Below are 116,713 nucleotides of genomic sequence, written 5' to 3' on the forward strand. Positions count from 1 at the left end.
CGAAAAATTGGACAACCGAAAAACTGAAAAATCGGGAAACAAAACATCAAAGAAAAATTTTAAAAATCAAAAATTTAAAAATTAAAAAATCGAAAAATTGAAAAATTGAAATAGTTAAAAATCAAGCTGAAAAATCCCAAAACCGAAACAATTTGAGAAGTCGCAAAATTGAAAAATCGAGAAATCGAAAAATTTAAACACATTTAAAAAAATTTAAAATCGGAAAATTGAAAAAATAAAATAAAAAAAAAATGAAAAACTAAAACACTAGAAATCCAGAAATCGAAAATAACTGAAAAATCAAGAAATTTAACAACCGAAAACTTGAAAAATCTAAAAATCAAACATTTTAAAAATTGAAAAATTGAAAAACCGGAAAATCTAAAAGCGCGAAGTCGAAAAATAGAAAAATCGAGGCATCAAAAAAGTGAAATATCAAAATTTAAAGTCAAAAAATCGAGAAATCGAAAAATTGAAATACATTTTAGAAAATTTCAAATCGGAAAATTAAAAAAGTGAAGTTATAAGAAACGAAACTAAATATCCAAACAACTAGACATCCAGAAATCGAAAAATCTAGATTTTAAAAATCGGAAAACCGAAAAATCGAAAAAGTGAAAAATCAAAAATTGGAAAATCGGAAAATCGAAAACTAAAAATCAAAAACCGAGAAATCCAGAAATCGAAATTCAAGAATTTAAACATCGGAGAATCGGAACATTAAAAGATCGAGAAATCGAAAAGACGAGAATTGAAAAAATCGAAATTTGAAAAATCGAAATAGCCCAAAATTGAAAAATTCAAAACAGAAACATTTAAACTTAAAAATGATAAATATAAAAATCGGAAAACTGAAAAATAAAAAAATTTAAAAAATCGAAATATGTATTGAAAAACCGGAAAATCTAAAAGCGAGAAGTCGAAAAATCGACAAATCGAGACATCAAAAAAGTGAAATATCAAAATTTAAAAAGTCGAAAAATAGAGAAATCGAGATAATGAAACACATTTTAGAAAATTTAAAATCGGAAAATTAAGAAAGTATAATTTAAAAAAACGAAAAACTAAATATCCAAAAAAAAACAGAAATCCAGAAATCGAAAAATCTAGATTTTAAAAAATCGGAAAACTGAAAAATCGAAAAAGTGAAAAATCCAAAAATTAAAGAATCGAATAACTGAAAAATCGAGAAATTGAAGATCCAAAAATTGAAATGTCGAAAAATTGAAAAATCAAAAAATTGGAAAATCGAAAAACTGAAAAGTCTAAAAATCAAAAGCTGAGAAATTTAGAAATCGAAATTGAAGAACTTAAACATCGGGAAATCGAAACATCAAAAGATCGGGAAATTGAAAAGACGAGAATTGAAAAAATCGAAAATTTGAAAAATCGAAATAGCCCAAAATTGGAATATCAAAACTGAAACATTTAAACTGAAAATAAAACCGATAAATATAAAAATCGGAAAACTGAAATATCAAAAAACTTAACAACCGAAAACTTAAAAAATCGAAAAATGAAAAATTTTAAAAATTGAAAATCCGAAAAATTTAAAATCAAGAAGTCGAAAAATTTTAAAGTGACGTCAACAAATTGTTGGTGGATATGTTTGAACAAATATTCGTAAAATACATATAAACTTTGACAATAATCGGTTCGGTAGTTTCTGAAAAAACCTATCCAATAAAAATCGACACAGACTATAGACGACAGACCGACGACAAACGACAGATAGATATAAACGAAAACGGGAGTCCTATTTTTTCATATTCTAGGAGTTATGCAATGTTGAAAAGTCGTCGGTTTCCAGTCGAGAAGTAATATTATTAAAAGCCTACTGTCTTTAAAAAAGTTTTTTCCTCTTAAATCATAAACTTTTTAGTTCTTGAAAGCAAAATTTCAACAGCGCATTTTTATAAATGTAGGCAACCAACTATTCACCACTTTGATTAAGTTTTCAATCTAACTAGTTCTCACAATAATGGGGAAGGTGCAATATTGCGAGAAGGTGCATTTTGAAAGTTTTACCAAGAAAAATGAAGAAATACAAATTAGGTGGCTGTTGTTAACGACGCAAAGTACCTATTTGAAGGTACTAGAATCGTAAATAATGATTATAGTTATCGAAAATGTATAAATTAATTTGTTAATATCAAGAAATTATAAAACAGTTGGGCTTAGCTTTCCCAATGGAACACCTCACTGAAGAAACAGTTTCGGTTGTAGCAGATTTTTTTCCATTAATTATTACCATATAATAATAACAATATTCGGTAACTATTGTAGTCTAGAAATAAATAGATGATGGTTTTTGATTTAAGTTAGTTTTTATTTACTTACTTAAATCCGGTAATAAATAATGTTATAAATTTTAGTGTCTTAAATCAAAACTGTTGGGTTTTTTTTTAGAAAAAAATGGTACAAAATATTCTCAAAAAATTGAAAAAAAAATCGAACCCCCATGAAAACATTCCCAAAACATTTAATGTGACTCGATCTTGAAATGTGTGGCAATTAGTAACTTTTATGAAATAGAAATATATCTGTGTCCTTGTCATGCTCCGTCTTTTCGACAGCAGGTATTTTTTGCTTCCAGTATGGCGATCCTGTTACTGTCATTTGGCCGTCAATTGCCTTGGTGGTAACATGTCTTCCACGACTGTTTGCTGGTTACCGGTGACACTTTCTCGTTGAATAGGGCTGGAGTTACTTTGGGACTGGAATAGTGTTCTTTCCGGTCCGTTAACTCAATAATTCTAGTACAGTCTGTCGTAACCTCAAATCGTAAACACATCAACCTTTCGTTGACAGATAGCGAAAATTACTAGCCTCGCGCTATCTTTGTTTAACACATAGGTTAGGTTCCTCTCTGTCGAATTCCGACCACAGGCAGTTTGCCGTACTTTCTAAAAGTAATAGTAGATCTAGTGACTTTAAAAACATTTAAATCAACCTGACATCTAGCCGCAACTGCCAGTACTAGCCGATCCAGTGCACAGTTTCCAACTTTATCAACGCATTTTATTTTGACAGCGCTTGAAAAATAAAACAAGAGAACTGTGAATTCATAACCTAAATAAATCTTATCTATAAATACGGGACTTCACCATCACAAGTTTCCTCAATTAATCGAAGTTCTAAAGTGCATTATCAGTTTCTTTCCTTTACTTTTAGTTTGTTTAAAATGAAAACCATCGTGGGTAAAGTGGTCGTTCTGGGGCATCAAGGTATCGTAAGCATCCAATCTATATTTACAAACTGTTGAGAATAACAATAAACATCGAACAAGTTATCACAAAAACGCAATTTTTTATCAGTTGTTTTTGTTTCAATAAAGAAATTTCACAATGCTTTTCATTCATAATTTTTAATTTCAATTAACTTTATTAATTGTTGGTGTTTATTATCTTCGAGTTCAGATGATAGTATTTATCTAGTGCGTAGTCAACGTAAAACCCTACATTACACATTTATTTAATTGTTCTAGGTGTAGGGAAAACCAGTACAGTAATCCGGTATGTTGAAAATTCCTTCACGCACCACATCACTCCAACCGTAGGGGCTTCCTTCTTCAGTTGTAAGATCCTCATCGATGACATCACCGTCAAATTACAAGTAAAACCTGTGCACAATGTTGTCTTTAAAAAATGAACCGTGACATTTAAGATATGGGACACAGCCGGTCAAGAACGCTTCAAAGCCATGGCCCCCATGTTTTACCGCAATGCGAACGCCGCCTTAATCGTTTTTGACATCACTTCACAGCAGAGTTTTGAAAGTATGCAGGGGTGGGTTGTTGAATTACAAAGGAATGTTGAGAGTCCCATGGTTTTGTGTGTGGTAGGAAACAAAATTGATTTATCAAAAAACAGAGAAGTATGTATCAATTCTATTTTATTTTATTTACCAAAAAAAAAATGGTAGGTCACTAGAGATGAAGCCATTCAATATGCCAGAAGTATAGGCGCTTCATATCATGAATGTTCAGCAATGCAGGATCAGGTAATAGACAGTGTCATACTAAATTAAACTAACTTATTTAATTTAAAGGGAGTTGGAGTCGTTTTTGATGATGTAGCTCGTGGTTTGATAAGACTGTTTGGGAACACAACTGATCACAATTTAAAAGTGTACGACAGTGAAAACATTGACAACATAATGGCGAGTTCTAGTGAGTTGGAAGCAACCGATACAGGGAAAGAGGAGACTGTAAATTTGAGTATAAGGAGCATAGCGCATGGCAATACTGTTAAACCAAAATGTTGTTGATTTTTTGTTTTTATTGTATTGATTATAAAACTGCCATATCTGTAATTCAGGCACAACTATTAATTGTGATCAATTAGTACTAGTTTTGTATATGCAGACCTTACAAGAATAATATTTATGGTATTATCAGATTAATTTGAGCTGTAGTTAAGCATCATTGAGGAGGTAAATTATTTCTAAGATATGTGATATAATGAGCAAATGATGAGTAACAATTTTACGTAATTAAATACACGGAAAAATGTTTTATAGACTGAAATTTTATCGTCGTTTACAACTTTATTAATTACTGTTGTCAGTATTAATCCAATGTGAAAGGTGTGAATGACATTTTACAAGAACTGAAGTGAGCTCACTTTACAGCAAGAAGTTCACTATAATTTATGTAATTTAAAAGTAACGAATTATTTCACGCTTTTAATATTTTTTGTATAATACTATGTTACTTTATTTTAATAAAATTGTAGAAAAGTAGTCTTGTTTTTTAATTTATGAGAGCATTAATAAATAATTCGCTCATAAAGATGTTCACAGATTTATTATAATTTACATTATAATATATACAATACAATACTGTGATTATCCAAACATCCCGCCATCGTTTGTTGAGTAAAGAAAATTTTAAAACCCGCGAAAAATTCATAATTAGGCTCGAGCTACTTCGAGAATAAATGTTCAAATTCAAGCTGCAAGACAACTGTTAAATTTGCAAAGGAATAATTAGACATGAAATAAAGTATGGCAGTCAACAAGAGGGCGTTGTATCACGAGCGGAGTTTGGGGCTCTTGGTCGTGGCTGTTCTCCTACCACGACGGACGACGGTGATTCTAGCAACCACTATCGCACAGCACCCCTCCATTACGAATATGCCGTACGAGCATCTTGGCCGCCCCTGACTTCCATTCAAAATCTGCGTCTTTTGTGCAAATAGCGCGATAAATCCCGCCAGCTTGACTAGGAACCGCGCCCTCCGCTTCTGCCACGTGTTTGTGTGTTATTTACGTCAATTCCATTTTAAATGTTCACTTTCAATAACTCTGATATTAAACTACAACCAAACAAATGTGAAAGTTTCAAAAAAGAGCAATAAACAACATTTAAATTCGCCATACACTCTCTTGAAATTTGAAACAGCAAAGAATTTTTATCTGAGATTAAAAAAGGATATCAGACAATTATATGATGGAACATGGTTCCATCATTAATCAACAAAATATTTACGTGGTCAAAAAACTAGCAAAGATTTATAAGAACAAAAAAGATCTGGTGTGAAATAAAACTTGCGCAGACAAAACTATTATGTGAAGTTAGGAACTGCAGAGCATGAAAATTTATGTTCAATTTAAATTACACAGCAAAAAAAATTACTAAGGCTAAAACTGTCAGATAGAGAAAAATTGTAAAGCTAACAAAATTACATGAGATTAATATTTGGTGTCTATTTGAGTTATTGGTTAATTTTTAAAAATTAAGTTATTCAGCTGCATTGTGGTCCATCGTTTTACATTCTCCCAAACAAAAATAAAAAAACATAGCAAGCAATCTGGAGGTTCAAAATGGCGTCGAATGAATGCGTCGTTCCAGAAATGCGATCAATCCTGTGCAAATAACGCTCTAAATCAAAGAAATAAAATGCACGTCCCACATGACCCACAATGTTGTTAATTTTTTCAACGAAATTTTACACTTCCAACATGTGCTCGGTTTCAAAATATTCTTTCAACATGGCCGCTGCCAAAACAAAGAATTTACCTGATGTTAAATTATGTCACACCCTATCCACGATTCAAACAAAGAATTTACATTATGTTAAATTGTGTCACACTTTATCAACGATTTAAAGAAAGAATTTACATTATGTTAAATTATGCCACACTTTATTAATGGTTCAAACAAAGAATTTACATTATGTTAAATGATGCCACACTTTATCAACGATTCTTACAAAGAATGAACGTGATGTGAAGTTATGCCTTGTTTCAAATGGTTACTTAAAACAATTAACTTTCAGAGTTTATGTCGTGGACAATGACTGTCCTCAGCTTATCCACACATGATAAATAAACACAAAATATATCCGGCGTTGAGAGGAAAATGTCACATTTCCCAAAAAAAGACACTGGGGTCGCTAAAATTTTGTCAGAAGTCAAACACAAGAAGCTCAAGATTCTTTCAAATTTTTTCAAAAGCCAAACGTAAAGTAACTGAAATTCTTTCAAAATTTTTGAAAAATCTAACATAAGGGGCTAGATTCTTTGAATTTTTTGAAAACTCAAATATTGGAAGCCCTGTAGATTCTTTCACATTCCCAAAAAAGACACTGGAGGCCCTTGAGAGTCTTTCAAACTTTGTTAAAAATCAAACATAAGGAGCCCGAGATTCCTTCAAACTATTTTAAAAATCAAACATAAAGATCCCCGAGATTCTTTTAAAGTTTTCCAAAAATCAAAGATAAGGAGCCTCAGAGATTCTTTCACATTTCCCAAAAAAGACACTGAAGGCCTATGAGATTGTTTCAAACTTTTTCAAGAATCAAACATAAGAATCCCGAGGTTATTTCAAACTTTTTCAAACATCAAACATAGGGATCCACGGAAATCCTTTCACATTTTCTAAAAAAAGACACTAGGGTCCCTGAATCTTTATTAGAAGTCAAACACAAGAAGTCCGAGATTCTTTCAGATTTTTTCAAAAGTCAAACATAAGGAACCTGAGATTCTTTCAAACTTTTTCAAAAATCAAATATAAGGGGTCAGGTTCTTTAAATTTTTTGAAAAATCAAACATTGGAAGCTCCGTAGATTCTTCCACATTTCCTAAAAAAAGGCACTGACTCTTTCAAACTTTGTTACAAATCAAACATAAAGAACCCGAGATTCTTTTAAACTTTTTCAAATATCCAAGATAAGGAGATTCAGGGATTCTTTCACATTTCCCAAAAAAGACACTGAAGGCCGAATGAAATTTTTTCAAACTTTTTCAGGAATCAAACATAAGAATCCCGAGGTTATTTCAAACTCTTTCAAACATCAAACATAGGAATCCACGGAAATCCTTTCACATTTTCTAAAAAAAGACACTAGGGTCCCTGAATCTTTATTAGAAGTCAAACACAAGAAGTCCGAGATTCTTTGAGATTTTTTCAAAAGTCGAACATAAGGAACCTGAGCTTCTTTCAAACTTTTTCAAAAATCAAACATAAGGGGCTAGGTTCTCTCAATTTTTTGAAAAATCAAACATTGGAAGCTCCGTAGATTCTTCCACATTTCCTAAAAAAAAGGCACTGAAGGCCTCCCAGACTCTTTCGAACTTTGTTAAAAATCAAACATAAGAAGCCCGAGATTCCTGCAAACTATTTTAAAAATCAAACATAAAGAACCCGAGATTCTTTCAAACTTTTTCGAGGATCAAACATAAGGATCCCGAGGTTTTTTCAAACTTTTGCAAAAATCAAATATAGGGATCCATTGAAATTCTTTCACATTTCCTAAAAAAATAGGCACTGGGGTCGCTGAAACTTTGCCAGAAGTCAAACGCAAGAAGCTCGAGATTTTTTCAAATTCTTTCAAAAGTCAAACATAAGGAACCTGAGATTCTTTCAAACTTTTTCAAAAATCAAACATAAGGGGTCAGGCACTTTCAATTTTTTGAAAAATCAAACATTGGAAGCCCCGTAGATTCTTCCACATTTCCTAAAAAAAAGGCACTGACTCTTTCAAACTTTGTTAAAAATTAAACATAAGGATCCCGAGATTCCTTCAAACTATTTTAAAAGTCAAACATAAAGAACCCGAGATTCTTTCAAACTTTTTCAAACATCAAACATAGGGATCCACGGAAATTCTTTCATGTTTTCTAAAAAAAGACAATAGGGTCCCTGAATCTTTGTTAGAAGTCAAATACAAGAAGTCCGAGATTCTTTCTATTTTTTTCAAAAGTCAAACATAAGGGGCCAGATTCTTTCAATTTTTTGAAAAATCAAACATTGGAAGCTCCGTAGATTCTTCCACATTTCCTATAAAAAGCACTGAAGGCCTCCCAGACTCTTTCGAACTTTGTTAAAAATCAAACATAAGAAGCCCGAGATTCCTTCAAACTATTTTAAAAATCAAACATAAAGAACCCGAGATTCTTTCAAACTTTTTCGAGGATCAAACAAAGGATCCCGAGGTTTTTTAAAACTTTTGCAAGAATCAAATCTAGAAATCCAGAGGAATTCTTTCACATTTCCTAAAAAAAAGACACTGGGGTCGCTGCAAATTTGCCAGAAGTCAAACACAAGAAGCCCGAAATTTTTTCAAATTTTTTCAAAAGTCAAACATAAGGAACCTGAGATTCTTTCAAACTTTTTCAAAAATCAAACATAAGGGGTCAGGCACTTTCAATTTTTTGAAAAATCAAACATTGGAAGCCCCGTAGATTCTTCCACATTTCCTAAAGAAAAGGCACTGACTCTTTCAAACTTTGTTAAAAATCAAACATAACGAGCCCGAGATTCCTTCAAACTATTTTAAAAGTCAAATATAACGAACCCGAGACTCTTTTCAACTTTTTCATAAATCAAATACTGGAAGTCCCGGAGATTCTTGCAGATTTCCTAAAAAAAGAGCCAAGATTCTTTTTCAAAGATCTAACATAAGGAGCTCGGATGATAACGATGATAATAACTGCCCAAGGGGAGAAATTCTTAATCCCCCCGTAACTCAGTGCACGATATTATGAATTCGACCGTACTTTCACGGTCCTTTTCCCAGAGTGGGACAACGTTAGGTTAACTGCCGTAAATGAACTATTAGCAATCTTGTGTGAGGAATTTAGAAGTGTTATAATGTAACACTTAAGTATAAGCATCCAGAAACCCTACTCATAATTTGGTAAACAAAGGGTGAGTCCTGACTAAGTGAATCTCATGAAATCTCCCAGCAAGCGCTTTTATCTGAACAAACTTATGACTGTTAAATTGTGTTACAACCAGTCAACCATTAAAATCCTAACGTGAACTGTGAATTTACGAACAACAATAAAACTAATTTACACCACGTGTTGGCGTCGGTCGAAAATTTGCATATTTCCGCTTGGAAAAATCCTAAGAATTATCTACGCGTGTAGGGGAAACTGTGGCGTCATCGTCGTTACGATTAATTTTCGTTAAACAAAGGCTTCCCCCTTTCTCTAACTACCAAACTAACTAAACTTAACCTAGTTTCCTTACCGCGTGTTTCACTCATCAAAACAAAATAAAAACAGTGACGCGCCACTTACCCTCTACCAAACAAGTCAGCTTCTAATAATCCTCTCACTACCAGCCCTCTAACTAAAATTCCCTAGCAGAACGATGAACTACCAGAAAAAGAACTAAACGTGCACATGGTTGCCTATGTTTAACGATCCTCTTGATTGATTTTTTTTTCAAATTCAAATTATTCTAATGCGATTTCGCCTCGCTGTTTTTTTTTTCAGTGCGAAATTTTAATTCAAATCTGATCACCACAATGTGGTTTATATGAAGAATGTGAATTTACAAACAATCAAACAAAGTAATACGAAATATTGAAAACATTATCAAAATGTCACACTTTCCCATTCTCATTCCCCCTTGTCAAAGGAAAAAAGATAAAACTGTTTATATTTGTAAGTTGCGCCTCCTTCCTTTTACTTCTCTGCATAAAAAAAAATCGACATCTAATTATTGTAGATTATTAGTATTACATTATTCAGACTCTTGTTACTGAGTTATAATAAGCAATTAAATACAATAAAATGCATAGTTAGAGGTAAAATCAAACAAACAAAAATAGAAAGAAAGACAAGTAGGTGTGCCGTCACACTCTGTAACCTTATCAATATGTATTATACTTTTAACAGCACTGGAAAAACCAAACTATAGATTATGAATAACTTAATCTTAATATATAAAATCTTATCTATAAATTTTTCTTTCACAATCACAAGTCTCCTCATTTAATCGATAGTGAAGTGTTGGTTTCCTTACTTTAATTTTAATTTCTTTAAGATGGACACAATCACTCGTAAAGTAATTGTTTTAGGGGACCAAGGTATCCTAAGCTCACAATCTATATTGACATTAATAGTAATTTATATATAATATTATTTATTTTATATTTTTAGGTGTGGGAAAAACCAGTACTATCACTCGTTATGTTAAAAAGTCTTTCCCTAATAACACAAGACCAACTATAGGAGGTTCTTTATTCGTTTACAAACATGTAGATAACATCACCATCAAATTAGAGGTAAACACACTTTACACAATTTAACTGAAATAAAAACATAACATTTAAGATATGGGATACTGCCGGTCAAGAACGCTATAAATCCGTGGTTCCCAAATTTTACCGGGGAACAAACGCCGCCATAATCGTTTTTGACGTCACGTCACAGCAGACTTTTGAAAGCGTACAAGAATGGGTTGCTGAATTAAAAACAATTGTTGAAAGTCCGATGGTTTTATGTGTGGTAGGAAACAAAATTGATTTAAGAGAAAATAGGCAAGTATGTATTGCTTTCGCTTTGTTTTATTTATTAAATTAAAAAAAATTGCTAGGTCTCTACAGATGACGCCTATCAATATGCCAGAAGTATAGGCGCTTCGTACTACGAATGTTCAGCAAAGCAAGATCAGGTAATGTAGGAACATCATGTTAAATAGTTAAAACTAAGTTATTTTATTTAAAGGGGGTTGAGGTTATTTTTGATGATGTAGCTCGTGCGTTGCAAAGACTGTATGGGAACAACTGTACAAGAAACGAGGAAACTGAAAATTTAAGTATAAGGGGCACAGCACATGGCAGTGCGGTTAATCCGAACTTTTGTGGTTTCCCGATTTAAACATTAAATTTCGCGCCAAGAAAAGCAGCAACGACCGATGCTCAACCGCATTAAAGAATAAAATCATTTCGGCACTGTAGTCGACCAGAAAGTAGGACGATGCTGCTGCAAATCCGTCTTTGACGGCATCGATTGTGAATACTTAATTATTCTTAATAAAATCCTATCTAATTTTACAATAACAAGTTTATTCATTTAGTCACAATAGTTCAAGTACAGTGTTGGTTATTTAAAATGGAAACCAACCCTATTAAAGTGATCAGGTATCAGGTTTTCAAATTTCGTATTGTAATGGCTTTGGATCACTAGATTGAAGATTTCAGTAGTCAAAATATCAGGGTTATAATAACTTGAGGATTTTAGTATTAAGGGTTTCAATGTTTATATGTAGTTTTGAGATTTCAAATTTATTGTTCGGAGTTTCACGATTCTAAATTTTTCAATTGCGGATTTTAGTAAGTATTCCGGATTTCGGCACGGTCAGTTTTAAAATTACGACCGTGGATTTCGGGTTTCATCATTTCAGGATTCAGTCTCAAGATTTATAATTTAAGGACTTGAGATTTCAAAATTCACCATTCAAAATTTTGGGATCCACATCTTTCCACGCGAGATTAAAAATTTGGGGATTTTATTATTTTAAGTTTCGAGAATCACAGGTTGGTTTATTGTGAACCGCAGCTTCCATAATTTTATACATTGATTAAATACATATAGATAGACCCATGCTATTGTTTGGAGCGAACAGGCCAACGGCCGGCGAACAAGAGATGGCGCACCAACAGTCGGCCGTCAAACGCCGGCGAAAAGCTTGGACACCAATCGCGCGCGTAGATAACTCAAATCACAGCAACAATACATTTAATAAAGCTACCACTCGATAGAGGGCGACGAAAAAATGTGTAAAAATCTCATAGTTATCATTTAAATAATTTGCAACGTTGCCAGATGAGCCTAACACAAATTTGCCGTTACTTCTAGCCAAGTAGGATTTATTTCGTTTAAAAGTTTCTGATAAAGAAATGGGATTATTATAATGAATAAAAATAAATAAAACAAACAAATTATTAAGTACTTGTTATTTTAAATACTTGTTAGTGCTAACATTATTATAAATACGGTCCGGTAACTCAAATTTTATAGAAAGAGTGAGATGTTTCAGGACGAGGCGACCGTAGGGAGCCGAGTTTTTAATTTCGAAACGAGTTCTGCGAAGAGTTATCGGAGGTATGTCGTTATGGATTTTATTTCATACTGTCAACATATTTTTTTTGTTCGATAAAATAATTACTATTTTGGAAAAAGTTCAAATCAAGTCACTTTTTCTGACATCGTTAGCAACCGCTGTTTGGCTAATGTTTTAATTTGTTTATTCGTGCAAATCAGCATCAAATGTTTAAACTAAAATTTATTAGTCTAGAGACGGACAGATATATCGTCGCCTGAGAACTTAAGTCGTCCACAGACCAGAGCGAGTCCGGGCCAATTTCGACCTTAGCGTTCAGACGCGATTTGGTCTACAGACCACATTCTAGAAACGTTTGCTGCCTTGCGTTAGAGCGAATTCGGTCCACGTCTACTGTAACGAAGGAACCGGTTTCTACCATAATTTCTGCGGGAAAGAATTGTTTGGTCGAATTTTACAACGAATCAGTGAACATACGTTCATTCGCATGTTTTCAAATCGTATCTTTTGATTTTGTTTGATAAAAATTTCTCAATTTAAAATACATGAAAAATGCAATACATGTTTTTCCTGAATTTAACAATAACATACTCTTAGTGATATTCGTTTATCTATTGTTTTTTTTTAAGAAGAGCAAAATATTTTAGTGTTTAAAAATTTCATTAAATATTCCTCAGAGCTGAATCCTTTAAAATAATATATGAACACCTCAATAAGTTAATCCAAAATATATTCATATGTTTGTAAACAAATTGCATGCATCACTACATATAGTATAAAACAAAGTCGCTTTCCGCTGTCTGTCCCTATGTATGCTTAGATCTCTAAAACTACGCCACGGATTTTGATACGGTTTTTTTAATAGATAGAGTGATTCAAGGGGAAGGTTTATATGTATAATAACATTCATTATATAGTAAAGAAATATTGTTATTAATAATTACATTTTTTCCGTTTACATTGCAAACGCAGGCTGAACCCTACGAGATTTCTCAAAATAATGTACGAAGTACGATATTGTACAGTTTGAAAAGGTCTACAGAAAACTGCGCGATGGTATATGTCTATCTCTTATAGATAACCCACAATAACATTGTTTTACTCCTAATTTAACGCGTGCGAAGCCGCGGGCAAAAGCTAGTTTTAGGATAAAGAATTAAATGCACACTGACATTCCTAAATGATACAATTTACAGTTAAAAATTTTTGACGTTCGGTTTACTTGAACAGTGGGTATTACATACAAACAAATACCAAAATTACATCACAATATTTGTTCGGCAAACAGAAGAGGAGCCGTATGAGAATAGAAAACAAGTTGTTACTGATGACTAGTTAAATTTAAAATCATTCCTTTTTAAAATATAAAAATTAAAATTATGTTAGGTGCTGCGTCTTTCGATAAAAATCCTAAGGGTATTCGGTAAATTGTATCTATTTGTAGTTGTAAACGAAAATAAATATTTTGTAGTTATTATTGTGAACTTCCTACGAATGCAACAGAGCCACAATAGATGAATTTATGGTACTGTTTCCCTCGTAATTTTCAGGTAGTCACCCAGATGTTACGATTCTGGAATTATTTGCCTGGTTTTCAAGTTTCTCCAGCGTTTTTAGATAACAATGTCCTATACGACCCGACGTATTTATTTTATCTTTTACGTGTATTAATGTTTTTCAGAATTTGACCATTTTCACTAATATCGTACAAGGATAAATGAACATGGTTTCGTCGAAAGTTGAGTGAGTGTCACTTTATTAATACGTAACTCTATATTTATCGTCTGTTAACATTTTATAATTTTTATATTACAGTTTTAAAGGAATTAGTCTTGTCAATTGTATTATAAGGATTAATTAAAAAATGTAAGAGTGTTTGAACACTACTAATTCATAAGCTGCTTAATGCAAATTTTTTAACTATAAATTTAATTTAATATAATGCGTAGTTGCGTACTGGCGGGTGTATTCTACAATTGCATTAAATATTTTATTTATGCTTTTGTAGTCTGTACTTACACATACATATTTTTTTAATTAGAAATATGATTTTTAAAGTAATCAGAATGTTAACCCTAATTACTCTGTACAGTCAGGGACACGGAATTTCAAACGACAACCAACTTTCTGACATTTAAAAACATTGTAGTCTTATACCTTATTGTCATTATGATTGACAGGTCGTTTGAAATTCCGTGTCCCACACTGTACATATGAGGTGAATGCAGCACAAAGGAAATATCTTGACACGAAATGCAAACATGACAATTAATAATTTTCTAATGACATTTACTGATTTGGATATAAGTGTATGACACATGACTTACAAAGAAAAACAGTTAATAAAAAATATACAATTTTATTGATTTTGTGAAAAGCATTGACAAGTTATTGGTTAAACTGTATAAAACATATTCCAGAATAAATTCAACTTTTATTTTACATAAAATACATAAATAAAACTGCATGGTTGCAAATAAAAATTATAACGCAATTATATATTACTATATCTACAAAAAGTTGTAGATATTCCTAAAAATTTTGTTTTTTTTCACGTTCGTTAAAAAAAGTGTAACATTTTTTATTAATTTTTGTTTATAAAGGATACATTCTTTTCAATGTACTAGAGGAGTGAAAAAAAATGTCACAGTTCATTTTTTCGCGCATTTAAATGAAACATTGTGTCGTAGCTTGTCATTTGTTAACGGAAGACATTTAAACGCAAAATATAGAAGCTGCCGTTGCTATGACGATTCATCAACACATTTGTCAGAAATTAAAATGCATTCAAAAATTGTATAATTTAATTCTTATTTAAGTGCACTGCACTAGTTTTCTCTCTGTTTTGTGCTAAACTGTTCACTCGCACCATGGAGTCGTACAGCGACGAAGATTTCTCGTGGTCTCCTGAAGAAATCATCAAGTCGGCAAGTACGGCCACATTTAATATTCCATGTTCCAAAATAAAGAGTTTTTGAAGTAGGTGGTTGTTGAGCTTTGTTATGAACGCGAAAAAAATTTTGAACTCAACTTGCGAGCAAAGTGACGTTTCTTCATTTGGCGGATTTGCGCACTCGCTTTCGGCTCTTGTGGCAAATTTTCCTTCTCGTGAAAAAAGATACACTTTACTCACTAGTTGCATAAAGAACTATTTACTTACATTGTTCGTATATTTTATTTTCTTAAATTTATTATTTAATTTTATATTTAAATTTATTTTACAATTTGTATATTATTTATCGATTTTTAGGTATACAATTTTTTGTACAGTTGTTTTGACGTTTTTAAAATCACAGACTTCGTGCTAACGACAAATTAAATTCGTCATTTAGGCCGAATCGCCCTGTATATATGTATATAATACATTTGACAAAACTAATTCCTTCAGAACTGTAATATAAAAATTAAATTATGAAATGTTAACACACGATAAACATCGAGTTATTAATAAAGTGACGCTCACTCAGCTTTCGATGAAACCATGTTCATTATCATTAATACATATAAATATTAATGAAAATTGTCAAATTCTGAAAAACAGTAATACACGTAAAAGATAAATAGGTTGGGTCGTATAGGACATTGTTATCTAAAAGTACTAGACAATGTTGAAAACCAGGCAAACAATTTCAGAATCGTAACATCTGAGTGACTACCTGAAAATTACGCGGGAAACACTACCATAAATTCATCTTTCTCTCTGTTGCATTCGTAGGAAGTTCACAATAATAACTACAAAATATTTATTTTCTTTACAGCTACAAGTACAAATTATGACTACAGTTAGGATTTTTATCGAAAGACGTACCACCTAATACAATTTTAATTTTTTCCTATTGTCATCCTGCTCCTCCAAACAAAAGTTTGCCCAACAAATATTGTGATGTAATTATGGTATTTGTATGTAATGCTCACTGTTCAAGTAAACCGAACGTCAGAAATTTTGAACTGTAAATTTTATCATTTAGGAAAGCCAGTGCGCATTTAATTCTTTATCCTATTTTTCGCTTCATTCTTAAGTACAAGCCAGGTAAGAACTGAAGTAGGTAAGAATTATCAATGAGACCGGCGGTCCTTCAGCAGCTCGTAAATGAAGAGATTTGTAATAAAGTTTCCTAGAACAGCCTGTCTCTTCAATGAAAATTTTAGTTTGTTAACGTAATTAAGTAGGTAGGTAAAATTTTAAACCGGATCCATATTTTTACTATGAAATGTGGGTACAATATGCTATATTCCTTTCTCGCTGCAAGACAGAACAAATAGATGAATAGTTTTTAAAACTGTTCCATTTTTCCACTGTTTATATTCTTGTGTCGAAGTGAAACACTAAAAAGCCGAAAGTCCGGAGATAAAAGAGTGAGTTTTATAAAACACATAAAAACGACTTCTTTTTGGAAAAGCTTATTTACTTAAATATTGTTCTGTAACGTCCCGCGACGTGAAATGGAGTTTCTTAATGTACAAAAGTATGTTGGATAATAACCGAAAAATTTTCTTGGTTAAAATTAAAGGAAACACAATTATTATTTGAAATTAAAATAAATAATATCAAGAACTTGTGCTATGTATGAAAAATATTCATTTTAAATAAGTAAACTATGTCAATAAACCATAAAACCACAACAATCTTTTTTTTGCAGAAATTATATTTCAATAAATTTTCAGTAGCGAGTTATCGATATACTTAATTGCATTTACAATATAAAATGTGAAAGAAAATGTCTTATTTTTTAGTTTATGCGGCATATGTTACCCGTTTTTTAAGACATATATGAATGGATATGTTTTGTCTTTAGTATATATCTGTCCGTCTCTAGACTAATAAATTTTAGTTTAAACATTTGATGCTGATTTGCACGAATAAACAAATTAAAACATTAGCCAAACAGCGGTTGCTAACGATGTCAGAAAAAGTGACTTGATTTGAACTTTTTCCAAAATAGTAATTATTTTATCGAACAAAAAAAATATGTTGACAGTATGAAATAAAATCCATAACGACATACCTCCGATAACTCTTTTCGCAGAACTCGTTTCGAAATTAAAAACTCGGCTCCCTACGGTCGCCTCGTCCTGAAACATCTCACTCTTTCTATAAAATTTGAGTTACCGGACCGTATTTATAATAATGTTAGCACTAACAAGTATTTAAAATAACAAGTACTTAATAATTTGTTTGTTTTATTTATTTTTATTCATTATAATAATCCCATTTCTTTATCAGAAACTTTTAAACGAAATAAATCCTACTTGGCTAGAAATAACGGCAAATTTGTGTTAGGCTCATCTGGCAACGTTGCAAATTATTTAAATGATAACTATGAGATTTTTACACATTTTTTCGTCGCCCTCTATCGAGTGGTAGCTTTATTAAATGTATTGTTGCTGTGATTTGAGTTATCTACGCGCGCGATTGGTGTCCAAGCTTTTCGCCGGCGTTTGACGGCCGACTGTTGGTGCGCCATCTCTTGTTCGCCGGCCGTTGGCCTGTTCGCTCCAAACAATAGCATGGGTCTATCTATATGTATTTAATCAATGTTTTATAGTGTCAATATTCAGACTTTGCGGACTTAAGAATTTAGGATTCAGAATTTCATGATTTTGAATTTCTAGAGTTACAATTTCGGAATTTGGAATTCCAAAGATCCAAAATCCTATCAACTCAAAGTTAAAAAAAAACTTGAATTTTGAAATTTATCTTTTATTTTAAGTTCCTGAATAATAAAATTGTTTTGCATTTGAACGCATTGGGTCATTTTAAGACACACTGTAAGTGCTCTATTTTGTTGACAGTTTATGGCCAAATTTTAAACTTTGAGAGGGTTGGCAACATATCGTAATTTTATCGGAGTGTGTGAGTTATCATAGTTTTTGAACCTTGGCTAAATTGTCAAGGATTTATTAACTTCTCAAGAATGTGTTGTAGATTTAATCGTCGACTTAACAAATAAATGATATGATATTATTAAACTAAATTCTTGCGACACTTAGAGAATTGTAGCCCATAACTGACGTCACTAGTGTGGCTTATCTTATGACATACAAATTTTCTGAAAAACCCGACATAAATGATTTACTTGTGTTATATTTTTAGTTCAGGACAATGCGCATGACATATTTTAACTTAATTAATAAAATTTTATATAAGCTTTTTTCAATGTTTTTTTTTTGGAATCTGCAATGATTTTTGGAGCTCGGGAAGTAGCTTCCAGTTTGCCAAAATTTTTCAGTGCCACAAGAATAATAATCTGTTTAAATTAGTTTTAAAAGCGAATTTTATGAAACATTAATAAATATTTCTTACTGGTTTTTAGAAATGTTAATGCTACTTATAATAAATGCACAAAATTCATTATCGGTTGACACAATATTTTAAACACTAATGCTTCGGAAAAAGCCGAACTTGCCACAGCAAAGTTATGAGATTGTAAATATTGAAAACATTATCAAAATTTCATACTTTCCCATTCTCATTCCCCCTTGTCAAAGGAACAGAGATACAAATAGGTATTTATATTTCTAAGTCTTCCACTCACTGTTCTCTACTTGTCCCATTAAAAATTATATACATCTGATTATTGTAGGTTATTAGTATTACATTATTCAGAGACTTGTTACTGAGTTATAATGAGCAATTTAAGTACAATAAAATGCATAGAAAGAAAAACAAGTAGTGTGGTGTCACAGTTTGTAACTTTATCAATATGTATGATGTACATGTACTTTTAACAACACTGGAAAACCAAACTCTAGATTGTGAATAACTTTTAATCTTAATACATAAAATCTTATCTATACATTTTTCTTTCACAATCTTCACATTTTATCGATAGTGAAGTGTTGGTTTCCTTACTTTAATTTTAATTGCTTAAGATGCAGACAATTAGCCATAAAGTAATTGTTTTAGGGAATCAAGGTATACTAAACACACAATATATGTTACTGATATTAAGATTAACTGTATATAATATTATTTATTTTATAATTTTAGGTGTGGGAAAAACCAGTATTATTACTCGTTATGTTCAAAAATCTTACCTGCATAACACAAAACCAACCGTGGGGGGTTCTTTATTCGTTCACAGACTTGTCGTAGATAACTTCCCCATCAAATTACAGGTAGATACATTTTACAATATTTAACCAAAAAAAACATAACATTTAAGATATGGGATACTGCCGGTCAAGAACGCTATAGATCCGTGGTCTCCATGTTTTACCGTGGAACAAACGCCGCCATAATCGTTTTTGACGTCACGTCACAGCAGACTTTTGAACGCGTACAAGAATGGGTTGCTGAATTAAAAACAATTGTTGAAAGTCCGATGGTTTTATGTGTGGTAGGAAACAAAATTGATTTAAGAGAAAATAGGCAAGTATGTATTGCTTTCGTTTTGTTTTATTTATTAAATTAAAAAAAATGTTAGGTAACTAGAGATGAAGCCTATCAATATGCCAGAAGTATAGGCGCTTCGTATCATGAATGTTCAGCAATGCAAGATCAGGTAATGTTTGGACAGTATCATACTAAATTAAACTACTAAGTTATTTAATTTAAAGGGAGTTGAGGTAATTTTTGTTAGTCTAGCTCGTGCATTGCAAAGACTGTTTGGGAACAACTGTACAAGAAACGAGGAAACTGTAAATTTAAGTATAAGGAGAACAGTACATGGCAGTGCGGTTAGACCAAGGTGTTGTGGTGTCCCAATTTAAAACTTAATTTCGCGCCAAGAAAAGTAGCAACGCCCGATGCTCAACCGCATTAAAAAATCATTTCGCTAATGTAGTCAACCAGAAGTAGGACGAGCTGCTGGAAATGGGCTACTTGGTTTATAGAACAAATCTCAACGATATCTATCTTTGACGGTATTGATAAATTAGAGATTGTGGATACTTTATTATCTTAATAAAGCCTCTACTGTAATCTGTATATAACTGATTTTACAATAACAAGTTTATTCATTAAGTCTCAATAGTTTAAGTACAGTGTTGGTTATTTAAAATGGAAACTAACCCTATTAAAGTGATTGTTTTGGGGCCTTCAGGTAATATAAACATACAATCTATATTTATCTACAAGCTATTAAGTCAAGTCCTCACCTTTTTCGCTTGCCAGGTTACAATTTACAAAACGTAATAACTTCGTTAGTAACAGACTTATTTCTATGACATTTTAGACGTAGGTTGTCCACAAATTTCCGTACATAACACATCGGCAGTTTTTTTTAAAGGCCATTTTAAACTTGAAGTTTCCTGATCTTAGGCTGTACGCCCGTGATATAATCTATTGACTTGAATTAATAAGAAATGTTAGCAACTACGTAATTAAAATCAACCACTAGTAACCAGGGGGTAGTGGTACCCACAGGCACGGTACACTTTTACCGTTCCCTATATCTAGATTTCTTTCCCGTTTTGACGTCGGTGAAATGACAATCTATAAAAAAACACATACGTTGTAATTTAAAAAGGTTTGCACCGTGACGTCAACACCGTCTGAGCGTCATATTTGCAATATACTAAATTAACATTCCCCTTTCAAGCTAAAAACAATGGCGTTTAGAGGATTACAAGATATCTATCCGTTCTAAGGAGATAAGGTTGCGGAGTTTCCTCTGAGACATCTGTATATATATTTATTTTATTTTTTTAGGTGTTGGAAAAACCTGTATTATAAAGCGTTATGTTGAAAATTCTTTGAAGGATAACGTGGACGTAACCGTGGGGTGTGATCTCTACACTTGTAAACATGTCATACATGACATCGTTGATTGGACTCTCAAATTACACGTAAAAATTCTACACAATACTTCCTTTAAAAAATAAACTAAAACATTTAAGATATGGGATACCGCCGATCAAGAACGCTACCACTCCATAATTCCTCAGTATTACCGCGATGCCAAGGTCGCCTTATTGGTTTTTGAGATCATTTCACAGCCAAGTTTTGAAAAAATGCAGAGATGGTTTGCAGAATTGAAAGATAATATTTCTCCGATGGTCTTATGTGTGATAGGAAACAAAACTGATTTAGAAGAACAAAGACAAGTATGTATGTACTAGTTTTCTTGATTTTATTTACGAATAACAAAAAAAAAAAATATTAGGTCACAAAAAAGCAAGCCCAGTACTACGCTGAAAGTATAGGTGCTTCTTATTACGAATGTTCAGCGAAGAAAGGTAGGGTAAGTAGTCCTTAAAAAGTGTAAAGCTAGTAAAAAAAAATATTTTAAAGGGAATTAGAGAAGTGTTTGATGATGTAGCTCGTCGTATGATAAGTCTACTTGAGAACATAACTGGTTCTAGTGAGGTACGATCAGCAGCCAACACAGAAACTATATCATTAACGAACCTAAGATTTGGCCCTTCCACAGGGAACAATGCAGCTCCAACCCCTGGTGGTCCTGATAAGTCACAATGTAATTGTTGACTTTTGTATAATTTTTATGTATAGCCCCCAGAAATACATAGCATCGTCATCCATTGTTGTACGAGTGGAGCAAATGTAGTTGGTAACGCAAAAATTTATCCTGGTTTGGAACCAAATTGTGTCAGCAGAGAGTTGACAGGTGGTTGACAGCGCGTAAACCGGTGTTGTCATGTGGTCTTGGTGTGGTCTTTTTGTTTAAAGTCAATTAATTGTCAAAAAAGATTTTATTGATTAAATTTTATATTTTATTCAAATTAAAAATCCATGTTTTGCATATAAACTACAAACTTTAAATCCAACATAAAACCATTTTAAATTTCGCGGTCTGTCAAATGGTGTCAATAATTTTTGTTTTTGTTAAGTTTTCGCCAGGTTTGCTCCACGGTGACGATACTATATGTTTTCTAGGGGCTATACTTATATGCTTGAACAAAGTCGTGTTAAATAAAACTATGTTATTTATGTTATAAAGAGAGTTGAAATAGTTTTTAATTGGGTACCTCGCGGTGTATCGGAACACCCATACAGAAAATAAGGAAACTCTAAATTTAAGTGTAAGGAGTGGAATACATGGGCAGTGTTGTTACATTAAAATGTTATGGTGTCCCGATTTAAAAATTAAATTTTGCGCCAAGACGAGCACTCAGTATTGTCAATATAGGAACAAATAAATATAAATGTTCGTCGTGAAGTTACTGTTTCGTTCCACCATAGTATAGGTATACGTAGGTATATTAAACACAACTGGAAAAATCAAACTATATGTAGATTGTGAATAACTTAATCTTAAAATCTCATCTATCTTTCTTTTCACAAAGACAAGTTTGCTCATTTAATCGCTAGACTCAAAGTGAAGTGTTGTTTTTTTACTTTAATTTTAATTTGTTTAAAATTGAAACCAACAATCGTAAAGTAATTTTTTTGGGTGATCGAGGTAACTTAAGCATACAATCTATATTCACATTAGAATTAACCATATATATATATTTTTTATATTTCTAGGTGTGGGAAAAACTAGTAGGTAGTATTATTCGTTATGTACAAAAGTCTTTCTGGAATAACACAACACCAACCTTGGGGTGTTCTTCTTTCGTTTATGAACTTGTCATAGATACCATCACCGTCAAATTACAAGAATAAAAACCATAATAATCATAACATTTAAGATATTGGATCCTTCCGGTTAAGAATGCTTTGAAAATATAGTCACTTCACACCAGACATTTAACAGCGTACAAAAATGGTTTGCCGAATTAAAAAATATGTTGAAAGTCCGATCGTCTTATGTGTTAGGAAACAAAATGAATTTAACAGAAAATAGACAAATATGTATATCGCTTTCACTTTGTTTATTTATTGAAAATAAAAAAATGCTAGGTCACTATAGACGAAGCCTACCAGGTACTGTTAGAGTAACATCATGTTAAATGAAATTAACTAATTTAATTTGAAGGGAGTTGAGGCAGTTTTTGATGATGTAGCTCGTGAGATGCAAAAACTGTTTGGGAACACCTGTACAAGAAACGAGGAAACTGAAAGGAGCACAGAACGTCGCGCAAACTGTTTTGGTGCCCGGAATTAAAATTTATATTTGGCGCCAAAAAAGCAGCAACGCTTTGAAACCGTATTAGAAAAATAAAAAAATTTAATTTAATTTAATTTAATTTAATTTAATTTGACGGGAAAACCCCAATTTACAATACTATAAACTATACAAATTGAAATTATCTTAGAAAATACAGAAAAAAAAAACAAACTAATTAAGTAAATAAAATCTATATACTTATAAACCCTTCACTAATAATTTTCTTAAAGAATTGAAAATGAATTAAACTTAAATACTAACATTCTATCATACACTTTAATTTACAGACCTAAAATACACTTAATTCTAGATTTGAATTTTGATCTGTCACAATCAAATAATAAAAATGTTGAATTGTCCGCCATCCTGTTAGCCGTTTCCATCATACGTTTGATCGGATGATTTTGCGATTTGTTAGTCGTGGACACAGGTACCCTAAATATCACTGTGCTCCGAGTTTTTCTACTATTTGAAGGAGGTATTAGAAATGTTAGTTGACGCAACAAGCTAGGATTGTCTATGTAACCATTAACTAGCCCATGAAGAAAACAAACATCGTACATTTTACGTTGATCCTCTAATGACAATATTTTCAAATTACACATAATCCACGTATAATCCCCTCTTTGATGGACCCGATTAAGTTTGAATTCCAACAGTCGTAGAAATTTTTTCTGGACTCTTTCTAAAAGGTCGATATCTTTCTTATAAAATGGCGACCATACAGGAGAGCAATATTGAAGATTTGACTGCACCAAAGAAAAATACAAGGTTTTAAGAGCAGAGACAGATAATGTTCGACAGTGACGCCAAATGAGCCCCAGCATGCTTATTGATTTATTGAATATATAATGAAAATGCTCCTTGAACGTAAGTTTGGAGTCTAGAATGATTCCTAAATCTTTGACTTCATTTACACGAATTACTGACGATTTCCCTAATTGGTAATCAAAATACAACACTGATTTGACATTAAAAAAAGAAATTATACAACATTTTTTCAAATTCAACGGAAGTAAATTGCTCACTGTCCATTTATGCAGAGTATTTAGGTCTAGTTGAAAATCTGAAGCATCATCAACAGATTGAATAGTTCTGAATAATTTCAGATCATCAGCATATAGTAAGAATTTAGAGTGCTGAAATCCAATTGTCAAATCGTTAACGAAAATTTGAAACAGTATAGGTCCACAATGTGAACCTTGTGGTACACCAGAAAATGCAAAGTATTGAGAAGACAAATGATTACCAATTTTAACTTGCTGAGATCTATTAAATAAAAACGATGTTAGCCACTTGATAGTCTTCCCACTGAAACCTAATTTAGTCATCTTAAAAATAAGTAACCTATGATTGACGTTATCAAACGCTTTTGAGAAATCAGCGTATAAAGAATCTATTTGACTTTTTCGAGAGAAAGCATCATTAAGATAACAGTAGTATTCCATCAAATTAGTTAATGTTGATCTGTTTTTATAAAAACCATTTTGTTTCTCAGAAATAAGAGACGAAGAAATCCACTGTAATTGTTTGGCCACAATAAAATCTAATATTTTTGGTATTACTGACTGATTACATACCCCCCTATAATTATCAATTTTACTCCGATTGCCTGATTTGAAGATGGGAGTTACATAGCTGTTTTTCCAAATTGTCGGAAAGTTCCCTAAAGATAAAGAAGTCTTAAATAACAAAAACAATGGTAATGAGATTGAAAAAACACAGTTTTTTAGCAGAATACTAGGCACTCCGTCTGGACCAGGATTGCAAGAAGACTTTAATTGAGAGATATATTCAAATATTTCAGCAAGATTTACATTTAATCCACTATCGCATACTTCTCCATCAAGGCTGAAGTTAAAGTCTGAGTTGCTATTGTCATCAATAACATACACTGATGAAAAGAATTTAGCGAATAAGTTAGAGATATTTTCTCCACCATTGGCAAACGTATGAAAAAGACTCATTTCATTCGGGATGCCACGAGACTGTTTCTTATCATTAACGAATTTCCAAAAATATTTCGGATTATCTGTAATACTATTATTTACATTTACCAGATACAAATTATAAAGACGTGCGCTAAGATCTTTACATCTACTTCTTAACGCTTTAAAATGTAAATAGTCCGCATATTTTCCAGATTTAATGTAGGTTGAATGAGCAACCTTTTTGTCTCGACACAAATCTATTAATTCTTTATTAAACCATTTAGGAAAAGACCTAGAACAATATTTAATAGTTTTTTTAGGAATGTATTTTTCAATGCCAGTGAAAATAATATTATAAAAGGTAGAAACCATCACCTCAAATTCAAGACCATCAAAAAGAAATTTCCAATCCACAGAAGCAATAAATTCATTGAGAAGATGATAATTACCATTTGCAAAATCAAAAATTACATATTCAGAAGTAACATTCTTAAAATCATATGATGAGTTAGACTGACCAATGATATGGGATATGATGATAAGTTTCCGGGAGAATCGAATCAATGGCAGCGCAGACTTTTATATCTGTGATATTTGTAAAGATTAGATCCAAGAAAACGTTTCTATTATTTGGAATTTCGTTAACTTGTAGCAAGTTTAAAAAAGAGTATGTTGCATTAATGACATCATAATAATCCTTCGAGTTACCCAGCAAATCTAAGTTTACTTTGTTGTTTTCCCATACAAGATGAGCGAGATTATAATCCCCAGCAATTATAAACGAAAAATCTGAAAATTGAGAGTAGATGGTTTCCAACTCTGAACAGTGAGTATTATAAGTGTTAAGATCAGAAGCAGGAGGAATATACACGCCCCCAACAATCAAATTTAAATCACCAGTATTTATTTTAACATAAACGCTTTCAACACTGGTACCCAAGTAAACTTCAGATGAATTTAAACTCTTATTAACAGCAACCATCACACCCCCACCTCTTGATTTCATGGTCCTCTTCAAATCCCGATCCGTGCGATAAATATTATAATTACTTAGTTGCAATTCTTCATTTGATATTTCATCGAAAAACCAAGTTTCTGTTATAATAATTATGTCATAAACACTAGAGTTAGCATTAAGAGAAAATTCCTTAAGTCTGCTTCGCATCCCACCCACATTGTGATAATAAAAATGAACTACTTTTTTGATGGACCTCCTTTTACATTTTGTTTAGCAATAAACGGGCAATTATTCTTGTACTTTAAGACAATATCAGATTCTCCATTAGCAGTTCTATCAAGATATTCTTTTCTCACTCGATTATTGTAATCTCGTTGCAATACGGTTAAGTCTGGACGAAAATGATATTCCCGGTTGGGATTAGACTTATTTGACCTTAAAATTTCTCTTGCCGCAGTCTCAGAGTCGTAGATAATTTTTAGTGGCCTCTTTACGTTAGGTTTCTTGCTTCCAAGCCTAATCATTTTATTAGGCTGAGGAAACGTACCTAAGGGTGTTAAAATAGACATCACTTTTTGCAGATCTTCAGCAACTCTTCCTGCTAGTTCAGCAGCAGTCGATTCCGGGATATTAAACAGCATGACATTGCAGCTTCGTTGTTTGCGTTCCTCTATTTCTGCTACAACTGGTAATGTAGTCGATCACACATGCATAATTCCGTTCACTACGTTTGCTGATACACATTTATAATATTATTTTCAAATGTCAAAAAAGTTTGTAACTAGGAAAATAAGCTCCATCAGCTCAGACAGGAGCACTGATTTCATAAATTAAAAAAAGATGTTAGGTACTCAATATTTTTGCTTTTAATTTAAGAAACATTTTGTGACAAATTCATACTTTGTAAACATATTCTTATAGAGCCGGACAAGAAGGTTTGCAGCTAGAAAAATGAGCTATATTTTTATAAAATAAGATCAAGACATTGTCGCAGTGGATATACATCAAAACAGTTACTTATTTTTTGATTGATCTTAATAAAATCTTATCTATAATCAATTGATTTCGCAATGACAAATTTTGTTATTTAATTGTTAAAAATTCCCGCTTACAGCTTCAACTTTATCAATAGATATATCTTTGTATCTTTTGCAGCGTTGGAAAAACCAATAATCTTCATACATAGATTACTTATTATAAAAGGCAAAGTCCCGTCTGACCTATCAACGCCCAGCCCAAACCGCTAATGTTAGAAAGTTGAAATTTGGAGAGAATGTTCATTTTATAATGGAGGCATCGTTTAAGAACAGATTTCTCGAAATTCATCCTCTAAGGGGGTTAAAGCGGGGTGATAAAATTTGTATAGGACCAATACGTCTACTGTAAATTTACATCGTTACGTGAAACCTTACATCATTAATTTTCCTCTGATATTCCTATTAAAATTACTCGACGTATTTTCCATTAATTTGTGATATATTTTGATTTTAATAAACACATCATTATTTAAACAAATTGGACCACCAACAAACATTTAATGACTCTGCGGCCTGTAAAAAGTGATACTTTGTCCATGTGCGAATTTTCAAGCGATACTATGATGGTTATGACTAAAAAAACTTGAAAAGAAAACATACAATGGTGCTTTTTTTTACGATCTTTTTTTTACGATATTTCTCAGCCATATTTTTTTTGATTCATTGAACTGGTCTCTGTGGTCTAGAATATGAAAAAACTGCATGATACATCTATATTAATATCATTTTTTCATTTACAAAAAACCAAAAAAATGTTATACCTCGTCTAGCGAGTCCCCTTAAATTTTTTATAGGGAATTGGAGCAGTTTCTGTTTATGTAGCTCGTGGTTTGGTAGAACTATTAGGGAACACATAATACAAAAAGTCGTTGTTGATTTTTGGTTTAATTGATTATTATTACGTGTACTGTACTATATTTTATATATATAGTTATTTATTATTTACTTAGGTTCTTTAATTTAATAAATTGTGAAACGGAGAGAGTCCAGAATTCGGATTTTACTCTTAGAATTCAGAATTGAGCATTACAGATTTTAAGATGGACGTTTAGGAGTTGTAAATTTTAGCAATCAAACTTTTAAGATTCAGGGTACAGACTTAGAATTTTAGAAGTCGAGATTTCAGAATTCACAATTTTAGGATTCCAGCATTGTGGATTTCGCGATTCGTACTCTCAGCTTTTTCAGATATCGTATCCTGATGGCTTTGGATTACTAGATTGAGGATTTCAGTATTTACAGTTTTAAGATTTCAGATTTATTGTTTTAGGTTTCGTGATTTCAGGTTTTCAAATGTTCAGGATTTAGAATTACAGAATTCATAGTTTCAAAATTGTAAATTTTTCAACTGCGGATTTTAGTAACTATTCTGCATTTCAGAACAGTCAGTTTTAAAATTCATGACCGTGTATTTCTGGTGCCATAATTTCAGGATTCACTTGAGATTTCACGATTCAGCATTCAAAATTTTTCCCACGCAAGATTCAAAATTTGAGGATTTTATTTTTTTTAATTTCGAGAATCACAGGATTGCTTTACTGTGAACCGCAGGTTGCGTAATTTTAGAGTGTAAATATTCAGGCTTTCCGGACTTAAGAATTTAGGATTCAGAATTTCATGATTTTGAATTTCTAGAGTTACAATTTGGGGATTTAAGGAATAGCAGTTTTGGCGTCTCAGGACTACGTATTTCAGTTTTCCTAATTTCACGTTTAGAGTTGATTAAAAATCGCGAAATTTCGATTTCCAAAAATCTAAAATCTTATCTAGTTTAAGTTAAAAAAAACTTGAATTCTGAAATTTAAATTCTTTTATCTTAAGTTGCTGAACAATAAAATCGTTTTGCATTCGAACGCATTGGGCCATTTTAAAACACAACGTAGGTGCTCTATTTTGTTGACAGTTTACGGCCAAATTTTAAACTTTGCGAAGGTTTTATAATTTTTGGCCACATATCGCAATTTTATCGGAGTGTGTGAGTTATCATAGTTTTTGAACCTTGGCTAAATTGTCAAGGATTTATTAACTTCTCAAAAATGTGTTGTAGATTTAATCATTCGACTTAACAAATAAATGATATGATATTATTAAACTAAATTCTTGCGACACTTAGAGAATTGTAGCCCATAACTGACGTCACTAGTGTGGCTTATCTTATGACATACAAATTTTTTTAAAAACGCGACATAAATGATATTTGTTGATCACTAAGCTTTGTGTACGCTTTTACTTCTGTGTTATATTTTTAGTTCAGGACAATGCGCATGACATATTTTAACTTAATTAATAAAATTTTATATAAGCTTTTTTCAATGTTTTTTTTTTTTGGAATCTGCAATGATTTTTGGAGCTCGGGATTTATTTCTTCAAAATTTGGCGCTTTTATTAAAAAATTACCTCAAGTATCTTACATTTTTTATTATTAATTTTTTAAACAAATAAATAAGTAGCTTTCAGTTTGCCAAAATTTTTCAGTGTCACAAGAATAATAATCTGTTTAAATTAGTTTTAAAAGCGAATTTTATGAAACATTAATAAATATTTCTTACTGGTTTTTAGAAATGTTAATGCTACTTATAATAAATGCACAAAATTCATTATCGGTTGACACAATATTTTAAACACTAATGCTTCGGAAAAAGCCGAACTTGCCACAGCAAAGTTATGAGATTGTAAATATTGAAAACATTATCAAAATTTCATACTTTCCCATTCTCATTCCCCCTTGTCAAAGGAACAGAGATACAAATAGGTATTTATATTTCTAAGTCTTCCACTCACTGTTCTCTACTTGTCCCATTAAAAATTATATACATTTGATTATTGTAGGTTATTAGTATTACATTATTCAGAGACTTGTTACTGAGTTATAATGAGCAATTTAAGTACAATAAAATGCATAGAAAGAAAAACAAGTAGTGTGGTGTCACAGTTTGTAACTTTATCAATATGTATGATGTACATGTACTTTTAACAACACTGGAAAACCAAACTCTAGATTGTGAATAACTTTTAATCTTAATACATAAAATCTTATCTATACATTTTTCTTTCACAATCTTCACATTTTATCGATAGTGAAGTGTTGGTTTCCTTACTTTAATTTTAATTGTTTAAGATGCAGACAATCAGCCATAAAGTAATTGTTTTAGGGAATCAAGGTATTCTAAACACACAATATATGTTACTGATATTAAGATTAACTGTATATAATATTATTTATTTTATAATTTTAGGTGTGGGAAAAACCAGTATTATTACTCGTTATGTTCAAAAATCTTACCTGAATAACACAACACCAACCGTGGGGGGTTCTTTATTCGTTCACAGACTTGTCGTAGATAACTTCCCCATCAAATTACAGGTAGATACATTTTACAATATTTAACCAAAAAAAAAACATAACATTTAAGATATGGGATACTGCCGGTCAAGAACGCTATAGATCCGTGGTCTCCATGTTTTACCGTTGAACAAACGCCGCCATAATCGTTTCTGACGTCACGTCACAGCAGACTTTTGAAAGCGTACAAGAATGGGTTGCTGAATTAAAAACAATTGTTGAAAGTCGGATGGTTTTATGTGTGGTAGGAAACAAAATTGATTTAAGAGAAAATAGGCAAGTATGTATTGCTTTCGTTTTGTTTTATTTATTAAATTAAAAAAAATGTTAGGTAACTAGAGATGAAGCCTATCAATATGCCAGAAGTATAGGCGCTTCGTATCATGAATGTTCAGCAATGCAAGATCAGGTAATGTTTGGACAGTATCATACTAAATTAAACTACTAAGTTATTTAATTTAAAGGGAGTTGAGGTAATTTTTGTTAGTCTAGCTCGTGCATTGCAAAGACTGTTTGGGAACAACTGTACAAGAAACGAGGAAACTGTAAATTTAAGTATAAGGAGAACAGTACATGGCAGTGCGGTTAGACCAAGGTGTTGTGGTGTCCCAATTTAAAACTTAATTTCGCGCCAAGAAAAGTAGCAACGCCCGATGCTCAACCGCATTAAAAAATCATTTCGCTAATGTAGTCAACCAGAAGTAGGACGAGCTGCTGGAAATGGGCTACTTGGTTTATAGAACAAATCTCAACGATATCTATCTTTGACGGTATTGATAAATTAGAGATTGTGGATACTTTATTATCTTAATAAAGCCTCTACTGTAATCTGTATATAACTGATTTTACAATAACAAGTTTATTCATTAAGTCTCAATAGTTTAAGTACAGTGTTGGTTATTTAAAATGGAAACTAACCCTATTAAAGTGATTGTTTTGGGGCCTTCAGGTAATATAAACATGCAATCTATATTTATCTACAAGCTATTAAGTCAAGTCCTCACCTTTTTCGCTTGCCAGGTTACAATTTACAAAACGTAATAACTTCGTTAGTAACAGACTTATTTCTATGACATTTTAGACGTAGGTTGTCCACAAATTTCCGTACATAACACATCGGCAGTTTTTTTTAAAGGCCATTTTAAACTTGAAGTTTCCTGATCTTAGGCTGTACGCCCGTGATATAATCTATTGACTTGAATTAATAAGAAATGTTAGCAACTACGTAATTAAAATCAACCACTAGTAACCAGGGGGTAGTGGTACCCACAGGCACGGTACACTTTTACCGTTCCCTATATCTAGATTTCTTTCCCGTTTTGACGTCGGTGAAATGACAATCTATAAAAAAACACATACGTTGTAATTTAAAAAGGTTTGCACCGTGACGTCAACACCGTCTGAGCGTCATATTTGCAATATACTAAATTAACATTCCCCTTTCAAGCTAAAAACAATGGCGTTTAGAGGATTACAAGATATCTATCCGTTCTAAGGAGATAAGGTTGCGGAGTTTCCTCTGAGACATCTGTATATATATTTATTTTATTTTTTTAGGTGTTGGAAAAACCTGTATTATAAAGCGTTATGTTGAAAATTCTTTGAAGGATAACGTGGACGTAACCGTGGGGTGTGATCTCTACACTTGTAAACATGTCATACATGACATCGTTGATTGGACTCTCAAATTACACGTAAAAATTCTACACAATTCTACTTCCTTTAAAAAATAAACTTTAACATTTAAGATATGGGATACCGCCGATCAAGAACGCTACCACTCCATAATTCCTCAGTATTACCGCGATGCCAAGGTCGCCTTATTGGTTTTTGAGATCATTTCACAGCCAAGTTTTGAAAAAATGCAGAGATGGTTTGCAGAATTGAAAGATAATATTTCTCCGATGGTCTTATGTGTGATAGGAAACAAAACTGATTTAGAAGAACAAAGACAAGTATGTATGTACTAGTTTTCTTGATATTATTTACGAATAACAAAAAAAAATATTAGGTCACAAAAAAGCAAGCCCAGTACTACGCTGAAAGTATAGGTGCTTCTTATTACGAATGTTCAGCGAAGAAAGGTAGGGTAAGTAGTGCTTAAGAAGTGTAAAGCTAGTAAAACTAAGTTTTTTATTTTAAAGGGAATTAGAGAAGTGTTTGATGATGTAGCTAGTCGTATGATAAGTCTACTTGAGAACATAACTGGTTCTAGTGAGGTACGATCAGGAGCCAACACAGAAAATATATTATTAACGAACCTAAGACTTGGCCCTTCCACACGGAACAATGCAGTTCCAACCCCTGGTGGTCCTGATAAGTCACAATGTAATTGTTGACTTTTGTATAATTTTTATGTATAGCCCCTAGAAATACATAGTATCGTCATCCATTGCTGTACGAGTGGAGCAAATGTAGTTGGTAACGCAAAAAATTATCCTGGTTTGGAACCAAATTGTGTCAGCAGTCTTGTTACATTAAAATGTTATGGTGTCCCGATTTAAAAATTAAATTTTGCGCCAAGACGAGCACTCAATATTGTCAATATAGGAACAAATAAATATAAATGTTCGTCGTGAAGTTACTGTTTCGTTCCACCATAGTATATACCTACGTATATTTAAGAGAATTGGAAAAATCAAACTGTAGATTGTGAATAACTTAATCTTAAAATCTCATCTATCTTTCTTTTCACAAAGACAAGTTTGCTCATTTAATCGCTAGACTCAAAGTGAAGTGTTGGTTTTTTTACTTTAATTTTAATTTGTTTAAAATGGAAACCATCAATCGTAAAGTAATTTTTTTGGGTGATCAGAGGTATCTTAAGCATACAATCTATATTAACATTAGAATTAACCATATATACATTTTTTATATTTCTAGGTGTGGGAAAAGCTAGTACTATTACTTTTTACGTACAAAAGTCTTTCCGGAATAACACTACACCAACTTTGGGGTGTTCTTCTTTCGTTTATGAACTTGTCATAGATATTATCACCGTCAAATTACAAGTATAAAAACCATAATAACCATGACATTTAAGATATTGGATCCTTCCGGTTAAGAATACTTTAAAAACATAGTCACTTCACACCAAACATTTAAAAGGGTACAAAAAAAAATGGTTTGCCGAATTAAAAATATGTCGAAAGTCCGATGGTCTTATGTGTGTTAGGAAACAAAATGAATTTAACAGAAAATAGACAAATATGTATATCGCTTTCACTTTGTTTATTTATTTATTGAAAATAAAAAAAATGCTAGGTCACTATAAACGAAGCCTACCAATATGCCACAAGTAGATATAGGCGCTTCGTACCACGAATGTTCAACAAAACAAGATCAGGAGGTTGTTGGAGTAACATCATGTTAAATGAAATTAACTAATTTAGTTTGAAGGGAGTTGAGGCAGTTTTTGATGATGTAGCTCGTGGAATGCAAAAACTGTTTGGAAACACCTGTACAAGAAACGAGGAAACTGAAAGGAGCACAGAACGTCGCGCAAACTGTTTTGGTGCCCGTAATTAAAATTTATATTTGTCTCCAAAAAAGCAGCAACGCTTTGAAACCGTATTAGAAAAATAAAAAAATTGGTAATGTAGTCGATCACACATGCATAATTCCGCTCACTACGTTTGCTGATACAGATTTGTAATATTATATTTTCAAATGACAAGAGGGTTTGTAACTAGGAAAATAAGCTCCATCAGCTTAAACAGGAGTCACATGTCCCTGATTTCATAAAATAAATAAAAAGATGTTACTCAATATTTTTGCTTTTAATTTAAGAAACATTTTGTGACAAATTCATACTTTGTAAACATATTCTTATAGAGCAGGACAAGAAGGTTTGCAGCTAGGAAAATGAGCTACATTTTTAAAAAATAAGACATTGTCGCAGTGGATGTACATTAAAACAGTTACTCATTTTTTGAGAGTGGAATTAACAAAAGGCTCTTAAATTATTTATTGATCTTAATAAATTGATAAAATCTTATCTACAATTAATTGATTTCGCAATGACAAATTTTGTTATTTAATAGTTAAAAATTCCCGCTTACAGCTTCAACTTTATCAATAGATGTATTTTTGTATCTTTTGCAGCGTTAGAAAAACCAATAATCTTTATACATAGATTACTTATTATAAAAGACAAAGTCCCGTCTGACCTATCAACGCCCAGCCCAAAACGCTAAGGCTAGAAAATTGAAATTTGGAGAGAATGTTCATTTTATACTGGACGCAGCGTTTAAGAACAAATTTCTCGAAATCAGTGACTATGTATTTAAAAGACCGGCAACCCCGTATCCTTATGCGTACCAGTGAGTTAATATTGGCGGTCAGATGGCGCCCCAAAATGCGACAAAAGCCCTCTAACCTTCAATGGTTGTTACTAATACCATTTTACGGGTTGTTGTCTGAGCTTGTACAACACAACTACTGTAAGTGAATCGCTCTTGCAGCCGTTTTAGTTTGAAATTTAACAAGTCGGACGGCGCGGAAAATTACTGACACTTTGCGACTCGAATCAAATAAGGGTGTGGGGACCAAAAATCTGCGCAAGTTTCAAACTAGCATAACTTTATTATTGAATGACGAATTAAAAATGCAACTGTTAACATTTATAAAACAACTTTATAGAGTACGATTTGCAACATATCTACTTGCTTCACAAATTTTTGTTTTAACACGGCGCAATTTGTGAAAGCCAATATTTTTTTCTGCCAAATTTTCAGCAATACACACTGCTTAAGGGGGAACGCTAGACGAGAGACAAGTTTGAATTGGGCGCCATTTGTTGCCTTAAACGCAACCAGCAATTCTTCTTTAAATCTACCTGACGCGCTGGGATAGACGACTACCGGACGTGGGTCATAAAAACATCCTAAGCCGATAATGCAGAATAATGATAATTTATGACAGGCGGCCCACAACATACCTTCAGCACAGAATAATCATTTCTCGTATTCTTTTGACATATTAATTTTAATATTCGAGATAATTATTATATTATTCAAACACAATTTAGACACTGTAGAGCAAACAATGGCTTATCAAGCCCGTCTATTAGTTTATTCGCCTAAATGTATTATTAATACCGTTTTCAAATTACACCAAAATTGAACAATTGAAACATTTTAAATGAAAAAAATCCGTAAACCGAAAAATTGAAAAATCTGTAAATCGAGAAATTGAACAATCTAAAAATTAAACCATTTAAAAATCGAAGAATTGGAATACCAAAAAATCTAAACCGAGAACTTGAATAATCGAATCGAATAATCGAAAAATCAAAACATCAAGGAAAACAAAAAAATTAACGGAAAATCTAGAACTTAAAAATTGAAAAATTAAAATACCTATCGAAAAATTGAAAAACCGAGAAATCGAAACATCAAAAAATGGAAAAATTGAAGAACCGAAACATTGCAAAATCCCAGAACTGAAATATTGAAAAACTGAAAAATGGAAGGAAAATTGAAGAATCGATAAATTGAAAAATCCCAACAGTAATATGTCGAAAAATTGAGAAATCGAAATCGACCAAAACTGAAGTATCGTAAAGTTAATAAATTGAAAAACTGAAAATTTTTGAAAAAAAAATCGTATCAAAAACTAAAAATTCAAAAATCGAGAAATTGAACAATCAAAAAATCAAAACATTGAAATCCCAGTAAGCTGATAAATAGGAAAATTTAAAAAATAAAAATTTTAAAAATCTAAGAATTGAACAACAACAAAAATCTAAGCCTGAAAACTCAAAAAATCGAATGATCGAGAACTCAAAACATTAAAGAAAACAAAAAATCTAAAATTTAAAAATTCGACAAATTGAAAAATCATGGAACTGAAAAATCGAAAAGTCGAGATATCTCACTAATCTAAAAACCTAAAACTTTAAAAACTGAAAAATTAAAATGTCGAAAAATTTAAAAACCGAGAAAACACAATATCAAAAATTTGAAAAATTGAAGAAACGAAATATTGGAAAATTGAAAAATTAAAAAAAAGTGGAAAATCGAAAAATTAAAATGTAGGAACAACCGTTCCCACAAAATCAGGTGTTCTACCAGAGCGCATTCATAATCTTTGTACAAATGTAAATACGTCCTATCTTTCGTCTACCTGCCCTACGCTCCTACATACTTTCTCTTTCCGTTTCTAGAATTTTCTAAACTCTTTCTTTACCTACTACCACCTATTTGAAACTGAGCCTACCTGTCGACCATTCAAACACCCTTCGATCTTCTTCTCCCTGGGCAAACTCAAACAGTAAAAAGAACTAAATAAAATCTGAAAACCGTAACCGTCGCTTTTTCTAAAAATCACCAACGATACCCACAAAAAAAATGGAAAATCTAAAAATTAAAAAAAACGGAAAATCGAAAAATAAAAAAAAATGGAAAATAGAAAAATAAAAAAAATGGAAAATCAAAAATTTAAAAATTCTAAAAATTGAAAAATTGAGATAGAAGAACTGAAAAAAAATATTCAAAAATTAGGAAGTTAAAGAATTGAAAAATTGAGAAATCAAAAATTCAAAAAGCAAAGTCGAAAAAAGTAGATTAATTGAGGAATCAGAAATCTGAAAATTCTGAAACGTCAAAAATTGAAAAATTAAAAAATATTGAAGAACTGAAAAATCGAAAAGTCTAAAATTTAAAACATTGAAAAATTAAAATATCGTAAAATTGAAAAATGGAGAAATCTAAAAATCAAAAAATAAAAAAAATAAAAATTGAAAAATCTAAAATATAAAAATCGAAAAACTAAAAACTCAACACATCGAGAAATCAAAACTCGAAAACTAAAAAAAATTGGAAAACTGAAAAATCGAATAATATAAAAATCTAAACACAGAAAAACCGAAAAGTCGAAAAGTAAAAATCAAAAACCAACAAATCGAAACATCGAAAAATTCAAAAACTGAGACACCGAGAAATCGAAAAATCAAAAGATGGAGAAATCAAGGAGTCGAAAAATCGACAAGTCGAAAAATTGAAAAATTGAGAAACCGAAATAGGCCAAAATCGACAAATCGAAAAGTTAAAAATGGAAAAATTGATAATTCGGGATCTCAAAAATTGAAAAATCAAAAATTTAAAAATTGGGAAAATAAAAAAATTAAAATATAGAACAACTGAGAACTCGAGAAATCGAAAAATCTAGAATTTTAAAAATGAAAAATTACAATATCGAGAAGTTGAAAAATTGAGAAATCGAAATATAAAACGGTCGAAAAACTGAAATAGTTATTTATTATACAAGCGGTTAAAGTGAATGTTTAATGAGCCGTCAGTTTAAGGCGAGAGCGGCGTATGCCGCGAGCGCCTTAAGACCGCGAGTTACACATTCATTTTAACCGCGAGTGTAATACAAAATTTCATTCAATTTTGACAACCCCAAGTCCCAAATTGTGAAAAATTTGGTGATTCAAAGTTCAGACTCGAGAAACGTCAGAATTGACAGCGACCAAATAATAGTTATTTATTATACAAGCGGTTAAAGTGAATGTTTAATGAGCGGTCAGTTTAAGGCGAGAGCGGCGTATGCCGCAAGCGCCTTAAGACCGCGAGTTACACATTCATTTTAACCGCGAGTGTAATACAAACTTTTATTCAATTTTGACAACCCCAAGTCCCAAATTGTGAAAAAATTGGTGATTCAAAGTTCACATTCGAGAAACGTCAGAATTGACAGCGACCAAATAAAAGTTTTATATGCGTAGAATTTAGGTTACAATATCAGGTGTGTGTGTGTAGTATGTAACTCTGGCGACGGTGATTGTTTATTTTAAACAAACTAAAATTATCGAAAAATTGCAAAATCATGCAAGATTCCAACGGCAAAACTTGCTCCCAAAAAAGAGCAAATCAGAAAATGTATCAAAAGTTCCTTAGATGGAAAGAGCAGCAAGGCATTGGAGAAATTACAGAAATGGTAACCATGGTTTTAAAACAGCAAAATAAAAATTTTATTTCGCTAGCGGTTTAAAAATTTTATGGCGCTACCGGATAAACCAAAGCTTTAGTGGCCTACTGACGGCAAAATAAACGTTTGTTTACATGTCAAAATTGAATAAAAGTTTTATATACGTAGAATTTAGTGTACAATATCAGGTGTGTGTGTGTAGTATGTGACTCTGGCGACGGTGTTTGTTTATTTTAAACAAACTAAAATTATCGAAAAATTGCAAAATCATGCAAGATTCTAACGACAAAACTTGCTCCCAGAAAAGACCAGATCAGAAAGTGTATCAAAAATTCCTCAGATGGAAAGAGCAGCAAGACACTGGAGAAATTACAGAAATGGTAACCATGGTTTTAAAACAGCAAAATAAAAATTTTATTTCGCTAGCGGTTTAAAAATTTTATGGTGCTACCGGATAAACCAAAGCTTTAGTGGCCTACTGACGGCAAAATAAACGTTTTTCGCCAGCCGTCTTAAAAGATGTCACTTTTAACGTCAATTTTGGACGGAAAACTTGACGTTTTTGTGAGAGTAAAAAAAAGTTGCGTTACTAAAGTAACAACGTCATTTTTGCCTTTTTAATCCTAGCATTAATTTTTTTTTTTAATCCTAGCCTTAAAAAGTTTTCAATTGTTTTATTTTGAGAATGAAATGCTATTAATATTTTCCAATTTTATTATTAACTTACATTGTTATTAATTATTTAAATTTTAAAATTAATATTGAATGTACAATAAGAACAACTGCGATTGATTTGGATTAAAGATTTTCCGTCACTATTATCATTTTTCATGCGGTCAGTAATAATATTTTGCGCTAACACTTCTACCGCTCCTGCTGTCTGGTTGGTCACAGTGTCAAAATTCAGGTTTACTGCTCCCACATTCCTACTTATTCCGTCTTCACGTGTGATCATTCTATTCGTAGTTCCACTACTTGTACCTGATTCTTCTAGGTTTACTTCGCTCACATTCCTATTCGTTGCGTCTTCATGTATTTTACTTGTGGTTTCACTACTTGTACCTGGTTCTTCCAAACGAAAAATTTTTTTTGCTACATCTTTTTTGTGTTTAAGAGACTCTTCTATGTAACCTTCGGCTACACTGTCAGATTTCCACCCACCGTGCCTCTTGAGGGACGTAATATCACCGCCAGAATCCACAAAAAGCGTGGCAGAAGTCCGACGTAGGCAATGTCCGCTGTATTCTTTAAAGTTTTCTAGCTTTAAATATTTGGCTACTTCTTGGGGTACACCACTAATTTTATGAATGCCAACTACTTGTCGATGGCACATTCCGTCGACATATTTAATAAAAAACCGACCTTCATTAAACATTTTTGGACGAAGCGCAACATACTTTTCGTAAAATTTCAAATACTTTTCCCCCATAACCGTAAATGATCTGGGTTTTTTCGTTTTGGTATCAGGAATTTTTACCAATAAACCTGCTTTAATATTTTCAATATCTTCAGTTTTTATTTGTAATAGTTCGTGACACCGACAAGCTCCGCTAACGCCAAAGATTACAACAATCTGAAAAAAATTCGTAAAATAAATATAAGCTCTTCATTAGGTTATAAACATACTTTCATCATCAGGAATTTGAAATCCGGAGCCGTGTCTAAGAAAACTTCTATTTGTTCATTAGTTAAAACCCTTGATTTCTTTGGAACGTATCCTTCGCCTTGTTTCTTTATAAACGCTTTTAATTTTGAATACTTTCCGATTTCTATGCCATTTTTTATATTTAAAGTTGCTTTCACCATGGAATACTGCGACCACAGTGTGGATGACTTCATTTTTGTAGCCAATTCGGAAAAATATACCAATAGGACGTTCTCAGAATAAGTTTGAATCTTTTTCCCTTCGCACCATTTGATGAAGCGGGTATACGCGCACTCATACACTTCGCGCGATTTTGTTGGTAACAAGTTCAGTACCACGTTTTGTGCTTCTTCTAGCACATCGGGAGGTAACTCTTCTTCAGGATTCATTATTAACACTGCAAACGTTTTCACAAAACAATGGTATGTAAGCAAACAAAAAAAGCCTTGACGACGTGGATACCAGACTACTTTGCAGATTGATTCATTTCTGCTCGATATTATTGTTATCAATATTTTGTATTTTTGAGATTTACTTTTTGGCTGGCGAAAAAGTAGTATGTTTCATTCGGATTAAAAGTCAGTTTTTGACTCGCAATTTTGCATCCGCTCGGCTTCGCTTCGCTCCGCCTCGCAAATGCAAAATTTGCTCGTCGCAAAAAATGGCACTTTTAATCCTAATAAAACAATCTACTATTGTTTACATGTCAAAATTGAATAAAATAATAAAAATATCATAATAACTATATCTACTATAATGGCCGTTCATTTTTTTATTTAAATAAAGGATGAATTTAAACGCATACACCAGGCATCCTCCAAAAATTGGGATTTACTGGCATGTTGTCAACATGTGCTTACCATAACAATAATAATTAAAGAAAAGCTGAAATTTGGTTAAAATTGGACAAAAATCTTTCTTCACCAGTCCACCGTTCATTTGGGGATGGGCTATTTTGCTTTAACGTAATCTCACTGGCCACAAGTCTGATGAGTTGGTGTTCGTCCAGACTACTAGTAGTTCACAAGAAAAAAGGAAGAAGAGCCACTATCCACTATTACGTTTGTGGATGAAGTGAAGTGAGGGGTAAGACGGAGCATTAGCCCCGCACTTGTCCATAAGGTTGCCTCTCTTTTAACATCTATACTCACTGTCGAAATTCATCCCCTAAGGGGGTTAAAGCGGGGTGATAAAATTTGTATAGGACCAATATGTCTACTGTAAATTTACATCGTTACGTGAAACCTTATATCATTAATTTTCCTCTGATATTCCTATTAAAATTATTCGACGTATTTTCCATTAATTTGTGATATATTTTGATTTTAATAAACACATCATTATTTAAACCACTAACAAACATTTAATGATTCTGTGGCCTGTAAAAAGTGATACTTTGTCCATGTGCGAATTTTCAAGCGATACTTTGATGGTTATGACTAAAAAAACTTGAAAAGAAAACATACAATGGTGCTTTTTTTACGATATTTCTCAGCCATATTTTTTTTGATTGATTGAACTGATCTCTGTGGTCTAGAATATGAAAAAACTGCATGATACATCTATATTAATATCATTTTTTCATACAAAAAACCATAAAATGTTACACCTCGTCTAGCGAGTCCCCTTAAATTTTTTATAGGGAATTGGAGCAGTTTTTGTTTATGTAGCTCGTGGTTTGGTAGAACTATTAGGGAACACATAATACAAAAAGTCGTTGTTGATTTTTGGTTTAATTGATTATTATTACGTGTACTGTACTATATTTTATATATATAGTTATTTATTATTTACTTATGTTCTTTACTTTAATAAATTGTGAAACGGAGAGAGTCCAGAATTTGGATTTTACTCTTAGAATTCAGAATTGAGCATTACAGATTTTAAGTTGGACGTTTAGGAGTTGTAAATTTCAGGAATCAAACTATTAAGATTCAGGGTACAGACTTAGAATTTTAGAAGTCGAGATTTCAGAATTCACAATTTTAGGATTCCAGCATTGTGGATTTCGCGATTCGTACTCTCAGCTTTTTCAGATATCGTCAGTGGCGGCTCGTGAAGTTTTCTTCAGAGGAGGTTCAAATTTGAAAAGCACTACTTTTTATATCTTCTATTATCTGAATAATTTTTTTCGTCATGTCCACGAAAAGAACACTCTTGCGTTGACAGATAAATTATAGTCCATCGCTTAGTCTTTTCAAAATTGCCCAATTTTCACCAACTTTCTCGTAATAGTTCTCCCTTTCATGAGCCGAATCTAAATGATTGGCAATGTTTTGTTTACCAAGCATTTCTAATTTAATCGAAGAAAATATGTGGTCCTATGATTTTTCATGCCTTTCTATAGCTCGTGACAAATTTTGTAAATTATTATAGCCTGTTTTACCCCAAACGGAAGATTTATCACTTATAAATAATAAGTACACAATTCCAGCAGTATAATTTGTTTCTTAAAACCGAAGCCGTTAACTATTTAGTTTTATTATAATTATTTTCATGAACTGCTCTGTTTTGTTTCTAATTGTAACTGTCAATACCATTAATGGGAGTGATGGTGTTGGTCTCCCCTTTTGTACCCTTACCTACGTAAAGCCTAAACACCACCATCACTGAACAGGGAGCTCGCGAAACCACCTCAAAGTTTTTCCTACTTACACCCGATTGCGCCAACTAATAAGAAAGAGATAAAGTTATCTGTACGACTTGATCTGAAAAGAGATGAACTAGCCGGAGGCTAGCGGTTTGGAGCGGCAGTCCGATCAACGTTTTAGCCAATGCAATAGAGACTGACGATGCGTCAAGGGTACGGTCTCATTATTCAGATGCATCGTCGTTCGGAGGCTAGCGGCTAGCAAGCCTCTGGCGCTGAAGTCAAACGCGGAGTGGTGTGAATTATGATTGTGAGGGCGCAAATATATTTTTTCGACATTTTAACCTGATATATGATGAAAGTAAATGAAATCCAACAAAATGTTCTGAAAAATAACAAATGTCTACAAAAATATAAATGCTTTCATCGAAAAAAATTAGAGGAAGCTCAGCTCCAAAAAACAGAGGGGGCTCAGCCTCCCCTACCTCCTCTGAGGAGCCGCCACTGGATATCGTATCCTGATGGCTTTAGAGTACTAGATTGAGGATTTCAGTAGTCAAAATATCAGGGTTTACCACTTGAGGATTTTAATATTAAGGATTTCAGTATTCAAAGTTTTAAGATTTCAGATTTATTGTTTTAGGTTCCATGATTTCACGTTTTCAAATGTTCAGGATTTAAGGATCTAGAATTACAGAATTCGGAGTTTCAAGATTGTAAATTTTTCAACTGCGGATTTTAGTAACTATTCTGCATTTCAGAACAGTCAGTTTTAAAATTCACGACCGTGTATTTCGGGTTCCATAATTTCAGGATTCAAAGCGTCAAGATTTATAATTTAAGGACTTGAGATTTCAAGATTCAGCATTCAAAATTTTTCCCACGCAAGATTCAAAATTTGAGGATTTTATTATTTTAAATTTCGAGAATCACATTTTATTATTTTAAATTTCGAGAATCACAGGATTGCTTTACTGTGAACCGCAGGTTGCGTAATTTTAGAGTGTCAATATTCAGGCTTTCCGGACTTAAGAATTTAGAATTCAGAATTTCATGATTTTGAATTTCTAGAGTTGCAACTTCGGAATTTAAGGAAAGGCCGTTTTGTCGTTTCAGGATTACGTATTTCAGTTTTCTTAATTTCACGCTGATTAAAAATCGCGGAATTTGGAATTCCAAAAATCCAAAATCCTATCAAGTCTAAGTTAAAAAAAACTTGAATTTTGAAATTTAAATTCTTTTATCTTAAGTTGCTGAATAATAAAATCGTTTTGCATTCGAACGCATTGGGCCATTTTAAAACACAACGTAAGTACCCCATTTTGTTGATAGTTTATGGCCAAATTTTAAACTTTGCGAGGGTTTTATAATTTTTGGCCACATATCGCAATTTTATCTGAGTGTGTAAGTTATCATAGTTTTTGAACCTTGCTAGCTAAATTGTCAAGGATTTATTAACTTCTCAAGAATGTGTTGTAGATTTAATCATTCGACTTAACAAATAAATGATATGATATCATTAAACTAAATTCTTGCGACACTTACAGAATTATAGCCTATAACTGACGTCACTAGTGTGGCTTATCTTATGACATACAAATTTTCTGAAAAACCCGACAGAAGTGGTATTTGTTTATCACTAAGCTTTGTCTACGCTTTTACTTCTGTGTTATATTTTATGTTCAGGACAATGCGCATGAAATATTTTAAATTAATTAATAAAATTTTATAGAAGCTCTTGTCAATGTTTTTTCTTTTGGAATCTGCAAAGATTTTTGGAGCTGGGGATTTATTTCTTCAAAATTTGGCGCTTTTATTAAAAATTTACCACAAGTATCTAACCCTTTTTATTATTAATTTTTTAAACAAATAAATAAGCAGCTTTCAGTTTGCTAACATTTTTCAGTGTCACAAGAATTATAATCTGTTTAAATTAGTTTTAAAAGTGAATTTAAAAAAACATTAATAAATATTTCTTACGGGTTTCTAGAAATGTTGATGCTGCTCGTAATAAATGCACAAAACCCATTATCGGCTGACACAATATTTTAAACACTAAAGCTTCGAAAAAGCCAAACTTGCCACAGCAAAGTTATGAGATTGTAAATTTATAATCAAACAAAGTAACAGGAAAAATTTCATACTTTCCCATTCTCATTCCCCTTTGTCAAGGAACAGAGATAAAAATAGGTATTTATATTTCTAAGGCCCGGTTTTACAATGTATAGTTAACTATCAAGTTCGAGTTAACTTCAAGTTAAATTTTTGAATGAGTTTTACAAAGCGTGGTTATGAAGTTAACTACTAGTTTCCTTGACCACCACTTCGACTGCTGGTTAACTTGGAGAATGAAATGACTAGAAGTTGTACGTCGGCGCATGATGAAATACGTCACTCTGACGTCACTTTCGTTGACAGTCGCGGACATTAACCTTTTAAACTGTTCTGTGCTTTTAAATTCTGTGTGTAATTTGTGTTGGATTATCTTCTTTACTTTTATACTTGTAATGGATTACCTTATGGATTTTGACATTAATGCATATAGTAGTGACGAAGAACAGAAGAACAATTTCCCAGACGGCCAAAAATAATACGGAATCGACCAAATCATTTTGAAGAATGGGATGAAACTGACTTCATTGCAAGACTCCGATTATCGAAAAGAACGACGGAAAATTTGATAGAGGAAATAGAGGAATTAATTACACATCCCACTGAAAGGTAATTTTGTAAAAATTAATTTTTAACAAATCAAAATATTAATATCCTTTTTGTTTAATAGGAATGACTGTTTATCAGCCGAAAAAATATCTGGTCACCCCACTATTAAATACAAATTCTAATGCAGAAAATTTATACAACGAGTCACTCATTAGAACCAGGAATGTCGTCAAAAGAAGTTACGGGGTGTGGAAAAGGAGATTTCCGTGTCTGGCAATGGGGTTGCGATTACACCGTTCAAGCACTTACTGTCGCTACAGCAGTACTTCACAATGTAGCAGTAAATGAAAATGACATCTTACCAGCTGTAAACCCTGAACAAGAAGCAGCAATAAACATTGTAAACAATGTTGATGAAGAATTATTAGCTACACAGGCAGTTGCAATCTCGTTTGAATTTAATAAATAACTATTTTGCACGTTTATAAAATGTGATATATATAACTTTTTAATTGTTTTTATTGTTTCACATGATTTGCTTAACGTTTTTTTAATTGTTTAGTGTTGTACTTGATGTTCATAATAAAACTACTCTAGTGACTCCACTTTTGTTTTATTGTTTAAAATTACGCAATTGTTTTTGCTTCAATCTCAACTCCGTTTTCAATATCGCCATTTTTAACTGATGTTCTTCCAAAAACTTTTGTTTTTGCAGCTTGATGAACTCAAGTTTCGCCTCAATGACAGGATTAGAATAAACTTTTTTCCTTGGTTAACTCCAACTGAAAAATTAACAGAATTCATTTTGTGGACTTTAAAAACAATGCAACTTACATCTACTTTTCCCCCTTAATTTTTTGGAAGTTTGTTGAGAGAGTTTTTTTGGACAATATGCAGTCCAGTCGGTCTCTATTTCCTCCACGCCTTCTTGTCGATTACTTCCCGAAGGTCCTGGGACAAATCTGTTCATGTTCTGCCATCATATATTCCTCAATACTAGGGGGGTTATGAACTAAAAAGTGAAGATAAAAAATATTATTTCACGACTAATTATATATATTTATATATATATATATATATATACGTCAATAATAACTTTTGGCCTCGCGCCAGATTTAGGCAACAAGTAATGGGAGAATATGAAAACCACATCCTAGCCTCAAACCTGTCATATCAGTGTTCAAATTTGTATTTATGGTTGCATCATTTACAACAAGCGAATGCTTGACACGTTTTAAAGTAGGTAAATACAGGGTCATCAAAATTGATTGAGAGAGTTGGTACCCCCTGTTTTTGTTGTGAAGTTTGTCAACCTTATGACAGATTTGTTTAAGGTTATATGGCAATGAATTCAGTGGCGTGACAAAAATTAGAAACTTCAAATCTGACAACTAATGTTTTTACCAAAAAAAAAAGTCGAAAAAAGACGCCACTGAGTTTTGAAATTTGAAACTTGAAACTTCAAATCTGACAGCTAATATTTTTATACAACTTAATAAACCAAATTATTCAAGTTCAGGTTTACCAACTCTCTCAATCAATTTTGATGACTCTGTATTTGGAGTTATAGTTTAAACTGTTTTCGAGTAAAAGAAAGAAAACGTGGTATGAATCAGTTTATTCAGAAACAATTAAAAACAGCCACATAGAGGCTGAAGAAATTAAGATAATCAAAGAGAAAAGAAAACAACTTAAAACTAGGAAAGCTTACTTCGTAGTAAGTGCAATTATATTCTATGAACATTTAATACTACTATAAAACACCAAAGTAGATTATTCATATTTCTTATGAAGTTAGAGATTGCAATTATTAACAAAGTTGACAACGTATGGATAAAGTTAAATATATATCTTTTAGTCAAAAGAGGTGTCTGCACAATTTGTTACAGTGTGTTTGCAGGTATATTTGTACAATGCAGCAGCTGCTGCATTCACTATCCAAATGTAATGTATAAATAATGATTTGTCTGGTGTATGGTGCGGTCTTAAAATTAGGTATTTTTACTATATTTCAATTGGATAAATATTTTTACACATATTTGTAAATTCTCGTGCTTTGCCAGTTTTAGACGTTGGAATTTTAATTATTAGCGTATCGTTTTTGTCTTGAATGCCGTCGTTATTTTTCAATTTATCCATTCCACATGCTCCTACAACTTCTAATAAAAAATAAACCTAAAACATAATGATTTATAGACAATGTGATTGACCTTGTTTGAGATCACCTTTAACATCAGGTACATTTAATCACGGGCTTCTGTTAAAAATTTTGGTAAGTCTTCTCTTGTAAATATATTTGATTTCTTGGCAATGTAACCTATATTTTTTGCTTGAAAACTTGGTGTACTTAGATATATCTATGCTGTTTTTTATTAACAGAGTTGACTTTAACTACGACTATGCAGCCCAAAGTGTTAAAGATTTCACAGAATTTGCTTTTTCAGCGAAATACTCGTATGCAATGAGGTGTTCTCCATATATTTTGCATGGTTGTTTCTGCGCAAAAAAAAAATTCATACCGCTTTTCATAAACTGTGGCTGAGTTTTTAGGTAATAAATTTGATATATTATCTGCCAGTTTTTGCAAGTTCGGTCGAATGCATGTAAACTGCTTGTTATTATTGCTATCCATCTCTATTTTGCAATTGCTGCAGATCTTTCTGCAAGCAAAAATATTAAAAGTGCCGAAAAATAAGAGGTATGCTTCATACTTTCATTTAAAATGGGCATCTAAGCTAATAATCTGTTCTGTAATAATAATAAAAGCTTATTATAGGTTATGTAGATACAAGAAAATTGTTCAAATTCTTCCATTCCGCATACTCCTACAACTTCGAATAAAAAATATACCTAAAACATTATGTTTTATAGACAATGTGATTGACCTTCTTTGAGATTACCTTTGACATTAGGTACATTAATCACGGGCCTCTGTTAAAAATTTTCGTAAGTTTTCTCTTGTAAATATATTTGATTTCTGGGAAACATAACCTATATTTTTTGCTTGAGAACTTGGTGTACTTAGATTATATCTATGCTGTTTTATATTAACAGAGTTGATTTTAACAACGACTATGTAGCCCAAAATGTTGATTTCACAGAATTTTCTTTTTCAGCGAAATACTCGTATGCAAAATGAGATATTCTCCATATAACGTTTTCCATGGTTGTTTCTGCACCGAACAAAAACTTATTACAGGTTATGTGGATACACATTGTTCGCTGCCATAGAATGTCGCTGCACTTCAAGAAATTCGCTGTTGCCATGCAAGGTTGCGACGTTGCGAGATTACGCGCAAATTTAGTTAATAAATTATATTTATAAAATTAATAAACCGGATGTGTTTCTAATAACTAATAAAAAGGGTTAACAAAGAGTATAGAATTACTGCTAAACCGAAAAACAATTTATAACCTTGTAAAAGGTAATTGTGGAGGTAGATAATACTAATATGACAACACCGCATTTAATTTCTGTGCCGATTTTTGAACATAGAAAAAGCACATTACTGCGCGATTTCGAAAAAAGAAACATTACTATTTTTTAGCAGCTTTTAACCTCTCTTTTTATATTTCTCCAAGAAAGGCGTACATGTCAATTTTAAAATACCAGTTTAAGTTGGAGTAAGAAATTTACTTTTTCTACTTATGGAGTCAATCTGGATATTTGCTTAAGGGTGTGCTTTAAATTTTAGGAATTAATATCTTGGAACGTCATGCATCGTTTCCATACATTTTTGAGCTTCTGTTTTATTTTCTAATCACTTGGAATTTCATTTCCAAAAACAAAAATTGTACTTGAAATGATAGATATGAAGCTCATTATTCCGAAACATGTAATTATAAGATCAAATGTTACTATGCATGAAATGTATTATTTGATATAAAGTAACTTTTGATATCGCATTCTTTAGATTTTTTTCATGGGTACTTTACAGTTAATAGTATCACCATGAAATTGTTTCTTAGATTTGTTTTTCTTTCTTCCGGTATTTGAATCACAATTTGATAATCTTAAAACAACGACAATTAATTTAACTTTAGCTTGAGTTGTGAACCTGAAAGTTGTTTTGTATGAATTTGTGTGACAAAAGTGTACTAAAGATGAAAATAATTACTTATACTCTTTTATAATCATTAATTACATTTGTAGCAATTTTTGGCCTCTCGTATTTTATATTATTTTATCCAAGAAACAAGCGAAATTTGAAAAACCAGTTTAATATTTTAATGGAGCAGTAATTATGAACCCAAATGTTGCTATGGATAAAAACTATTATTTGACTTAAATTAACTTTTGGAATCACAGTCTTTGGATTTTTTTCGTAGATACTCCATAGTAAACAACATAATTATAAATCTGTCCCTTTGATTTATTAATTTCTCAATCCGCCGATATTTGAAAGACGATTTGGTATTCTTAAAACAAGGGTTACTAATTTAATGTTTCCTTGGACTGTGAGCCTGAAAGTTGTTTTGTATGAATCCATATGGGGTCAAAGTGTACTAAAGATGAAAAGAATGACTTCGTTTATAGCATCTTTTGGCCTCTCGTGTTTAATATTTCTCCAAGAATGTTTTTAATTTTGTAAGATATTGGGCCAATAAAACATACACAGACAACATTATTTGCAATTCTTCCAACCACCTATGGATTCATAAAATATCAACTTTTGCATCTTTAATTGAAATATTGTTCAATTCTAATCTAAACCATGAAAACTATAATAAAGAACTTCAGTCCATAAAACAAATTGCAATAAATAATGACTTTAAAGTAAAATTAATCCACAATCTAATTGACAAAATAAGATACAAAATTAAAAAAAAAACAATGTTGCTCGTTGTTCAAAACGGACCATGATACTAAGGAAGACATAGGTAGATATTATTTTCTGGATTTTATTGAAACATTATCTTACAAAATTAAAAACATACTAAATAGAGTGAATAAAAATGTTAATATTTCATTTAGAAAAATTAATTCAACCAGAAATCAGTTACTGAACAACAAAGATAAAATTACTTAACTAGATAAAGCCGGAGTCTATCAATTACAATTTGAATGTTGAGACTGTGCCTTAAATTTTACGAATCCATATCGTGAAATAATACACCTCATGAATTTCACTGGCTTGTGTTGAAATTTCGGGTTTCCAATTTTAAATTTATTAATCTAGTACTTCGTTCCAAAAACAAAATTGTGCCCGGAATGATGGGTTAATTACCTGTTGTCACATATACGAAGCGCACGAGTCCGAAAGTTACCTAACATGCAATTATGAGGCTAAATGTTGCTATGGATGAAAACTATTATTTGAATTAAAGTAACTTTTGGCATCACAGTCTTTAGATCTTTTTTCATAGGTATTTTACACTTAACAACATCATTATGAATTTATTTCTTAGATTTATTTCTCAATCCACCAATATTTGTCTTAACCTCATAGAAAATGTTTCGTCTTATGGAAAAAATCTGAATCTTTACACTTGGGGGTGTGCCTGAATATATAGCACCGAATATTGCCTCACATGAATTTTACTGCCTCGATTTGACCAAATTTTGGGTTTCCGATTTTAGATTTAATCATGTACCTAGTACTTTAAGATATATTAGCACATGAGTCCGAAATTATGAGGCCAAAAGTTTCTATGGATGAAAGCCATTATTTGATTTAAAGTAACTTTTGGCATCACATTCTTTAGATTTTTTTAATAGTTACTTCACAATTAATAACATAATTATGATTTTTTCTTTTAGGTTTATTTCTCTTATCTGTTATTAAAATAACTGCTATTAAGTTAATTTTAGCCTGGGTTGTAAGTTTGAAAGTTGTTTTCTACGATTCTGTGAGGCCAAAGTCTACAAAAGATGAAAATAATTTTAGGTTAGATAGTTCAACACTCAGCCAATTATTTATTTTTATTTATACTATTTTCGTGTGGTATAGCAAGAATAATGGTCAAAAATCAAGTATTTTAGGATCAAAAAACGGCACATCATTTTCCAGATAATATTAACACTAAGTAATAAGTCTAAAAATCTAACCAAATATTGACTTTTTTAAAGTGTTATAAGTTTACTGACGAGGTGGCTGAGAAAGGGGATGAACCCTGAAACTGCAATCACCAAAATAGTATAAATAAAAATAAATAATTGGTTGACTGCAGAACTACATAACCCAACTTTATACCCACGCTAATATGGAAACACACATATCAAAATAATTAGCTCATTTATAGCAACTTTCGAACTCTCGTATTTTATATTTGTCTAAGTAGCAAGTACTTAAAAAATGTAAATTATCACTTTAACTTTGAATAAAAAATATTTTTATGAATGCGTCTACAGATACTTCTACCATTCATAGTCTAATTTTGTTTTAATTTCATACAAAATGTTTCGTATTATGGAAAAAATCTGAATCTTTACACTTGGGGGTGTGCCTGATTATATAGCACCGAATATTGATTCACATGAATTTTACTGCCTCGATTTGTCCAAATTTTGGGTCTCCGATTTTAGATTTATTCATGTACCTTGTACTTTACTGTATGTTAGCACACGAGTCCGAAAGTTATTCATAATGTAATTATGAGGCCAAAAGTTTCTATGGATGAAAGCCATTATTTGATTTAAAGTAACTTTTGGCATCACAATCATTAGATTTTTTTAATAGTTACTTCACAATTAATAACACAATTATGACTTTTTCTTGTAGGTTTATTTCTCTTATTTGTTATTAAAATAACTGCTGTTAAGTTAATTTTAGCTTGGGTTGTAAGTTTGAAAGTTGTTTTCTACGATTCTGTGAGGCCAAAGTCTACAAAAGATGAAAATAATTTTAGGTTAGATAGTTCACCACTCTGCCAATTATTTATTTTTATTTATATTATTTTCGTGTGGTATAGCAAGAATAATGGTCAACAATCAAGTATTTTAGGCTCAAAAAACGGCAGATCAAATTCCTGATAATATTAACACTAATAAGTCTGAAAATTTAACCAAATATTGACTTTTTTAAAGTGTCATAGGTTTACTGACGAGGTGGCTGAGAAAGGGGATGAACCCTGAAACTGCAATCACCAAAATAGTATAAATAAAAATAAATAATTGGTTGACTGCAGAACTACATAACCCAACTTTATACCCGCGCTAATATGGAAACACACATATCAAAATAATTAGCTCATTTATATCAACTTTCGAACGCTCGTATTTTATATTTGTCTAAGTAGCAAGTACTTAAAAAATTTAAATTATCACTTTAACTTTGAATAAAAAAATATTTTTATGAATGCGTCTACAGATTCTTCTACCATTCACAGTCTAATTTTGTCTTAACTTGATACAAAATGTTTCGTATTATTTAAAAAATCTGAATCTTTACAGGGGGTGTGCCTGAATATATAGCACCGAATATTGATTCACATGAATTTTACTGCCTCGATTTGACCAAATTTTGGGTTTCCGATTTTAGATTTATTCATGTACCTTGTACTTTAATGTATGTTAGCACATGAGTCCGAAAGTTATTCGTCATGTAATTATGAGGCCAAAAGTTTCTATGGATGAAAGCCATTATTTGATTTAAAGTAACTTTTGGCATCACAATCTTTAGATTTTTTTAATAGTTACTTCATAATTAATAACACAATTATGACTTTTTCTTGTAGGTTTATTTCTCTTATTTGTTATTAAAATAACTGCTATTAAGTTAATTTTAGCTTGGGTTGTAAGTTTGAAAGTTGTTTTGTACGATTCTGTGAGGCCAAAGTCTACAAAAGATGAAAATAATTTTCGGTTAGATAGTTCAACACTCTGCCAATTATTTATTTTTATTTATACTATTTTCGTGTGGTATAGCAAGAATAATGGTCAACAATCAAGTATTTTAGGCTCAAAAAACGGCAGATCAAATTCCTGATAATATTAACACTAATAAGTCTAAAAATTTAACCAAATATTGACTTTTTTAAAGTGTTATAAGTTTACTGACGAGGTGGCTGAGGAAGGGGATGAAACCTGAAACTGGTATCACCAAAATAGTATAAATAAAAATAAATAATTGGTTGATTGCAGAACTACCTAACCCAACTTTATACCCACGCTAATATGGAAACAAACATATCAAAATAATTGGCTCATTAATAGCAACTTTGGACCTGTCGTCCTTTATATTTGGCTAAGTAGCAAGTATTTAAAAAATGTAAATTATCACTTTAACTTTGAATAAAAAATATTTTTATGAATGCGTCTACAGATACTTCTACCATTCATAGTCTAATTTTGTTTTAACTTCATACAAAATGTTTCGTATTATGGAAAAAATCTGAATCTTTACACTTGGGGGTGTGCCTGATTATATAGCACCGAATATTGATTCACATGAATTTTACTGCCTCGATTTGTCCAAATTTTGGGTCTCCGATTTTAGATTTATTCATGTACCTTGTACTTTACTGTATGTTAGCACACGTGTCCGAAAGTTATTCATAATGTAATTATGAGGCCAAAAGTTTCTATGGATGAAAGCCATTATTTGATTTAAAGTAACTTTTGGCATCACAATCTTTAGAATTTTTTAATAGTTACTCCACAATTAATAACACAATTATGACTTTTTCTTGTAGGTTCATTTCTCTTATTTGTTATTAAAATAACTGCTGTTAAGTTAATTTTAGTTTGGGTTGTAAGTTTGAAATTTGTTTTCTACGATTCTGTGAGGCCAAAGTCTACAAAAGATGAAAATAATTTTAGGTTAGATAGTTCAACACTCTGCCAATTATTTATTTTTATTTATACTATTTTCGTGTGGTATAGCAAGAATAATGGTCAACAATCAAGTATTTTAGGCTCAAAAAACGGTAGATCAAATTCCTGATAATATTAACACTAATAAGTCTAAAAATTTAACCAAATATTGACTTTTTTAAAGTGTTATAGGTTTACTGACGAGGTGGCTGAGGAAGGGGATGAACCCTGAAACTGGTATCACCAAAATAGTATAAATAAAAATAAATAATTGGTTGATTGCAGAGCTACCTAACCCAACTTTATACCCACGCTAATATGGAAACAAACATATCAAAATAATTGGCTCATTAATAACAACTTTGGACCTGTCGTCCTTTATATTTGGCTAAGTAGCAAGTATTTAAAAAATTTAAATTATCACTTTAACTTTGAATAAAAAATATTTTTATGAATGCGTCTACAGATACTTCTACCATTCACAGTCGTAATTTTGTCTTAACCTCATAGAAAATGTTTCGTTTTATGGAAAAAATCTGAATCTTTACACTTGGGGGTGTGCCTGAATATATAGCACCGAATATTGATTCACATGAATTTTACTGCCTCGATTTGACCAAATTTTGGGTTTCCGATTTTAGATTTATTCATGTACCTTGTACTTTAATGTATGTTAGCACATGAGTCCGAAAGTTATTCGTCATGTAATTATGAGGCCAAAAGTTTCTATGGATGAAAGCCATTATTTGATTTAAAGTAACTTTTGGCATCACAATCTTTAGATTTTTTTAATAGTTACTTCATAATTAATAACACAATTATGACTTTTTCTTGTAGGTTTATTTCTATTATTTGTTATTAAAATAACTGCTATTAAGTTAATTTTAGCTTGGGTTGAAAGTTTGAAAGTTGTTCTCTACGATTCTGTGAGGCCAAAGTCTACAAAAGATGAAAATAATTTTAGGTTAGATAGTTCAACATTCAGCCAATTATTTATTTTAATTTATACTATTTTCGTGTGGTATAGCAAGAATAATGGTCAAAAATCAAGTATTTTAGGATCAAAAAACGGCACATCAATTTCCAGATAATATTAACACTAATAAGTCTAAAAATCTAACCAAATATTGACTTTTTTAAAGTGTTATAAGTTTACTGACGAGGTGGCTGAGAAAGGGGATGAACCCTGAAACTGGTATCACCAAAATAGTATAAATAAAAATAAATAATTGGTTGATTGCAGAACTACCTAACCCAACTTTATACCCGCGCTAATATGGAAACACACATATCAACATAATTAGCTCATTTATAGCAACTTTCGAACTCTCGTATTTTATATTTGTCTAAGTAGCAAGTACTTAAAAAATGTAAATTATCACTTTAACTTTGAATAAAAAATATTTTTATGAATGCGTCTACAGATACTTCTACCATTCATAGTCTAATTTTGTTTTAATTTCATACAAAATGTTTCGTATTATGGAAAAAATCTGAATCTTTACACTTGGGGGTGTGCCTGATTATATAGCACCGAATATTGATTCACATGAATTTTACTGCCTCGATTTGTCCAAATTTTGGGTCTCCGATTTTAGATTTATTCATGTACCTTGTACTTTACTGTATGTTAGCACACGAGTCCGAAAGTTATTCATAATGTAATTATGAGGCCAAAAGTTTCTATGGATGAAAGCCATTATTTGATTTAAAGTAACTTTTGGCATCACAATCATTAGATTTTTTTAATAGTTACTTCACAATTAATAACACAATTATGACTTTTTCTTGTAGGTTTATTTCTCTTATTTGTTATTAAAATAACTGCTGTTAAGTTAATTTTAGCTTGGGTTGTAAGTTTGAAAGTTGTTTTCTACGATTCTGTGAGGCCAAAGTCTACAAAAGATGAAAATAATTTTAGGTTAGATAGTTCACCACTCTGCCAATTATTTATTTTTATTTATATTATTTTCGTGTGGTATAGCAAGAATAATGGTCAACAATCAAGTATTTTAGGCTCAAAAAACGGCAGATCAAATTCCTGATAATATTAACACTAATAAGTCTGAAAATTTAACCAAATATTGACTTTTTTAAAGTGTTATAGGTTTACTGACGAGGTGGCTGAGGAAGGGGATGAACCCTGAAACTGGTATCACCAAAATAGTATAAATAAAACTAAATAATAATTGGTTGATTGCAGAACTACCTAACCCAACTTTATACCCGCGCTAATATGGAAACACACATATCAAAATAATTAGCTCATTTATATCAACTTTCGAACGCTCGTATTTTATATTTGTCTAAGTAGCAAGTACTTAAAAAATTTAAATTATCACTTTAACTTTGAATAAAAAAATATTTTTATGAATGCGTCTACAGATTCTTCTACCATTCACAGTCTAATTTTGTCTTAACTTCATACAAAATGTTTCGTATTATTGAAAAAATCTGAATCTTTACACTTGGGGGTGTGCCTGAATATATAGCACCGAATATTGATTCACATGAATTTTACTGCCTCGATTTGACCAAATTTTGGGTTTCCGATTTTAGATTTATTCATGTACCTTGTACTTTAATGTATGTTAGCACATGAGTCCGAAAGTTATTCGTCATGTAATTATGAGGCCAAAAGTTTCTATGGATGAAAGCCATTATTTGATTTAAAGTAACTTTTGGCATCACAATCTTTAGATTTTTTTAATAGTTACTTCACAATTAATAATACAATTATGACTTTTTCTTGTAGGTTTATTTCTCTTATTTGTTATTAAAATAACTGCTGTTAAGTTAATTTTAGCTTGGGTTGTAAGTTTGAAAGTTGTTTTCTACGATTCTGTGAGGCCAAAGTCTACAAAAGATGAAAATAATTTTAGGTTAGATAGTTCAACACTCTGCCAATTATTTATTTTTATTTATACTATTTTCGTGTGGTATAGCAAGAATAATGGTCAACAATCAAGTATTTTAGGCTCAAAAAACGGCAGATCAAATTCCTGTTAATATTAACACTAATAAGTCTAAAAATTTAACCAAATATTGACTTTTTTAAAGTGTCATAGGTTTACTGACGAGGTGGCTGAGGAAGGGGATGAACCCTGAAACTGGTATCGCCAAAATAGTATAAATAAAAATAAATAATTGGTTGATTGCAGAACTACCTAACCCAACTTTATACCCACGCTAATATGGAAACAAACATATCAAAATAATTAGCTCATTTATAGCAACTTTGGACCTGTCGTCCTTTATATTTGGCTAAGTAGCAAGTATTTAAAAAATGTAAATTATCACTTTAACTTTGAATAAAAAATATTTTTATGAATGCGTCTACAGATACTTCTACCATTCATAGTCTAATTTTGTTTTAACTTCATACAAAATGTTTCGTATTATGGAAAAAATCTGAATCTTTACACTTGGGGGTGTGCCTGATTATATAGCACCGAATATTGATTCACATGAATTTTACTGCCTCGATTTGTCCAAATTTTGGGTCTCCGATTTTAGATTTATTCATGTACCTTGTACTTTACTGTATGTTAGCACACGAGTCCGAAAGATATTCATAATGTAATTATGAGGCCAAAAGTTTCTATGGATGAAAGCCATTATTTGATTTAAAGTAACTTTTGGCACCACAATCTTTAGAATTTTTTAATAGTTACTCCACAATTAATAACACAATTATGACTTTTTCTTGTAGGTTTATTTCTCTTATTTGTTATTAAAATAACCGCTGTTAAGTTAATTTTAGTTTGGGTTGTAAGTTTGAAAGTTGTTTTCTACGATTCTGTGAGGCCAAAGTCTACAAAAGATGAAAATAATTTTAGGTTAGATAGTTCAACACTCTGCCAATTATTTATTTTTATTTATACTATTTTCGTGTGGTATAGCAAGAATAATGGTCAACAATCAAGTATTTTAGGCTCAAAAAACGGCAGATCAAATTCCTGATAATATTAACACTAATAAGTCTAAAAATTTAACCAAATATTGACTTTTTTAAAGTGTCATAGGTTTACTGACGAGGTGGCTGAGGAAGGGGATGAACCCTGAAACTGGTATCACCAAAATAGTATAAATAAAAATAAATAATTGGTTGATTGCAGAACTACCTAACCCAAATTTATACCCACGCTAACATGGAAACAAACATTTCAAAATAATTGGCTCATTTATAGCAACTTTGGACCTGTCGTCCTTTATATTTGGCTAAGTAGCAAGTATTTAAAAAATTTAAATTATCACTTTAACTTTGAATAAAAAATATTTTTATGAATGCGTCTACAGATACTTCTACCATTCATAGTCTAATTTTGTTTTAATTTCATACAAAATGTTTCGTATTATGGAAAAAATCTGAATCTTTACACTTGGGGGTGTGCCTGATTATATAGCACCGAATATTGATTCACATGAATTTTACTGCCTCGATTTGTCCAAATTTTGGGTCTCCGATTTTAGATTTATTCATGTACCTTGTACTTTACTGTATGTTAGCACACGAGTCCGAAAGTTATTCATAATGTAATTATGAGGCCAAAAGTTTCTATGGATGAAAGCCATTATTTGATTTAAAGTAACTTTTGGCATCACAATCATTAGATTTTTTTAATAGTTACTTCACAATTAATAACACAATTATGACTTTTTCTTGTAGGTTTATTTCTCTTATTTGTTATTAAAATAACTGCTGTTAAGTTAATTTTAGCTTGGGTTGTAAGTTTGAAAGTTGTTTTCTACGATTCTGTGAGGCCAAAGTCTACAAAAGATGAAAATAATTTTAGGTTAGATAGTTCACCACTCTGCCAATTATTTATTTTTATTTATATTATTTTCGTGTGGTATAGCAAGAATAATGGTCAACAATCAAGTATTTTAGGCTCAAAAAACGGCAGATCAAATTCCTGATAATATTAACACTAATAAGTCTGAAAATTTAACCAAATATTGACTTTTTTAAAGTGTCATAGGTTTACTGACGAGGTGGCTGAGAAAGGGGATGAACCCTGAAACTGCAATCACCAAAATAGTATAAATAAAAATAAATAATTGGTTGACTGCAGAACTACATAACCCAACTTTATACCCGCGCTAATATGGAAACACACATATCAAAATAATTAGCTCATTTATATCAACTTTCGAACGCTCGTATTTTATATTTGTCTAAGTAGCAAGTACTTAAAAAATTTAAATTATCACTTTAACTTTGAATAAAAAAATATTTTTATGAATGCGTCTACAGATTCTTCTACCATTCACAGTCTAATTTTGTCTTAACTTGATACAAAATGTTTCGTATTATTTAAAAAATCTGAATCTTTACAGGGGGTGTGCCTGAATATATAGCACCGAATATTGATTCACATGAATTTTACTGCCTCGATTTGACCAAATTTTGGGTTTCCGATTTTAGATTTATTCATGTACCTTGTACTTTAATGTATGTTAGCACATGAGTCCGAAAGTTATTCGTCATGTAATTATGAGGCCAAAAGTTTCTATGGATGAAAGCCATTATTTGATTTAAAGTAACTTTTGGCATCACAATCTTTAGATTTTTTTAATAGTTACTTCATAATTAATAACACAATTATGACTTTTTCTTGTAGGTTTATTTCTCTTATTTGTTATTAAAATAACTGCTATTAAGTTAATTTTAGCTTGGGTTGTAAGTTTGAAAGTTGTTTTGTACGATTCTGTGAGGCCAAAGTCTACAAAAGATGAAAATAATTTTCGGTTAGATAGTTCAACACTCTGCCAATTATTTATTTTTATTTATACTATTTTCGTGTGGTATAGCAAGAATAATGGTCAACAATCAAGTATTTTAGGCTCAAAAAACGGCAGATCAAATTCCTGATAATATTAACACTAATAAGTCTAAAAATTTAACCAAATATTGACTTTTTTAAAGTGTTATAAGTTTACTGACGAGGTGGCTGAGGAAGGGGATGAAACCTGAAACTGGTATCACCAAAATAGTATAAATAAAAATAAATAATTGGTTGATTGCAGAACTACCTAACCCAACTTTATACCCACGCTAATATGGAAACAAACATATCAAAATAATTGGCTCATTAATAGCAACTTTGGACCTGTCGTCCTTTATATTTGGCTAAGTAGCAAGTATTTAAAAAATGTAAATTATCACTTTAACTTTGAATAAAAAATATTTTTATGAATGCGTCTACAGATACTTCTACCATTCATAGTCTAATTTTGTTTTAACTTCATACAAAATGTTTCGTATTATGGAAAAAATCTGAATCTTTACACTTGGGGGTGTGCCTGATTATATAGCACCGAATATTGATTCACATGAATTTTACTGCCTCGATTTGTCCAAATTTTGGGTCTCCGATTTTAGATTTATTCATGTACCTTGTACTTTACTGTATGTTAGCACACGTGTCCGAAAGTTATTCATAATGTAATTATGAGGCCAAAAGTTTCTATGGATGAAAGCCATTATTTGATTTAAAGTAACTTTTGGCATCACAATCTTTAGAATTTTTTAATAGTTACTCCACAATTAATAACACAATTATGACTTTTTCTTGTAGGTTCATTTCTCTTATTTGTTATTAAAATAACTGCTGTTAAGTTAATTTTAGTTTGGGTTGTAAGTTTGAAATTTGTTTTCTACGATTCTGTGAGGCCAAAGTCTACAAAAGATGAAAATAATTTTAGGTTAGATAGTTCAACACTCTGCCAATTATTTATTTTTATTTATACTATTTTCGTGTGGTATAGCAAGAATAATGGTCAACAATCAAGTATTTTAGGCTCAAAAAACGGTAGATCAAATTCCTGATAATATTAACACTAATAAGTCTAAAAATTTAACCAAATATTGACTTTTTTAAAGTGTTATAGGTTTACTGACGAGGTGGCTGAGGAAGGGGATGAACCCTGAAACTGGTATCACCAAAATAGTATAAATAAAAATAAATAATTGGTTGATTGCAGAGCTACCTAACCCAACTTTATACCCACGCTAATATGGAAACAAACATATCAAAATAATTGGCTCATTAATAACAACTTTGGACCTGTCGTCCTTTATATTTGGCTAAGTAGCAAGTATTTAAAAAATTTAAATTATCACTTTAACTTTGAATAAAAAATATTTTTATGAATGCGTCTACAGATACTTCTACCATTCACAGTCGTAATTTTGTCTTAACCTCATAGAAAATGTTTCGTTTTATGGAAAAAATCTGAATCTTTACACTTGGGGGTGTGCCTGAATATATAGCACCGAATATTGATTCACATGAATTTTACTGCCTCGATTTGACCAAATTTTGGGTTTCCGATTTTAGATTTATTCATGTACCTTGTACTTTAATGTATGTTAGCACATGAGTCCGAAAGTTATTCGTCATGTAATTATGAGGCCAAAAGTTTCTATGGATGAAAGCCATTATTTGATTTAAAGTAACTTTTGGCATCACAATCTTTAGATTTTTTTAATAGTTACTTCATAATTAATAACACAATTATGACTTTTTCTTGTAGGTTTATTTCTCTTATTTGTTATTAAAATAACTGCTATTAAGTTAATTTTAGCTTGGGTTGAAAGTTTGAAAGTTGTTCTCTACGATTCTGTGAGGCCAAAGTCTACAAAAGATGAAAATAATTTTAGGTTAGATAGTTCAACATTCAGCCAATTATTTATTTTAATTTATACTATTTTCGTGTGGTATAGCAAGAATAATGGTCAAAAATCAAGTATTTTAGGATCAAAAAACGGCACATCAATTTCCAGATAATATTAACACTAATAAGTCTAAAAATCTAACCAAATATTGACTTTTTTAAAGTGTTATAAGTTTACTGACGAGGTGGCTGAGAAAGGGGATGAACCCTGAAACTGGTATCACCAAAATAGTATAAATAAAAATAAATAATTGGTTGATTGCAGAACTACCTAACCCAACTTTATACCCGCGCTAATATGGAAACACACATATCAACATAATTAGCTCATTTATAGCAACTTTCGAACTCTCGTATTTTATATTTGTCTAAGTAGCAAGTACTTAAAAAATGTAAATTATCACTTTAACTTTGAATAAAAAATATTTTTATGAATGCGTCTACAGATACTTCTACCATTCATAGTCTAATTTTGTTTTAATTTCATCCAAAATGTTTCGTATTATGGAAAAAATCTGAATCTTTACACTTGGGGGTGTGCCTGATTATATAGCACCGAATATTGATTCACATGAATTTTACTGCCTCGATTTGTCCAAATTTTGGGTCTCCGATTTTAGATTTATTCATGTACCTTGTACTTTACTGTATGTTAGCACACGAGTCCGAAAGTTATTCATAATGTAATTATGAGGCCAAAAGTTTCTATGGATGAAAGCCATTATTTGATTTAAAGTAACTTTTGGCATCACAATCATTAGATTTTTTTAATAGTTACTTCACAATTAATAACACAATTATGACTTTTTCTTGTAGGTTTATTTCTCTTATTTGTTATTAAAATAACTGCTGTTAAGTTAATTTTAGCTTGGGTTGTAAGTTTGAAAGTTGTTTTCTACGATTCTGTGAGGCCAAAGTCTACAAAAGATGAAAATAATTTTAGGTTAGATAGTTCACCACTCTGCCAATTATTTATTTTTATTTATATTATTTTCGTGTGGTATAGCAAGAATAATGGTCAACAATCAAGTATTTTAGGCTCAAAAAACGGCAGATCAAATTCCTGATAATATTAACACTAATAAGTCTGAAAATTTAACCAAATATTGACTTTTTTAAAGTGTTATAGGTTTACTGACGAGGTGGCTGAGGAAGGGGATGAACCCTGAAACTGGTATCACCAAAATAGTATAAATAAAACTAAATAATAATTGGTTGATTGCAGAACTACCTAACCCAACTTTATACCCGCGCTAATATGGAAACACACATATCAAAATAATTAGCTCATTTATATCAACTTTCGAACGCTCGTATTTTATATTTTTCTAAGTAGCAAGTACTTAAAAAATTTAAATTATCACTTTAACTTTGAATAAAAAAATATTTTTATGAATGCGTCTACAGATTCTTCTACCATTCACAGTCTAATTTTGTCTTAACTTCATACAAAATGTTTCGTATTATTGAAAAAATCTGAATCTTTACACTTGGGGGTGTGCCTGAATATATAGCACCGAATATTGATTCACATGAATTTTACTGCCTCGATTTGACCAAATTTTGGGTTTCCGATTTTAGATTTATTCATGTACCTTGTACTTTAATGTATGTTAGCACATGAGTCCGAAAGTTATTCGTCATGTAATTATGAGGCCAAAAGTTTCTATGGATGAAAGCCATTATTTGATTTAAAGTAACTTTTGGCATCACAATCTTTAGATTTTTTTAATAGTTACTTCACAATTAATAATACAATTATGACTTTTTCTTGTAGGTTTATTTCTCTTATTTGTTATTAAAATAACTGCTGTTAAGTTAATTTTAGCTTGGGTTGTAAGTTTGAAAGTTGTTTTCTACGATTCTGTGAGGCCAAAGTCTACAAAAGATGAAAATAATTTTAGGTTAGATAGTTCAACACTCTGCCAATTATTTATTTTTATTTATACTATTTTCGTGTGGTATAGCAAGAATAATGGTCAACAATCAAGTATTTTAGGCTCAAAAAACGGCAGATCAAATTCCTGTTAATATTAACACTAATAAGTCTAAAAATTTAACCAAATATTGACTTTTTTAAAGTGTCATAGGTTTACTGACGAGGTGGCTGAGGAAGGGGATGAACCCTGAAACTGGTATCGCCAAAATAGTATAAATAAAAATAAATAATTGGTTGATTGCAGAACTACCTAACCCAACTTTATACCCACGCTAATATGGAAACAAACATATCAAAATAATTAGCTCATTTATAGCAACTTTGGACCTGTCGTCCTTTATATTTGGCTAAGTAGCAAGTATTTAAAAAATGTAAATTATCACTTTAACTTTGAATAAAAAATATTTTTATGAATGCGTCTACAGATACTTCTACCATTCATAGTCTAATTTTGTTTTAACTTCATACAAAATGTTTCGTATTATGGAAAAAATCTGAATCTTTACACTTGGGGGTGTGCCTGATTATATAGCACCGAATATTGATTCACATGAATTTTACTGCCTCGATTTGTCCAAATTTTGGGTCTCCGATTTTAGATTTATTCATGTACCTTGTACTTTACTGTATGTTAGCACACGAGTCCGAAAGATATTCATAATGTAATTATGAGGCCAAAAGTTTCTATGGATGAAAGCCATTATTTGATTTAAAGTAACTTTTGGCACCACAATCTTTAGAATTTTTTAATAGTTACTCCACAATTAATAACACAATTATGACTTTTTCTTGTAGGTTTATTTCTCTTATTTGTTATTAAAATAACCGCTGTTAAGTTAATTTTAGTTTGGGTTGTAAGTTTGAAAGTTGTTTTCTACGATTCTGTGAGGCCAAAGTCTACAAAAGATGAAAATAATTTTAGGTTAGATAGTTCAACACTCTGCCAATTATTTATTTTTATTTATACTATTTTCGTGTGGTATAGCAAGAATAATGGTCAACAATCAAGTATTTTAAGCTCAAAAAACGGCAGATCAAATTCCTGATAATATTAACACTAATAAGTCTAAAAATTTAACCAAATATTGACTTTTTTAAAGTGTCATAGGTTTACTGACGAGGTGGCTGAGGAAGGGGATGAACCCTGAAACTGGTATCACCAAAATAGTATAAATAAAAATAAATAATTGGTTGATTGCAGAACTACCTAACCCAAATTTATACCCACGCTAACATGGAAACAAACATTTCAAAATAATTGGCTCATTTATAGCAACTTTGGACCTGTCGTCCTTTATATTTGGCTAAGTAGCAAGTATTTAAAAAATTTAAATTATCACTTTAACTTTGAATAAAAAATATTTTTATGAATGCGTCTACAGATACTTCTACCATTCACAGTCGTAATTTTGTCTTAACCTTATAGAAAATGTTTCGTTTTATGGAAAAAATCTGAATCTTTACACTTGGGGGTGTGCCTGAATATATAGCACCGAATATTGATTCACATGAATTTTACTGCCTCGATTTGACCAAATTTTGGGTTTCCGATTTTAGATTTACTCATGTACCTTGTACTTTAATGTATTTTAGCACATGAGTCCGAAAGTTATTCGTCATGTAATTATGAGGCCAAAAGTTTCTATGGATGAAAGCCATTATTTGATTTAAAGTAACTTTTGGCATCACAATCTTTAGATTTTTTTAATAGTTACTTCATAATTAATAACACAATTATGACTTTTTCTTGTAGGTTTATTTCTCTTATTTGTTATTAAAATAACTGCTATTAAGTTAATTTTAGCTTGGGTTGAAAGTTTGAAAGTTGTTCTCTACGATTCTGTGAGGCCAAAGTCTACAAAAGATGAAAATAATTTTAGGTTAGATAGTTCAACATTCAGCCAATTATTTATTTTTATTTATACTATTTTCGTGTGGTATAGCAAGAATAATGGTCAAAAATCAAGTATTTTAGGATCAAAAAACGGCACATCAATTTCCAGATAATATTAACACTAATAAGTCTAAAAATCTAACCAAATATTGACTTTTTTAAAGTGTTATAAGTTTACTGACGAGGTGGCTGAGAAAGGGGATGAACCCTGAAACTGGTATCACCAAAATAGTATAAATAAAAATAAATAATTGGTTGATTGCAGAACTACCTAACCCAACTTTATACCCGCGCTAATATGGAAACACACATATCAACATAATTAGCTCATTTATAGCAAATTTCAAACTCTCGTATTTTATATTTGTCTAAGTAGCAAGTACTTAAAAAATTTAAATTATCACTTTAACTTTGAATAAAAAAATATTTTTATGAATGCGTCTACAGATTCTTCTACCATTCACAGTCTAATTTTGTCTTAACTTCATACAAAATGTTTCGTATTATTGAAAAAATCTGAATCTTTACACTTGGGGGTGTGCCTGAATATATAGCACCGAATATTGATTCACATGAATTTTACTGCCTCGATTTGACCAAATTTTGGGTTTCCGATTTTAGATTTATTCATGTACCTTGTACTTTAATGTATGTTAGCACATGAGTCCGAAAGTTATTCGTCATGTAATTATGAGGCCAAAAGTTTCTATGGATGAAAGCCATTATTTGATTTAAAGTAACTTTTGGCATCACAATCTTTAGATTTTTTTAATAGTTACTTCACAATTAATAATACAATTATGACTTTTTCTTGTAGGTTTATTTCTCTTATTTGTTATTAAAATAACTGCTGTTAAGTTAATTTTAGCTTGGGTTGTAAGTTTGAAAGTTGTTTTCTACGATTCTGTGAGGCCAAAGTCTACAAAAGATGAAAATAATTTTAGGTTAGATAGTTCAACACTCTGCCAATTATTTATTTTTATTTATACTATTTTCGTGTGGTATAGCAAGAATAATGGTCAACAATCAAGTATTTTAGGCTCAAAAAACGGCAGATCAAATTCCTGTTAATATTAACACTAATAAGTCTAAAAATTTAACCAAATATTGACTTTTTTAAAGTGTCATAGGTTTACTGACGAGGTGGCTGAGGAAGGGGATGAACCCTGAAACTGGTATCGCCAAAATAGTATAAATAAAAATAAATAATTGGTTGATTGCAGAACTACCTAACCCAACTTTATACCCACGCTAATATGGAAACAAACATATCAAAATAATTAGCTCATTTATAGCAACTTTGGACCTGTCGTCCTTTATATTTGGCTAAGTAGCAAGTATTTAAAAAATGTAAATTATCACTTTAACTTTGAATAAAAAATATTTTTATGAATGCGTCTACAGATACTTCTACCATTCATAGTCTAATTTTGTTTTAACTTCATACAAAATGTTTCGTATTATGGAAAAAATCTGAATCTTTACACTTGGGGGTGTGCCTGATTATATAGCACCGAATATTGATTCACATGAATTTTACTGCCTCGATTTGTCCAAATTTTGGGTCCCCGATTTTAGATTTATTCATGTACCTTGTACTTTACTGTATGTTAGCACACGAGTCCGAAAGATATTCATAATGTAATTATGAGGCCAAAAGTTTCTATGGATGAAAGCCATTATTTGATTTAAAGTAACTTTTGGCACCACAATCTTTAGAATTTTTTAATAGTTACTCCACAATTAATAACACAATTATGACTTTTTCTTGTAGGTTTATTTCTCTTATTTGTTATTAAAATAACCGCTGTTAAGTTAATTTTAGTTTGGGTTGTAAGTTTGAAAGTTGTTTTCTACGATTCTGTGAGGCCAAAGTCTACAAAAGATGAAAATAATTTTAGGTTAGATAGTTCAACACTCTGCCAATTATTTATTTTTATTTATACTATTTTCGTGTGGTATAGCAAGAATAATGGTCAACAATCAAGTATTTTAGGCTCAAAAAACGGCAGATCAAATTCCTGATAATATTAACACTAATAAGTCTAAAAATTTAACCAAATATTGACTTTTTTAAAGTGTCATAGGTTTACTGACGAGGTGGCTGAGGAAGGGGATGAACCCTGAAACTGGTATCACCAAAATAGTATAAATAAAAATAAATAATTGGTTGATTGCAGAACTACCTAACCCAAATTTATACCCACGCTAACATGGAAACAAACATTTCAAAATAATTGGCTCATTTATAGCAACTTTGGACCTGTCGTCCTTTATATTTGGCTAAGTAGCAAGTATTTAAAAAATTTAAATTATCACTTTAACTTTGAATAAAAAATATTTTTATGAATGCGTCTACAGATACTTCTACCATTCACAGTCGTAATTTTGTCTTAACCTTATAGAAAATGTTTCGTTTTATGGAAAAAATCTGAATCTTTACACTTGGGGGTGTGCCTGAATATATAGCACCGAATATTGATTCACATGAATTTTACTGCCTCGATTTGACCAAATTTTGGGTTTCCGATTTTAGATTTACTCATGTACCTTGTACTTTAATGTATTTTAGCACATGAGTCCGAAAGTTATTCGTCATGTAATTATGAGGCCAAAAGTTTCTATGGATGAAAGCCATTATTTGATTTAAAGTAACTTTTGGCATCACAATCTTTAGATTTTTTTAATAGTTACTCCACAATTAATAACACAATTATGACTTTTTCTTGTAGGTTTATTTCTCTTATTTGTTATTAAAATAACTGCTGTTAAGTTAATTTTAGTTTGGGTTGTAAGTTTGAAAGTTGTTTTCTACGATTCTGTGAGGCCAAAATCTACAAAAGATGAAAATAATTTTAGGTTAGATAGTTCAACACTCTGCCAATTATTTATTTTTATTTATACTATTTTCGTGTGGTATAGCAAGAATAATGGTCAACAATCAAGTATTTTAGGCTCAAAAAACGGCAGATCAAATTCCTGATAATATTAACACTAATAAGTCTAAAAATTTAACCAAATATTGACTTTTTTAAAGTGTTATAGGTTTACTGACGAGGTGGCTGAGGAAGGGGATGAACCCTGAAACTGGTATCACCAAAATAGTATAAATAAAAATAAATAATTGGTTGATTGCAGAACTACCTAACCCAAATTTATACCCACGCTAATATGGAAACAAACATTTCAAAATAATTGGCTCATTTATAGCAACTTTGGACCTGTCGTCCTTTATATTTGGCTAAGTAGCAAGTATTTAAAAAATTTAAATTATCACTTTAACTTTGAATAAAAAATATTTTTATGAATGCGTCTACAGATACTTCTACCATTCACAGTCGTAATTTTGTCTTAACCTTATAGAAAATGTTTCGTTTTATGGAAAAAATCTGAATCTTTACACTTGGGGGTGTGCCTGAATATATAGCACCGAATATTGATTCACATGAATTTTACTGCCTCGATTTGACCAAATTTTGGGTTTCCGATTTTAGATTTACTCATGTACCTTGTACTTTAATGTATTTTAGCACATGAGTCCGAAAGTTATTCGTCATGTAATTATGAGGCCAAAAGTTTCTATGGATGAAAGCCATTATTTGATTTAAAGTAACTTTTGGCATCACAATCTTTAGATTTTTTTAATAGTTACTTCATAATTAATAACACAATTATGACTTTTTCTTGTAGGTTTATTTCTCTTATTTGTTATTAAAATAACTGCTATTAAGTTAATTTTAGCTTGGGTTTTAAGTTTGAAAGTTGTTTTCTACGATTCTGTGAGGCCGAATTGTACAAAAGATGAAAATAATTTTAGGCTAGATAGTTCACCACTCTGCCAATTATTTATTTTTATTTATACTATTTTGGTGTGGTATAGCAATAATAATGGTCAACAATCAAGGATTTTACAATTTTCTTCCTTTATCGCATCCCCTTTGCTCCAGCCTTACTCCGCTCTTTTCCACTCCTTTCATCCACCCTGCTTCTCTTCCATCTTCATTCAATATTTCTGTTATACTTTCCTTTTTTCTTTAATTTCGCCCTAGTCTTGTAGCATGTATTCTAAAGTCTCTTGCACTTCTCCACACATCCTATATATTCTTCTGCTTTCGCTTAAGCAAAAGTTATTGTTTCTTTCTTCATGTCCACCCCTCTGTCTAGCAATTACTTTTTCTCCTTCGTTCTTTCTCTCTCTAGGTACCTTGGCGTTGTTTCTGATATTATCTTTAGACGAGTATAACCCCCATTGTACCTAGGTTCCTTTATACTCGCCATTGGACATATTTGTCCTTGTCGCCACTTTCGAGGAGACCTTTACTTTTCCACATCTCATTCATTATTTCACAGAGTCTTTCAATCAAATCATCCGTTCTAAACGTCCATACATCATTTACCAATCCATTCCTCCCTGGTCTTTTCCCTCTTTTCGACCCTCCAACTTGTTTCCATATTTTTTCCACTGTAATGTTCGGCCATTCTTTCTCTCTCAGCATTCTCGGTTTAACTCTTTTGCGCTACAATACTCTCATTTCCACTCATTAGTTTCATGAAATGGTACTTCCATTGTATTATTAGCATTTCTTCACTGATCATGTTTTTGTTTTTCCTTATTTTGGTTCTTGCTCTGATTTTATGGCTTTTATTTTATTTCTTCTTTCGGAATCTCTTCTTTTTTTTCTTCACACCGACCTGTTATTATTTCTTGCTGGACAGTACTCTTCTTTTTTATCTTTCCCTTTTTACACCTTCGTAAACATTTTCTTTCTTATGTTTTTAAATCTCTGCATCTATTAACCCGCCATTTGTTTCTCTTTTCTGATTTCTTCGTTATAAATACTTTTCTTATTGCTGCTTTTTCAGTTGTTGTTTTTAATTCTTCTATTTTATTTTAGCTTACTTCTTTTGAATTCAATTTCCAACATCTTTTATAATGCTCAGTTCCCTTCTCCTTTTTATCTACTTCCTTATTTGTGACTCCGACTTTTCTACTTCTATCCCTCAATTTTACTTCTTATAGCATGTGGTCGGAATCAATTCTTTCTCCTAATTTAAATGTTTCGGCTTCTTCATCAGCTACTGGGTTGCATATACAGGTAAATTCTTTACCTTCATCCCCCTCCTTCACCCCATTCAAGACTACCAAACTCTTTCTTCAATTAATTTCCATAGAAATTTTCTGTCTTTATTTAAAATTTTATCTTTAGATTTTTCTGTGCGTTCTCCGCTATATTCCCTGCTTTTGTTGCCTATTTTGGCGTTAAAACCATCTCCTATCAGAAGAAATTCTTCGTTAGACTCTTCAATTTTTTCTTAAATTTTTTTCTTCAAATTTTTTGTAATTACAATGCAATACAATATGCAATTTCTTTTTTTCTTTTATCTTTCTTTCCACTATGCGTTCCACTTCTATTACCCGCTCTTCGATTTGTTTTATATCTTTTGTCACCCCTGTTATGGATCCCCCACTTGCTTCACCCTCAACTTTTCCTTTTTCCTTGTTCAATTTATTCCCCTTACTCTTTAGTATCCATGTTTCTGTTAATCACACAAAATCAAAATTTTATGTACTCATTAAATAAATTCTGTTTATTTTTCTTAATAATGCAATATTTCAAACAAGCAATTTTAAACCCCATTTGTCCTCCCCGCTTTTCTTTTCCATTCCCTCTCTATTTTTTTTTATAATTACCACCCCTTCTCTTTATGCTTCCTTGCTCAGTTAATTCCAACTCTCTTTGTAAAATTTTTCATCCAAATTTCCCTGTCTTCATTCCATGTCCTCAACTTTCCGTTTCTTACATTCTATAGCTGTTGTGTATCTTTTTTTTTTCTTTCTTACTCTCTAACTTCTTTCTGAATTTTTGGCTCTTCTACTGTCCAACTGTTTTCAGTTGCTTTATATTTTCTTTAATTTTAGATAAATTTCCAACATTCTTCTGGAAATTACTACCTTCAAACAACTTCCCGTATTTATATAAAACCTAGTCATAATATTTGCTTTGTTAAGTAAATCATCTATGCAACCAACTTTTATACTTAACAATCTTTTCTCAAACCAAAATTGTTAAAATTACTGTTAAAAGATGTCACTGGATGTGCGTGAGTCCAAATGTTACGTTGAATGTGTGAGTCACTTCGGCCTCAAAAGCTACGGCGAGGCCGAAACTTCCAATTTGAGCCCAAAAGTATAAATACGTGAGAGAATTTGAGGTCGAAAGTTATCATTAACATATATATAGGTATACCTATTTCATTATCACAGTCATAACTACTTGGGAAGCCCTTCAACTTGGACACCCATTAACTGTTTAACTTTTGCTTCTACTGGATTCAGCTCTTTTTCTTCGCTATCTCCTCCACCAGTTTTTCTAAAGCTCAAAATAATTTTTGAATTTTTTTCTTTAGTTTTTTTCTTTAAATTGTTATATTTGTCCCTCAATGGTTTTGTAGATCTGGCTCCACTAGTACTATTGGCATTGAACAAATCGGTCACTTTTTCCCATGCCTTTTCTTTATCTTTCCAGTGCTGAGCCCCAGATTGCTTATTCTCTATGACATCTTTATTTTCTGCTATTATATCGATAAGTAAACTTTCGTCTTCTTTCGAAAAATTTGCGCTTCGCTTACTACTGTCTTTTTTATCCATTCCACAATTATTATATAGGTAATCAAATACTTTGTACATTATAAAATATTGTTAAAACAATTAATATAGTGCTATTTGATTGTTACATACCTTTGTAGACAATATACACAATAACTTTATGAAAAGAAAATGTTATTGCAATTTTCAATCACAATATAAAAAAAAACAAGGAACTAATATAACGCGTGTATTCAAAACGTCAACAAAATATGACAACACAGATTAACAATGCGAGCGAACAGCTGACTCGCCGCGCATGCTTACAAGTACAGTGTTGTGTACCAACGAAAGGAAATTTAATATTAACTTCTAGTTCCCCAACCAACAGTTGGAACTATTAGTTAACTGTAACTACAAGTTGGCTGACCAGCACTTTTGACCAGCGATTGTACAACCGGGCCTAAGTCTTCCACTCACTGTTCTCTACTTGTCCCATTAAAAATTACATACATCTAATTATTGTAGGTTATTAGAATTACATTTTTCAGAGACTTGTTACTGAGTTATAATGAGCAATTTAAGTACAATAAAATGCATAGAAGTAAAATCAAATAAACAAAAATAGAAAGAAAAACAACTAGTGTGGTGTCACAGTTTGTAACTTTATCAATATGTATGATGTACCTACATGTACTTTTAACAGCACTGGAAAACCAAACTCTAGATTGTGAATAACTTAATCTTAATATATAAAATCTTATATATAAATTTTTCTTTCACAATCTTCACATTTTATCGATAGTGAAGTGTTGGTTACCTTACTTTAATTTTAATTGTTTAAGATGAAGACAATCAGCCATAAAGTAATTGTTTTAGGGAATTAAGGTATACTAAACACACAATATATGTTACTGATTGACAGTATTATTACTCGTTATGTTCAAAAATCTTACCTGAATACACAAAACCAACCGTGGGGGGTTCTTTATTCGTTCACAGACTTGTGGTAGATAACTTCCCCATCAAATTACAGGTAGATACATTTTACAATATTTAACCAAAAAAAACATAACATTTAAGATATGCGGTACTGCCGGTCAAGAACGCTAAAGATCCGTGGTCTCCATGTTTTACCGTGGAACAAACGCCGCCATAATCGTTTTTGACGTCACGTCACAGCAGACTTTTGAACGCGTACAAGAATGGGTTGCTGAATTAAAAACAATTGTTGAAAGTCCGATGGTTTTATGTGTGGTAGGAAACAAAATTGATTTAAGAGAAAATAGGGGAAGTATGTATTGCTTTCGCTTTGTTTTATTTATTAAATTAAAAAAAATTGCTAGGTCACTAGAGATGAAGCCTATCAATATGTCAGAAGTATAGGCGCTTCATACTACGAATGTTCAGCAAAGCAAGATCAGGTAATGTAGGAACATCATGTTAAATAAAACTAAGTTTTTTAATTTAAAGGGGGTTGAGGTTATTTTTGATGATGTAGTTCGTGGGTTGCAAAGACTGTTTGGGAACAAGTGTACAAGAAATGAAGAAACTGAAAATTTAAGTATAATGGGCACAGCACTTGGCAGTGCGGTTAGTCCGAACTGTTGTGGTTTCCCGATTTAAAAATTAAATTTCGCCCCAAGAAAAGCAACAACGATCTATGCTCAACCGCATTAAAAATTAAAATCATTTCAGCAATGTAGTCGACCAGAAAGTAGGACGATGCTGCTGGAAATGGGCTACTTGGTTTATAGAACAAATCCCAGAGATATCTATCTTTGACGGTATTGGTAAATTGGAGATTGTGAATACTTTATTGGAACGAAGTTCCTTACGGCAGGCTTGGAGGAGATAGGGATTTTGCTGCGCGCGACCGAACTGAAACAAATGTGATAGTAAAACCGTAAGAAAAATCCGTGGAATAAAACAGTTAAATGAGACGTGCGCAGGCGCGACAGTCGTATACACAAGCGAGTAGTGGATAATAACTTTCTCTTTCTCCCTCTTTCTTTTCGTTCTCTCATCCCTTCTCTCTCTATTACCACTCCACCCCGCCAATGCATAGTATATACTCATGAATTCATGGACAAGCACGTGGCGAATACGCACATTATAGATACATTTTACTCGTGAGTAGCCACGTTTATTTTCATATAATTTCAAATCGTCAAAACAATAATAAATATAGTAACAATGGCAAGTGAACTAACAAGTGACTTGAATGCAATTGACAGTGATAATAGTGGGAAATTATTCAGTGCAAAAGAATTAAATACGTAAGTATTAGTTTATTTATAAATATAAAATATTTTACATTGGTTAATATTGTGTGTACATCAGTGGCGGCTCGTGACTGTCTGATGTGGTGAGGCGATGATAGAAGTTTGACAATAATATTATCAATAATAAAATTAATTAAATTAATGTGATTAATGCATATTACTTGGTCTTAGTAGTCAGTAATGATAGAAGTCTTGCCTGAATACCGTTCATTTCCCCGTCAGTAGTGGGTCCTAATAATAGTAATAATAATAATAATATTAACACCCATAACACATTTAATCAACAATGTTTTTACAAGTCAAAATTTTGTTTAAACTAGCACTTTCTTGGAGGGATTCGGCAATTGTTGTGTTCCTTTCTAAATCTTTTAAGCCCATGAAATTTTTAATGTGTACTTTGGAACTTTTATGTAACTTTGCACTTCGAATGAAATTCTTTAAATCGTTATATCTCGGAGACGTCGTCCATGTGTTTTTTACATTGCCTAAGAGTAGACACGGCCAACAATATAGACTTTCAGCATAAATATTACAGCTACGGCAGAGCCGTTTATGTTTCGTACCAGGCTGGTTTAAAAGATCTGGAGTACTGATGACATTGTCGCTTATCAATGGAATTTAACGGTTTTGACTGTTCGATATTTAGCAAAATTTACCGACGTTCTAACTCGGTTCGTCGTGAAAACGGCGTTTCAAGAAGCAACATGACAATATCGTACTCGGGATTCATGTTTCACTCACCTGTACCCTGTACCTATGAAAGAGACAAAAACACGAAACACCAACTCCTGGACTTTTATTCACGTTTATGCTAATTACCCACGCACCCTACATCCCTTCTATTCTGTAAAATAAATGGGAAAATGGTTTAATGGGTCCGCCGAAATTGGCCGAGAAGCATCGAAGATATCGCCTCAGTTGCGAGGGAATTCATGTATAGGAGTATAGCAGCTGAGTCATGGAAATCCGTGTCTGTGATTGGGCTTCATTGGCTCAAGTGAACCGACGCTCTGGCCGCTTCAGTTAAAGAATTCGGGGCATGAATCGTACAGTATTCAACGGAAAATGTCCGCAGAAAGTGTAAAAATAAAAAATCATCTACAGATTTACCATTTCAACATATTTTTGTAACTAAAAATGCATTGAAAGCTCTTTTTTAATTATAAATTAAATCAATCTGTTCTTAAGATATATGCTGTGAGGCGCCGCCTCACTTGCCTCATATGACGAGCCGCCACTGGTGTACATACTAAAATCTTTGTAAGGTTTTCTAGGTTATCTTTCTTGCTGTTTTGGGGGTCATACGGAAAAATTGAGAAAAAAACTACGAAACTTCATAGAGATTATATATATATATGTGTGTGTGTGAGTGTGTGTGTGTGTGTGTGTGTGCGTGTGTGTGAATATTTCTTTTTAAAAGTTAATTCTGTCCCAAATATATATATCTACATGTTATTAATAATTCTATTTATATTTAATCATTTTTAGTACTGCAAAACCACCAAAAACCAAAGCAGAGTATCAAAAAGCGATAGGGAACGCGAAACAGCTAAAAAAAATGAAAATAAGCAATAAAGGTACGATATAAAGCAAAGATATCCTCTAAACTAATGACAATATTTAAAAAGTTTATTGATTATTTTTTTAAATAATTAAAACAAATTCTCCCTTCAATTCAAAACATTTAAATATATATATATTTTGATAATTCTACCTATTTTACGTAATTTATTATTTCCTAAAATACTGAATTTCCTAAATACTTTCCTGTACTTAAATAAAAACTAATCAGCAAAATTTAAGAGAAAAATCAAGAAAACCTACATAAAATTGAGCACGTTTTTTTTTTGCAAATTGTGTCGATTCTACATTAGCCAAAGGAACTTCGTTCCTACCTGGTGTCCCACGACACCACATTTCTTTTTATCTTCAACCGCATTAAAAATTAAAATCATTTCAGCAATGTAGTCGACCAGAAAGTAGGATGATGCTGCTGGAAATGGGTTACTTGGTTTATAGAACAAATCCCAGCGATATCTATCTTTGACGGTATTGGTAAATTGGAGATAGTGAATACTTTATTATCTTAATAAAATCTCTACTGTAATCTGTACATAACTGATTTTACAATAACAAGTTTATTCATTAAGTCTCAATAGTTTAAGTACAGTGTTGGTTATTTAAAATGGGGGCCAACCCTATTAAAGTGATTTTTTTGGGGCCTTCAGGTAACATAAACATACAATCTATATTTATTTACAAGCTATTAAGTCAAGTCCTCACCTTTTTCGCTTGCCAGGTGTTACAATTTACAAAATGTAATAACTCCGTCAGTAACAGACTTATTTCTATGACTTTTTGGATGTAAGTTGTCCACAAATTTGGGTACATAACACATCGGCAGTTTTTTTTTAAGACCATTTTAAACTTTAAGTTTCCTGATCTTATGCTGTACGCCCGTGATATAATTAATTGATTTGAACTAATAAGAAATGTCAGTTCGCAACTGCGTAAATGAAATCAACCAATAGTAGCCAGAAGGTAGTGGTACCCACTGGCACGATACACTTTTACCGTTCCATATATCTAGATTATTTTCCCGTTTTGATGTCGGTGAAATGAAAATCTATAAAAAACATATAGGTACGTTTTAATTTAAAAAAGTTTGCACCGTGACGCCAACGCCGTCTGAGCGTTATATTTGCAATATAGGAGTACTAAATTAACATTCCCCTTTCAAGCTGAAAACAATGGCGTTTAAAGGTTACAAGATATCTATCCGTTCTAAGGAGATAAGACTGCGGAATTTAATCTAAGACATATGGATATTTATTTAATTTTTTTAGGTGCGGGAAAAACTTCTATTATAAAGCGTTATATTGAAAATTCTTGGAAGGATAATGGGAACATGACCATGGGGTGTGATCTCTACACTTGTAAACATGTCATTAGTGACATCTTTGATTTGACTCTCAAATTCCACGTAAAAATTGTACACAATTCTTCCTTTAAAAAATAAACTATAACATTTAAGTTATGGGACACCGCCGGTCAAGAACGCTTCTGCTCCATAATTCCTCGGTATTACCGCGAAGCGAAGGTTGCCTTATTGGTTTTTGACATCACTTCACAGAAGAGTTTTGAAAAAATGAAGAGATGGTTTGCAGAATTGGAAAATAATGCATCTCCGATGGTCTTATGTTTGATAGGAAACAAAACTGATTTAGACAAAAAAAGAGAAGTATGTATGTACTAGTTTTGTGGATTTTATTTACCAATAACAAAAAAAAATTAGGTCACCAAAAACCAAGCCAAGCACTACGCTGAAAGTATAAGTGCTTCTTACTACGAATGTTCAGCGCAGCAAGGTGAGGTAAGTAATGCTTAAAGAGTGTAATGCTAGCAAAACTAAGTTTTTTATTTTAAAGGGAATTAGAGAAGTGTTTGATGATGTAGCTCGTCGTATGATAAGTCTACTTGAGAACATAACTGGTTCTAGTGAGGTACGATCAGCAGCCAACACAAAAAATACAATATCACTAACGAGCAGAAAAGTTGGCCCTTCCGTAGAGAACAATACAGTTACAATCTCTGGTGGTACTATTAAGTCACGATGTTATTGTTGATTTTTGTACAACTTTTATGTATAGCCCCTAGAAATACATAGTATCGTCATCCATTGTTGTACGAGTGGAGCAAATGCAGTTGGTAACGCAAAAAATTACCCTGGTTTGGAAACAAATTGTGTCAGCAGAGAGTTGACAGGTGGTTGACAGTGCGTAAACCGTTGTTGTCATGTGGTCTTGGTGTGGTCTATTTGTTTAAAGTCAATTAATTGTCAATTAATATATTATATATATATAAACTACAAACTTTATATCCAACATAAAACTATTTTAAATTTCGCGGTCTGTCAAAAGGTGTTAACAATTTTTGGTTTTGTTAAGTTTCCGCCAGGTTTGCTCCACGGTGACGATACTATGTGTTTTCTAGGGGCTATACTTACTTTTATGCTTGAAAAAATGTTATGGTGTCCCGATTTAAAAATTAAATTTGGCGCCAAGACGAGCACTCAGTATTGTCAATATAGGAACAAATAAATATAAATGTTCGTCGTTAAGTTACTGTGTGGTACCACCCGGAGTTCTCGGCTGCTCGGCTCTCGTCGGGTGTTCGGTACCACCCCCAAAATTATTCATCACCGCCTTCCTGGACGAACGGGTGGCGGACCAGAGTCACCAACAACCCGTCAACGGGCACGCGTCGCAAAAATACATAAATGTTTCATTATCAAGTATATATATATATTGACATGTACATAATATTCAATAAATCGTTGTTAAAAGTGCATGTCGTTCCACAATTAATAATCACTACAGTTTCCACAGTTACTGTTTCGTTCCACGATAGCAAAGTCATTTAATAGATATTAACTAACCTTGCACGATAGTATATACCGTCACCTGAGAACTGGTTTGGCTCATAGACCATAGCGAAGCGAAACATAATTTAGACCACAGGTTTAGACTGAGTGCGGATTTGCCCCATGTCCAAGCAGAAATCGACACAGTACCGTTATTCATTTTATAGGTACTCGCTTGCTGTTTTGTTTTGCAGCGTTAAGTTGGGGTTTGGAACGAAATCTTAATCAACTTTACGCGCAGAACAAGTAATATGGGAATGACTCATAATGTGAAACGAATAAAAAAGAGACTTAACAATTTTGATGAATCTGAAGTAAAAAAAAAAAACAACTGTAATTTGTGCAACTCTTTTTTTTGTTATCGATGTTACAAATACTTTCGATTTTTCGATTTTTTTTTAAGAATGATTGAGGTTCAAATTAGATTAGATTCGAAATTTTACAAATTTAAATTTCAAATAGATTTGTTGCTCGATAAACAAATAATTTAATTTTTTACTTAACAGTAACATATTTATTTAATGTTTTCTCGGGAATGATTGAACTTATTTTTTCTAAAATTTTAGTGAACACGATTCATTATGCTGCATACCTGTAAAAGAGTTCACAATTTTTTGTAGTATTCTTATTTGTAGAAATGATATTTCCACATCAATAAAATTACAGATAATAGATACATTTTTAAGAGATAATTAAGATATAGATTTCTTAATCAATTTCACGCGCAGAACAAGTCCTAATATGGGAATGACTCATAATGTGAAATAAATGAAAAATTGATACGATATTAGAAATCGCGTGGTGAAGTAGTTAACTAAGTATAATGAAAAATAAATGTTACGTTATTGATGTTTTGATTCGATTTTTTCTAAATATTTTCGAAATAGAGAAACTTATTTTTGTTTATTTTTATATAAAATCTGCATTTGACAAAATTCATTGCAGTCATTGATTTTACCTAAAAATTGTAGAATCCAAATATTGCATTGTTAATTTCCATTGTTAAATAGTGAATTGTGAACGAAATACGGAGTACCAAATTTCAAATCTCTATTTGATTACCCCTAACTCCATAATATCTAGTACTTAATATAGTTATGCGCTTTTCAGTAGAAAATAAAATAATTATTTGTACTGGTAGTAAACAATTGTATAAATATTTCGGTTGGATTCCTTTGCGAACTCTTTGTCAATTATTATTTATGGTACTATGTTATGATCCCAAACTGTTCAGAGAAAGGGAGGCTGTGGTGTGGGGACGTAAACTTGTCCTATTTCTTTCCAATACATTAGCTCTATGTATTAGCTCTCTGTCTATCATCTCCTACGTGCGCTTATCATAGACTCCTTTTAAAGATTGTCCAGAATTATATGAATTTTATGGACTCCCAAAATTAATTTGTTTTACAGCCCTGTCGTCAATTTCATTGTACAGCTAAAGAGCCTGTCAGGGGAAAGCCGATGTTTCCGGTACCCAAATTCGCCGTGTACCGGACAGTCTGGCAGGTATCAACGAAAGCAATAAAAGACGCGAAATCAGATTACCACGAGGATATGTCAGGGGATCTTTTTTATAATTGGTTTAAAGGTTTTTTAACAAATATCAAGCCAAATAGTGTAATTGTCTTGGATAACGCAAGCTACCATTCAGTTGTAAGTGAAAAAATTCCCAACACTGCCAGTAATAAACGTGAAATTATGGATTTTTTTTACGAAAAAGACATTTTTTTAGAAGAATCTTATACAAAAAAACAATTAATTGAAGTATTAAAAAGTTTTACTTTTGAAAAAACATTTGTTATAGACGAATTTGCTAAACAGATGGGACATCAAGTAATTAGGTTACCTCCACACCATTGTTGTTTTAACCCGATTGAATTAATTTGGGCAACGTTAAAAAAAATATTAGAAAAAATAATAAAAACCCTAAATTTAGTGCAGAAACGGTCGAACTTATTAAACACGAAGTTGAGAAAATTGATACCGAATTGTGGAATAATTGTATAAACCATCTAATAAAAATTGAGGAAACGTACAGATCTAAATTTGTAAAGGAATTAATTATAAATCTAAGCGACAGCGATTGTGAGAGCGATGATGAATAAAACGTTGTTTGTTATTATTTGTATGTTTGCTACCTGACCGACCGCGTAGCGAACATCCGGTGGTTTTCCTTGACAGGCAGTTTTACAAGCAAACGCTTCAGCTGTACAATAAAATAGAGGACAGGGCTGTAAAACAAATTAACTTTGGGAGTCCATAAAATTCATATAATTCTGGACAATCTTTACTTGTATCACGGAGGTAGAAGAGACCGGAGGGAGCGTACCGTATGCTAGCAATGTAACGATTCTGGCATCGTTCAAGACCCGGTCAGACACCGGTTATGATCTTATTTGAACAAGGCGCCAATACTTGCCAGCCCGACGCAAACGCGCTCCTACACTCAACAGCTGACAGGTTTTGGATTTCCAGTGGCGTACTACCACGTAACACGTGCTGTTTATATACAATTGTTCGTTCTTGAGTTTGAGTTTAGTTGTGCTGTTTTAGTTCTGGACGTGTTGTTGGTGTTTTTAATTTGAATAGACTTTGATTATAACTAAAGATCATAATAACATTTAGAGACTTATATATAAGGTAGTCAACATTAAATATGTTGCCCCGCCACTGGTTACGCCTGCTAAACATTTAGAGGGTGGAGCTTAGCATAGCGCGCATTTCAAGGAGGGTCATAAACGGTGCCTGAGTCTGTGTCACAAAATTCACGACACCTTCCCTCCGGTCCCTTCTACCTCCGTGACTTGTATCTAAATAAAGTATCTAGATACAATCGAATTTTAGCACGAAATATTTGTATCTACATTTATAGTATAATTTGTTGGAATATGCGCCCAATTTGAATTGAAGCTATTGAAGCTGTAGAGGGTTATTTTGCAGACCTTCCAGAAAACCATTGTAGGGAAGGTATAATCGCATAAGAGCATCGGTAGTCCCAGTGCAGTATAGTGGTCCAACTCTGACTTCGTTTTTATGGCACTGCAATCTCAATTACCGCAAGTATTAGGAACTCTATTGAAAATGTAAATAGCCGTGCCATAAAATCATCTTAGAGGTTTATGGGCGCATACGGCCCTGTGTAGTGTAGACAGTTGGTCCCTTGACGGTTTATGACCGCTGGATTACTTACGGCAGAGGGCTATTGTGAAACACTTAACTCCTTCACAATAGTATAAGGTCATAAAAACGAACCAGCAGTTGGAGCACTATACGCTCCAGGGAGATTATGTAGAAAAGTAAAAATACTTTCAAATTTATAAATGTGTTCTTTCATTGACAGGCCACGAATTTCTCAGACCGTCCTCGTAATTCCGCTCACTACGTTTGCTGATACACATTTGTAATATTATTTTCAAACGACAAGAGGGTTTGTAACTAGGAAAATAAGCTCCATCAGCTCAGACAGGAGTCACATGTCCTTGATTTCATAAAATAAATAAAAAGATGTTACTCAATATTTCTGCTTTTAATTTAAGAAATATTTTTTGACAAATTCATATTTTGTAAACATATTATATTAGAGCAGGATAAGCTGGACAAGAAGGTTTGCAGCTAGGAAAATGAGCCACATTTTTATAAAATAAGACCAAGACATTGTCGCAGTGGATGTAGGTACATCAAAACAGTTACTCATTTTTTGAGAGCGGAATTAATAACAAAAGGCTTTTAAATTATTTATTGATCTTAATAAATTGATAAAATCTTATCTACAATTCATTGATTTCGCAATGACAAATTTTGTTATTTAATAGTTAAAAATTCTCGCTTACAGCTTCAACTTTATCAATAGATGTATCTTTGTATCTTTTGCAGCGTTGGTAAAACCAATAATAAGTATATAAAATCTTATCTATCGATACTTTTTAGGGTTTTCAGTTGCCCAAAAGTGATTATTGTGCTGGTTGAATACACCATCCTGAGAGAAAATTGACTCATCTGTCCATAAAATGTTGTCAATAAATCTAAGGTCGTTTGCATGACGTTGAAGAAGCCATTCGCAAAATTGCACCCTGGCAGGGTAGTCACCTGGACGAAGAGCTTGTCCCTTGATGTAATGATAAGGATGATAATGTTCATCAGCAAATATAGCTTGATCGTTCTATAATCTACTTCAAACTCTCGTGCTAGTCCTCTAATGCTTCGCCCTGGTGCATTTTCAATAGCTTCCAAAACAGCTTCCTCTAAAGCTGGAGTACGAACTTCACGCGGTCTTCCACGATTTACATAAATCGGCATCATTTGACCATTTTCTCGTAATCTTTGCTCCATTCGTCTAATAACTATCATATATCATCTGGATGACGTCGTTGTGGATAAAGTCTAGCATATTCTCTTGCAGCTTCGGCTGCGTTATTAGCTGCTGTGCCTAAACAGAGCACCATGTCAAGATACTCACTGAAACTGTATGTATATTCCATTACAATTTTTTTGAATATTCTTGATTGACACACGTTCAAATGTGACAAAACAAAATAACAATGAAAATAAAAGTATTGTCTTGTTACTATGGTTCACAACAATAATAATAATAATAATAATAATAATAATAATATATATTTTCCAACAGACATATACGTCTACAGTGGAAACACAAGGCAGTAATACATAACAAAATAAAATAAAATAAAATAAATACAAATACAAATGAAAGAAAACATAAACTAAAGAAAACTAAAGAAAATTTGTACCCTAATTAGGAATAATATGAAAGAATTGTTTGTTTTACACTTTTGTTAGTAAGCTTGACATGAAATATATCTAATTTAACACCAAGACAATTGTATAGCCTAAAACATGTTAAGAGCGGACAGTTATAGTGATGGAAACTGTTAGGTACATTATAATAAAAGTTATTGGTACTCTACAACTTAGTCTTGGAACATAAAATTGTACCTCAGTTAATAAATTAGCACAGGATATTTCTCCTTTTACAATTTTTTGTAAAAATATTAAGCAACTTAAGTTACTTCTTGACAACATAGAGTATTCATTAACAATACTGAGAAGAGCACGCTGCTCACAGTGTCTAACCGGGTACGAACCAAACATCTTATAATAGGAGTATTTGCAAAATTTGCGTAAAACATTCTCTAAGAGATTTATGTAGATTTGCTGATAAGGTTTCCAACAATGAATATTCTAGAAAGTTCGCAATGTTATTATTATTATTATTATTATTATTTTATTGGCGGATAACTCCAATTACAATAATAGAACATAAAACAAATATACAAGTATACAAACTTAAACTGCTTAATTAATTCATCTTGACAATAAGAAAAATAAGCAATATAAATGAGAACAGATAAAAAAAATATATACAGGGTGTCTCAGAAATAAGTACATTAATTTTAATCAGTTATAGAGCTCATTGAACTCAACAACTTTTTTTAGTAGAGTTTTGTCAAGAACTTTTTAATTATCAAGATAAAAATTGTTAAAGTTATATCCCAATTAAGGTTACCCGCCTATGGATCCTCAGTCACCCATGGACACTAATAATTATTATAATTAATAATTTATGGTCAAAAACAGTTACTAGGATACGTATTTTCCTAATCTTGTCAATGTGACAAACATTTAGAGAGAAATTGAAAATCCTGCTCCCTAATGGCGTACGGAATTTCATCGGCCCAAATGTGGGTGTTGAACACCTTCCCTCGTGTAACCGATCTCATCAGTTGATGGTATAAGAGATACAAAATTTGCTTTTTCGTTTATTTTTTTATTAACTCACTCACAAAAGTTTTGCCTACGTGGTAAATGTGTTAGTTTCAATAACTGAACTTTCTGGTCCTGAAAGGGGTATATTTGTTCTCTGAATATCCTCCAAATACTACTTTCCGATACATCACACTAGACAGTGATACGTGCTAGTGCCCTGTCGAGCTTCGACACTCTTTAAAACAGTCTCTTGAATATTAGCAATTCTACTACTACGTAACTTACCCCGATCCTGAGGTGCAGGTATGAAAGATCCGTACTCTCGAAAATGCTGCAACGTTCTTAAAACTGCGCACATTTGGCAGACGACGATTTGGGAGGTTTTCTGAAAAAATTCGTTGGGCCGTTTCCCCGAGCTTCACCGTACGTTAAAAGGATATCGGTGCATTCCAGATTTGAAAACAAAGCTATTTAACACATTTCGTTTATAAATTAGAAATCTGTGCCAAACAAACTTTAAAGAGACAACGTTTAATAAAAACATTGACATAAAAATGATTGTCAGTGTCAAAACGGTTGCTAGGGTACCTTCTTCATTGTTGTAGTGTTGTTATTATTTAAGTTATTATTTAAGGTGCACATCGACGGCTCGTGAATATATGGGTGGGAAAATTCAAAATTTGACTTGAGTTTTCGAAAAAATGCTAGATAAAAAAGTTGTTCCGTTTCACAAGTTCTGTTACTGGTTAAAATTAATGTACTTATTTCTGAGACACCCTGTATATTCATATTACACTGTTTATAATGCCTAAAATCAGAAGACATAAGTAAGAAAAAATAATAGCATTCTAAACTAAAAATTGTGTCGGAAATAATCGCTTTAGTTTTCTTTTAAACTCGTGTTTACCACTGTTGAATAATACGAAATCGTTATATTTATTCAGATAATTTGCTGTCTCCATCATTCTTAAGATAGGATGATTCTTAGTTTTGTTGGTACTAGATGCAGAAATTCTGAACGTCACTGAACTACGCGTAATACGACTATTGGCTGCAGGAATTAAGAACGTTAACTTACTTAACAATAAGGAATTGTCAATGTTACCATTTATGAGACCATGGAGAAAGCAAACATCCGACATACAACGCCTATCCTCTAAAGAGTTTATATTGAGATAACTACAAATCCAAGTGTAATCACCTTGATGATGAGTACGATTAAGTTTAAATTCAATTAAACGAAGAAACTTCTTTTGAACTTTTTCTAGTAGATCACAGTCAACTCTATAATATGGATTCCATACTATAACGCCTAAATCCTTGATTTCTTTCACACGAGCTATGACAGATCTTTCTAACTGATAATTAAAAGTTACCAATGATTTAGAGTTGAGGAAAGAGATCACATAACACTTTTTGAGATTTAGAGGTAGTAAATTGCTCAAAGACCATGCATGTAATCTATTAAGGTCATCTTGCAATTCCATTGCGTCAGTCATAGACTGAACAGATTTAAATAGCTTTAAATCGTCAGCATATAATAAAAAATTCGAATTGTGAAAGCAAGATGTTATGTCATTAATAAATAACAGGTACAAAATAGGACCACATTGTGAACCTTGTGGGACCCCCGATGTTACAGAAAAGGGAGTAGATAAGTCGTTCCCAGTTCTCACCTGTTGCTGCCTATCACTTAAGAATGACGCTAACCACTTTATAGTGTTGTTATTAAAACCGTATTTGGATAACTTAAAAAGTAGCAACTTATGATTTACTTTATCGAAGGCTTTAGAGAAGTCGGTATATGCAGCATCAACTTGAAGTTCATTGGCAAAAACATCATTAAGAAAGGAATAGTATTCAATTAAGTTCGACAGAGTTGATCTATTTTTAACGAAACCATGTTGTTTTTCAGAAATTATGTAGGACGACATACACTGCAATTGTTTAGACACTATGAAGTCAAAAATCTTTGCAATAACAGATTGGTTACACACTCCTCTATAATTATCAGTTCTATTCCGTTCACCAGTTTTAAAGATAGGGATAATATAACTGTTTTTCCAAACTTTAGGAAATTTACATTCATTTAGAGACGATTGAAATAACAAAATCAATGGAAAAGAAACTGTGAAGACACAGTTTTTTAAGAGAATGCTTGGAATCCCATCTGGACCATAATTGGAGGAAGATTTTATTTGGGAAATATGCTCAAACACCTCAGCAATAGACACCTTTAAACCATAATCATTTACTTCCATATCCGGAACAAAATTAAGGTTGAAATTTCTATTGTTCTTTTCATATACAGAAGAAAAAAACTAAGCGAATAAGTTGGAAATTGCATTTCCACCTTTTGCACGTACTTCATTAAAAACCATTTCTTCTGGAATACCATCGCATTTATTTTTATCCTTCATGAATTTCCAAAAGTATTGAGGGTTACTCGACAAACTATTGTTAACTCTAGTCAAATATGACTTATAGAGATCTGTATTAAGTTCTTTGCAATGATCCCTCAACGATCTAAAATAAAGGTAATCCTCAATTGTGCCCGATTTACGAAAAACTGAATGAGCTGCTTTTTTCTTACGAATCAAATTTTTTAATTCAGTTTTGAACCATCTAGGATATGATGAACTATTCAGTTTAACAGTTTTTATTGGAATAAATCTATTGATGCCATCGAAGAGAATACCATAAAAAACTGAGACTTTATCATCCACATCCAGACCAACAAAACAACTTTCCCAATCCACAGAAGCCAGATAATCATTAAGTAGATGATAATTCCCATTAGCGAAGTCAAATATTTCAATTTCAGAAGACAGAACGGAAACACAAAAATTAGGAAGAGACCACGAATACGAAATGTGATGGACACTGTTATCAAAGATTGTATCAACGGCGGCGTTTACTTGTAAGTTAGTAATATTTGAAAATATAAGATCAAGGAAAACGTTACGATTATTAGGGATAGTGTTAACCTGATCCAGACTTAAAAAAGAATAAGTAGAAATTAAGACGTCATTGCAATCCTTAGAAGAACCAACCAAATGATTAGTAAGTTTATTCCTGTCCCAAATAAGAAAGGGAAGATTGAAATCACCCGCAATTATATAGTCGCAATTTGGAAATCTTTGATAAACAGATTCTAATTCAGAACAGTGATCACTGTAAACATGAATATCAGATGCAGGAGGTATGTAGACACCCCCAACAATTAGGCTTAATTTATTAGTGTTTATACGAACATATACACTTTCCACATTTTGACCATACATAACAATAGAAGAATTAAAAGCTTTGTTAACAGCTACTAATACACCACCGCCCCGTAATTTTGTACTAGTGTTAATATTTCGATCAGCACGAAAGATGTTACAGTTTCGCAACAATGTTGCATGATTGCTAAATTTTCTTTGGGGTCGAGAATTGGTACTTCTATATCTTTAATAAAATTGGTTTCAAGAGGTTATTTGTTTGTTTTTGTGGCAGTTATTATCAATTGCATCAAAATGTAGACGCTAACAAATAAATTATCATAAAATTCGTTATCCTATAGGTTTCTGTTACCAAAAAAGGAAAGCTTACATCTTCGTTAAAATGCAATGAAATTAATTTTTGTTTTCGATTTCTTCTACAGTTAAAAATTACTTCCAACATGACAATTAGCTTCGGCGCCTTTTTTTCATCACCCTGTATATTTATATATAGTTATTTATTATTTACTTATGTTCTTTTACTTTAACAAATTGTGAAACGGAGAGAGTTCAAAATTTGGATTTTACTTTTGGAATCCAGAATTGAGCATTACAGATTTTAAGATGGACGTTTAGGAGTTGTAAATTTCCGGAATGCGATTCGTACTCTCAGCTTTTTCAGATATCGTATCCTGATGGCTTTGGATTACTAGATTGAGGATTTCAGTAGTCAAAATATCAGGGTTTATAACTTGAGGATTTTAAAATTAAGGATTTCAGTATTTACAGTTTTAAGATTTCAGATTTATTGTTTTAGGTTTCGTGATTTCAGGTTTTCAAATGTTCAGGATTTAAGGATCTAGAATTACAGAATTCGGAGTTTCAAGATTGTAAATTTTTCAACTGCGGATTTTAGTAACTATTCTGCGTTTCAGAACAGTCAGTTTTAAAATTCACGACCGTGTATTTTGGATTCCATAATTTCGGGATTCAAAGCGTCAAGATTTATAATTTAAGGACTTGAGATTTCAAGATTCAGCATTCAAAATTTTTCCCACGCAAGATTCAAAATTTGAGGATTTTATCATTTTAGATTTCGAGAATCACAGCATTGCTTTACTGTGAACCGCAGGTTGCGTAATTTTAGAGTGTCAAAATTCAGGCTTTCCGGACACTTAAGAATTTAGGATTCAGAATTTCATGATTTTGAATTTCTAGAGTTACAATTTGGGGATTTCAGGAATAGCAGTTTTGGCGTCTCAGGACTACGTATTTCAGTTTTCCTAATTTCACGTTTAGAGTTGGTAAAAATTGCGGAATTTCGAATTCCAAAAATCTAAAATCTTTTCTAGTTTAAGTTAAAAAAAAACTTGAATTCTGAAATTTAAATACTTTTATTTTCAAACGTCACATATATGACACTTATATGACGCTCTTACCGGGGTTTAAGTGTTATTTCTATGACACCGTGTTTGAGCGGCGTATAACTACTACTTATACTCCGCCGGCGTATAAATAAAACATTTATACTCCGCCGGAGTATAAATATGTGAAAATCATAGTGGTTGTCAACCATAGTAACCATGGTAAGTGAAATCAAGGCAATTCCTTAATGAACCAAGAAGATAGAAAACAATCATTTCAAAAGAAGCTTAATCGTTTGAAAATAAAATATTGTATTTCATTCGGAGTTTAAGTGACTTCATGTGACTCGTATGGACTTAATTCGCCTCGCTATCGCTCGGCGTTTAATCGTCCATACTCGACACATAAAGTATCACTTAAACTCCTAATAAAATAAATATCTATTAGGGTAAATGTGTACAAGAGTGCGAATATGTATAAGAGTACGCACTGATGATTTCGGCTTATTAGTGCCATCTGGGTAAGATGAAGTTATACCATTCAGAATTTAATGCTAAACCTGAGATAAAGGTGCAAAAGTGACCTGAATATAGTTTATAGTTTGGTCGTACCGACGATTTTATGCTCACACGTTGTGTGGATGTAATTTTTACCGCTCATAGTTTTAGTTTTTTGTAAGGTACGTACCAGTTCTTTTATTTTACAGTAATAATTTTCATTAGCTGTAACTTTTAAGGTCTCGTTATACACTAACAGTTTTATACTTTCTATCCATCAAAAGCTTTTAACTTTGAAAACATTAGGTTATGTACAAATGTACAAGAGTGCGCAGCGAGGTATTGTATAAGATTGCGCATTGCTTGCAATACGTAGTCTAATAGTCTTGGAGATACATATCATACGATAATGAATTATTTAACTCTACTACTTTGTACTGCTTCTCAAGTTGTGTGGTGGTGGTTATGGTGATTTTGTTTGTTATTTTTACTTCCCGAGCGTGTTGTAATCGAGTGCGTCGACCGACTCTCTACTTTTACGTTTTCTCGACTTTTCAAGACCCCTAAAGTACGAAGAAATATGTCTCCCGTTTTATGTGTAGTCTCTAGTCACTTATTTCCATTTATTTTCACCTTAGAAACAAAGATTTTTTCATAAAATTTAATGCGCACTCATAAGCGTTCAAATGCGCACTCTTGTGCAATGAACTGTTTAAGAGTGCGCATTTACACATCTTGACAAAAATTGAAATTACTCTTAAAATATAGTGGTCTTGGGACATACAATTCAATATATCTGATCTCTAAACATGTATACAACGAACCCATATCATAAAATTTGTCTATCCAAAAAAATTAAAAAGTTATTGACAATTTTCCACTAAGTGCGTACTCTTGTACACATTTACCCTATCTTAAGTTGCTGAATAATAAAATCGTTTTGCAGTTGAACGCATTGGGTCATTTCAAAACACAACGTAAGTGCTCCATTTTGTTGACAGTTTATCGCCAAATTTTAAACTTTGCGAGGGTTTTATAATTTTTGGCCACATATCGGAGTGTGTGTTATCATAGTTTTTGAACCTTGGCTAAATTGTCAAGGATTTATTAACTTCTCAAGAATGTGTTGTAGATTTAATCATTCGACTTAACAAATAAATGATATGATATTATTAAACTAAATTCTTGCGACACTTAGAGAATTGAAGCCCATAACTGACGTCACTAGTGTGGCTTATCTTATGACATACAAATTTTCTGAAAAACCCGACTTAAATGATATTTGTTGATAACTAAGTTTTATCTACGCTTTTGCTTCTGTGTTAGATTTTTAGTTCAGAGCAATGCGCATGAAATATTGTAACTTAATGTTTTTTTTTTTTGGAATCTGCAATGATTTTTGGAGCTCGGGATTTATTTCTTCAAAATTTGGCGCTTTTATTAAAAATTTAGCACAAGTATCTAACGCTAACCCTTTTTATTATTTATTTTTTAAACAACTAAATAAGTAGCTTTCAGTTTGCCAAAATTTTTCAGTGTCACAAGAATAATAATCTGTTTAAATTAGTTTTAAAAGTGAATTTTATGAAACATTAATAAATATTTCTTACGGGTTTCTAGAAATTTTGATGCTACTCATAATAAATGCACAAAACCCATTATCGGCTGACACAATATTTCAAACACTAATGCTTCGGAAAAAGCCAAACTTGCCACAGCAAAGTTATGAAATTGTAAAAATTGAAGACATTATCAAAATTTCATACTTTCCCATTCTCATTCCCCTTGTCAAAGGAACAGAGATAAAAATTGGTATTTATGTTTCTAAGTCTTCCACTCACTGTTCTCTACTTGTCCCATTAAAAATTACATACATATAATTATTGTAGGTTATTAGTATTACATTATTCAAAGACTTGTTACTGAGTTATAATGAGTAATTTAAGTACAATAAAATGCCTAGAAAGAAAAAGAAGTAGTGTGGTGTCACAGTTTGTAACTTTATCAATATGTATGATGTACATGTACTTTTAACAGCACTGGAAAACCAAACTCTAGATTGTGAATAACTTACTCTTAATATATAAAATCTTATCTATAAATTTTTCTTTCACAATCTTCACATTTTATCGATAGTGAAGTGTTGGTTTCCTTACTTTAATTTTAATTGTTTAAGATGCAGACAATCAGCCATAAAGTAATTGTTTTAGGGAATCAAGGTATACTAAACACACAATATATGTTACTGATATTAAGATTAACTGTATATAATATTATTTATTTTATAATTTTAGGTGTGGGAAAAACGAGTATTATTACTCGTTATGTTCAAAAATCTTACCTGAATAACACAAAACCAACCGTGGGGGGTTCTTTATTCGTTCACAGACTTGTGGTAGATAACTTCTCCATCAAATTACAGGTAGATACATTTTACAATATTTAACCAAAAAAAACATAACATTTAAGATATGGGATACTGCCGGTCAAAAACGCTATAGATCCGTGGTCTCCATGTTTTACCGTGGAACAAACGCCGCCATAATCGTTTTTGACGTCACGTCACAGTAGACTTTTGAAGGCGTACAAGAATGGGTCGCTGAATTAAAAATAATTGTTGAAAGTCCGATGGTTTTATGTGTGGTAGGAAACAAAATTGATTTAAGAGAAAATAGGCAAGTATGTATTGCTTTCGTTTTGTTTTATTTATTAAATTAAAAAAAATGTTAGGTAACAAAATATGAAGCCTATCAATATGCCAGAAGTATAGGCGCTTCGTATCATGAATGTTCAGCAATGCAAGAACAGGTAATGTAGGACAATCATGTTAAATAAAACTAAGTTTTTTAATTTAAAGGAGGTTGAGGTTATTTTTGATGATGTAGCTGGTGGGTTGCAAAGACTGTACAAGAAACGAGGAAACTGTAAATTTAGGTGGAAATAGCACAGTACATGATGATGCGGTTAAGGTGATGTTATCCGTTTAGTTTTCAGTGAATTTACAGTAGATTTTGTTTCACAAATACTAGACAACTAGTTGGAAACTGAACCCAATTTTTTTTTACAATATCTTTGATATGCTATTAGTGTCCGGAACTTATAAAATTGGAGAAAAATTGACCTGTTTTGCTCTAATAAAATCGCAAATATGCTCAAAATCACACTAATATTAGGTCCGACTGTGCCGACCATAGTTATAAAATTCACATTAAAGTAAGTCATGGACATTCTTTGAAGTGTTTACTATATTTCAAAAAAAATAAAAAATTCGCGACTTATAAAACTTCATAATTTTGATTTAAAATTGATCATGTTATTTTATTCGTTCCATTTGCTGTCTCTTGCTGCGGTCTCTCTCGGATTGGTGTATAACACCCACCGAGCTTTCTTGGACCGATGGGATAATTTATTACTTCCGACATCTTTTCGGTGACAAATTTAATCTTTGCATAAATTTACTTTAGTGTAGTTAGTGAACTCGTTGTGACCATTGAAATATATAAAGAGAAAATTTTGAAATGGGACGAAAGTCGAAGATTCCACTTTCAAAGCCACGAAAAAGTCGAAAAAACTTTTATCAGAATTATTATGTCAAAAACCTACTAAAACTACAAACAAAAAATGCAGTTTAATCATCATTTGATCAGTTTTACTATTATTATGCTTTTATTTCCTAATTTCTGTACATATAAATATTATTGTTTTTTAGACCCGCCGCTGTTTTTATACACTTACATAAAGTGTAAGTCAATGTTACTAATAGAAATTTTATTATTGTTACTTTATATAATCACCAATCCTATTGCTTCTCGGCTTTTTGTCAAAGATCAAAGTGTATTACCTGAAAGAATTTTATTTTGTTGAATAAAAGATTACCATAAACCTTATAATTAGCCGGATAACCATTCAGTATACACAGGTAGTTTCTATACCTCTTTAGTTTGAACTTCGCCGATACTAACCAGCTAGGGAACCAGTTATAGTTGAAATATGTAATCCAAATAATTGAAGTACTTAGTTTTAAGTAAAACAATTGGGTATATTTATAAATACGCATAAATAAAAACGAAACAAATTATTGGTCTCTAGTTTATTTTATAATTTGCATTACATCATGACATATAGGTACGTACTGATGCAGAAATTGGTGATTTTCTCGTTGCATTTCAGTATAGGGACACACTCAGTAGAACCATTTGGACACTTAAAATTGATTTTATTTTACTTGCCACAAATCTTTTTAAGTGTTGCGTAAGTGATTGTTTTGTGTCCGAAAAATAACTGCATTTATAATTATTCGGCTGACTGCTTTTTTTGTTGTAAATCAATCAGTTTCCCAATTAGATTATAATTGTTTGGTCTTACTATTTGTTGTCTTAATTTTTCGAAGTTCATTTTTGTACACATTCAGATTTTTATTTCTTATTAATTTCTTGTGGTCATTTTTATAAATTCGTATATGAAAATTGAACTGTTGACGAACGAAAATCGAACAATAATACACGACAAGCGGGTGCCGAACTGTTACCAGAGATTATGGGTGTCATAAATTACACCCCAGCTTTCCTGAGTTTCAACCAGCTTACCAGTACTTCTCGTCTTTATTTTTCTACACGCAAATTTCTTGTGAAGACAATAACACGGCAAAATAAAAAATCCGACAGTTTTCATTTAGCAAACATCCCCTTAAACCAAAGTGTTATGGTTCCAAATTTAAAAATTGGTCTAAAGAGTTTAGACAGTACTTCCCTCGCAGTCGGAAACTTGACGACTGCATGCCTATTGTATTTTTTTTCTCATTACATTTTTGTAGTGGGAATTTAAAAAAAATTGCGATGACGTCATCAACATTTTTGCAAGGACACGTATATCAGTTGGGATAGATGTAGTGTAATACTAAGAATAAAATTATTGTATTCCAAAATTTTCGGGAAAATGAATTGGGTCGTTTTGAATATTGATTTGTTATAATCAATAAAATAACGAAACAATTTACTCACGTATACGGCGCCGGCGTGTAATATGAGAGGGAACTGAAAATCGTGTATGTATAAGCATTCTTAATTTAAGATGACAAGCGTAACAGCATACGTGAGAGTCAAACAGAGAAACTGTAAACAAAACGACCATCGGTTTTATTGCTTCGACTTCCACTTATTATATAAAACATTGGGTTTTATTTTAATTTTTGACGGTGGAATTCACAATTGGTTGATTATAAACATGTCTATACCACATTCGCGGAACCTAGTCAGCGCACAAAACAAATGCACGTCTGTAATGTTAAAGTAGATGTAAATAAGTGTGTTACCCTTATGTTTCAACCGAGTTTTTACTTTAAAAAATTTTGCGCCTACCAAATTGGGTTGGTCCAATGTAATACTAATAATAAGTGTTGCCTTTAATTTAATCAATAAAATAAATTGACTTCATAAATTTTTTTGAGCCACCTCTTAAGAAAATCTAAAAAATATGAATGCAATGATAAATCACAAGTACAAACTCATCATCTCTTTTGCATTTTAGATAGGATTTATTCAGCAAAATTTAAGGGTGACGTCATCAATTTTTTTTGGAGGGATGAACAAATACATTTTGAACAAAAGTTTACCACGCTTATAATAACTTTAAAACATCTCCAAGATTTCAAAGCATTCGGTTTTGTAACTCCTGATTAAATCGATAAAATAAATTCACTCATTCATTAATTTTTTTGAGTCACCCTGCATATGCAAATCCAAAAATATGAATGGAATGATAAATCACAAGTACAGACTCATCATATTTTGTACGTTTTAGATAGGATTTATTCGGCAAAATTTTGGAGTGGCGTCATCAATTTTTTAGGGGGGAAGAGCAAATACATTTTGATACAAAATTTACCATGCTTATGGTAACTTTAATACATCTTCAAGATTTCAAAGCATTCGATTCTGTAATTCCTGATTAAATCAATAAAATAACTTGACGCATTCATTAATTTTTTTCAGTCACCCTGTATATGCAAATCGAAAAAATTTGAATAGAATGATAAATCACAAGAAGAGACTCACCATATTTTGTACATTTTAGATAGGATTTATTCAGCAAAATTTAAGGGTGACGTCATCAATTTTTTTTAGGAGGGATCAACGAATACATTTTGATAAAAATTTACCATGCTTATGGTAACTTTAAAACATCTCCAAGATTTCAAAGCATTCGATTCTGTAATTCCTGATTATATCAATAAAATAAATTGACGCATTCATTAATTTTTTTCAGTCACCCTGTATATGCAAATCGAAAAAATTTGAATGGAATGGTAAATCACAAGAAGAGACTCACCATATTTTGTACATTTTAGATAGGATTTATTCAGCAAAATTTTGTGGTGACGTCATCAAATTTTTGGAGGGGATAACCAAATATATTTTGACTAAAGATTTATGATGCTCTTTAGAGCCTTAAAACATCTGCAACATTTCAAAACATTCGGGTTAGCAGATTCAAAATTAAATTGCAAAATGTTGTTTTATAATTTTGATTTTTTTTCCAAAAATCTGGACGTTTCGGGTAAAAACTCAATTCGGGGTCGTAAACTACATGCGTAGGACTATGTTATTTTATACAATTTAAGACCCATTTACTATGTACAATTTTGAAATGACGTCATCGCATTAGTGGTGGGGATGATTAGACAAATTTTGGTTAGCGTTTTACCATCTACATGATATTCCTAATAGTTATAAGTACAAAATTTCACAACAATCGGTCCAGTACATTCGGAGATTATCTGTCTAATAAAAATCCGGGACGGCAGACAGACGGACAGACAGACGGAAATGGGAGACCTATTTCTTCGTCTTCTAGGGGTCATGAAAGATCGAGAAAACGTAAAAGTAGAGAGTCGGCCCACGGACTCGATTACAATACTTCCTTTGCCTACGCTCGGGAAGTAAAAATTAAATTTCGCGCTAACAAAAGCAGCAATGACCCGCTCAGCCGCATTAAAAAATAAAATCATTTCGGTGATGTAGTCGACCAGAAAGTAGGACGATGCTGCTGGAAATGGGCTACTTGGTTTATAGAACAAATCCCAACGATATCTATCTTTGACAGTATTGATAAATTAGAGATTTTGAGTACTTTATTATCTTATTAAAATCTCTACTCTAATCTGTACATAACTGATTTTACAATAACAAGTTTATTCATTAAGTCTAAGTACAGTGTTGGTTATTTAAAATGGAATCCAACCCTATTAAAGTGATTGCTTTAGGGCCTTCAGGTAATATAAACATACAATCTACAAGTTTCCTGACCTTAATTAATTAATTTGAACTAATAAAAAATGCCAGTCAACCGCGTAATTGAAATCAACCAGTAGTAACCAGAAGGTAGTGGTACCCACAGGCATGATACACTTTTACCGTTCCATATACATATCTAGATTATTTTCCCGTTTTGATGTCGGTGAAATGAAAATAAAATCTATAAAAAATATATACGTTGTAATTTAGAAAAGACTACACCGTGACGCCAACGCCGTCTGAGCGTCATATTTGCAATATAGGTACTAAATTAATAATCCCCTCTCAAGCTGAAAGCAATGCCGTTTAGAGGATAGCAAGATATCTATCCATTCTAAGGAGATAAGACTGCGGAATTTCATCTGAACATCTGTATATTTATTTTATTTTTTTAGGTGCGGGAAAAACTTCTATTATAAAGCGTTATGTTGAAAATTCTTGGGAGGATAACGTGGAGATAACCTTGGGGTGTGATATCTACACACGTGCAAAGAGGTTCAAATGTTTCTTTTCAACGTAAAAAAATACCAGTTAAAATTTGAGCTCTTAATATTAATATTAAGACCGTCCGCATCGCGTTTTTCTATTTCCCATAAGAATAACATGGGAAAATTTTTGTTTGCACCTTCTGATTTTTATTGCTAGCCCGTCGTATGTCGTGAAAAAAATTCAATCACATATTTTTATAGAGAATTGAACGCTCTACAAAAAGTGTCTCCTATGATTGTGCGAGAAACCTGATAGTTGAAGAGTTATTTTAGGCTAAAGTTAAATTTATCGCAAATTTTGACGTTTTTGATGCATTACAATAAATTTGATGGTCTTATTGGAATAAATCACCACAAAAATTTATACACATTTTAAATTTAGTTTTTTAAACAGTAATTGTTTATAATTTTATGCTATAATAAGGCCAGTAAAACTCTTTCCGAACATTTTCAGCATCAGTGGGTTAAAAAATCATAGTCAGGTTTCTCGCAAAATCATAGGAGACACTTTTTGTAGAGCGTTCAATTCTCTATAAAAATATGTGCTTGAATTTTTTTCACGACACACGACGGGCTAGCAATAAAAATCAGAAGGTGCAAACAAAAATTTTCCCATGTTATTCTTATGGGAAATAGAAAAACGCGATGCGGACGGTCTTAATATTAATATTAAGAGCTCAACTTTTAACTGGTATTTTTTTACGTTGAAAAGAAACTTTTGAACCTCTTTGACACGAAAAAAAAAATTATTTTTTTTTTGAATCACCCTAATCGTCATCCATTGTTGTATGAGTGGAGCAAATCTAGTTGGTAACGCAATAAATTATCCTGGTTTGGAACCAAATTGTGTCAGCAGAGAGTTGACAGGTGGTTGACAGCGCGTAAACCGGTGTTGTCATGTGGTCTTGGTGTGGTCTTTTTGTTTAAAGTCAATTAATTGTCAAAAAAGATTTTATTGATTAAATTTTATATTTTATTCAAATTAAAAATCCATGTTTTGTATATAAACTACAAACTTTAAATCCAACATAAAACCATTTTAAATTTCGCGATCTGTCAAATGGTGTCAATAATTTTTGTTTTTGTTAAGTTTCCGCCAGGTTTGCTCCACGGTGACGGTACTATATGTTTTCTAGCGGCTATACTTTTATGCTTGAACAAAGTCGTGTTAAATAAAACTATGTTATTTATGTTATAAAGAGAGTTGAAATAGTTTTTAATTGGGTACCTCGCGGTGTATCGGAGCACCCATACAGAAAATAAGGAAACTCTAAAATTAAGTGTAAGGAGTGGAATGCATGGCAGTGTTGTTACATTAAAATGTTACGGTGTCCCGATTTAAAAATTAAATTTTGCGCCAAGACGAGCACTCAATATTGTCAATATAGGAACAAATAACAGTGGCGGCTGGTGACCTAAAATTTTGGTGAGGCCACACCTTATGACGTAAAAATAGTTAAATACATATAATTTTTTTTATATCTGTAAATTACTCTACCCTGTCAGTTGAAAGTGATACCTGAGATTAAAAAAATTTCCACTTCCATTTTTCCCACACTTGGCGACTTACTTAAGAAATTTGGAATTGTAAGTTGGTTTTATACGTCAATACTAGATGAAAATTTATTTTATCACGAATTCGGCGTTTTTTGATCAGAGGAAATTTGAACATAAAAAAATATTAACAAAAATGCACCACATAATCAACTGTCCGGCAAGAACCGACGTGGAGGTGTAGAGTTTTCTTGCCAAGAAAGAAGGATAGGGCAGAATAGGAAACAAGAATGATAACAAGTGGAAGGTTTAAAACAAAGGTAAATAAAAAATGTGGCAAAACAATAGTAATATAAGTAAAATGAAAACTTAATAAAAATTGTAGTTTTCGAACAACCGCTTCAAAACCGTGTTAAATAACAAAAAAATTTTTTATAAATAATATAAACAATAACAATACTTATGGATTAATTTATCTTGTAGGTTGTATTTACTGAAATTATGTAGCAATTGAAATAAACCTTCAGAAGTTCGTCCAGAACTAACATCGAAAAACCCCATGAATCTTTCGACAATTTTACCGGAGATAACGTAACGAAAAATAACTGATAATTGCGATTTACAACTTATGTCAGTCGTTTCATCAATCTGCCAGGAAAAAAAAGGAGCTTCAAAAATTTGTTTGCTAATGTTCTTGTTTATGACAAAAGAAATTAATTCAGCTAACTCGTTCTGAATCATTTTTGAAGTACCGGAAAACACGGGTTTATTGTCAGAATCTTTTTCCAAAAAATTTCCCATATAGGTGTCTTATCTATTCAACAATGAAATTAATTCTTTGAAATTTCCGCGATTGAAAGACGTTTCTGACTCGTCATGTCCTCTAAAGGTAAGCTCTTGTGTGCATAAAAATATAGCAACATCAATTAACCTTTTAATAATTTTCCTATTTTCGCGAACTTTGACATTAAAATTTTCTATTTCAATTTTGCGAGCAGAATCTAGAGTACTGGCAATATTCTGTTGGCCGAGAAGAACAAACTTGGAAGTAGATGATATGTGATCTTTACTTTTGGAATATTTTTCCAAGGAACGCGACAAATTTTTCAAATCTGCATATCAAGTTTCTCACCAAACCGATTCTCCACTATTCGAGAATAAAATACATGGCCAACAGAAAAGTTTATTCACAGTTGTACTCCCAGCAAGCCAATCATATTTTGTATACCAATTGAGACTGAACACCTTGTTTTTTTGTTTTTCTCTTTGAATTAATGTTAAGCTTAGATCTGGACATGGACGTTTGCTTTACTTTACAAACAGTTTATCTTCGTATGTTAACTTATTGGAGGGACATTTATTCACGAGAAAGTTAATAACAATGTCATTTGTATTTCGAACAGTAGAGATTACCTGAGTACCAGATGGGCCTGCGTCCATGTTCATTATTATTTAATTACAAATAAAATTAATCGGAGTTTCCACAATCCACTACTTAACCAAGTACCGAACTCTTTAACGACAACGACTGAAATTTAAAATTTATGCACTCTGCAAAATGCAAAACGCACGTGCATGTTGACCTATGATGTGGACTGAGCTGAGAAGGAGAACCAATCAGATAAGAGCTGCGGCCGGCCTCAAAACTATCTGTCCTAAAGCATTTGATTCCCATAATAAACGGAACCGGTAATACTGTGCGTTGTAAAAACATCGAGCCTCCTATTCCCACATTTTAATCAACCCGTGAGGCCGGCCTAAACGCATGAAAATACATGATTGGTTAGAATAACGCTGCGCCTTTATTTTGTGGTTGGCATAGAAAGTTCAGTTGTCGCGCTAATTTTAAATTACCCCGTACAAAAAAATCCATTTTTCATACTAATGGAAGAAAAACATTTTTTATGATTATGTATGGTGAGGCCCTGCCTCACCTGCCTCACCTGACAAGCCGCCACTGACAAATAAATATAAATGTTCGTCGTGAAGTTACTGTTTCTTTCCACCATAGTATAGGTATACGTATATTAAACATAACTGGAAAAATCAAACTATAGATTGTGAATAACTTAATCTTAAAATTTCATCTATCTTTCTTTTCACAAAGACAAGTTTGCTCATTTAATCGTTAGACTCAAAGTGAAGTGTTGGTTTTTTTACTTTAATTTTAATTTGTTTAAAATGGAAACCATCAATCGTAAAGTAATTTTTTTGGGTGATCAAGGTATCTTAAGCATACAATCTATATTAACATTAGAATTAACCATATATACAGGGTGTCTCAGAAATAAGTACATTAATTTTAACCAGTAACAGAACTCGTGAAACGGAACAACTTTTTTATCTAGCATTTTTTCGAAAACTCAAGTCGAATTTCGAATTTTCCCACCCATATATTCACGAGCCGTCTATGTTCACCTTAAATAATAACTTAAATAATAGCAACACTACAACAATGAAGAAGGTACCGTAGCAACCGTTTTGACACTGACAATCATTTTTATGTCAATGTTTTTATTAAACGTTGTCTCTTTAAAGTTTGTTTGGCACAGATTTCTAATTTATAGACGAAATGTGTTGAAATGGCTTTGTTTTCAAATCCGGAATGCACCGATATCGTTTTAACTAACGTACGGTGAAGCTCGGGGAAATGGCACTCGCGCCCAACGAATTTTTTCAGAAAACCTCCCAAATCGTCAGCTAATTGTGCGCAGTTTTAAGAACGTTGCAGCATTTTCGAGAGTACGGATCTTTTAAACCTGCACCTCAGGATCGGGGTAAGTTACGTAGTAATAGAATTGCTAATATTGAAGAGGCTGTTTTGAAGATTGTCGAAGCTCGACCGGGCACTAGCACGCATCACTGTCTAGTGTGATGTATCAGAGAGTAGTATTTGGAGGATACTCAGAGAACAAATGTACCCCTTTCAGGACCAGAAAGTTCAGTTATTGAAACTAACACACTTACCACGTAGGCAAAACTTTTGTGAGTGGGTTAATTGAAAAATAAACGAACAAGCAAATTTTGTATCTCTTATACCATCAACTGGTGAGGTCGGTTACACGAGGTAAGGTGTTCAACATCCACATTTGGGCCGATGAAATTCCGTACGCCATTAGGGAGCAGAATTTTCAATTTCTCTCTAAATGTTTGTCATATTGACAAGATTAGGAAAATACGTATCCTAGTGACTGTTTTTGGCCATAAATTATTAATTACAATAATTATTAGTGTCCATGGGTGACTGAGGATCCATGGGCGGGTAACCTTAATTCGGGTATAATTTTAACAATTTTTAACGTCATAATTAAAAAGTTCTTGACAAAACTCTAATAAAAAAAGTTGTTGAGTTCAATGAGCTCTATAACTGATTAAAATTAATGTACTTATTTCTGAGACACCCTGTATATATTTTTTTATATTTCTAGGTGTGGGAAAAACTAGTAGGTAGTATTACTTATTATGTACAAAATTCTTTCCGGAATAACACAACACCAACCTTGGGGTGTTCTTCTTTCGTTTATGAACTTGTCATAGATACTATCACAGTCAAATTACAAGAATAAAAACCATAATAACCATAACATTTAAGATATTGGATCTTTCCGGTTAAGAATGCTTTAAAAATATAGTCACTTCCAGTGGCGTAACAATCAAACTGCGGGCCTGTGTTCTACAACACTGTGGGGCCCCTAATGAACAGCGAAATAAAAATATTTAAAAATACGAGTATAATGAATAAAGAATGAGTAGATTTCAATTAGCGCTAACGTTTTATTAAAATCATTCTACCTGAAACATTGAATTAAAAAAATAAAATACAATAATTACCTGAAGACATATAATTAAAATATATACAATATTAGAAACTAACCGACCCGGCAAACGTTGTTTTGGCATTTCTAGTGAATATTTTGGTATATAGTTAAATAAAAAATTAAATTAAAATAAATACATAAAAATTTATCGTACGACAATGATTATTTATATTCAATGGCCATCTTGCAACCCTATTGCGCATCTGTGGATGAAAGCAAAGATACTCATATCGTTATTAAAAAATGGGGGTTGGTGGTAGAAGGGTCAAAATTTAGGGTTATATGTATTTTTTGATGCCAAATCTTAAAAAAATAAAAATAAAAAAAAAAGTTTGGTGGGTCACCCTTATCACTTAGGGGTTTAAAAAATAGTTTACTAGACCTACTGAATATACACAAAAAATTTAATAAAAATCGGTCAAGGCGTTTCGGAGGAGATTGGTTACAAACACTGTGACACCAGAATTTTATATTAAATTATTTTAGAAAAAAATTCATTACCATAAAAAAGGTTATACTGAGTCGACCTTAAAAGATTGACGTATGCTGTCGCGGACTTTTTTTTTAGAACTTTTAGAAGGGAACAATTCCATCATACATGATTTTTATGTAACTTTAACCGTTTAATAAGCAGCGTAAGCAACGGAAGCTGTCAAAGGAAGAATAATTTTCCCGTTTTTCCGATATTTTTCATTTCTGCTCCGCTCCTATTAATCATAGGGTGATGTTATATAGCCTATAACCTTCCTCGATAAACGGACTTTCCAACACAAAAAGATTTTTTGAATTCAAACCAGTAGTTTCGGAGATTGGCGCGTTCAACCAAACAAACTCTTCAACTTTATAATATAAGTAATTATAGAAGTATAGAAGTATAGATAAAATGCCCATTTTTTTTTAATCTCAAAATTGTTTTCTTCTTGCTTTTCAATGGGCACAAGTTGATACAAAATTTGACACATCTAAGCTTCTAGCAATTTGATTTCCATTTGAGAGATTCAATGAAGGTAATCTGCATTGGCTCATTGTTTCTTAAAAAATTTTTAGTCATTTTTAATGTCGAAAAAGATCTTTCCGCTGAAACCACCGAAAGAGGTATTGTAAGAAAAGTGAAACATGCTGTGATAATTTCAGTGACACTACTACAGGTAGGTCATTCTGTAATAATTTCCCAGTCCAGTTTTTTTTCTACTTAAAAAATTAGTTGTAACATACGTCAGATATATTTTATTATTCCAAAAAAGCACCACAAGAACAAAATTAAAATAGTTTTGAAAATACGAAAATTTTCATAAAACACAACTGAAACTGATTTTTTTTCACGTTTTATTACAGCATGAAGTTTCACTGTAGAACTGAGGACAAAATTTAAGTATTTTGTTGTCTTGCATCATAAATTACCTAGTCATACTTTTGTCGGATAAAGATTGGTAATTTACTACATGGGGTGTTAGATTTGCTACAATGGGATTGCGACACTGCGACAGGTTTATTACAAACAGATGCTGATGCATTTTCGACCGCGGTGCCGGTCGCTAAAACCCGAGTTTATTGAGTCTATTACTTAGTTTATATCGTGGATTTCGAGCCGATCGACTCAGTCCGATCCGATTGAAACTAATGGTATAAACGCTGCAGATCGAATGTTGAAGCGGATTGACTATCAAAATTCGATCCGACAAACTAGTCGGATCGAATCGAACCGATCGGATCTAAAACGGATTCAAATGCTTGAAGATGCGATGTAAACAGGCTTGAACTTTTATAGGTTTATTATTTATGTTGACCACTTCACAGATAAATAGAAATAATGTTACACTATTATCTTTCTCCAAACGTCAAACTCAAACCAATTTCAAACTACAAATCAGTGGATCGAACGGACTGTTTTCCGTGATATAAACGCCCGTAGATTAAAGTGGGTTTGACAACTTCGATCGTCTCGAAATTCGATCGGATCGAAATCTACGATATAAACTAAGTATATGATATTGAGATGCCGCCCTTTGCAGCAAAAAATTCGTAAATAGCGATCGACCATCGATCCTGGGATTACCGCACATTTTCGAATTTTTTATTTCAGAATGTAATTTGGACAATAATATAAAAAAAATCTAATAAAAAAATGTTCGTGTGACCGGACCGGGCCCCTTGAAGCAGCGGGCCCGTGTTCCGCTGAACACGCGGAACACCGGTAGTTACGCCACTGGTCACTTCACACCAGACATTTAACAGCGTACAAAAATGGTTTGCCGAATTAAAAAATATGTTGAAAGTCCGATGGTCTTATGTGTGTTAGGAAACAAAATGAATTTAACAGAAAATAGACAAATATATATATCGCTTTCACTTTGTTTATTTATTGAAAATAAAAAAATGCTAGGTCACTATAGACGAAGCCTACCAATATGCCAGAAGTATAGGCACTTCGTACCGCGAATGTTCAACAAAACAAGATCAGGAGGTATTGTAGGAGTAACATCATGTTAAATGAAATTAACTAATTTAATTTGAAGGGAGTTGAGGCAGTTTTTGATGATGTAGCTCTTGGGATGCAAAAACTGTTTGGGAACACCTGTACAAGAAACGAGGAAATTGTAAATTTAAATGAAAGGAGCACAGAACGTCGTGCAAACTGTTTTGGTACCCGTAATTAAAATTTATATTTGGCGCCAAAAAAGCAGCAACGCTTTGAAACGGTATTAGAAAAATAAAAAAATTGGTAATGTAGTCGATCACACATAATTTCGCTCGCTACGTTTGCTGATACACATTTGTAATATCATTTTCAAATGGCAAAAAGGTTCGTAACTAGGAAAATAAGCTCCATCAGCTTAGACAGGAGTCCCATGTCCCTGATTTCATAAAATAAATAAAAAGATGTTACTCAATATTTTTGCTTTTAATTTAAGAAACATTTTGTGACAAATTCATACTTTGTAAACATATTCTTATAGAGCAAGACAAGAAGGTTTGCAGCTAGGAAAATGAGCCACATTTTTATAAAATAAGACCAAGACATTGTCGCAGTGGATGTACATTAAAACAGTTACTCATTTTTTGAGAGCGGAATTAACAAAAGGCTCTTAAATTATTTATTGATCTTAATAAATTGATAAAATCTTATCTACAATTAACTGATTTCGCAATGACAAATTTTGTTATTTAATAGTTAAAAATTCCCGCTTACAGCTTCAACTTTATAAATGGATGTATAGTGAACCAAAAGCTATAAGGTTATATGGCCATCATAAAAGTAGTTGACCGCAAATAAATACCCCCTTTGTGTGGTTCGCACTAAGCTTACCGGTTGGCAATAAATCATCTTCTAAACATTTCTTGCTCATATTTAACAGGGCCGGCTTTCAAAGCGAGTGGTTATTTCGGAACCCTCAGCGGCTGCAGGTAGTAAAGAAATAGTGGAGTGGTGGATTTTCATATTTAGTGAAAGCCGCCCCTGAACGAAACCAGAAGAGCCGGTCGAGCTGCAGTGGACACGTTATTTACGACCCTAAAACCTTTTCTATTGTAAACAACTTAACTTCGACACAATGGGATGATTTTATGATGGCCATATAACCTTATAACTCTTGGTTCACTATATCTTTGTATCTTTTGCAGCGTTGGAAAAACCAATAATCTTCATACATAGATTACTTATTATAACAGACAAAGTCCCGTGTGACCTATCAACGCCCAGCCCAAACCGCTAATGCTAGAAAGTTGAAATTTGGAGAGAATGTTCATTTTATACTGGAGGCATCGTTTAAGAACAGATTTCTCGAAATTCATCCCCTAAGGGGGTTAAAGCGGGGTGATAAAATTTGTATAGGACCAATATATGTCTACTGTAAATTTACATCGTTACGTGAAACCTTATATCATTAATTTTCCTCTGCTATTCCTGTTAAAATTATTCGACGTATTTTCCATTAATTTGTGATATATTTTGATTTTAATAAACACATCATTATTTAAACAAATTGGACCACTAACAAACATTTAATGATTCTGCGGCCTGTAAAAAGTGATACTTTGTCCATGTGCGAATCCTACTCTTAGAATTCAGAATTGACCATTACAGATTTTAAGATGGACGTTTAGGAGTTGTAAATTTCAGGAATCAAACTTTTAAGATCCAGGGTACAGACTTAGAATTTTAGAAGTCGAGATTTCAGAATTCACAATTTTAGGATTCCAGCATTGTGGATTTCGCGATTCGTACACTCAGCTTTTGCAGATATCGTATCCTGATGGCTTTGGATTACTAGATTGAGAATTTCAGTAGTCAAAATATCAGGGTTTATAACTTGAGGATTTTAATATTAAGGATTTCAGTATTTACAGCTTTAAGATTTCAGATTTATTGTTTTAGGTTTCGTGATTTCAGGTTTTCAAATGTTCAGGATTTAAGGATTTAGAATTACACAATTCGGAGTTTCAAGATTGTAAATTTTTCAGCTGCGGATTTTAGTAACTATTCTGCATATCAGACCAGTCAGTTTTAAAATTCACGACCGTGTATTTCGGGTTCCATAATTTCAGGATTCAAAGCGTCAAGATTTACAATTTAAGGACTTGAGATTTCAAGATTCTGCATTCAAAATTTTCCCGACGCAAGATTCAAAATTTGAGGATTTTATTATTTTAAATTTCGAGAATCACAGGATTGCTTTACTGTGAACCGCAGGTTACATAATTTTAGAGTGTCAATGTTCAGGCTTTCCGGACTTAATAATTTAGGATTCAGAATTTCATGATTTTGAATTTCTAGAGTTACAATTTGGGGATTTAAAGACTAGCAGCTTTGGCGTCTCAGGACTACGTATTTCAGTTTTACTAATTTCACGTTTAGAGTTGATTAAAAATCCCGGAATTTCGAATTCCAAAAATCTAAAATCTTATCTAGTTTAAGTTAAAAAAAACTTGAATTCTGAAATTTAAATTCTTTTATCTTAAGTTGCTATTTTTTTATCTGAAGTTGCTGAATAATAAAATCGTTTTGCATTTAAACGCATTGGGTCATTTTAAAACACAACGTAAGTGCTCCATTTTGTTGACAGTTTATGGCCAAATTTTAAACTTTGCGAGGCTTTTATAATTTTTGGCCACATATCGCAATTTTATCGGAGTGTGTGAGTTATCATAGTTTTTAAACCTTGGCTAAATTGTTAAGGATTTATTCACTTCTCAAGAATGTGTTGTAGATTTAATCATTCGACTTAACAAATAAATGATATGATATTATTAAACTAAATTCTTGCGACACTTAGAGAGTTGTAGCCTATAACTGACGTCACTAGTGTGCAGGCACGTAACCAGCCTTTTATTTTGGAGGGGCCCAGCCCGGGCACAAATTTCAAATAAGGGGGCCTTTAAAAAAAGTCTTCATTAGTATAAATCAACATTTTACTTGGATCACAACCAGTATATAAATTTAATGGGGTGCAAATAGTTGAAATTGACAGGTATTTACTTTTAATATTGAGAGGTAGAATAATCAAGATTTTCACGTTAATGCGTTAGTGACTTTACTGTACGGATATGTTTGCTTTTTGTATATAGGTATGTATATGTACTAGAAATACATATAGTATTCATTATGATATGCCAACAATTCAAAAAGTAGTTAAAAAAAACTTCGCTAGTAGTCAAGATAAAATTAATAAAATCTTACCAGGAATGAGATGGGTTGTTAATGTAGAATTATGCGACGGTTTTTATGAGCTGCATCAAATTCATCGACAATTTTTGAGGTGTCCAACGATTTAGCTGTTTCTCGTTCAATGTTGATAATTGCCAGGTGAACAAGTCTTTCATCCGACATTTTATTTCGCAAATAAGTTTTAAGACGCCGCAAACACGAAAAAGTCCTTTCACATGCTGCACTAGAAACTGGAATTGTTACACCAATGACACCTAATTTTAATATCTCGGGAAACACAAGATCGTACTTTTGTAGCATGTCTATAAAATCCATAATATTTTTAATATTCACTTTTGTTTTTATTTGATATTGTTTAATTGTATTTGGAATTATTTTAAGTTTCGCTTGTAAAATTTCGAGTTCACTGTGGTAATGTTGTGCCATGGGTAATAATTTGTCGTAGTTTAAAAATGAGGGATTCTCGGGATGTAAGGCGTCGCATGCTTTGACAATTGGTGAATTCTTTTCGAAACGATTCTGTAATTCATTTGTAATTAAGTCCAGAACGGGATAAAATATTTTGTGTAAATAGTCTTCTCTATTAAATATTTCACTGCGTTCCAAATTATTTAGTTCTTCAGTGACCAAGTATGACATATATTTCTTTGGCATTTTTCTTCTTCTTGCTGTTGCTTCTATTGGTATGTTGTTGTCAGCACATATTTTCTATGTTTCAGAAAATATTTCCATAAAGGTTTGTGGCGAGCAAGTTGCCTGCGCTATAGGCAACCAACCGTACGCCTGCAAAGAACACCGCTAATTGGCTGGCGTACCACGCAGAAGCGAGACTAGAAAAGGCCTGATGGAAGCACAACTCGCTCTCTCCGCCATCGTCCACAGAAGCAGCAAGATCACAAGAACACCACGCTCCTCGTCGCCGCAGAGTTCCAACACAACCACGTTGCTTAAATGTCATTCGTTGTAAATATGTGTACATAAATAAATCCATACCAAAAACATCCACAACTGGTGACCCTCGACGAAAGAAGAAAACGCAACAACACAGAACAGGCACCGATTGACAAGCAACATCATGACGAACGCTGAACGAATCGCCCAACTTGAAAAGGAACTCGCAGACGCCAAGGCCGCCCTGGAATCGAAAGCTACAACAAACGAGGTAGAAGTGAACACCGTGAGTAACAGCGGAAACCCGAAACTTCCCGTTTTCTGGCAACGGGACCCTCAGCTGTGGTTCGCGCAGGTGGAGGCGCAATTCCACAGCCTCCGAATAAGGACGGACATTACGAAGTATTTCACGGTCGTAGCGGCGTTGGACTCCAGCGTACTGCAACACGTCGCCGACGTCATCGCAAATCCCCCAGAGAGCAACAAATACGACGCGATAAAGCAAAAGCTTATTCGGGCGTATACGGACTCACAAGAACGCCAGGTACGGAAGCTACTCAATGAACTGGAGCTTGGAGACAGGAAGCCCTCGCAATTATTACGGGAGATGAAAACCCTCGCAGGTACCCAAATGCAGGATGACTTCCTCAAGACGTTATGGCTGCAGCGGCTACCAGCTAACGTACAGTTAGTACTCTCGGGAACTACGGGGTTAACACTCGAAAACACTGCGGAGCTGGCAGACAAGATGGTGGAAATCCACATCAGCAACGCGCCACACGCAGCAATCGCCACCGTAACAAAGACTGCAGCGAATACAAGGACGACGAACGCCACTGGAGACGAAAACACCACGCAGTGCACCACGCCTATGGAAGCCATGCAAAAGCAGATCGCGACATTGACGGCAACAGTAGAGCGCCTAGTTACCGACAGAGGACGCGGCTATAATACAAACAAATATGGCCGCTACGGACGTCACCGCTCGAACTCGAGAAGCCGGACACGTGTCAACGAGAATAAGGGGTTATGTTATTACCATGAGACATTCGGCGAAAAAGCCCGGAAGTGCCACCAGCCCTGCAACTATTCGGGAAACTAATTTCCCCGTCGGCACTCGAGGCGGTGCGCGACGGTACAATACAGCACCTACGACCGCGAACTACTGGCAGTTTATGAAGCGATCAAATTTTTCCGGCATATGGTTGAAGGCAGACATTTCTCAATTAGAACTGACCACAAACCGCTGGTGTACGCATTTCACCAAAAATCCAGCAAGGCGTCACCCCGACAACTGCGACATTTGGATTTTATTGGACAATTTTCGACCGAGATCACTCACGTGACAGGTGACCAGAACCTTGTCGCGGATTCCCTGTCCCGAATCGACGAAATCACCACTCCAACGATAATAGAACCTCGAGACCTAGAGAACGAACAAGAGACTGACCCAGAATTCCTCGAGTTACGAAAAACTCCAACGACAGGCCTCCAGCTTAGGAAGCTCACTCCCACAGATTCTGAGGTACCCATATGGTGCGACATATCAACCACGAACATTCGGCCATACATACCACCCCGTTTTCGCCGAAGGGTTTTCGACAAGTACCACAGTTTTTCCCACCCAAGCGGAAAAGCCACGTACAAAGCCATCAAAACCAAGTTCGTATGGCCCCGGATGGAGCGAGACATTAAACAGTGGGCTCGAACATGCCTAGCTTGCCAAAAATCCAAGGTAAGCCGTCATGTAAAAACTCCTTTTAATTCCTTTGACCCGACAGATCAACGATTCGAACACATCCACGTAGACATCGTCGGTCCACTGCCTACATGCCAGGGATATCGATACTGTCTGACCATGTCCGACCGATTTACTCGATGGCCCGAAGTCGCCCCCATGGAAGACATGACTGCTGACACCGTGGTCAAGACACTATACGCATCCTGGATCGCGCGTTTTGGATGTCCGCGACGAATAACGACAGACCAAGGAAGGCAGTTCGAGGCAGCCATCACGACGAGTTTGATGAACTTGTTGGGAATCAAACGTTGCCGAACAACACCATACCGGCCACAGAGTAATGGCCTCATCGAGAGGTGGCACAGGACAATGAAAGCTGCGATAATGTGCCAAGAGAATGAGAACTGGGTTGACTCACTTCCAACTGTACTCCTGGGCCTACGTACCGCCATTAAGGACGACCTGAAATGTTCGCCAGCAGAGATGACGTACGGTACCCAGCTTAGTATTCCGGGAGAGTTCTTCTTTACGACAAACGATGCCTCAGCTGAACCATTCACATTCGTAGAGAAGTTGAAGCTACAAATGGAACAACTACGACCAGTCCCAGCTTCACACCATGACAGGCGACGCACATTTGTCCACCCAGAGCTGGATACATGCACCCACGTATTTCTACGTGACGACGCAGTACGAAGACCGCTGCAACAACCATACAGCGGACCACACCCAGTAACATCTCGAAGGGGAAAAACGCTAACCATTGTTGTACGAGGCAAGCCAACAACTGTCAACATCGAGAGAGTCAAACCAGCATTCCTTCCACAAGAAGCCGAACCGCCAATTTTACAAACAACAACGCAGCCAGAACCCACAATCAGTCGCAGAACAACAAGAGTAGGACGACAAACTAAAACACCAGTCCGTTTTAGAGACCCATGACCCGTGACGACGTCACTGGAGAGGGGGTACTGTGGCGAGCAAGTTGCCTGCGCTATAGGCAACCAACCGTACGCCTGCAAAGAACACCGCTAATTGGCTGGCGTACCACGCAGAAGCGAGACTAGAAAAGGCCTGATGGAAGCACAACTCGCTCTCTCCGCCATCGTCCACAGAAGCAGCAAGATCACAAGAACACCACGCTCCTCGTCGCCGCAGAGTTCCAACACAACCACGTTGCTTAAATGTCATTCGTTGTAAATATGTGTACATAAATAAATCCATACCAAAAACATCCACAGGTTTCATTTTTGTCATCAGTTCTCATCTTCATTATTGTGTCGTAAATAGAAGTTATTAAAATGTTTGCTTCTGAAAGATTTGATGTGACATTTTGTAGATAATCGCTGGCATTTTTGAAAATAGACAACAATTGACTATACATGCATAAATTAAATATGAAAGTATAGTCCAGCTGATGTAGAAGTCCAAGAGCTTCTGCTGACCGAGCACTTTTACTGACACTTAATTTATTTAACAAAATCAACAGTTCAGAAAACACCTTTTTTAAAGATAAGCAAGCGAAAACTTGAGCCGTCCACCTTGTGTAACATATTTTTTTGAGTTCAATCGGTTTTTTGTTTGGACGGAGTTCTTTCTGTATATTAATAAATTGTGCATGTATTGCAGAACCAGACACAAATACATACAAATTTTCTATCAAACCAAAAAACAAATTTGCCGTAGTCAAATTGCGACAGATATCAACTACTACCAGATTTAATCTATGACTGTAGCAGTGCACGTAGATGGCTTGTTCGACCTCATCAGTAAATAATTTTTGCACACCACCCACACGACCACTCATTACGTTGGCACCATCATAGGTTTGGGCAACACACCTCTTGATGTCTACAGAACACCGTTGCAACAAATTTTTAATATAAGAAAATAAGGAATTTGCATTCAAGTCTTGGGCCGCGTGGAATCCAATAAATCTTTCGTAAACGGTACCATCCAAATAATATCGAAGTACAACCGACACCCGCTCGGTTTTGCTAATATCCTTTGTTTCGTCACATATTACGGCAAAACATGACGCTTTGTTAATTTCCGTAGAAATTTTTTCCAACGTCATTCGTGAAATAATAAATAAAATTTCGTTCTGGATTTTCGGGCTAGTATATTTTGAATTTTTGTGACCCTCTTCATTCAACTTCTTTTTTACGACATCATTATACTTTGCAAACAATGATAACAGTTCCAGAAAATTTCCTCGGTTACTACTCGCTGAATTTTCTTTGGATCCTCTTTGGGCAATACATTGCATTGCTGTATAAAGTATAACATCCACAACGATACTTACATACAGTCTGTTCTCTTTCACTAAATTCAAATGAGCTTCACTTAGGGTAAATGTGTACAAGAGTACGCACTTAGTGTAAAAATGTCAACAACTTTTTAATTTTTTTGGATAGACAAATTTTATGATATGGGTTCGTTATATACATGTTTAGAGATCAGATATATTTAATTGTACGTCCCAAGACAACTATATTTTAACAGTAATTTCAATTTTTGTCAAGATGTGTAAATGCGCACTGTTAGACAGTTCATTGCACAAGAGTGCGCATTTGAACGCTTATGAGTGCGCATTACATTTTATGAAAAAATATTTGTTTCTAAGGTGAAAATAAATGGGAATAAGTGACTACAGACTACACATAAAACGGGAGACCTATTTCTTCGTACTCTAGGGGTCTTGAAAAGTCGAGAAAACGTAAAAATAGAGAGTCGGTCGACGGACTCGATTACAACACGCTCACGAAGTAAAAATAAAAAAAAATCACCATAACCACCACCACACAACTTGAGAAGCAGTACAAAGTAGTACAGTTAAATAATTCATTATCGTATGATATGTATCTCCAAGACTATTAGACTACGTATTGCAAGCAATGCGCACTATTATACAATACCTCGCTGCGCACTCTTGTACATTTATACATAACCTAATGTTTTCAAAGTTAAAAGCTTTTGATGGATAGAAACTATAAAACTGTTAGTGTATAACGAGACCTTAAAAGTTACAGCATATGAAAATTATTACTGTAAAATAAAAGAACTGGTACGTACCTTACAAAAAACTAAAACTATGAGCGGTAAAAATTACATCCACACAACGTGTGAACATAAAATCGTCAGTACGACCAAACTATAAACTATATTCAGGTCACTTTTGCACCTTTATCTCAGGTTTAGCATTAAATTCTGAATGGTATAACATCATCTTACCCAGATGGCACTAATAAGCAGAAATCATCAGTGCGTACTCTTATACATATTCGCACTCTTATACACATTTACCCTAACTGTCCCGCAACTGATCCTTCTCCAGATGCTTTAATTTGTTTAAAAGAACTCCACTTGATCATGCAGCTTTTGTGGTCAGAACTTGAATTATGCAGTTTCAACCCACTTGTTTGGTCCATTGCTTTTTTCCAGTTTTTAAAACCTACACTGATAAATGCCACATTTGAATTTTGATCTGATGCATGAGGTGAGAAATGTCTGCACGCAAAACAATATACACTATCGGCACTGACACTATATTCTACCCACGGAAAGGTATTGTACCAGGCTTTATTGAACTGACGAAACTTATTTAAAAATTTTGTTTTTGGGTAGAACTGTAAAACAGGTTGTTTTGGTTCATCCACTTTCGTCTGCGACAAATCTAAAGGCCCTGGCACATGTGATCTACTCGAAAGTTTTAATTCCGGATTTTGTCGAGATTTTATCCAGCTCTCAAATTTTGCTTCGCAATCTTCCGTTTCAGAATCAGCTTCTGAAAGTGATTCACTATCCGTTGACTGCAGATTTTCAAAACTCTCATCACTTTCTTCTAAAGTTTCGTCTATTTTACTAGGTCCTGGATCACTACTTGCAGTTTCACAAATAGTTTCTGCACTATCACTAGCAGTCTGTTCACCAGGTTTCAGTTTTTTAAATGCGGTGAAATAATCTGAAAGCGTTCGTTTTTTTTCTGACATTTTTAACAGACACAGTTGAACGATACGGGACAAAAGACTCCGGAAAACTAACACCACAAAATATCAAAAGCCTGCGTGTCAATCTGCATAGTGTGTAAAAGGCATATCTGCTGTATCGGCTAATTGCTTAAAAAAGTTATCGACAAAACCAAAACTGTTCACAGCAGTATCGCTTTACTCAGAGAGTTATATTACAAGATAAGAACATAAGATTATTCACATCTAAAATTTACTGTTGATCTGAAATTTCGAATTTGCTTACTTTTAAAATTTAAAATTAATTTAAGGGGGCACCAGGGGTGGCACAGGGTTTTGTGGGGGTGGCCTGTGTCCCCCCAGGCCCCCCCTTGGTTACGTGCCTGCTAGTGTGGCTTATCTTATGACATACAAATTTTCTGAAAAACCCGACATAAATGATATTTGTTGATCACTAAGCTTTGTCTACGCTTTTACTTCTGTGTTATATTTTTAGTTCGGGACAATGCGCATGACATATTTTAACTTAATTAATAAAATTTTATAGAAGCTTTTTTCAATGTTTTTTTTTTGGAATCTGCAATGATTTTCGGAGCTCGGGATTTATTTCTTCAAAATTGGGCGCTTTTATTAAAAAATTACCACAAGTATCAAACCCTTTTTATTATTAATTTTTTAAACAAATAAATAAGCAGCTTTCAGTTTGCCAAAATTTTTCAGTGTCACAAGAATAATTATCTGTTTAAATTAGTTTTAAAAGCGAATTTTATGAAACATTAATAAATATTTCTTATGGATTTTTAGAAATGTTGATGCTACTTATAATAAATGCACAAAAATCATTATCGGTTGACACAATATTTTAAACACTAATGCTTCGGAAAAAGACAAACTTGCCACAGTAAAGTTATGAGATTGTGAATTTACAATCAACCCAAACAAAGTAACACGAGATATTGAAAACATCATGAAAATTTCACACTTTCCCACTCTCATTCCCCTTTGAACAGAGATAAAAATAGGTATTTATATTTCTTCCACTCATTGTTCTCTAAGTACTGTACGATTTTGTATTGATATATGAATAAGTTGTATGTTGTGTTTGATTGTTAAATAAGAGCAGCGGAATGCGAGATAAATATTTGGTGTTTATTATCGGAAGGATACAGATCAACTCGCCGTTTCAAGGCCGGTGGTGGCCCGACCAAGCCCGTGAAGGCGGAGGGGGTAAAAACAGGCACCCTTGGTCATTGGCTCTCACATAACCCCCCACCTTGAAACAATAGAAGTGTTTCGAAATACAGAATATATGCATATAATATTTTACACAGATCATACAGATATACAAAAGTGCAAAGAAAGCAAGCAAATTATAGAAACAAGCAGAAATGAATAGGAATGTCCAGATTTCTGGAATATAGAACATGGATTGATTAATATTAATCAATTGGCAACGCACACACTTTCGTAATTGCACGTTTAACTACACCACCTTTATGCCGCACTGACACTACACGCACCAGGCCGTCGTTTCCAGGATGTAATTGAGTAATACGCCCCAGCGGCCACTGTAACGGCGGTAGATTGTC

The 116,713-nt window shown here is 32.6% G+C and overlaps 8 protein-coding genes, 2 long non-coding RNA genes and 3 pseudogenes across 13 annotated transcripts; 10 read left to right on the forward strand and 3 right to left on the reverse strand.

Moving 5' to 3' along the window:
* Window positions 1-3,032: 3,032 nt before the first annotated feature.
* On the forward strand, window positions 3,033-4,743 carry LOC135124067 (uncharacterized). The gene is made up of 5 exons (XM_064048928.1): window positions 3,033-3,227; window positions 3,488-3,615; window positions 3,667-3,876; window positions 3,925-4,002; window positions 4,051-4,743. The coding sequence occupies exons 1-5, from the start codon at window positions 3,185-3,187 to the stop codon at window positions 4,267-4,269; spliced, it is 678 nt and encodes a 225-aa protein (XP_063904998.1). The 5' UTR covers window positions 3,033-3,184; the 3' UTR covers window positions 4,270-4,743.
* A 5,480-nt stretch (window positions 4,744-10,223) lies between these two features.
* Window positions 10,224-76,547, forward strand: LOC135124408 (uncharacterized). 3 transcript variants are annotated; one of them, XR_010279785.1, is made up of 6 exons: window positions 10,224-10,325; window positions 10,399-10,523; window positions 10,573-10,782; window positions 10,835-10,912; window positions 10,966-11,194; window positions 76,516-76,547. XR_010279785.1 is itself a non-coding variant. In XM_064049455.1 (5 exons), exons 1-5 carry the CDS (start codon window positions 10,283-10,285, stop codon window positions 11,116-11,118), a joined length of 609 nt encoding a protein of 202 aa, XP_063905525.1. In that variant the 5' UTR covers window positions 10,224-10,282; the 3' UTR covers window positions 11,119-11,303. The 3 variants fall into 3 exon arrangements, 1 of the variants encoding a protein (XP_063905525.1); XR_010279784.1 differs by lacking the exon at window positions 76,516-76,547 and adding an exon at window positions 73,969-74,064; XM_064049455.1 differs by lacking the exon at window positions 76,516-76,547 and having other exon boundaries at window positions 10,966-11,303.
* LOC135124409 (uncharacterized) lies at window positions 19,147-20,017 on the forward strand. Its single transcript, XM_064049456.1, has 5 exons — window positions 19,147-19,220; window positions 19,296-19,423; window positions 19,471-19,680; window positions 19,732-19,809; window positions 19,865-20,017. Exons 1-5 carry the CDS (start codon window positions 19,178-19,180, stop codon window positions 20,015-20,017), a joined length of 612 nt encoding a protein of 203 aa, XP_063905526.1. The 5' UTR covers window positions 19,147-19,177.
* On the forward strand, window positions 20,296-21,977 carry LOC135124068 (uncharacterized). Its single transcript, XM_064048930.1, has 6 exons — window positions 20,296-20,349; window positions 20,958-21,094; window positions 21,146-21,352; window positions 21,412-21,489; window positions 21,540-21,614; window positions 21,662-21,977. Exons 1-6 carry the CDS (start codon window positions 20,307-20,309, stop codon window positions 21,710-21,712), a joined length of 591 nt encoding a protein of 196 aa, XP_063905000.1. The 5' UTR covers window positions 20,296-20,306; the 3' UTR covers window positions 21,713-21,977.
* LOC135124069 (ras-related protein Rab-21-like) lies at window positions 30,364-31,205 on the forward strand (annotated as a pseudogene).
* Window positions 31,487-33,078, forward strand: LOC135124405 (uncharacterized). The gene is made up of 5 exons (XM_064049453.1): window positions 31,487-31,537; window positions 32,146-32,282; window positions 32,337-32,543; window positions 32,600-32,677; window positions 32,733-33,078. Exons 1-5 carry the CDS (start codon window positions 31,495-31,497, stop codon window positions 32,925-32,927), a joined length of 660 nt encoding a protein of 219 aa, XP_063905523.1. The 5' UTR covers window positions 31,487-31,494; the 3' UTR covers window positions 32,928-33,078.
* LOC135123907 (uncharacterized) lies at window positions 33,362-73,896 on the forward strand (annotated as a pseudogene).
* LOC135124070 (uncharacterized) lies at window positions 39,217-40,853 on the reverse strand. The gene is made up of 2 exons (XM_064048931.1): window positions 40,147-40,853; window positions 39,217-40,093 (listed from the first exon to the last, which is right to left on the reverse strand). The coding sequence occupies exons 1-2, from the start codon at window positions 40,552-40,554 to the stop codon at window positions 39,263-39,265; spliced, it is 1,239 nt and encodes a 412-aa protein (XP_063905001.1). The 5' UTR covers window positions 40,555-40,853; the 3' UTR covers window positions 39,217-39,262.
* Window positions 46,014-72,339, reverse strand: LOC135124410 (uncharacterized). Its single transcript, XR_010279786.1, has 3 exons — window positions 71,933-72,339; window positions 46,251-46,428; window positions 46,014-46,198 (listed from the first exon to the last, which is right to left on the reverse strand). It is a non-coding gene; the product is annotated as an uncharacterized LOC135124410 (long non-coding RNA).
* LOC135124072 (uncharacterized) lies at window positions 47,073-48,671 on the reverse strand. 2 transcript variants are annotated; one of them, XR_010279751.1, is made up of 3 exons: window positions 48,317-48,671; window positions 48,128-48,266; window positions 47,073-48,076 (listed from the first exon to the last, which is right to left on the reverse strand). It is a non-coding gene; the product is annotated as an uncharacterized LOC135124072 (long non-coding RNA). The 2 variants fall into 2 exon arrangements; XR_010279750.1 differs by having other exon boundaries at window positions 47,073-47,591; window positions 47,642-48,266; window positions 48,317-48,659.
* A 154-nt stretch (window positions 76,548-76,701) lies between the features above and the next one.
* On the forward strand, window positions 76,702-78,346 carry LOC135124404 (uncharacterized). The gene is made up of 5 exons (XM_064049452.1): window positions 76,702-76,783; window positions 77,402-77,538; window positions 77,590-77,796; window positions 77,851-77,928; window positions 77,984-78,346. Exons 1-5 carry the CDS (start codon window positions 76,741-76,743, stop codon window positions 78,179-78,181), a joined length of 663 nt encoding a protein of 220 aa, XP_063905522.1. The 5' UTR covers window positions 76,702-76,740; the 3' UTR covers window positions 78,182-78,346.
* A 13,597-nt stretch (window positions 78,347-91,943) lies between these two features.
* LOC135123908 (uncharacterized) lies at window positions 91,944-109,491 on the forward strand (annotated as a pseudogene).
* Window positions 109,492-109,599: 108 nt separating this feature from the next.
* LOC135123909 (uncharacterized) lies at window positions 109,600-110,517 on the forward strand. Its single transcript, XM_064048768.1, has one exon. It carries the CDS (start codon window positions 109,600-109,602, stop codon window positions 110,515-110,517), a length of 918 nt encoding a protein of 305 aa, XP_063904838.1.
* The last annotated feature ends 6,196 nt before the right edge of the window (window positions 110,518-116,713 follow it).

This window comes from Zophobas morio, unplaced genomic scaffold (genome assembly GCF_036711695.1).
Source record: "Zophobas morio isolate AGI-343-1 ecotype UQ-CSIRO unplaced genomic scaffold, CSIRO_AGI_Zmor_V1 ptg000007l, whole genome shotgun sequence".
NCBI lineage: Eukaryota > Metazoa > Arthropoda > Insecta > Coleoptera > Tenebrionidae > Zophobas > Zophobas morio.

Bases quoted from the DNA above. Each gene is read 5' to 3' on its own strand.
- LOC135123909 (XM_064048768.1), top strand. From the start codon at position 109,600: ATGACGAACGCTGAACGAATCGCCCAACTTGAAAAGGAACTCGCAGAC.
- LOC135124404 (XM_064049452.1), top strand. From the start codon at position 76,741: ATGGGGGCCAACCCTATTAAAGTGATTTTTTTGGGGCCTTCAG. The intron at 76,784-77,401 runs GTAACATAAACA...TAATTTTTTTAG, and splicing joins GATTTTTTTGGGGCCTTCAG to GTGCGGGAAAAACTTCTATT. The intron at 77,797-77,850 runs GTATGTATGTAC...AAAAAAAATTAG, and splicing joins ATTTAGACAAAAAAAGAGAA to GTCACCAAAAACCAAGCCAA.
- LOC135124070 (XM_064048931.1), bottom strand. From the start codon at position 40,554: ATGAATCCTGAAGAAGAGTTACCTCCCGATGTGCTAGAAGAAGCACAA. The intron at 40,094-40,146 runs GTATGTTTATAA...AATTTTTTTCAG, and splicing joins TCAAATTCCTGATGATGAAA to ATTGTTGTAATCTTTGGCGT.
- LOC135124067 (XM_064048928.1), top strand. From the start codon at position 3,185: ATGAAAACCATCGTGGGTAAAGTGGTCGTTCTGGGGCATCAAG. The intron at 3,228-3,487 runs GTATCGTAAGCA...TAATTGTTCTAG, and splicing joins GGTCGTTCTGGGGCATCAAG to GTGTAGGGAAAACCAGTACA. The intron at 3,616-3,666 runs GTAAAACCTGTG...GTGACATTTAAG, and splicing joins ACATCACCGTCAAATTACAA to ATATGGGACACAGCCGGTCA.
- LOC135124405 (XM_064049453.1), top strand. From the start codon at position 31,495: ATGGAAACTAACCCTATTAAAGTGATTGTTTTGGGGCCTTCAG. The intron at 31,538-32,145 runs GTAATATAAACA...TTATTTTTTTAG, and splicing joins GATTGTTTTGGGGCCTTCAG to GTGTTGGAAAAACCTGTATT. The intron at 32,544-32,599 runs GTATGTATGTAC...AAAAAATATTAG, and splicing joins ATTTAGAAGAACAAAGACAA to GTCACAAAAAAGCAAGCCCA.
- LOC135124408 (XM_064049455.1), top strand. From the start codon at position 10,283: ATGGACACAATCACTCGTAAAGTAATTGTTTTAGGGGACCAAG. The intron at 10,524-10,572 runs GTAAACACACTT...ATAACATTTAAG, and splicing joins ACATCACCATCAAATTAGAG to ATATGGGATACTGCCGGTCA. The intron at 10,783-10,834 runs GTATGTATTGCT...AAAAATTGCTAG, and splicing joins ATTTAAGAGAAAATAGGCAA to GTCTCTACAGATGACGCCTA.
- LOC135124068 (XM_064048930.1), top strand. From the start codon at position 20,307: ATGGAAACTAACCCTATTAAAGTGATTGTTTTGGGGCCTTCAG. The intron at 21,095-21,145 runs GTAAAAATTCTA...AAAACATTTAAG, and splicing joins ATTGGACTCTCAAATTACAC to ATATGGGATACCGCCGATCA. The intron at 21,353-21,411 runs GTATGTATGTAC...AAAAAATATTAG, and splicing joins ATTTAGAAGAACAAAGACAA to GTCACAAAAAAGCAAGCCCA.
- LOC135124409 (XM_064049456.1), top strand. From the start codon at position 19,178: ATGCAGACAATTAGCCATAAAGTAATTGTTTTAGGGAATCAAG. The intron at 19,221-19,295 runs GTATACTAAACA...TTATAATTTTAG, and splicing joins AATTGTTTTAGGGAATCAAG to GTGTGGGAAAAACCAGTATT. The intron at 19,424-19,470 runs GTAGATACATTT...ATAACATTTAAG, and splicing joins ACTTCCCCATCAAATTACAG to ATATGGGATACTGCCGGTCA.